Raw genomic sequence first — 144,179 nt, 5'->3', positions numbered from 1 at the left:
GGAAATTTTTATGCAAAAATTGTAAAATCAGACAAAGTGAAAAATTCCATTTTAAGTTTGCTTACCTGGAATACTGCAGTGAGCAGGTTTCGTATTCAACTGGGTGACTTTTTGGTATGCTTCTTTGCAGATTTTTTTGGTTTGGCTTTGGTTTTGGCAAACAAGTAGTCTTCAGTGTTTTTACAGCAGCGGCTATTACAGAAACTATGTCTCTTGCACTTCTTTTCTTGGAGGGTGGACAAAATAAACAAACTGAAAATAACACTACAATGAACAGTAAATGATGAATGACTTACAGTACAAAAAACAGTGTAAAAAGGAAGACAAGTTTAAATATTGTTGTGTATGAAAGGGATGAAAATAATACAAGGATGAGAATAAGTAAAATGATAGGCTGGAACATCTGGGAAAGTAAATACAAAGACAAAGAGAACAGTCAATTAATGGAATAGCAAGTCCAAAGTTTAAACAAAATAAATAGTGAATCAGACTATGCTTGTGGAGGGACCAACTGCCCATCTCCCATTTACTTCAGTAGGAGTTCTGCATGGTCAAGCCCTGAAATGTCCAATTGTTAAATGTTCAATTGCTGTTATTTGTTTAGAGAAAATACTAATTAGTTTGTTTTAAATTTGTGTAAGTCCATGCAGCGCTCTGCCTTTAAGCTAATGGGAGCTCTACAAGCTCAGAACTACTGCTAGATCAGAAAGTGAGCATGCTAAATACCGTCTCTGTTTGATTTCATGCAATACATGTATAGTAATTGATTAGCTTTAAACTCACTGCGTCTGTGACTTTCTGATACAAGGAAACAAAAGACTAATTAGTCAGCATAGGAATAAGAATAGCTTTCAGCTTCACCTGGCAACTACTTCGACTGTAAACTAGCAAGACAGCACAAAGTAAATTAACACAGCAAGAGACTTACAAAACATTGGATAACTTCATTAGCAATAACAAGATATGCCAACTATAGGATTGCATGATAAGATAAGGGTAGGTAATTTTCATTTTTCATGGCAAAAGATCTTGAGTCAGCAAGGAGTTTGCTCCCCAAAACCTCTCTGAAACAATTCTGCACAAAAACAAACCACAACAAAGACGCTTGTTACTGCTGCATGCAAGCAGTGATTAACAGGCCTTCAACAAGATGCAATCTATTACAGCAATTACAGTGTTCACATTGCTGCGTGGCTCTGTGACTCCATAAGGTAGATCTGCATGGTTTCTTTTAATCTGTGGTTTGCCATATTCTCTACAATTTTTGATATTTAGTACTTCCTCCCACTTAAAATTAATAAAATTTTCCTTTTATTCATTTCAAGGAACCCATCCACTAAGAAAACAATCATGTACGTTTATGAATCATGTTCATATGTACTAAAAATACTGTTTGCACTGCCTTTAGTGGCAATGAAGGCCCAACTCCGTCAACTGCAATCGCAAAGCAAAGAAAGGAGTCAAATGCTCTACCTAAAATTAGAGCATATTTTTAATTTCCAGGAGACTGGATTTATTCACTGTTCACAAACAACCCTATTGGTAGAATTTGTTTTCATATGGCCAAATGAGGATTTTAAGTAATATAAGAAACAGTGATTTTTGTCCACTGCCTAGAATAAAGAATTTCCTTTTTGTTCCGTAAATCCAATTTGAGGTTTAATTTGCTTGGCAGAGCCTTTTTACCTGTAGGCCGTAATAAGTAAAAGTCTACCTGACTCACTGACAAAGGTTCATCTGCACTTCGATCGTCCGAGGACTTCGGAACTTCGAGTCTGTCGATGAAAGCCTGGAGCTCTTTCCTGAAGGCCTTCATCTGCGCGTTGATCCGGTACAGAAGCTCGTGCTCACGTATTCTGCTGCCATCGTCTTCTTCGTCCATCAGTCCAAAGAGGTCCCCGTTAGCTACATAAATTCTTGCCTCTGTGATGATGGTGCTCGTGTCAGAAATTAAGCGATCTATTGTCTTGCCCAGCCGCTCCGCTTCAGAGCGAATGTCCTTCATCTGCTGCCTGTCAGTGAAGCTTTTCTGCCACCCAGACGGCGTCGGATAAAAAGACCTCGTGGGCGTCAGGCACCGAATGTTGCGCACCTCTTCGGAGTCACTTTCCCCCCCAATGGGACCTTCCCTTTTGCGGTGAGGGGGGCGGGAGTCATCATCGCTCTCCTTTTTTCCTGCGTCGCTTTCCGCATCACTGTCTCTAGGGCTGCCACGGATTCCAAGATGAGAGGCCAAGTCGTAGCGCTGCATGTTGGACATTAAGACTCTGTTCTCATACTGGAGCTGCATGACTTTGCCGCTCAGCTCGTTGATCTGCATTCGTGCAGCTTTTAGCTCCTCCTGCAATGCTTCTGTCTTGGCATTATCGTGGTGCCTAGAGCTCTCATGGGCCCCAGACTTGTACTTGTATTTGTTCAGCTCAGCTGTTATGCGTTTGTTTTGTTCTTCTAAATCAGCTACATTTCTCCTCAGCAATTCGGTTTCATCTTCTACTAGCTGCAAATGCTGTCGTAATTCTGACAGGGATTCATTCTGCTCACCCAGGAGTGGGTTAGTGGTCCCTGAGAAATCATCTCCTCTTAAATCATCAAGCTCTGCTTTCAATCCTCTATTTTCTACTTCTAGTTCCACTATTTTCCTCCCGAGAATGTTAGCTTCCTCCTCTACAAGCCTCAATCGAAGCTTGAGTTCAGCTTCTCTTGTGGTAGGTGGCCCACCTGCTTCACCTTTTGGCAAGGGGCTGTCCAAATCCCCATAAAATGATCTGTATTTTTGCAGCTCATGTTCAAATCTGTCTTTCTCTTTATCAATTTTAGCCATTTTCTTCCTCATCAAGGCTGCTTCTTCTTTGACAAACTGTAGCTGGCATTTCAGGTCTTCATTGTCATCCTTAGGGAAAAAAAAAGCAGTATTTGAAGAAACCTGAAGTCAAACCTCCAATGGATTTCCTTAGCTTACAGAAATAACAGTCACAGGTACAGACACTAAGATATTTTCTTGCAATTTTTTTTTCACAGATCAATAAATTAAAGAGGGGAAAACACTATTTTACTTGTGACTAAAATTTGCACAGTCCCCAGAAGTATCTTGGGGGATGGGAAAAGAGGAGCTTGTAAAAAACCTTATATTTTCTATGCTTGCAACATTATCAGACTTAACAGTGTTCAAAAATCCTGAAGTCAGCACAAATAGAGCCCATAAATCTTGTTTCACTGCTGCTGCCATTTACTTTGCCTAAAATACAGGGTAGTTGAAAGCCAGTAGGTTCTGTTGCAGCACCAAGTTTGTTTAGGTGGTCCTTGGGATTAATGGTGTCTGACTGTGGATCAGGGGTAAAAACTCTTCCATTTCACAGCATACAGGAATGCAAAGGGCAAAGCAAAAAGCAAGCCAAGTGCAGATATGTAAACCATTTCCATAGTTCCCTGAAGTCTCCACATAAGAATCGAGGCTACAGCTACTGCAACATACCTCTGTTGGTGTCTGCTGTGACTTTTTTTCTGATTTTGGTAGGTCTTTGCTTCCTCTCCTTTTCAGTGATTGCTGCAATTACAAAAAAAGGACATGCACTGAATTTTTCAAAAGGTATACTAAAGATGTATATAATTTCTATATCATTAATTAAAAAATATAGCAAATCAAATGCAATTATAAAATAATTAATTTCTTGTAATTTTTGAGATACCAAATACAGAGGAAAGATGACATCACCCAAAAATGAAACAGCAATGGCACACAAGTAAGGTTTTAGTTTAATCAGTCTGTTATCTTTTTTATTCAACACACTTTAAGACTAGTGCATTATAAAAACACATGACAAGAGTGGTAAGAAAACAGCCATCCCAAGTGGTAACTTAGAGGTGAGAAAACTGAGACAAGCAGTGAAACCCAGCCTGCCCATTCGATATTAACCCTGGTGGGGCCAGGGCACTTTAAAAAAGCCTCAGTCTTAGACTTTGTGGTGGGACAGCTCCAAAAACAGTGTCACTGAGATCTGTGGCTGACTCCAGTGTACATCTACAAGCACAGCTTTCTCTGTGTCCCCCCCTCAGGCTTCAAGCTTGCACTGTACTGCAGTCACACCTCCTTACCTGTACACTGGGGACAAACTCACACATAGCTCTGGTCACTAGGTTTGTTCTGTTCTCAGATCATATTCAAATAAATGCCATTTAAAACTACTTGCACTACAAAGTTCTAAAGAGAAACAAATCATACCAGCTCAAGAACAGAAACACACAAAACACACAAACACAGGTCTGCACCACCATATGAGATTCTTTGGTTCCTCTCATATGCTAAGTAGCCCATGAGAGTAGAAAATAAACTCCAGCTTTCAGAGCAGGATGCACTGGGATTGAAGCCAGCTAGTGTATCCAGCAAAAATGTTGTAGCTGCTGACAGCAGAAACCTTGTTATGGAAAAGCGGCAGTGGAAAACAATTGCTACCATCCCACTGGCAACATTCAATGCTCATCATCAAGAAAGCAGCAGGAGGAGACAAGTAAATGAGAGAATATGTCAATACATAACACCCCACTTGCAGCTGTTCCCAGTTTTTGTGTTCCCCAGGTAAACTGTAGTCCCCAAGGCAGGACAGTGATATAACCACCACCATCTTCCTCTGAGATTATTCTCTGATAGAAAAATCCTTCGAGAAACATACATTTCCCTGCACCAGCTGGGGCAGAATCCAGCTCTATCTAAAAGCCATCCAGTTCCATAGACTGGGAATTAAAATGCATTCATAATCCTCAAGAAACACAGTACAGTGAGTGGGTACACTGCACATAACAATCCTGTGCACCATTTGGCTGCTGGTACTAATCATCCTCTTTCTTCTGCAGATTAACTCCATTAAAAATTCCTACACTCAGAGACTGCTCACTCAAAAGAAAAAGTTAATGCCATAGAAACATTCACGTGTATATCAAATTTTTATGTCTCTTGCAGAAACAATGAATGCTCTCAGTAGACCAAACGATAAAACAAATCAAAGAACATAGCTGGAGAGCTGGATTGCTGTAAAACACAGGCTTCTACTGGAATCCAGAAAAGACATGAAAATAATTCAATTAACTTATTTTTCCCTTTAAGTATAAACCCAGCAACTTTGGGATCCAGTCTGCAAACAAAATGATTCTTTTTCAGAGTCACCCACAAGTTATCCTGTTGTAGAACTGGTACATGGATTTTTGGAAGGGTTGTTTTGCTGTTTTCTTTTAGAATTGGCAGGTTTATAAAGCCCTAAACTTTCAAAGGAGTAGGTTCCTCCTCTATATCACCATTAATTATACCACTATGTATTATCACTTTGAAAAAACCCTTTTCAAATCAGTTTACACTGCAAACTTTTCCTTGCCCCATATTTATGCCAATACCACCCATTAATGATAATAATAATAAAATAAATAAATAAATAAATAAATAAATATGCTATAGTTAAACTATATTTTTGCTTTATTACCTAAATGCCTTTTGTTCACCCCGTTGAGCTCAGCATCTCTTCAAAAACAATGAAGTTCTGGAATGCTGGGCTGAAACATCTTTTGTACCCTACAACTTCTCAGAAGATAAAAGAAAAACTACTTTTCTAGATTTGATGTCAAAGGAAAACCCCCTGTTTTTCTCCTCTATTGCTCTATTTTTTGGTGTTCCTTTTAGTAGTCCGGATAGTAATATTCTAATTACAACAGTAGTTGTGGCTGTGTAATGATTAGGCATTCTATTCTATTCTGCTCTCCTTAAATTACAACCAACCCTCCCAGAGCTTGTACTGTTCACCAACAAAATCTCAGCATTTAGCAAAAAAATTTTATAGCAGAAAGCACTGAAGAATATGCACAAATCAATTAGCAGGATGATGTGGGTAAGCAGATTAGGCCCAGCTGGGCCTAAATTGGTATGATCTCTTTTCACATGAAAAACACCGTGAGACAATTTCTGATCACTGGAGGTTAGCATCCCACACATCTCAGCTGACAGATAATATCCTCACAATCACAGTGTCCCACAACAGCATGTCAGGGCACTGAGGCAATGGCAGTATTCTACTAAACAAAGAATTCCGCATATCAAGAAGTCTATTCTGCCATAAATATTATTTTTTTGTTATAAATACTAAATTTTCAAGAGTTTCTTCCAGATGTGCATTTCACAGTTTACAGTGGCTACTCTTTCTATCAATTCTCTCAAGCCTTGTACTACTGCAGTCTTCCAGTTCAATTTTCAACATGAAAAAATGTATTGCTGCTAATGAAATAAGCAATGAAATTCATTGCAGCAAAATGGAAAAGGGAAAAAAATGTTCAAACTAACACATGGCAGAACCAAAAAATAGCAGCTCAGACTCCTGCTTGCAAATCTTCATACCAAACCCAAGCCTGGACATTACTAAAATTGTCTGCACATTGCTTGTCACTAAAAGCCACCTCTGCTGCTTTCTCAACTGTAGCAAAAAAGTCTGCCCCTCCTATGCTAGAATTGGTTTTCTAGCACAGAGTTTATTGTGAAGGACAGTTTGTTGGCTCAGATAGTTTTTTCCCTAATAATAATTAAAAAATCCTATTCAGAAGTGTCTACAGCCGACATAAGGCTGCAGATAATGTTTGTTTTAGATGCAAACCAGATCTCACACAAAGGGCAATTTTGCTGCGGTGCTCAGCAGCATCAATTCTCCAGTGACCTTCACTGGAATTTGTCCAATGTCTTGCTGGAGATGCTAAGCACTTCTCAAGATGGCATAATCCTTCTCTTGCCAGCCCTAAATTGCAAGCCAAATGTGCAGTCCTAACATCACCTGTCATGCTCAGTGCTTCTCAGGTGGAAAGAGACGTGAAATCTACTCTGAGAATAACACAATGCAGAGATAACGACATCAACTCCATGGAGGCAGAAAGCTATAATATGAACTCAAATTCTTCCTACCTTGTTCTAAGCTAAAATAAATATCTCAGCAATTAATAATCCTTAAGCAAAACCTACCAAGATTTTTCAAGATGCTTAGGTCTGATTATTTCAAGCCTGATCTAGAGGTATATTATCTAAAAATTGTGGTAGGCAACCTTGGGAGGAATTCCTGACACATCAAGGGATTTATGCATGCACAGGCCCTATAACAGCCTTTATGCCTCCTCAAGGAACAGGGTAAAGGGTGTGAAGCTCCTTGAATCTACCACAGCTACTACAAACCTTCTCATCTGCACAAAACTCTGCTGTACTTGGCTATGGTTAGCTGACCCCCAACTGCTGTGACACATCTGCAGAGCTTTCAAAAATGAGAGTAAACCTAACACCATTTTTACAGTCTTGAAAAGCTGATGAATATTGAACAATTTTTGGGCTGCACAAACTTGCCTCTGTGTGGCACAGAGTGACTATGGCCAGGGAAATGTAAATTTACCCTAAACCTCGCTCTGTATTTTCCCTATAATCAATATGGCTGTGTAAGTCATGGAGCTGGAGGCACAAGAGATATATTTTAGTCTTCTGCCTCTGGACCTAATGTAGTAAAAACTAAATTGACACTATCCATGTTGGCAAATTGAAAATTTACATTCTCCAACAAAAAAAAGACTCTTTGTTTTTAAAATTTCTTCCTTATTCTGCAACTCTTAGTGCAATTTTCCAGCAATTTCCTAGCTCAAGACGCTGGCTTTGTCTGTCATTGGCACAAGTACACAGAATGATAAAATAATTCACTCCTTCCACCACCATTCTAGAGAAGGAGAGGTCTTGAGTATTTCTGTATTCTACTTGCTTTGCAAAACTAAGTCACAAATGAAAAAGCAGAGGTTAACTGAGATACAAAAGGCACAGCCTACCTGTCCACAAAGCAAACACTAAGCATATCCCCATTAGCTGTACCAACACTCTCTTCATATTTAAACTGGTTTATTTCAAAACACTGCTGAGGAGCAATACAAAATGAAAATGATCTTTACTACTTCACTAGAGAGAGAAAAATAGTTCTCATGTAGTTGAATGACTTTATATTGAAAAAAAGAGGAGCTGACCTCCAATATTTGTACTATTTCATTTGCATTTATTTAGGAGTTATTTCAATTATCACTTTCAGATCCTTTACCATTATTTATAAATTAAATAAGAAAAATATAAAGAAGGGGAAAATATATGCAATATTTGTACTTTATCTAGAGAAGTCTTTTGCAGTTTGAACTAAAAACCACATTGTTAGAGCATATCATAGTAACTCTTGTGGTATAACTAGGTAAAAGCATTCTTTGCAGTGCATAACTGAAGCAGCATATTTATGCTCCCATTACATTTGCTTCCTTCTTTTCCTTATTAAAAAAAATGACAGAAAATGAAAGCTGCCTTTTCAAAGCTCACACTACATCTCGGTCAAATAGCTGTCTAAACTGATACTTTGCTTTCTGTGATTACACACTCCTTCATCCACCAGGATATCACAAAACAGTGAAAGCAATTTCTCTGGGGAGGAAGAGGTCTTCTGCCATTTGAACCTTTCAAAACATGGAAGAGCTAGACATGGTTATTTCCCCAATGCTATCCAACTAGGCTTTGTTATAGATGCAGAAATCACAATCATCTTACACTTGGCTCCCTAATCCTGAAATGCAAAAGATCTCAGAACATCATGAATAATTTGAAGTGCAAGTTCAGGAATAGGTTATTGTACTGCATACTGATGCTGATTAAACTTTTCCTAGGGCTTCCTAAGTTGGTGTTTATTTGCCAGTTCTGCTATTTGTATGCTCTGAGAAAAGATATTCAGTCTTTTTGTCGGGGTTTGCACAATTCCTAGTATAATGCACTGCTCCAACCTTTATCTGGGACTGACAGACGGCACACCAACACAGTTAAAACCACTACCACATAACAACAGCAATAATCACAGCACAGATATGTATATTATGAATTAAATACTTATGAGATTTCATCAAATGCAAAGTGGTTTTTTCTCACACCTAGTACCACATGTGGAGTTCTTCAGTCTTCTTAGGAGGATATCTCAGGAGAGATTTCAAACAGATTTTCATGAGAATCAGAAAGTGCCAGCAATCGGATTAGGTTCATTGCCTTGGTTACAAAATGCATATGTATTAACCAAAGTGCAGCTACAATATCCCAACAAAAATGGTCTGTGTCAAAATGAAAAACAGTGGGAAGGAGAATCGGAATGGCTCTGCACATAGCGTACACTGCTCATTAGAAATGTATAGAGAAGCCTGTTCTGCAAATCTGTGGGTTGATCACACTTGTCCATTGGTGTTCATGCTCATTTGATACTCAAGAGTTGCATTAAATGCACAGACAACACTTACAGTCCCTCACCTGGATTCACAGGGTGGGATGGCATCAAACACAGGCACATTCATGTGCATCTGTAGGTGCACAGCAGAGGAAGGAGCCTTGACACTCACCCTTTGAGACTGTGCACTTCTCACAACTTCCAGTTACGGGAACATCTCACAAAAATTCAGATTATAGAGTTAATTTGAAAAGATGCAAAAATTGAAGATGAATTCAGGTAGGAAAAAATCTGAAATTGGCATTTGGTCTGGAAGCCTGAGCAGTGACCAGAAGATTTTCTCTTAACAGGGGAAAGAAATCCAGCTCTTACTTCTCAGCAATCACTACTCTGTCCTCTGACTTTAAAATGGAGTCTTCTGTTACTCTTGGTCTCTTCTTTTGTCTGTGTTTACTTGGGGAAGCTCTTTTGCAAAGCTAACTCTTTATAAATTGGTTAAATTTTCTGCAATACAACATATGGGGAAGTTTCAAAGGTGTTTGGAAAGTTTGGTCATTGAAAACAGAGGATCAGACTCTGCAGTGCTCTGAAGTTATGCCAGTGTGATCCAGCCACAGATTAAACACATTTTGATGAGCAGCTCGTGTAAAGAAGGAGCTCTAGAAAAAATAAAACATGGAGCTGAAGAGCTGAAACGGAAGGAAGGTGTTTTATAAGTTTGGACAGCCCCACCTTTCTTTTCTCATTCTGGTACCAGTCTGACCTGACATAACCTAAGCCTGCACCCAATACTTTTCCTGATATTTTAACAATGCGAAGATGGAGATGGGGGAGGGAGGATACTGCAGCCCTGGCTAGAGCAGAGTGTTCAGCTGCTTCACTAACTTCAAGAAGCTTGTAAGACCCATCACTTGATCCCCATGTCCTATCCTCCTAAATAATGACTGTTCCCCCTAACTGAAACGTGCTCAGGTTCTTATGGGATAATGCTTATTCCCAGCAAGGGATGGGGCTGTGACTCTTAGGCTGACTTAAAACCATAATGTAGAGGTTGATCTAAAACTATTATTTAAATGTTCCCTTTGCTAGAAATGTGAAAACCTCATTCTGAAAAGAAGCTTGACAGTCTTCTGCTCATTATAAATATTTGATCACTGGAATGTATTTTTAATTAGCTATCATGACCAAATATTTGACTCTTCAGCATTTATCATAAATGTCACTGAACCAGCAAATCACCTGCAAATTAATACCACAGCAGCCCTAATGGGGTTATGCAAGAATCAATTCTAGGTCGTACTCTAATTAACATTTTTCTTGCTCTAAAATAACATTGGATAAAGACCGGTGGGTAAAGGTTGGAGAAACACTAAATATTGAAAAGGAAGGTCACTGATACAAACCTTTGTGCAATCAAACAATATCAGTTTTAATATGACAAAATATGAAGATACAGATGTAAGAACAAGGAGTAAAAGCTATGCTAAGACAGTAGGAGAACTGCCTAGAGAATAGAGATCTCTTGAAAAGCCAAATATCTGAAAAAATCTTGCAGGGTCATAGAAAATAATCAGCTGAAATTATATTGAGGTGCAATTTTATGACCAAAGGTTTTATTAATATGGGATATATATATCAAAACTGAGGATTGCTGTGCATTAACTAGAAACAATGTGCCTCTCCACAGAGTCAAACCAGCCTCAGACAAGTGGAGATTCACTTCCAAGTAGCGCATACCTTCCTCCTTTGAGGGAGGTCAAATTCCTAACCTAGGTTAAATGCTTAACTTTTACATGGCTAAATTATATCAATCCTAAGCATGAAAATTTTAAACAAAGAAAAAAATCAAACACCCAAACATTGATGCTGGACTCTTGAATTTAGCAAGGTAGAAAGAAATTATGTTTCCTGCCTGGTAACTAACTGTCAACAAATTCAGATGAGAAGGGAGGTGTGAATTTTTTACTTGTTCTTGGGACAGTTTAGGAACAGATGTGGTAGACTGCTATCAGCTGTCAATTTTTAACAGAGACCAGCACCTTTTTCTGAAAGGTAGGCACCAGTATGAATAAAATAGCTGGGGTATTTTACAACCTGCATTATTCAGAAGACCAGACTGGTTTATTATATAAGATAGTTCTTCTGTCCTCATAATTTTGGAACACATGAAACTTGATCAAAATTTAGGAACTGAGCAAAAATACTCCCAGAAGCACATCACAAGAAAAATAAACCTTTGAATGCATCTATATCTATAAGTAAGGCGATATTCTAGTTCAAAAGCCTTTCTGAAGGACTGTTACTGGTGCTTCTAATTAATCATTTAATCAAAGATTTAAACTAGCATCTGTGAATTTGAAATAATTTAGACCAGCCTGTAATTCAAAAGACTGCTGGTAATCAGGGCAGTTTATAGTCATCATCAGTCATGCTTTGAAGGGATGTAGAGTCCTCTCATTGCAGACAACACAACAGATTCATGGCAAATACCTTCTAAGTGCAAGTACTCATCTGTGACCTAAGCAAAGGGCTTTGCTGTTATCCTAACCTGGATTCATTGCTAAGCTAGCCAAAGTCAATTAAAACAATCATGCAAACAGGATCAGACAAATCAAAACAGACTTGATACCTTCAGGTTTTATTCTACACATCTTGATATGTGCAGCTGTCAATACTAGCAATGAGGGGGAAGGGGGGGGGGGAAACACATCATATATCAAAAAATATAAGCAAAAACAAACACTTCAAAAAAGCACACCTGCACATCTAAGAGGTTAATCCATTGTCCTTTACTTCAAAATAAGAAATTTAATACTTAGAACTCTTAGCTATGGAACATTATCAAAATCTGAATTTCTCAAATGCTAGGAGGTTGCTTTTCTTGATACTATGAGCACTGAAGTAAGTGAAAAAAAAAACCTAAAATATCAAAAGCCTGGTGCTCTTGTTCCTGGCTAGCACTGATTCCACATGATTCAGAAGAGCTGCTGAGCTGATCCAAGAACCCAGCACTTCTAGAGCTGGGTATTCTCCCTGTTACGTGACATGCACTATAGCATATAGCTATAAATGTGTGCAAATGAGAGGGTCTAAAAAATGAGAGTCTAAAAGAAGAGGGTCAGAACGTGCCATTCTGCTTCCTGAAGTGTCATATTCTTCCAGGGCAATTCAGAGGTAAAGCACAACCAGCACACTGCCGGTTTATGAAGAATCAGCTGGCTGCCCTGAACAATGACACACAGCAGCCGTTTGTTGGGCAGCATTCCCCACCACTGTACATGTACAATGCTTCCCTTGTGGCACTTTGTTCTTCCTACCTCGAGGTATGTGCCTGATGGAGGGTTCCATTCTTTGCCCACAGACACACACACACAGCTCCAGGACACACAACACAAGCAGAGGCACAAACTACTGTGCAGTATCAGTGCCACAGCGAAAATGCCCTGCCTCAGATCTCCTATTCATTGGCTGTGTTCTGCCTCAGAAAAAAACGTCTGCTTGGACAAACCCTGAGGTCTCCTGTTTAGCAGAAGTAACCTGCAAACCATCTCCTTTCTCCCTATCCAGAAGTGACCTTTTCTACCCCTTGTGTGCTCCACTGCAAAATGGGAAAATAGATTCTGCTTGTTATTCAAAGGAACAGATCAGAACAGTTGAGGCTGAAAGAGACCTCTGTTATGACCAGCCCCTACAACTGGCCTCAGCAAAGCACCCTGGCACCTCCACAAATGGGCAAATGTTTTGAGTCATTAATCATTTAATAGTCCAGTCTCTCACAACCTCTGAATATCTAGTCCAGTTCCCCCTGCCCAGAGCAGAGACAACTGAAGCAGGCTTCTCAGCCTGTGCAGTCTTGAATTTCTCCTGAGATGGAATCTCCTTCCTCTATAGGCAATGAGTTGAGCACCTTCACACAAAAGTTTGTTCTTGTTCTTCACTAGAACATCCAGAGAATGTAAAGATAGAAAATTGTTTCATGTGTGGTTTCTGAAAAGCTCAGTTTAATACCGTGAGAAAGATAGCCCTGAAACCAGCAATAACCACAATCACTAAACAATAATGGAGCTATGGCAACTTTTCTTTCAATCTAAAACCTGCTCATCTTTGACCTATATCAGCACATTACAAATACTCTCTTATGTCAGGTGTTTCTTTGAAGGGGCAAGTGCCCTTAAGCAGGACTAAGTACAGTGGTATAAGGATCAGAAAGCATGTATGATTATTATTCATCAAAGCCTTGGTGGGACTTCCAGTACTGATGACATTTGGTGTACATTGATTCCATACAAAAACATGTCTCTAGACATCTGGTTCAGCACTGAGAATGTCTCTGTTCTGTCCCTATAAAGCCTTCCCAGTAATAGAAAGAAATTTTGCAAAGTCATATGGATTTCCTCTAAATCCAGAGAATCATACCCTACATCTATTTCCTCATTCATGTTTTTGTACCAGTACAAAGATATTGAATGTCCTCTCTATCATGCAATCTCTTTCTTTAAGATCTAAAGAAATCATTAATAGTGTCCCAAAACAAAAAATAAATTTTCAGAGACCTGCCAAAAATGTCAAAAATTAAATGAGTGGAAATAAAATGTGAGCTAGAATTTTAAAAACACAATGTATTTTTAAAAAAAAAACAACAACCCAACCAAACAAAAAAACCCAACTTAGGTGGGTTTTTATAATCCAAACCAGGGTGGATCATATACTGTCTATGGATACTGTGAATTATAACATAGTAGAGTTATTTAAGAATCAACTAAACAAGGGAGTTCATTTTTACACTTTTAAGTGACCTGGCAACTTTTTTGTTTCAATTGAGCAGTCAAGTTGATACCCCTGTGTCTACATTGCATATAGGGAAACATAAATGTCCACTTGAATAAAGCAATACTGAAATTGGGAAGTACAAAAATAAAAAGTTTTGTTCTGTGATTGAGAACCATTAAAGAGCCCTCTGTATTTCCAAGACTTTCCTCTGTTTGTTAATGTGTTATCATATTTTGGCAGCCTTAGTAAAGTCAGTAGAGATTCCCTACTCTGCTAAGAGATAGAAAAGGTTTTCTTTCTCCTTTATACCTTGAGGAAATCATACCTTAAAGTCTGTATCAAGAGTAATGCATCTTTTACAGCCTGCCCTATGGTGAGTTCCTGCTCACAAACCATTTTCTCTGATAACCAGTTAATATCTACCACTTGATCCACAGTTGGACAGTCCCTGTTCACTACTTCCACACACAACTGGGCACGCCAGGTGGTTGCCCCTTACCAAGTAATTCCTAGCAGTAGGAAATCACATGGCAGCAACAGACTGGACTTGCTGTTCTGCATCTAGTTTGCCATCTCCTCTGGCTCCATAGCAAGTCAAAGAACCTTTATCTAGCTTTTACACTAGTAAATAAAATGCTCAGAGACTGTTCTCAGGACCTGATGCCAACTGGCTCCTCACCGCTCAGTCTCTTTTCAGCTGTGATGACAATACAGTTTAAACTTCCCTACAGCTTCCTTTCAAACAAACAGGATCACATCCAAATCACATCCAACAGTCAATCAAGCTCTGACCCAGCCTAGACACCAAATCATGCCCAAGCACTGAAGCAGTGGTTTCAACCTAGGTTGAAACCATCTAAGGGACATGTTAGCAACTGCTTGTCAGCTTGTGGGCTCTCCCTAAGCCTGATTTACTTTACATATATCATTTTTGACTGCTGGAAGCAATTCTGTAGCAAAGAACAACTTTGAAAAGAATGATCCAAGCCAAAAGAAAAAAGTATTTCAGATGCTTGAGACCAGAAAGTTGGAACTGATGTCCTTTCTGTAAACCATAGTTTCTATGTGTTTGGAAGCTCAGGTTTTATTCTATGCTTTCATTCTACTTAGGTTTTTATTTTTTTTAAGATAGTCATTACTTTTTTTTTTTTTTCTTTAAAATGTACCTTACTGCAAGGTGACTCTAATTTTACCAGAAGACCATGGGTAATATCAGTAACTCCTCTGTCAAGAGAGTTTGAGAATCTAAGGTGGCTATCTCTCACCGAGATGAAGGAAAATAAAATAAGATTCTGACACAAGGAAAGAACTCTCATGTCCCCATGAAATCAGAGTAGCAGCATTATGTTTACAGCTTTAAAAGAACTGATCAGTATTTTGTGATGGCTAAATTAGTTTCTGTTTTAACCCATTCCAGATATAATCTTTTTCACTACAGCTGCCACTCATTCATTATTACCTGCCAATCAGCCATCAACCCTGCCACTCCTTTTACATATCCTTGTAAATTTTCAGACTATTCAATAGAAATTCACAAAGCAGCACATCAACTTGAATGACTGAAAAATATCCCTTGAAGGCACCTTTACTCACAAAATCTCTTAACAATAACATATTTATGGAGCTTTATTCCTTTGAAATAATTCCCTATGCATTATCTATGTTTTGGAATACATTATTATTGACCATCAGACTGTTTATATTCAATTTTGACTAACTCTCTTGAAGCAAATGGCTCATGTGAATTGTTGATGGCTGATACAAAATTAAAATCTAATTTTACAAAGTTTGAGTGTCAGCTGCTTCTCAAATACACTTTTTTTCCCTGCTTATGGTGTGACATTTTCAGAGAATTACTACAACAGATTCTGTTTCTTTTTCTTTCACCATTATTATTTTCTCATATTTGAAGAACCATATCGAAGCAAACTCTGCTTATCCCAGTCCCTGTGAAATCGCAGCGTGCTCTGAGCAAGTATGTCAGAATCACACCCTCACAGGTTATGAATAGCATCCCTGCTAAGTACTGTTTTTAAAGGAACAAAATACTTGGGCAAGATACCAAAAGTAACAGAATACCACAAAAGCAAGTCTGACTGGAGGTTATGTATCTGCTGGGATGTGGTGCTTAGAAATCACTGAGCTGTGCTTGGAGACAGAGGACTTTCTTTCTTTTTTCTGTACAAACCTGGTCAAACACTTGTTTCTCATCTCTTTTTTAAAAGTCTTAAAACTATCCTGTTCTCTTCATCAAAACAGATTTAATTTTCATGAGACAACAACCTGAAATCCCAGCTCACAGAAACCCTCTGCTTAAAGGTACTGCTAGTAAAAGCATTACTGATAGACTCGGTACTGGATACTCCAAAAGACACAGGAAGGAACTGGTCTTGTGAGAGCCCTATTAAATCCTCCCCTGCTGCCATCTGGTGCCAGGAGCAAGTAAATTACTGTAACTCTCCAAAGAGTTCCACTTACTGCACTGATCCTGTGAGGATGAGCAGCTACAGCAGTCTCTCATCTCACTCTGCTCAACCTTGTTCCCTCCATTACAAGCTGTTTGAAATGAGGTTCTAACTCGGAGGAAAAATGAAAATATGAGGTGTAATTATGGTGTGCTTGGGAGACAGCATGATGGAGACTTAAACTTTCCTTTTCAAACCAGAACAGCCAAGTATTATTCCCCAGTGATTCATATGCATGCAGCATGGGCAATAAAGAAAAGCTAGAAATCCATGAACATCCATGTAGTTATGACCTCACTGGAATCACAGAGTCCAGTCAGGGTAGCTCCCATGCCTGGAGTGCGGCAAGGGATTGATGAAAACTCTAAAGGTGAGGAAGAAGGGTTGTGCTGTACACAGAAGAGCAGTCCAGTTGTGTTTGGTGTTGTCCTGTGACAGGTGATGGGCCAGCGTGAGCTGCAGGCAACAATCAGAGGAGAGAGGAGCACCCTCTGGAGTGTCTGCTACTGCTCATCTGATGCACCAGGGGAAATAGACAAAGCATTTTTCAGACAACTAGCAGTCACATGATTTCTGCAATGACTGAATGTTTGCTTGCCACAGGTGATTAATAAGTCAGCTGTGGCAATTACTTTGATAGATCTCTTGCAAACAAGGAATCACTGGTCAGAGGTTTGATGGCCAATGGCAGCACTGGCAGCACTGACTGTGAGATGGTGAAGTTTAAGGTCCTGAGAGAAGGGACCAAGCCAAGTACAAGGCAAGGAGTTCTGAAAGCCTCCAAATATGTAATGTTATTGTTGGATATGGTTGTCTTGACTGTTGGAAACACTGTAAACCACCACTCTTTATGAGACTTGTTTCCAGTTTCTTGCAACCTCCTTATATTTTAAGCATTGCAGATTTTCCATACCGTGCATCTGTCCTGGGATAAGTCCCCAACTAATATTTTGGGAAATTTCAGCAAACTATTCAGCTCTTTTCAAGATAAGAATATTCTTGTTTGCTTATAGTAAATTATTCTAGCAACTGTTCTCTTCCAACATTCCAATATTTCTGTGTTCCCAAAAACATTTTTCTGTTTATATACGATCTATACCTCATGCTTTCCTAATTCATCACAAGGATGACATAACCTTTTAGAAATTTTTCATTCCTATACATTACCAGGTAATTATTTATTAGAGTTTACCAGTTTGAATTGCAGAAAATTCAGTATTTATGAATTACCTCGCCCTCTCCCACTGCCAGCAATCAATCTGCACATTTTCTCCAGCTGACAGATTATGTTCCAGCTCCAGGGCCAGAAGGCAAAGCCTAACTAGTCCTTCAGTTGTTGTCCCATGAGGGTCTGGATAAAGCTGAAGCCAGGCATTAGAACCAGAAACCTTCCTTCAGGTGCCCACAGTGATACAGTTGCTGTTTCCTAGCACAGCAAGTGATCCTCCATTGCTCTCAGTCTAGATGCAAAAATGAAGAGCTAAGGCTTGGAAACCAGGAAAGGAACAGAACAAACCAAGGAAGCTGACAGATTTGCATGAGGGGGTGGAGGAACCATGGGAAAAGTAAAAATTTCACAGCAGATAGGAGCTGTAGCTAAGAAATGGGGATAATACATTTCAATCAGAGTAAGAGCAAAATGAACTATAAAACTCTTGAAATCCAGAGAGGAGACAGGACACTCATGAAGAGTTGGAAGGATGCAGGGAAGGAAGGAATGGAGGGAGAGAAGGACAAGACTGGGACTTAGAAGACAGCAAAACAACCACTGCTATTAGACATACAAGAAAAAGAGAGAAATAAGAGAAAAAGAAAAGGAGAAGAAAGAAAAGGAGAAAGAGAAAAAAAGAAAAAGAAAACAAGAAAAAGCAAAAAAGCTAACGGAAGGAGGAGGAGAAAGAAGAAAGGAAGGAGAAGGAGAAAGAAGAAAGAAAGGAGAAAGGAGAAAGGAGAAAGGAGAAAGGAGAAAGGAGAAAGGAGAAAGGAGAAAGGAGAANAGAAAGGAGAAAGGAGAAAGGAGAAAGGAGAAAGGAGAAAGGAGAAAGGAGAAAGGAGAAAGGAGAAGATCATACATACTGGATCAAGACTAAGTGAAAGAATCTGGAGAATGTGAGACTGAATTATAGAAGAAAGACTTGAAATAAGTGGTTGTGGTTAAATGGCAGGAGAAGGGGTTTAAAGAAAGAAAGGGTCACAAGAAAGAATATATACTGGATTTTCATCCTAGAAAAGCAAGGCAAGCTGATATTGGTGATCAGGGGGACTGGGACAGAATCTTACCAGACCTTCTGCTGTGTGGGTTTGTTGGTTTGAGGTGTTCTTTTGGTGGTTTGTGTTTTTTTTTGGTTTTTGGGGGTTTTTGTTTGTTTGTTTTTATTGTTGTTTTTGTTTGGTTGTATTTTGCAGGGTTGAGGGGGGAAGAATTTGGAGTTCTCTGGGTTTTTTTTACAGCAGCTTTTGTGGTGAAATTTCCATCCATCCTTCTGATGTATATGCAGCCTGAACACACAGAGATGTATAAAGAGCTAATCTGTGTTTAAATGGGGCAGGCAAAGGTTGCAAGAGTAAGCAGAAAAGTTGAATTACTTTCCTGTGATCACACAGCAGGTTAGTGTTAAAATAAGGAACAGAACTGAGTTCTCCAGTGCCCAGTTCCCCAGATTCTGTTGCTTTCTCCCATTTCCATGCAGTGTATGAACCAGATTGATAAGGCAGGCACCACGACAGCAAAACATAGATCCACGTAGGGATAGACTCCTCTGCCTGCAGTCTGAACTGAAGGGACAAAAGACATCTCTGGTTCATGTGCCATTGTTATCATGGGTTCTGTATCTGAACTGAAAGTCTATGCTCAGAAGAAGAAAATGGTGGCTTGACAGCATTACTCTAAAGTGGCTGTAAAACCGAGCTGTCTTGCATCTGCCTAGCTTATCGCTATTGCTTGGAGCAGTAGCAGAGCAATCTGTACCCATCCAGAGACACATGTCCCCAAAAAACACTGGGCTTCTTGCAAGTGCATGTCTGCATTGCAAGGAGGATTTGTAAAGCCCAGGGTCCAGTACATCTATCAGATTTTCCCCCTACTTCATTTCTCTCACAAGGAACCACCAAAGCACAGCTAACCGGGTGCTTGCTGCGTAGCTACAGCAAATTCATTTTCAGGTCATGAAAACAGAAAGGTCTGCAAACATTAGCCAGGCTTTACCTGTTAGCAACATATTAATGGAAGTTAATTAATTAATCAATGAACAACATGTTCATTACTATTAGCATGTTAATTTTTTTAGTATCTGAAAAATTATGTCTAGCTACTGTTGGTTTATCTTTTCTGCCAGGAAACAATTCCTCTACTTTGCTTTTGGCTTCCCAAAAAGCATCACAGTTGATAGCAACCAATACTAAAGACAAAATCAGCTGCAGTTGCTACAAATAAAACCAACAAAGATTAAAAACCTTGTGTGTCTGTGTGGACATATCCAGGAATAACTTTCAATCAAATAGCTGCAGTCTAGGGGACTGAAAACAAAAACAACTCATAGAAAATGTATGCATAGCTGGAACACCTTCCAGATCCTGGATGTTTGCAAGCTTCTGCTGCCATCAACAACAATTTCTAATTTGATGTAGAATTTATCTTTTCTTTTTTTTTCCCAAAAGCTCCAAATCAAGAAGGCAAACAGCAATTACCTCTTTATATTAATGGACAAATACATTCACATGTCTTCATTCACCCAAATGTACACTGGAGAACTCCAGATTTTACTCTAAACCAACACATCTGCTAGCTTTTATCTTTTATACATGTTTTCAGTCAAGTCTCCATGATTTTTGAAACAACAGAGGATCCACACAGAGAGAACTTTGGCTTTGGTCCTGCCCTAGAGACTACCTACCAAAAAAATTTGCTTTCCTTCTTACATTTTCTATTAAGTGTTACTTTAATTCTCTGCTATCTCACACTTTTCATTATCAAAGAATAAGAAATTTCAAATGGCAGTTGTACAAAAATAGATTTTAAGAACAGAAAGGTTTGGGTTTCTGCAGTACGTCTGGTGACAAAAGTACAGAAATCAATCATTACATCTCCAAGCATTTTTACTATGTTGTGAAACAAAAATGGTTCTTTGTCCTTAGAGAGATACTTTCCCATTTATTCTAAGCTCAATAAAGCAAAGATCACAATCCAGATGAAAAGTTTTCCCCATATTTCAATTTAAGCTGAGTACAACTCCCTTAAGCAGGAGGTTCCATTGGTTATAATGGCTGTATTGAAATGAGAAAGGGTTGCAAATCCATGAAATTAGAGGAAATAACTCACAAGCAAACAGAAAATTAACATTATGACTATCTGACAATGACATTTTAAATGCATGAAACCTTCAATTACCAGAGAAGAAAAATTATTTGTCATGGAAAAATTCTAATGCAGACTGCTTTCAGCTGTTTTCATGGGTTTTTTTGTATTAACATTTTCATATCCTCTTCACAAATTCTAAATTTCAATTCTATACGATTTAGTGTTCTTCACCAGCATGTTTCCGTGGGTCCCCAAGTCATGGTTTATTTGCAAAGGGCACAGTAATTTGGCTTTGCTTCAAACTTGTTTTTTGTCTGATTTGCACCTCTTCAACTATCCTCCAACTTCCCCCATGCTGGGCTGAAAGTCCTGGCCTGAAAAGCAGCATTCACCTGCTGAAAGCAGCTCAGTAGCCTATTTGAAATACATAAATCCTCCCTAATTATGATGACACATATAATGACTGTGCAAAGCAGTTCTCCCTACTTCAGTATAAGGCTGTATTTCTGACCCTTTGTCCACTCCACCCCTGCTATGGTGTCAAGTCTTACTTCACATTTTCATTCTGGCTCAGTGCCCCTGTTCAGTGCCACTGGGAATCATCCATCTGCTTCAGCTCCATGAAAACCATTACTGTGTAACAGAGACCCTGAACACAACACCATCTCTTCTGGAGTCTCCAGCACCCTTTCATTGATACCAACAGCTAGACCAGGAATGGCTAAACACTTAAGACAAAGAAAGAAGTGGAGAGCAGTGTGGAAGCAACAGAATCGTAGTTCTGCATTGTGGGCCAGAGGGAGGAACCACGATAAGAAGAAAGTGACTAGTGATGACAGGGATGAAGAAATCCATTAACTGGCTTAGTATCAAAGAACACAAGCTATTAAATTGCCACTGAACATCACTGCAATCTGAAGATGCTTCAAAAAAGAAAGGCAAAAGAATTTTATAGCAGCATAACCTATTAGAGAGAAGGAGGAACCAGAGATGAGAACCTGAAAGAAAGTAGAGTCTAATGGAGAAGAATAACAAAAAACTTGGAGTAAAGCCAATCTTAAAGACAAGTTATAAGGATAATTACAGAAAGATCATACTCTCATCAAGAGGCTAGTCCAGGAAACCAAGCCCTATTTAATGGCAGTAACCAGAGAGAAAACAGAAGGTGAAACAGAAGTTTCAGTGAGATGAGGGGAAACCTAACTACAGCTTAGATTTTCTTCACGCCCTTTTAAAATCAGCAGTTATCTGGGAAGGCAGCAGAAGGTGGAACAAACCACCTGTTTAACATCGACTAACATGCTAGAAATTCAGTTCCTGTAAAAAAAAATTTGAATATTTTTAATACTACATCACTTAAAGGACTCATTTGCAGTTCCCAAAAATGCTCTAACATCATACAACTGAAAATTTCCTGCCTTTCTTGACAACTGAAATACATCTCTTCTGCTTCATACAAGATCAAAGAAGATACTGGTGTTCCTACTAGGGTATATTCCTAAAAGTGAAAATTGAGGGCATGAATTTTAAATCTTGAGCAGGAAACAGGAGAGATGTTTTTAAAATCTCTTCTGAGAAATCACCCTTAGTCAACAGTTTCTCCTTTTATTGCAGCTTTGTTATCTCTGTCAGCCTGGCTATTACTGCTGTAATGCAATTTTCTGCTTAGTTAATGGCACAGTATCTTACATCTATATAATGGCAGCTGGAGTAATTTTGAAGATTAATTATATACAATGAAAAATTATGCTTAGATTGAAAAGCCAGGTAGAGTCTCTCACTTCCCAGTACTCCAAAGAGCATGACTGAACAAGATGGGGAGGTGGCTAGATCCCCAGTCTCAGTGTGCCTGTGCTTGTCTCTAGTAGTAGTTAGCAAGGGAAAAACTATTGGCTACTGGTCACAGGTAAAAAACCTGTGGGAAACATCATCTGTAAACTTAGATAACTCTTACACACTTGAGCACAGTTCCTGTATGAATATTTATGTAGGTAAAATGTAACAAAGTCTCTGAACTCTTGTTACCACCAGTTTCACATTTTCCTCCTAGTAGAGAGAAAAAAAGGTACCACTTCATTCCTGTTTTGCCTAGAAAACACCAAATATTTTCATTTCTTCTCAGCTTTGCAATCATCAAGTTGTACTTCAGCACTCCTTGCAACTTCCAACTTTTGACTGCCATATTGTTTGTCCCCAAAACAAGTTGTAGAAGAAAAACAGTTCTATAGTAAGAATCTAAGATCTTAAAATAATTGGTGTAGAAGTAAATAACAACACTAACCTCTTTCATTTTTTCCAGTTCATTCTGTAGTGCTTGTTTGGCAATTTCAACTTCTATAAGCTGCTGTCTTAATTTTTCATTTTCATCTTCTGTTATAGTACGTTTTTCTTCCACATTTTCTAACTCATGATGAAGTCTCACCGATACATCTTTTGCAACCTAAATGAAATGGTATATCAAAAGAAAGGTTAAAAAAAAAAATTACTGCTGCAGTGCTTAGTGCCTAAGCAACCATTTAGAAGTTAATTCTGGATGTTTTGATGGAAGAGAGAGGCATGTAAGGAAACAGGTAGACAAGGACATCCACAGACAGAATTTTAAATAATTCTAAATTCAAGCCAATTCCTTCCAAAAAGTGGTATGTTATCCTATGGGCTTCACTGGAAACATCAGACATTAAACCCCAACTCCTTCTTAGGTTCTGTGACATCAACAGTTAAACAGGATCTTCACTATTTGTGGAGACAGTGCATCATCTATCTACTCTCAACCACAGCCAGCTTATGCTTTTCATTGCACTAAAGCACATGCCCTTCAAATAAATACTTGACGTGCAACAGCATCTAAAAGCAGGACCCATCTTCTCCAGGCCTTACCTACCTTTGTCTACCTGTGACCACAGATGGACACATGTTTATTCTGACTCTGCCAGTTTCTCTCTCCTCAGTGGACAATTAATGAAAATATTTACTACTATTGGCTCATTTTAAGATTAAAATATGAACAAACAACATTTTTACTGATGTTGTGCTCACACAAATGATGTCCAATAATTTCAATGAAAATGAACACTAAGGTTTTTGGTTCTTTGGGGGTTTTTTATGCATTTTCACAGGAATAGAGTTAAAAGGCATATGACAAGATCTAATTCCTCTTCCTCAGGAAAAGTAATGAGAATCTTGCCCTGCAAGCCACTTGCACTGTATTTTGTGAAACCACCAGAAACTATAATCACACACCAAAAATATTTAAATATACACTAATCACTGTGTTGATGGTGATTTAGACACAGACACAGAGTTTGAAAAGCCTCATTTCCTGCCTTTTTTAGAACACTGGAAAGCATAATTAATCCTACTTAGCATTAGCTAGGGGAGTTCAGCAAGCTGTCCTTCATGGCTTTCACTCAAACCATCTTTTTGTTAGTATGTCAGAAGTTCTTTGACATACAAAAACTCTAGAGAAAAAAAATAATAACTGTAAGCAAGCATCTAGAAAGATCCAATCTATCAGAAATCAGCAGCAGCTAGTGACTCAGCCTCCCTTGACAAGAAACCCAGTGTGTGTGAATTACAGATACAACACTGCAGTGTGGCACCAGATCATTCAATAACCTCCCCCACTGCACACGCACTCAAGACACATAATGCCCAACAGAAAGAGTGAGTGGAGGGGAATTTCAATTATAACCATAGTCCAAAGAGACTGCAGAATGAGCTGAGAAACACACCACAGGGCTTTAGCTTGATGTCTTTTCCTACACTTAGTATTAAACTGTTCATCTGGTTGTCCAACCAAAGTAAATGGAAAATCATGGGGGATATTTAAAACAGCACCCTAAACAGAACCTCTCTTCAGTCTATAGCTATAGTCGAGATCAGTAAACAAAACCAGATTGTAATATCATTACTGGTAGCTAATTTTTTGAAACAAAATTTGGTGGAGTGACTATTAATGCAGGAAAAAAAAGAGCATTCTAGATCATATGGTAAATGAGACTCACTTATGCAAGACACATTTTAATATAGGCATATGTAAGATACATTTTAATACAGCTCTCTGCAAGACTGTATCTCTGAAGGATCAAGTTCCCCAATATATTGCAAAATAAGCAATGCAAAATGAACAGTGTCAATTTGGATGGTCTTTCTTCAGAAAAGGACTTGGAAACACTAAAGAAAACTACTCATGAGTTATAATTATGGTTAGCCAGCACAGAGAACACTATTAGGCAGAAATCTGGCATTAAACATTCATCCCTACTCCAAAGCAGAGCACATTTGTGAACGGTGAGGACACTCTGCAAGAACACTGCTCCTTTCCAAAGAGTCAGTCACACTGGGAAACACATGGGAGAAATGCTAATTAAATCAAGCTCTTTGTCCAGCTAAATCCAAGGTCTTAGCTTCTATCAACTATATTGGCAGACAAGCACCTCAGCAGAGGTGTTCTCAACAATTCCCTCCCCAGCCTGCATGTGTATGACTTGCTAATAAAAGTAACACAGCCAACAAAGAAGCCAATTCTATAAACTGGAATCACAATTCACTTGGGATATGAAGGCCCACCTTCAAATTCTGCCTGCAAATGTGTGTATCTCAGCTGATCACCTAAGCATCATTCTAAGCATCATTCATATCCTTTGTTTCAAACAGAAATCCCCTTGAAAAGGGGGTGATTTTGCCTCTGATCAGTGAGACTCTATTTTGCCAAGAACCACATGGGCAGCTTGGGACAGTATTTATAGAACATGGGACAGTAGTTATAGAACTGTCACAGCCACAACAGAAAACGTGGGTTTTGAATATGCATAAGAAAGGCATATCAAATAGGAATTTTAAGAATAATGATGACAAGCTTAAAAACTTTCAGAAAAGGTGATCCAAACCAGGCCTGGGAATAACATACTCTTCATACTTCATATTTATCAGAAATAAGTTCAAAAATAACCTTGTTTGTAATCATATATTAAATTCACATTTCAAACTGCAGCCCACAGAGTCCCTGTGCCATAAGTAACTAGAGTCCCAGGCAAAAGTGTGGCCAATAAAGCTCACATTTGCTATATAGAGGTCTGCACTTCCATGGGAGACCAGTCAACTGAAGAAAGTTTCAGCAGGAGTCCTTCAATACCTAGTGAATGGAAGCAGAAATTAAACTTCCATGTCAAGAAAGGTGGTTTTTTTTCTGTAATTGGACCAATCTAGAATGGAGATGATGGGTATTTTTCAAGGACAATCTTTAAACAAGGACTGAAACTTTTCCTCAGCAATGGGCTTTGGTTCATTCAGATCTTATGGATGAAATGCAGTTGATGACACACTGAAATTTGATGGGTTTTGTCTAAGGTTTCAGGTGGATATGAGAAACCCTGGATTCATTTGAGCATAACAGCAGTTTTTTTACTGACAACAACAGATTAAGGATTTAGTGTTGTGACTGCAAGTATTCAATCTGCTTGCCCCCTAAAATCTTTCACTAAAGAGTGACAAAATCCCCTCAAAGTCAATGGGGATGCTTGGTGAGGTTGGCTTAATTTTGCAGTGGAAGGGTATGTATTGCACTTATCATAAAGAGTCCAAAAACTTTAGCTCCTAATTTGCTTTTGAGTAACTCCTTGCACGTTACCTTTACAAAAAATGATAGGACTGAAGCTGAAAATAGCCTATCTACACACAGTAAGGGCTCCTATTACCAAGAGTTGCTTGGCCATCACTATTCCATGAGCTGCATGGAGTGCACAGTGGAATGGATGGAAAGGCCTGAGTCATGAGGACCAAGACCACAGTTGAGTCTCCATCTGAGACACTCCCTTCCCTTTGACACCTGCTCACGGCTGTACCTTGAGGTCCTGCTCCATGCTGCGTATGAGCTCGTTGTCGATCTCGCCGGTCTGGGCGTAGCGGAGCCTCTTGCGCTCAGCCTTGCGCAGCCGGTACTGAAGGATCCGGCAGTTCTTGTTGGCTCTCTCCAGTTCATGGCGCATTTCTTGAAGCTGACAAGCATCCTCCTCAAAGAAACTGTCCCTCATCTCATCCATCTCTGTCCTCAGCTCATCTATCTCGTTCTAGCACAGGGGCAAGAAGGGGACAGGGATGCAACAGGTGGGTCAGAAGCACAAATGTCAGCACGTATAGGGGAAGGCAGCCAAAATGGAGCTCCACCCCACAGGGACGGCATGTAAATACAATCCAGCTCATTATAAGCACCGCAGCGAAGCAGGGAAGTGGCACTGCCCGTACGCCCCACGACAGAGCCATCTTAAGGCTGCCTCCAGCGCTCCTGCCGCGAGAGAGGGAGCCTGGGAAGGTTCTCCCTTCGGGAGGCAGACCGGCTCCCGCCCGACCCTGGTTCTTCTCCCCCACCCCCGCCGCCGCCCCGGCTCCTCACCTTGAGGCTCTCGTTCTCCTCCCGCAGTTTCTCCATCTCTTCCTCCATCTCCTCCTGCAGGTGGGGGCTCAGGGCTCCCTCGGGGCCGCAGCTCCTGCCGTCGCCTTCCGTCTCGCCCTGCTGCATCCCCTCCGCCCCGGCCGCCGCCATGGCAGCGGGCGAGGAGGCGGAGGCGGCCGGGGGAGGCTCGGCCGGGGCGGCGGCCGCGGAGGCGGCGGAGGCAGCGGAGGAAGCGCTGCCGCTGCTGTGGTTGCTGCCCTTGGTTTGCATCTGGGCGGCCGCCGCCAGCCCTTTCCTGAGGTGGAACTGGATGAGCTCACTTTGCAGGCATCCCTCCTTCCAGTACCCGCCGCCGCCCGCCGCCGCACCGCGGCCCTTCCCCGCGCCCGAGGAAGATGGAGGCGCCGGGGCCGCCTCCCCCGCGCCCTTCAGCGGGGACCGCCCCGCTTTCCCCCGCCACTGCTTGGGCGGCGGCGCCGCCGCCCCCTCCCGCTCGCCCCCGCCGCCCCCTGCAGGGGGCGCCTCCTCGGCGGCGCCCGGCGGCGGCAGCGGCTCCTCGGCGGCGGCGGCTGCTCCTCTCCCGGCGGCGGCGGGCGGTGGTTCAGCACCGGCGCCGGGCTGGACAGCTCCCCGCGCCGGCCTCTCGGTGCCGCGGCCGCGGGCGGCTCGGGAGGCCTGGCCGGGCGGCGGCCGCGCCGAGGCGGCTTTGGCGGCGGCGGGCGCGGGTTTGGCGGCGCTGGGCGGCGGGCGCGGGGCGGTGTCGCGGGCCCGGGCCGGCGAGGATGCCCGCGGCTGCTTCCTGCCGCTGCTGCCCTCGGGATGCAGGCGCGGCTCGGCGGCGGCGGCGCCCCCTGCAGGCGGCTGGCTCATGGCGGCGGCTATCTCGGGGACGCGTCCATCACCGGCGGTGTCCTCCGCCTCCTCCGCCGCCGCCCCGAGAGCTGGGGGAGGAGATCAGGAGAAGCGGTCGGGGTGGGGACGGCGAGGACGGGGAGACGGGCTTCCCGAGCACGGCGGGGCCAGCCTGCCCGCTCCCCGCCGCCCCCAGCCCTGACCCGCGCCCACCTGCGGGCGGAGCGGTCCCCCGGAGCGGCCGGGGAGAATCCGGCCGAGGCCGCAGCCCAGAGCCAACTGGAGCGGCTCATGGAAGGGCCCGAAAGGCTCGGCTGAGACAGACCTGTTCCCACTCCGCCTGCACATAGGGGCGTTTCCCCAGCCCTGATGCCGAGCCTTCCCCCGCCGAGCCGCCACAGCAAGGATGAATTTCCTTCCACGCGCAAACTTCCCTCTCCCTTGTCCTCACCACCAAGCCTGGGCTGCTAATGCAGATGTCTGCCTGTTAAAAGGCCTCGTCCCAGTGTCTATCACAGCCGAGTGGGGGAAAGCTACTGTACAAAGGGCTGCACACGTGGAAGCGACTACAGACTTCCCTTCAGCTTTGACAGCGACTCTTCCGGGGCAAGGTGACTCGGGAATAGAGGGTCATAAAGGAAAGGTGTTCTGCAATCAGCTTCTAAACACACATTCGCCCCAGATTGTTATTCAGATTGTTATGCCAGAATTTAGACCAATTCATATTTGTTATCAGTTATGCAGATCGATAGGTTATTTAGGACTCAGACTTAATCGCTCCAGCAGATTTTCAAAACAGAGGAAGCAAGGAATGCACCCTCATCCAGAACAAAATGTTATGTGGCATTCTCTGAAGGATGCTCACTTGGCAATTTACTCCTATAATGACACAACCAGAGTTTTCATGATCACAACAGATTATGAAAAAGGGCTGTTAAAAGCCATATCATGCGGCTAATGTCCCCAGTATATTCTGAAAATAATGGCTATGATCCACAAACTGTTTTCACACACCCTTTATTCAACTCTCCTTAGGGAGAAAATACGGGCAACGGCAAAAATGACAGCATTCCTAACATGGCCTGCCCATTCCCACCTGGAACATGGCTTAATCATTCCCTGCTAGAATGGGAAATAAGGAAAGGAGCACTACTGGGCAAAATCAATGCAGAGACTACACCATGCTCTGACAATTGGTTTACTCCCTGGAACATACTAGACAATGAGGCTGTGTTTGCTCTGCTCTCACTGGCAGGAGTACCTCATTTCCTCTCAAATGCACTGTCATTAATAACCTGATTTAAACCAATATTCTGGAAATTAATGCTGAAAATGACACAATTTGGCAGACACTTCCCAAGCATTAATTAGTAAAAGAAGAACAAAAAAAGCATGGGAGTGTAGATCTATAAAACTTGCATGACAACACTTTATAAAAGATTTGCTTTGCATTTCTCTTAGCCACCACAAACAGAATTCCCACCCCACCGTTGTTTGAAGCTATACAGGTATGAAATAGAAGAAATGTAATTCAAATTAATCATCAGGAACCCTACGCTGTACCTGAATCTTTTAGGGAACTTTCACTGCAACTAAGACATCAGACTCAACCGCGACCTGCCAGAAAACAACCCTTACCCTGCATGCCCCAAAATCCAAGTTCGGCTACCTCCTACGGTTAAGTTGTCTGATTTTAGATAAATATATATATACACATGCATTTATATATATTTTTAGCTGGCACAAAGAAAGCCCCGTTTGAGACCAAGTCCGAAATCTCTGTCCTCACAAAACTCCGCAGCTCGACCTTCTCCCCAGAGGCTAACCCACGTGGCGCCGGGACGCGGCGTCTCCGCAGGTTTTCCTGTCGGGAACAGCTGTCCAGGCGGAAAAAGGGGTAAATAAATGGAAGCAACAAAAGGGAGCAGTCCGGTGGCTCCGCGGGCCAGCGCGGGGATATCCCGTGCCCGGAACTTCGGGCAGGGCATCCCCCCCACCCTGGTCCTTTCGTCCTACCGGGCGCCCGCCTCTGCCCCGCCGAGAATTCGCAAACGCGGCTTAAGATTTGGGAGCGCTTCTGCCTTTTGTCCTGGTTTAAAGGAGCGGAGAGGATTTTTGAAGGTCTCCCCTCATACCTGACGGGTTTGATGCATCTGAATCAGGAATATTTCCTTGCAAGGAAAAAAAAAATAGAAAATAAGAAGGGAAAAAAAAAAGGCTTGGATCTAAAGCATCTGCATTACTCACCACCACTTTGTCCGCTGCCCGGTTGGCGAAATGCATGCACGGAGAGCCGGGCACCGCACACGAGGTACCCGCCGCTGCCAGAGCCTCTCAGGAAAATGAAGCAATATTCATGAGCTGACCTCACAGGGCCTGGGAGACGGAAAGGGGGGTGGGGGGGGCGGGGAGGGAAGAAAGCAGCGAAGGGAAGAGAAAGGAAAAGATTAAACGGCGAGAACCCCGCCCAGGCCTGAAGGCTGAATTACGTCCCTTCTTCTATCTGCACATGGTGGAATAGGATTACAGCGCAAATGGGGGAAGGATCAGGCTGCAAGCAAGGGATGCGCCTGCTTTCGCTTCCCAATGCACGCAGGCAATCGATTATGATCAATTATTTAGGGTCCCCTTTAGGGGAGCCTGCTCGGGCCGGGCAGGGGCGCCGGGCACCTTCTGTACGGGCACGGCTGCGGTGACAGAGCTTTCTTTCCTTTGTTCGCCGCCCTCGCCTGCGCCCCTTCGGCAAGAGCCCGCTGCCGCCCGGAGGGGGAGAGACAAAGGCAGCCCCGGCTCTGGGCTGGTGGAGATCGTTCCCTGGGGTTATTCAAGTGCCTCAACACAGGGACTAATGGGCCACTGACCCTTTCTTTACTCGTGTCGCGGGCAAATCTGTTTTACCTCTCTATTCTATCGTGAGGTGAAATCACCTTTGCTCTGAAACACCACAGGAGGCTCTTAAGGCTTTGCGCCTGAAGCCTTTCCCAATTACAAAGAAAAACGGGGGAAAGGCTTTCTTTCCCCTTCCCTGCGAGGAGGGACCATGTGGTGGCTGTGTGTGGGAGTGTCCCGGACCCACCTGTGTCTGTGTGAACACCCAGCAAGAATAAGGGGAGCACACAGCTCAAGGGGAGCCGTGCTCCATTTGGGGTCCCTCTCCCTCCTCCTGCAGCAGCTGACAGGGCCGGGGGAGCTCCTGGGCTCTGCCTCAGACCCGGCAGTGACATCGCTGCCGGAGGGGCAGGGGACACTTCCCTCCAGCCGTGGGGAGGCTGGGTGTCCGGGCTGGAAACTCCTCCCGAAGGATAATTAAGTGATGATTTCGTGCCCACAGGTATACCAACATATGCGTACATGCATACATCTGTATACAAACTGTATGTACACATATACACTTGTGCATTCATATATACACTAATGTGTGTGCATGCATATGTGCTAGCACCCCTACAAAATATGCATACATACGCATGGGTTTGTACATTGCACGTACATATATACCTATCTCTGAGGTTCTTGTGCAGTCCTTGGGCCAGGGCAAGCTCAGGGGAGACGGGCTGCCCCCTTTCCAGCTACCCCTCTCCTGATAGGACTCTCCACCTCTCCTGATATTCCAAACAGGACTCAACACATCTAAACCAGCATATCTGGCATGCAGAAAGGTAATCTCCCCCATGCAGGTGCATGTCCTCCAGACTCAAGCCCTGGGTCTGCATGAACGGGATATATATAGATGTGATGAGGACAATCAGAAAATAAGAAATGGAACATTAATGCTGAATAAGAAAAACAGTGGGATGAAGGAAAGCTACTTTTAAAATTATTAATATTTAATGATTTTATAGGCCTTTGAAACACAAAAAACCACTGCAATCATAGTAAACAGAATAATTGGTTGAAAACATGAGAAACAAAAATAAAAAATATTTCTGGAGTTGAAGTTGAGAAATTTTCCTGTGAAAGCAATAGATAGATTCTACTGGAACATCTAGGTCCTGATCTCAGTGAATATACAGGATAGATGTGTTAAGGTCATCACAACAACACAACATTTAATTTACACAATATCATTCAGAAGGACAAGCACAACAGTCCCTACTTTTAAGCATTGGGCATTATTTACCATCCTTTCAGCTCCCTTGGTGGGTGAGTTGCCTGGATGAACTTTCTACAGATAACAATCATGCAATGTGATGGCATTTTATACCTCCTACAACAAGTTTGATCATGCTTTTTTTTTTGGAAAGACACAGACACATCCTTATTTTCTCATAGTAGTGTCCAGATGAAAACCAGGTTCATTAGATTATCTTCACCTACATTGTCAGGCCATATGTCTGATAGTAAAGATCTATCTTATGGGTGTAAAAATTCCAGTTTCTCAGTGTGGTTTGGTATGGTTGACTTCTCAAAATTTCCATTCTGTCTAAACATTAGTGCTGACAGAGTTATAAAAATTGACATAGGCACAAAAATATTCTACTCATATCATTTACTTTTCTGGGGGAAATGGATAAAATCAACACAAGTTAAAGTACTTTTTTCTAATGCAACATATATTTCCACTAGGAAATTTTCTGCCAGATCTCTGTGGGCATTTTCTATTACTAACAGATCATGATAAAAAAGACACAATAATTATATCTAGCCTTGAGTAAGTGCAGTATGAAGACACCCATATATAAAAAATAATACAGTAAAATTCCATTTATGAGCAGATTTTATTGTAGAGTCTCTAAAAACCTGTGGATTGAAATAGTACATAGAAGTAAGGGTCTTAACTTCACACAGAAAACAAGGGGCTGTCAGCTGACTACTGTAATTCAGAAACGAAACACTGACATGGTGCAGAACAGTTGTACAAATACATTGGCTCAAATGTCAAGGAAAACAATAGAAATAAAATACTAGAAATTATTTAGTGAGAAGTGTGGAACAAACCAGAAAATATAATTACTGATCCCATATAATTCCATGGTACAGAGAGATTTTGATTACCAAGAGCAGTTCTGGTTCTCCATCTCAAACCAGGCAGGGTGGAAAGGAGTAAGATTCAGAGTAGGGTGGTCAGGGCCTGAAGTGTCTCTGCTCAAGGAATTATGAGGTATGGTAGAAGTCTTCAGACTGGAGACAGGGTGACCAAGGAAAAATATTATTCAAGTCCTTACAATCTTAGGTAAGAAAGGTAAACAAATGTAAAGGGTTCACTGTTACTCACAGTCTCTTCCCACACAAATAGCGCAGAGATGCAAAAGAAAGAAACAAGGAGGTGATGGATTCCAAAATCCTAGGAAACATCTTAGTCCTTGTAGTAAAGTCCTTGACACAGAGTGTTGTGAATATAAGAGTCTACTTGAGTTTAAAAAGTGATTGAAGAAAGTAATGGAAGAAAAATTTGAGACAAAAAAGGGCAAACGTTCAAAACCCTCCTCTCCTCTGACTATTTTTCTGATCTGGGGGATGATCTGGGAGAGATATTAGTGTGTGTTTTTGCATTCTCTCCCAACATCTACTATTGCCCACAGTCAGACACCTATCAGTAATATAAAAATCTTGGCTCTGGCTCTGTATGACAATTCTTATCCTGTTAGTATCACACTAGCTTTGCCCTTCTCTCTTTTCCAACTCTCTTTTCCAACTTTTTCCATTTTTGTCATTTTTATTTCATTTTTCTGCCTTAGATTTAATTTTGTGCAGAACATTGGCAACCTGCTGCACCCTAGTAGAGCATACCTATGACTTTTTCACTACTTTTTTGTCTTCAATAGCTAGAATTGTTTTGACTCAAATTAGAGATGCGAATACCTTGTTTTCTAGTCCCCAGTATTCCTTGCTCATGTAGAGACACATTTTTGTGTTCAGCCAACAACTGCTTTAAGTTGTGTGCAGTTATGCAAGAGATGAAAGTACAGGAAGAGAAAGGAGAGGAAGAATTTCTCCTCCAAGCAGAGTCTTAGTTTAAGTCATGTACATTTCTTTTCCTAAGTTAAGAAGAGAATCCCTTTACATAACAACCTAAAAGTGTGACCAAAGCGCGACCTCCTAGCTTTCAGCAGAGAATACTTTAATAACAGATTTCAGAAGAGGCTTGGAGAGGATGCTTTTCCAGGAAAATGCCTGTGTGGCTCACAATTGCTGTACTTTCACCACTTGCTTACTCACCTCCTGTGCCCTCTTGGGAATACGCTGGGCTATGCTGGTGCAGAAAGAGAAGCTTCTGGAGCATGCTGTGCTAATTCATGGTACTGGCAATGCCCCAGCTGGCAGAGACTGCAGTTTATCTCCCTGCCCAGGAGGATGTGCCGGACACGACTAATTATACCCTGGGCCAGGGCCTGTTTTCTCTGTCCATAAAAAAACAGATAAGTTTGAGACTTCAATTCACCAATTTCTAATATGTTGACTAAGCACCTCAAGAGGTAATTTGAGAATAAACAATGAGTACATTACAACTGTTCTATTTTCTTACTTGTAAATGGAAAAGCTTTCCAGAGGTACTGCATAAAAGAATTTTACAGCACCAAATCACCATACTTCAAAAGGTAGAAACCTTGGTGTTAGATAAGAATAATACTTGGCTGAAAAAACAAAACTAAACCCCAGATATTTTAAGTTCACACAACTTAATAGAACAGAAATTACAGCACCAAATAATTTCCTAAAAGACACATAGTTTGGCATACCTGTTTAGCCAGATAATTATATAAAATCATGGTGGTCTGATTGCCATTTCTCCCTCCTTTTTCCTCCTCCTCCTCCTTAACAGCTGCTTCTCAGCCAGAGACAGCTATAGCACGGCACACTGAGGCTGTACCTTCTGTTCATCAGCAGACCCTACCTACCAAGGGGACAGGATGCCCCACCAAAGGTACAGCAATGCCATCTGCACCCTCCCTGGCAAGTCATTCCAATGGGAGAAGTAGGTCACGTTGCCTTTTACTGCTACATAAAGGAAGCAGCTTCAGCTTTCATACCTGTAAGGGTTTGCCTATATCCCTGTTCAGGTAGTCTGGATCTCACAAACTGCATCAGACCTCTCTGGGTTTAACCCTTGCATTCACACACCTCACTGGATTCTCAGACTTAAGATTGTGAGAAGGCACAAAAAATTTAAATTGTAATGAAAATTAGAGGCATCTTTTGGTCCACCAATGGAGAATAAAACTAGGTGAAATTAGGTCTATTGCTTTTAATAACTACATTCTTTTAAAATAAAGGCTTAGTTCTAATTTTGCTATCACACACTCCATTCAGCCTTTACAAAGGCTCCAGGAAGTTTCATAATCCTGGTTTCTATTCCTATAGCAATCAATTGTACATATTGTTCAGAGATAATGACAGAAGTGAACATGCCCTGAAACAGGCCAGTTCAGCTCAACCATTTCTTATGATAAAAAAAATTCTGTAATTGCTATACCTTATGTTACTAGGATGATTTAAAAAAATGTATCAATTTTGAATTTAAGATACTGAAAAAGGTTACTGTATTGCTGTGTTTGCTGCCATTGTACTTTCTCGTACTCTCTTCAGAGGATAAGATTACAGTAAACTTGCATAAATGCTATCACACATGCATATATCTGAATAGTCTATATATTGCATTAGCATCTAAACCTCATTGATTATTTAATGAGGCTAATGGTAGAGAAACAGTAGAGAAAATTTTATAGCCAGGACTGTGGGAATGAAAGCCAAAATATGGAATTCCTCTAGATTAATCAGTCTCGTACCCCATCTCATTGCATTTTACGTAGCATGCTCACTGGCTGCTGAAGGTAAAGAATATTCCTTTGGACACTAACACAGTACCAGTATGTTCAAACAGCTTTTCCAGGAAGAGATTTCCAATACAAAGTACTTTTGTTGCAGATGATCAATTGCAGGTGATCTCAGAGCTAGAATGGATGGTCTTAAAAGAAATTAGTCACGAACAGGCTGTATTCCAGGGTCTGGAATATGTCTCCCCTAACAGGGAGGCTGTGCCACAACCTGTCCATCACACTGGGAGGTGACCCACAACCAATATGAAGGTCTTACTGTGTGTCTTAAAGTCCTCATTGTGACTTTCTTGAGCAGACTGCAGAGCTTCTTACCTCATGGTGTTCCACCAAAGCTTAAAGCAAGTGAAAACAGTGGTTCTAGCATCCTAGGGGGTTTGCAGACTTCTTCCTCTGTGCCTAAAGAGAGTTTGGGACAAGTAGGGCCATCCTAGCCTCATACATCTGTGAACAGCAGAACAGAGTACTTTTCAGGGCTCTCCACAGTAGGTGATTCTTCTTCATTTATTTATAGACGCTAGAATGCCCAATTCCCTTTGGATGCTAGGAGTCTTCCTTATCTTGGAAAAGCAGGGAAGATGTGATGAAACAGGTGAATAAACAGTCTGCAGTTTGTTAGCTGAGAGGCTTGAGAGTGTTTCATGGTTTTATTTATTCCTCATTTAATGTTAATTAAATTTTTATTTCCTCCCTGTTAATTTGGTATGCTTGTTTGGATAACTTATGGATGTGTATAATTGTTTAGTCTGGGACTGCATCTTCCTTCTCTGACTTCCAGGTGGCATCACATTACTATATACACAAGATTTCAGATGAAAATTCCACCTAGGGTTTCCAAGATCTGATGTTAGATAATTAGTTGTTTATCCACCTGTGATACCTACTGAATCATTCTCTGCTTTTTTGTCCTTTTCTTAAGGATAATATCTCTTTTTATTTTGTCTGTGGTTTCTCTGTTATTTTTTCACTATAACCTGCATTTTAGGATCAGTGGATTTTTGTACATATCATTTGTTTGTTTAATGCAATTTTCAGAGATAACTCTTTGACTAGGAACTTTTGAAAGTGTTGTCAAATTTATCTCTGTTCCCTTTTTCTCCCAAACATCTGTGAGACCTCAACATAAGTAATTCTGAAAATGAGCTTTTTTCATTTCTATGTCTTAATTGATTTTGTATATGATGACTGGACATTTTATTTGTTAATTCACATTTACAAATCCTATAAAAAAATCACTGTATTTAGGCAAGCTGAAAATTAATAAATCAACAGTGAATGAGATCCTTTGTTCAACAATTTACTGGGCTTTTCATCAGGCCTGTTATGCTGTTATCTACATGCTGGATCACATCCAAGCTTCTTACATAATGCCCTAGTACTTTTAGAGAAATGAGAGGACTCTGGCACACATCAAAACAATAAAACCAGGATATCAGGTTTTCCAGCTGGCGCATGTGCACAGAAAAAGCTCTGTAGGTGTATTGAGAAGTACACACGACAGATTTGTTGCAAGCCTTTTGACTCAGGGACGGAATTTTGATTCTGATTTAAAGAAAACTGTTTTCTCAAAATCTGCTGCCATGTGTACGCTGGCACTGCTTTAGATGGTTGAAATGCCAGGCAGTGTGGATCAGCTGCCAGTGTACCTGCAGCAGCCTCTGTGCTCTCTCCGGGCTGCGGGAGAGCCGCTCGCTGTGCGAATGAGACCAGAGTCCCTGTTTCTATGGCGACTTCACCTGCCATCACCCCATCAAGCAGCCCCTCTGCAGTTCCATGGAGCTGCTGCAGGGGAGGGAGACGAGGGGGAGGCGAGGAAGGAGAATTTCCAAGGGGGAGCCTGGGAAATCAGTATTGGTGTGTTGTAGTGTCAGAGTGTCAGGGAATGGACAGAGGTAATCCGTGCAGGGCAAGTTCCAGGGAGATGCTGGGCTCCTCCATCCTAACCCCCTCCTGCATTCCTTGCGTCTCACAGAAAGCATGACAGAGACAAAGTGGTGATGGCCTGATCTTGTTCCGAGTCCCTGTGGGGAAATGTTTTTCAGCACAACACATCTACCCTGGTGTAATTCTATTACAAACAATCAAGCTTTGTGAAGCAAAGACAGGCCCAATGACTGGAGTCCTGTAACAGGGCTCTGGGTCACATTGCCATAGCAATATGTAAACCCTGGACAGCTGATGCTGTTGCCCACAGAGAATCAGGATGTTGCAGGACAGATCTGAGATAATCCTTTATTGATCTGAGGTGCAAGAGACCATAATTGAAGCATAATTGACCCTTAAGCTTAAGGTAATGCCTTTGTGTTGAAAAGGGTGCTGCAGAGTGAGTCTTTCTGCTCCCTCTGAGTCTGAATGTGAGGTTAACTTGGTATCTATGCCAGCAAATTCAGCAATAAATCCAAGTGTTTCTGTTTGGCTGAGTTAATCAGTTATTAATGAGATATATATACAGGAGACGATGCCCTCCGGGTTTCATTCATTATTGAGGAAGTCCAAGGAAGGCACATAAAGTTACCCTGCCATGTAGTCATACTTGCTCAAAAGAGCTGTGATCCACTCCAAACCTACCCTCTTCTCCCACAATCCAAGATGTCTTGTAATTGTAGAAGAGGTATGTGCAGGAATAAAAAAATCCTCATTATACAGAGATATTCCTTTAAATCTGGGACTAAATCTTGGCTCCATGAAGGTCAATAGCTAATCTCACATTGTTGTCAAAATGACCATCCCTAATGTTGGGATTCCTTGGACATTTTGCTCATTGTCTCCTCTAAACTGGCACAGGATTCTTCACACTGATTTGAGTACTGACAGATTTAATTTAGAAGCTTTACTAAACCAACTGCTATAAAGTAAACATATAATTTCAAATCATTGATTATTTCTGCCATGACTAGAAAAAAGTGTTCTGTGTACTTGAAATACTTCTTATAGCCTGAGAACTGCGAATCATAATAATGAATTGTAGTAATGGATTTTATTAAAACATCAATTGTTTTTGCATTTACAAAATTTTTGTATGACTTCAAAAAAATATAAGGAAAATAAAAATCATTTAATGCAGCAAAGTAGTTGTTCCCAGTTTTATAATGAATTTTTTCTTTCAAGAGGAAATCTGTAGTAGCTGGAAAGGAAGGCTCGCTCTTCTGGGCTGGAGCTGCCGATGCTCAGGCACAGAGCCAAGCAGTGCATCCCATCTCCTGTCTGATGCTGGGCATGTACCTTATAACTTCCAGCTACAGTCCTCCAAAGTCATGATAATATTTGCTGCCATGTCTTCCTCTCTCTCCTACCCTTCAGATCTAGTTCTGGAATGAGACATGAGTAACAGATTAACTCATAGATGCCTTTGTTCTCAAAGATGACTGGATTAATTTCTTTTAAGGAAAAAATCCTAAAACATTTTTACCCACTTTTCATTTGCACACACTTTCCATTAATCCATCATCATTTTAAAGACGCTTAGCTGAGTTGAAGCAAAATTTCATTTTGCTTACCATACTTTTAATAGTTTGATTACCAGAAACTCTAGTTCTGAAGGTTTCACTACCATTAAAGCCCACAAAAAGACACATGAGAAAACTTCCCTTGAGCCCTCTTTAAAGAATAAATGTCTTCTTCAGTGACTGCTGTGGTGGCACTCTCTCTCATTGCAGGATGTTTTGTGAGCAGTTGGGAGTCTGTGTTGATCTTGTAATTACCATCAAAGCTTTGGCAAAGGGTCAAACTATTCAAGCAGTTTTAAAGTGTCACTCAAGCCCATGTGGTCTCATCAACTACCCTTTCAAATAGCCTGATTCAAGCCATTTTGATAATAGTGGTCTGCACCACTGGTGTGAAAGGAGCATGACACAGTTATTTCCGTGGCTGCCTGGTGAGCGCATTAGTGCATGGGCACTGCCCCCTGACCAAGGAGTTCTGAAAACTGCATAGATCAAAACCTCCCTGGGGCAAGAGCAGCTGCTAGTCCTCTTCCCAGACAGCAGCTTTTGGGATTCTTCTCTTCAATATTTCTGCAAGTTATGAAAGGCTCACCATGTCTGGGCAGAGGCTTGTTTGTATCTGTAACTATATCCACCCTGAGACATGGATTCACCCCTTGGTTAGAGTTTGAACTGTGTCGTAAGGACATCATACATATGAGGGTCATCAAGATGAGGGGAGCTGTTTCTTACAGGAAAGACAGAAGCCAGAATGGCTTCAAAGCCTTTTCTCTGAGCCAAAGCCCTTTCTTGTACACTACCACATTATCTTGCTAACACAAGTTTCATCTGGACCAAAACCAAGCTAATTTAGTCCAAGTACAGCATGTGATTTTTATACCAGCTTAAGGATTTATCCTGACTGCAGCAAAGGAGTTGATACCTGGTCCAGTATAAAAACTGCTGGGCAAAGGGGGTTTTTTTGCCAATTTTTTTTGGTAAAGCATCTGGAAAACATTGTTGCTATTAAGTGTTTGTATAAAATCATTCTGTAACACATTGCCACAATGTCTGCCACAAGGAGCCCTAAAATCAGATGTACCCTTTATTTGCATCTGTCAGTTGAGGTGGAGACAGCTAACTGGAAGAGAAATGTTGATTTTTTTTTACTTTGGTGATACAATTTGTCATATGTGCATACTTGCCAGCATATTAAAAACATTTTCTAGTACGGTCTTCTGATTTTATATAATTTTTATTTCAGTTACATGTGAAAATGATAGGGAGATTAAAAAGTTATATAGCATCATCTAGTGTTCACATACAAATCTACAAGAGCTTGCAGTTTCATCATCCTCACTTATTCAGATTAACTGGCACCAGTTTTGACTCCAAAGGAAAATGTGAGGTAAATTCCTTATTTCCAGCTGTTGGCCTGTGGACTCTAAGGAAGAAAAAAAAATAAAAATATAAGAGAGCTGTGTTATGCCCATGCTGTTAGCATTCACAGCAGGAGTGGGACAAGAATATGAAGTATTTTCTTGAAAGTATTTTTGCAGATAAGGCTAAGCCAAAGAATTTTGGTGTGTGGTTTTAGTGTAAGGATGGTAAAAGTCCAGGATCAGAGCCTGCTGTAGTCACTCTGATTTGACAAAATAAATTAGAATGCTTTATTTTTTTTTAAGTATGTCTTCAAAAAAAGAGAATCAGAACAGGAATCCAAATCTTTGTCTCCAAGGCTAAGCATTTTAAATTAAATTGCTTAGAAGGAAATGCAATAGAAATCCAGGAGGACATCACAGGGTTCAGAAACCTGCCTTCTATAAAGCACATCTTATGTTCACTTTTTGGGAGGGGGGTTGTCTCCTCCTTCTCAAAAGCTTAAGATTTCAAAATTTTAAGATTGGTTCTTTGCAACTGTGTACTGTGTTTTTATGTGTAGAATAGCCAGCAGAGAGGCTTATACTAATGTAAAAAAAAAAAAAAAAAAATAGAGAAGAAAAAAGAAGAAGGAAAAAAAGTACCCTGGTCTTTCTTTAAAGTACCCTGGTCTTTCTTTTAAATCTAGGCTACAGTGTATGACTGTATCTGTATCTTGTATCAGTGACACTCCTAAGCATCTCCAACAGGTCTCATCATTCTGGAAAAGGCAAACTCTGTCTCTATGGCGCACAGCAGCTCCCTTCACCACCCAAACAGCAGAAAAAATGCAGATCACGTTTCTCCAGGGCTGTTCTGCTGGATGGCTACCCATGGTACGCCATCCCCTGTAAGTCAGTATCATATTGTGGCTCCCTGCAAAGACCACAGAGCACGACCCCAGTGCTGGTGCAAGCAGGGAGGAGACAAAGACAGGTTATACAGGAAAACAGCGTAGGAGCAGGACAGCCAGATGGATGGGAGGCTGAGGGAGGCATACCTTTTAACCAAAAAAATTATTCTTGTCTTCTTGATGAGAATTAAATGGGGTCATTAAGTATGACTCAAGATGAGTAAGGTCATGTGACACACTCATTTGAGGAAATGGCACTTCAGAACAGGCCAGGAATATTTGGAAAGCTGGACATTTTTTCTAGTGAAATCTGGGAGTCCTCAGAGGTTCTTGTTTGATAGGAACACCTCGGGGTTAAATTAATTCCTTTCAAACCTATTTAAAACTAAACATATGTTTCACTTATGTTCTTTTGATAATCCAAGCCTAATTTTTTGATGGTCTGGGGCAACGGACTAGAAATTCCTGTCCTACAATACCTGCCCAGTTGTGTGCCTCAGGGTTTTTTATGGTCCCAAACTTGGTGGCCTTTGTGGAGCTTAGTCATATTTATGTTTGGTGTATAATATCAGCAGGTGGCTGTCAGATACAGGAAATTAATTTCACAGTGATCTTTATGCATTGGACACTTGCATTATGGAACTGATATTTTTATATATGAAATTGTGTTATGTGGGAAATCTCAGATGCAAAGTTTTCAGGGGCACCCAGGTACTGGAATATGGTGTGTGCCCTAAAAAGAAATAAAAGTTTAAGGGAAAAAAAAGCATGAAAAACTGGGCAATGGAAATATTTATCATGTTTTCCATAAAAAAAATATTTCTGTCGTTTCTCAGCTTGGTGACGTGACATTTCTCCATATACTGCCATTAAGTCTCATTTCAATGTTAGCTTTGTTGTGCAAGCATTTGTGAATATCCAATAATTTCTGTCTTTTAACACCTATCCATGCATATGTGTGCTACTTACACACCTCTTCTGGATTTATAACACCATAATTATGCTTCAAAAATGACTGATTTGGTTTAGGAATTATATGTTGAATATATGTTTTAGTTTAATCAAACAGGTTTGGAATTTGTTTTTCGTGAGTTATTCAGACTTTTCTAAACGAGACTAAAATCTGTTTTTCTTGAAAATCACCCTTATTTCCTTTCTCATTGCAAATGAACAGCAGAACCAAAATAGTGTGTTGTATACCAACACAGAATATCAATTAGAAACAACAAGAGTGTTATTCTTTCCCATGACAGAAGCAAAATTGGGCAATAAATGTGAGGCTAATTTATATCTTGTGTTTTATTTTACAACATTTCTTTCCAGTTGTCTTGTACTAAAATTTATTTTTCTTGCTTACACAACGAAGAGTAATCTATTTATTTTAGAAATATTTTTGTTAGGTCTGCTTTTCTTTCTTTCAAGAGAGCTTCTCCCCTCCCCCTCCCTTTTCTTTTTCAGTCTAAGGAAAATGGCTGCAGCTAGAAGATGGTTGACAGTCTTCTTAAAATTTTCTCTGCAGTCTCTGAGTTTCAAGAGCCAATTATAATTCCTGAATTAATTGTTTACTCCTTCCAAATGGCAAAAAAAAGCTGTTTTGGCCCAAGTTTCTAATTGATGCAGTCATTTTGCATACTTCACATCAGTAAATCTGGGCACTAGCATCTAGCCACAGACTTACTGCTTTGGATATTTGTGTCTTTTAATGAATCTTTTCCATTATGCTGATTTTTTTCTAATTAGTTTTTCTCATTTTAATCTAACTAAAATGTCATACTAAAATTATAAGTGAAGATTCAGTTTACTTGTCTTTTAAATTAATGCATAATTAATGACAGATTGAAAAATAAACCCACAACATGAAAAATAAAACTCACAACATGATTCTAGTATTTTTTGTTACAGTTGCTCTTTCCCTGGTGATATACAAACAAACAGCCAAAGGATTTCCTTAGCTTCGTAAGTAGTCTTAGGACTGTACTTGACAACAATTTCTAAGAAAAAGTAGACACATTATATTAAAAATTTACTATCATCTTCCTCCATTAAAAAGGTGTTTCCAACTCAGATCCTCTCAGGAATATATCTCTCTGTTTTAGAATATATCTCCATTTTTCTTATATCAACTTTTAAGTATATGTTTCAGTGAGTGGAGCTTTTGTATGGTCTGACTCAATGGAATGAATTCCATCACACTGCAAAAATAAGGCTGAAGTATTTTATGGTAGGTGTTGAAGAGGATCACCTCTGAACCATGGCTGAAGGCTGTAGGTGCTAAATTCCACAGATATCTGACTCCATGATCAGCTTCACCTTCAAGCTGCAGTTAAAAAAAGCAGTGAAGATTATGGTATAATCTGAACTAACCTCTAAGCTAAATATACCTCCATAATACCACTATAAAAATGAAAATTATAGGTTAATTCAAATTTTCCTGATTTGGGTCTGAAAAGTGGTTTTTTTTTTAATTGGGTGGTTGCTTTCCTATGTGTGTATATATATAAATATATAAACGTGCATCTTAACATTGGTCCTGCAAGCAAGCCTGTTCATGAAATTTGAGTATGGTCTTGAGTCCCCTGGAGCACTGTGATCTGGAAAGTACACTTAGGACACCACCAGGTACCCATTACACATCTTGTGTGCAGCTTGCTCCTCAATCCATAATTGGTGCTAATTAATCTTCTTTTACTATTATGAACTGGAGCTCTGGAAATGTTGGATTTACACTTGCCTTTGTAGTCATTTGTCCAGCCAGACTTCCACCCAGCCAGCCTCACGGGAAGATTTGCTTTATCTGGGGAAGAAAAACTGCATATGGTAAAATCCCACCAGAGATATGAATCTGGTATTTCTCTGTGTGCTGGTTAATCACAGTTTATAATCCAAATTGTCAGGACCTTCAGCACAGGTTAGTCTTTTTGATGAGGCAAGATCAGCAGGGAACACAGGATGGCTTTTGCAGAGGGGAGAAAAGGATTAATAGACAACACGAGAATGATGTTTTGCAAAGAAGGAGAAATGTTCGCTTCAAGGATGTCGGAAGGAGCCAGGATATGATGATGCAGCACCTCCTGCTAGATCCACTACACACACAGTATAATTTCCCCTCAGATGCCTGGTGCTCCTACCACAACGTGTCTTGCTGCATTAGTGGTTGGGTCCACTCATGTGACCACAGGGCTTGGCTGATGATCTTTACTCACAACAACATCAATTAGTAGCAATATATAAACCCTTCTATAGCCCTGTTAGGGGGCTTTGCTGGAGGATTCTGAAGCCAGAGAGATCCTTCCTGCCACATACTAAAGGCCTGTGACAAAAAGAAACTCTGTTCAAGACATTAGCTAAGGACAATAACAACAGAGATTAATAGGTAACCTTAGTATATCCACTGCTTTAAGCTTATTCAGTGAAGCACATGAAGAATACATTTAGCTACAGTGTAGTCGTTTTTCCCTGAAACAGATCACAGTCAAGGGGTACCCACAATTACTGGTGGAAGCGTCAGGGCATGAAAAAAGGCACCATGTCATAGGGAAGCTTATACCAATATCCCATCTAAATGAAAACTCACTATTCTTCCTCTTAGGACTGTTACCCAAAAATGAAGTGGATGAACCCTTCCTGTCAGTGATGTTTTATGTGGCTGAAGGATAATGACATCCCCAGTTTACCTAAAGGTTTCTCACCTGTGTCAGCTCTGAATTAATTCCACTGGGAGTACTGATGCCCCTTCCTCACTGGCTTTCCAGCTCCTTCCTCAGTGTATCCAGCCAGGACGAAGGAATGGAACTATGGTTTGATAGTTTGGGGTCTTAGGGCTGCCATTTCTTCTTGTGGTCACCCCAACTAATGTAATTGATGCTTATTAGCTTTTCTGCAGTTATCATGAAGCAAAATCTGTAGCCCACTCGAAAACTGCAGCATTCTCTAGAAACTTGATAATTACATATCAGACCTGAAATTACCACCTATCATGTCCAACATTCTTTTCCAGCACGTGATTCTGCTGCAATGTCTCTGGGAACACATCCTTACTGAGTAACTGGCAGGGTACTTGCTAACAGTGGTGAATAGTGGTGTTGACATTACTAATGATCTTCCTTAATCTCCCCTTTGCTTAAAATGCTGGCACGCTATGACTCAACACCCAACACCAACACCACTCAAGTCCAGTTGACATCACATGTACCCTCTCCTCTCCCCACTCAGGACAGCCAAACCAACTGGACTGGATTCCAAACTAGAAACACCAGCTCAGATATTTCTCAAAGGAAAACAGTTGTCCTTAAAGTCATACAGAAACTTCAGCAACTTGTTTGCACACACACAAGTAACTCTAAAAATGAAGATCTATAAACTGAATAATAATATTTTTCAGGAATAATTTTTTTATTAATAAAAAATTAATGTTGACTTATTAAAGATTAACTGGGTTTATTGAAGTCCTTTTATTATCATAATAAGGCAAGAGTCTGAAACTTCTTTTTCAGAGGACTTCAGCAGTCTAAGTAGATGTATTCTTGTTCATTATTTCCCATTTAGTATTTAACACAATTTTTTTTCTATCAAATAGCTCAAAAATTGATATAAGGCAAGCATTTTATCATTAATTATCTCAATTCTGTATTATAAATCTTTTGAGAAACTATGCTTTTGCATTTACACTAGTGATTAATATTTTCATGCCTGCCCAGGTCAGTGTTAGTAGGGTTTGCCTTTCTAGATGGCAGAGCAGGAGAACATTTTCATGCACAATAAAGTTCCACACAAACATGAAACCAGTAGTTCAATACCAAATAATTTGCCTTGAGGATGTAAATATATGGTATCACTACAAAAAAAAAGTGAAGGCATTTCTTCACCTCACTTTACTTTATGTACCTTAAACAAAATCACTTATGTAATGTCTGATATCTTTCATTAGAAGAATTCAAACTCTCCCCTCTGACTAAAGAAAAACAGAAGGAGTTTAGCTTCCCAATTTGGACACTTCTTTCAGTGATGAAAAAAAAACCAAAAAACCAAAAAACCCACCAACCTCTTACTCCTTCATGTTCCTAAATAAAATTTCTGCCTTAGTGCAATTATGAGCTTTGTGCCTTTTATTTCATAGAATCACAGGTTTCCTCCTCATATCTTGTGCCTTAGCTGATGCCTTTCATCATCCTTCATTTTTAGGTAAGCCTTACTGCCCATTGTCTCAATTAGAGCCTTATATATATATGAAATCAGCACGTTTCTTGGCATTTGTTCTCAGGATTATTTAACAGAATGCCTTAATTCAAGAAAAAAAAAGAAAAAAAGAAGTACCTTTCAAACCATTTCTGAAATTATTATTTCAGAATATAGATCAGAAATTACTTCAGAAAAGTAGTAAAAAGAATATTGTTTTTATTTAATCTAAAAATATTTTTTCTATGTCTTAAGGTAAACTTGTAATTTCTACTCTCTCTACAGTCTGTCAGGAACAATACATCTCTCAGTGGTGTGCTTTAAATAAGTTACATTCTGGTACATTCTGGATATGACTGATTCTCTGATTTGGTTATCAAGGGAATCTATATAGCTAGGTTAATATTAAAATGCCTACATTTGGGTTAGATAAATCCCATCCATAGAAGTTAATGAAAGAACAACTTGATTTTTCAAAACTTCAAGGCAGCATGATCAGATGTGTGTTAACCTCTGTTGAACACTGTATTTCAAAATCCTTTGTGTTTCTTTCTCAGTAGCAGACAAAAGAATTAAAAGCGATCATTGAAAAATTCTACTATTTACTAGAAATTCTCCTTAATAAATAGAGTAAATGGAAAATTTTTGAATTGAAGTGATACATTTATTTTGAATTTATTATCTGAAGTTTGCAGCCAGTTTTGACTTGCTCCCACCCACAGGTTTAAGATACTTCAGGCACACAAAGCCCAACTGAAACTCACAGAATTACTTCAAAAAAAAACAGCATTTGCAATTTTTCTCATGCAAATAAAAGACTACAGAGATAACAAACCACGTGTTTGTTTGCTCAGTGTTCTTTTGCAAACATGGCTTATCTGAGAAAAAGCAGCTGAAGATTATAAAGTCCTAGAATTCCTAAAAGTAGGTGAGATGGAGGCAGCTGGGCAGTTTCACTTTGGCTGGAGTATAACTTGGGCACCAATTTTATCACTGGAGGCATAGACTTTGTGCTCCCTTTGGAGTCTGCAGGATCATGGAGGTTTAATAGGAGACCATAGAACTTTATAATGATGACCATTTCCACACAAAACAAAGCAGTACTAAAAGTACAGCTCTTCAGGTGCCACATGGCCTGAAGAATGGCTGATGTGGCTTCTTCCAGAGCTGTAATGACCTGGAGGCTGCAGGCAGTTGTTCGTTCCAAGGCCAAAGGACAAAGCTGACAATGGCAGCACCAGCAGCATGTCACTGTTGCTTTTCTGTCAGTGCCTGGAGCCCTCCTCAGAATACCTCAGCCATAGCCTGGGCTATGTTGAGTGTTGTTGAGGTGAGATCCCTGCTGCTGCTGTCCCTTCCTTACCCAAAGGGATTGGGCTGGGAAAGGGAAGCTGACAGCTAGTAAGAAACACAGACACAGAAAGTTTGATAGCACAACTGTATAATCAGTATTGCAGCCTCTCAACCATTTGGAGACATGTGCATATGTCATGGACAGCACAGATCTGGACATCTTCTGATTAGATTGATTCCTCTTAAACGTCTGCTGGTGCTCCCTAGACCCCACAGATAGGACAGAGCATTGTTCACAGTTGCTAGTCTGGTGACTCCCTGTCAGGGTCATGGCTGGGAAGAGGGAGGGGAGACAAAGACTTGTGCGTCTGAGTCAGCCTTTTTGCCCAGCCCACACCTTTCCCGATAAAAGCCCTGCAGCCACAATCACCTGGGTCACAAACCTTCACAATGTGGCCCTGCTTTGGCATACACGTTCTTCTTGCAGTGGCTGTCACCCTGAGTCCTGTGACTGCTGAGGCACAGAGTGAAAATGATGTCACTGGAGAAGATGTCTATCCCCCGCTCTGGGACCTGGCCCCTGGAAACCTGCTGGACTTCCCAGTGAAGGACAACAAAATTGTCATCAGTGCTTGGAACTATCAAGACCGACTGGGAGTGTATAAGAGCTTGTTAAATGCTTCAGCCAAATATTTTGCTGCCTTTGGACCCCAAAACAGTGGCAATATTCTCTGGGGATTACCATTGCAGCATGGGTGGCAATTTCGTACAGGTATGAATTATTTGCTTAAGATGCTGGATTAGCAAAATGTTTTCCAGACCTGCTCAGAGGCTTCCTTTCCAAGGTTTCTTCCTCACCAGCCTCATATAGCCTCAAATGGTGTAAACTTTGACAGAGATGCCAATTTGTAAACAAAATGCTGAGTGAACACCCTTACCTTGCTGAGCAATAGCTATTAATATTCCTTATAGGAATAGGTCAGAATCCAGATTTGTGGTATAGATGGGCAATATTTCAGCTAATTAAAAATCTCTGGAAAGGCATTCCCAGCTGCTTCAGTTTATGTAGATAGATTTCAGGGCATGCATTCTACAGTGCTGTTCTTAAATTATCAACTAATAGGCTTTTATTTCTGTTAATGTTACAAGCTTCTAGAGGTGGTTTGAGTTAAATTTCCAAGACAGATATATGAATGTCCACATCTCCCTCTGAGAACTTATTTCTGTTTACTCTTCATGACCAGTTTAGAAATAGCCTCCTTATTTTCTAAATATGTTTTTTACATAAATGAAGTATTTTCTGTTTGTTGAGGGTTTTTTTTTTGTTTGCTTGTTTGTGGGATTTGTTTGGTTAATCAGGTTTGTTTTGTTTTAAATGCTTGTTGCAATGGACAATCTTTTACAACATTTGTCTTCTTTTTCTTTTTAGTCTTTATCCTTCCCATTCATTCCTTTTGCACACCAGTGATCTATTGCTGCCTGTTTTTTGACAGTCTCTGTTGAAGTAAAATTTTTAAAAATTGAATCTTTCTGGTAATATTAAAAATATAATCTTAATTTTTAAAAAAAGGGTTGAACTGCAGTCCTCATCATTGCAAGTTCATGTTCTCTGTGCTTGGCTACTGAAAGATATACGTTTGAGTATCTAGCATGCCCCAAAGCACAAGATCTGCCCAGTCAGCTAGGGAGAATAATTAGGATAATTTGTATGCACATTGTTCATGATCGTCTCTTCTTCCTGAGTAAAAATATCAGAAAATTTGGTTTGGTAATGAGGTTCAGTTCTAGTCTGACAGAAATGACACTGCCATTATTCAGCTGACTTGTCAGAGAGCAAATGCTCTGCAGGGCAGAGTTTGGGAGCTCCTGGAATAGCTCAAGCCACTGCACAAGGCCATGGTAATTGCATGTCATGCACTTAAAGCAGATTTCCTGACACTCTGCATGACAACACTTAATGTACATGTATGGTGCTCTTTTAGGACTTAGGCCATTTCTTCATGCCACGTGCTTAAAGTAAAATATTCTGTCATGAATAATTGTGAAATGTCTTGCATGTTTTGTAGATTACAGATGCTTGCAAACTTTGCTAATTAGTTACATCAATGCTTGCATGCTTAGCTTCACATTAAGGCCACGATTGTCTGCATGATTAAACTGGAAGTGATTCTGTATCATACAACCCAATTAGGTGAGACAATTACTAACACATTTAGTTTGTGCTGTTTTGCTCGTTGAGCAGCTCTCCTAAACTAGCAGTCCTACATCTATTAGAAATGACGCTTCAGCTACGCACGTGCTCGTGTGTGTATGTATATTTATGTCTCAGTAAAAATACTGTGATGTCCCGATTTCAAACAGTTCAGTAAATTCACAGAATACATTTACAGTGAGGGATAACTCCAACTGTAAAATACAATCAAATTACTATGCACTGAGAAACTCAACTACTCTAGGAACAGTAGTTTATGAAGCAAAGCAACAGTAATTGCTTTGCTTCTCCAACCAAAAGTCTGCGTGCTTTATTCCTTTATATTTTTTTTTTTTCTCAGTGGGATTTCCTGTGCGAAAAGTTTGAGAAGTATTTGTTGTATTATTTAATTTTATTCACTCAGGTAGGTTAGCAGATCATTCTGGTGTGACTTCCTGTGGCTATGAAAATGGAGAGCTCCTGTGCCAATCTGTAAGAAGCTGGTGGTCCTGTAAGTATATGCTGTCACACTGTTCTTCTCCAAAATAAATTAGTGTCCTAGAAGGGCATCTCAAAATATTTCTTCCCTTTAGACTTACATTATCATTTCAGTGCTGTGTAATTCTCCATCACAACCTTGCAGCAAGACACTTAAGTGTGAGTGGGTAAATGAAAATTAATGTATTTTGAATGCTTACTTGAGAAAGGAGAAAAAACCCAAACAAAGAAGCTTGCAGCCTTAAAAATATTTACACTGCAAAAATTTATGTGAAAATGTATGGGAAACACTGTGACAGGTATATATATTTGTAGATATTTATAGATATTTGCAGTTTACCATTAGTCCAGAACAGTTTTCTTCAGTTTAGATGCTTGCACTCCAAACTAAAACTTTGTGAGAAAATGTCAAGCAGGAATCTTTGTGGTTTTTATACCATCCATGGTTCTTTTCCCCATAGCACATTTTCCCTCCATCACTTCTGCCCCTTGGTCCCTCAGCTTCTCTGATGTCCTGGTGTAAGTTCCCCCTTTCCCAAGACCTGTCAGCAGGTTTGAGCAAACAGCTCTGTCCCTTCCCTGCCACAGGAAAGTTTTTCCTTCAGTGGCCATTTGGATTAAGCTTCTGGCTGTGAATCAGTAGAGAAAAGTATATATCTTCAAGTGAACAAAGACACAAGCATAGATAAAATCTAAAATGTAAATCCAGGGTAAAACTGTCTGTGATATGAGTATCACAGTCATCCAGCTTTGGTTTTCCCATTTTGTGGATAGCACTAGCTGCTGTGTGGGATGGTGTCTCACACAGTGTCAAGTAACAAGAGTCAATGCATGGCCCTTTGCAAACAGGGGACCTTCCTGGAATAGAAACCACCACCTTTGTTTCTCAGTGTTTGAATTCCTGCTCTTCATTTTCTTCTAAATATTGCATATTTGCTTGATATCCATTTTGTTGCCTCCAGAAAATGTATGAACTCAACTTTGATTTACCCTTCTGTAGCAAGAACATTCCAAGAGCCTTTGAGATTGCATGGAAATGTCTCTTAGTGTTCTGAGGATATGAATGCTTTCAGCTGGCGTTCAGAGCAGCCCTCTGGCATAAGTAGTCACATGAAACCAGGAATGAGTTTAAACCAGAAACTCACATTTAATATGCCTCAGGTGAATGTGATACTACTTGCTTAAGATCATTTATCTTATTTTGCCTAGCATAATATTCAGTATAGTCCTGTCCTGCATTGCTTTCTGCCGGCTAAGTCACTGAAGCAGGTGGAAATATATAATAGAGGCAAGAACACTTAAGAGAATACAAGAACTTTGTGATGTGAGATCAAGGTTTCAGTACTTCTCATGCAAAGAGTGGACAAGAAGCAAGAGCCAGATCAGCAATGAGTCTCAGTGAAACACCTGTCTCATCGCTTCAAAGTTATGATACGAACACTGTTGTCTCATCACTCATCAGAGTTTTCCTTTGATCTTCTGACTGGCCATGCATTTCCTCCTGAATTCCCAGCCAGGTCCACATTCAGGAGGCATGTCACATGAGACAAGGGGTTTCTCTTTATATATAAACTCTTTTATTTCTTTTATTCAGCACTCCCAGGGAAGTCAAAACCCTTGTACCTGACCAGTCTGTCAGTGTCCCATTATGGGGACCCCACAGAACAGTCCACTCTATCAGAGCATGGTTTCATCAACCTATTTGGGGTTGATGTTCCCACTTGGAGCTGGTAGATATTTCCATTTTTGTCAAGTATGTTATCTTCTGCTGGCAACTCTTCCCTTAGTGCCCTTGAAGGACTCACAGTAAACAGTCTACTGAATAACACACTTTATTAACAAACACATTGATAGTCAAACACTGTGACAGGTTAAGGTTCAAAGATGACTATTGATAATAACTCATTGCAAAAATGAATTTGAAGCAATATATTGACCAATTCTAATCACCAATTAAAGCTAGCTAGAGAGAATAATTTAGCTTGCACAGAATGAGGTTCTTATCCAATAGACATCCCTATGGGGAAGAAGACAGATTCAGCCTGTTGACTGGTCCCAGAAGTTCTGATGGAGTATTCTCTGACTTCCCTCCCCACTTTAACTATATTTATATTACTTCCTTTGAGGGGAGAGAAAAGGTAAAGTTACAGTTGGTGACATTTCATGTTGATGTGGTGCTTGAATCATTAGTATACGTAGAGTGTGAAAAGCAAGATGTATTTTTGAGCCAATGAAGCAAAGGCCAGCTTCTGGTTACTGTCTGGTTCATTCCTTTGGCTTAGTTCCTGTTAGCTGCATGTTTTCAGTGGAGCATACTCACAACACCACTGTGTTGCTCCATCCTTTGTTTCATATCTCATCAATTTTGATAGACCATGGCCACAGCACCTCCATGCTGCTCCATCCTTTTCGTCATCTCATGCTTACAGCAATACACTGAGTTCCCTCAGTATTCCAGCTCCTAAGGTGTGCAGACCCAGTCCCTAGTGAACTATAGCCAACACACATACTCCTTCTGTGTCAACTCTGTTTTATGATCTCCCATAAGGTGGAGCAATGGCTTCCCATTAGGAGGACACTGATACATGGTAGGTGTTCAGGTTTCGATGATTTTGGTCCTCACTGCTGGAATTTAGCTCAAAATATCAGCGCAGTCCATAGCCCTGACACCAAGTATGAGCAAATGACTTCTCAGCATAACAGCTCAGAGGAACCCACCCAAGAGGGAGAACAACTGATCCCCAGGCTTTTCTTCACTCAAAGCTATTAAACTTCATTTCTACTAAGTGGACACATTTAAGAGGAGAACTTTAAATCCTCCTTCCAAGAGAGGAATATCAAATAGCCCTATGGGCTCTCTTTACTGGACATAAGATTTGGCTCCAGTGAGAAATGAGCCTGAGTTTCCTACATCCTGGATCTGACTGCTACAACTTATGGATCAGACCAAAGAAAGCCATCATCATAAAATAAATCTAAACAGATAATTGATGGTAATGAGGGAATATCCAAGCAATTTTCAATGAGTAAAATATTTTTAGAATCAAAATTATTATTTTTAGTAAAATATCACATTTTCCTTTCTCATAGGTCTAGGATTCATAGAAGAGGGGGTTTTAATGGTGGAAATACTTGTGGAGTATCCCTTAGTCTTTCTATACTTAGTTTGCAATTAATATTTGAGAGACCTTTCTTGTCCTTTCCAAGACAGCCTACAAAATTCTAACTTCTTTCCATTACTTTTTTTTTCCTTTTCTGCAAAGTAAAGCACAGTGTAAGCTCATACAATGCTCTTAAAGGACAATGCATAAATGAACACTACAAATCATATCTAAATCAATACAAATGTCATCATTATTACATTTCAGTACATATATTCCACTGCTGAATACAGTTGTATTCATGACAATTAGTAACAGTTGCATTTGGTGTGGGAGAGTTCATATTCGTACGTGGGCATTTTTCATTTGCTTGTGATTAACATCTCCTGCCTTTTAATTATTGTTACAGGTATGAATTACTATCTGGCTATTATACCCTTTCTGGGGGCAGTGGAGGCTGGCCTCTTTGGGCAGCTGCCGTATGAAATAGAAATATTGCCACCAGAGGAGCAAAAAGTTGATTTCTGTTACAGCGTTAAAGACTGCTGGTCTCGCATGCCCAAGCTCATGGATGAATGGAAGACCTTTTTTGAAGTAAATATTTTTGTAAAAAATATTTTTAGAAATGATACCAAAATATTAGCTTTAAAAACTATTATTACTGTCATTTTTAAGATTCAGAGAGCTTAGTTTGTTTTTAATAGCAGCTTCATATAAAAACAACAAGCAGGAAAAATGGAAAGAATAACATATAGTGAGTCAGAGGTAAGTAGGATGGGATCTTTACAAGTTATATAATATTTTCTTCCCTTGACACAGATCTGTATTTTGGCTTCTGTTCCAAGACACTGTTTTGTATTCAATTATATTTGTATTCTTCCAATACTGTTTATGTTAGCAATGCAAAGAAAGATGGAACATTGTCCTCAAGAAGTGGTCCTTAGTTGGTTTTATAAGGTTCATTTATTTCTTTAAACATCTAAAAACTTGAAAATGCTGAAACATCATTCATAAGTGCGCCTATTTATGCAAGTAGATATTCTCTTTCCTCCTCACTCATCTGTTCTCTAATCCCAAAGATAACACTACTTCTTACTTCATAGATTTAATAGCTATTTTTTATAACTAGACCACTGCAGTTGACATTTTTTATTGGTAGTCAAATAATTGATAATTATCAGAAATGTTAAACTGTAAGTCACTCTTTTGAGTGAAAGTAGACAGTTTAAGAGTAAGACTGGATTTGTCTTCATAAGATCATTTTTCCCATGCATCATGTTTCAGAAGTTGTTATAAAATATCTCCTTCACAAATAACCATAATGATAGCAAGATAATTTTCTTATTTTTCTGAAAATCTTTGTAAAGTTGTGGTCAAAAGAGTACGGACAAGTTTTCAAGGGGTCCCTATTTCAGTGCTGAATCTTGTATGAATACACTCTGATACAAAAATCCACTGCATTTTTGTAACCAAATACTGAAATGATGTGGATAAAACCCTTGCAGTGTTGAAGTTGAAGAACAGCAACTACCATCAACTCTTCAAATATAATTTCCTTTAACTGCCAAACATCATTTTGTGATGCATGTGCTTATATAAAAAAAAATAATAATTTGGTTTAAACCTCCCCTCTCATTCTCTATCCTTTTTGTCTCCTGTTGCTGCAGTATCTGTTATCTACAGAACACACAGCTGTGAATTCTGACAGCTTCTCCTCCTTCAAACTGGATGATGCCCTTGGGCTCATGTGGAAGGCACACACCACCTCCATTGCTTACGCACTCCCCAGATTCCAGGACCGGTAAGGGGAATAAAGAAGTGTCCATGGAGGATCTTTCCACCTCTTTGGAAGGATGGTATCCTAACAAAGTCTACACAAGCTTTCATAGCTTAGGTGTCTACTCTTTAGGCTCTGCTCATCCTTCCACTCTCTCAGAGTGTGGGATGACCAGTGAGAGATTGGCTGCCCAAACTGTGATGACCAGTCAGGCTCTGGGCTTAGAATGAGATGCTGGTTCACCTCTGGGAGCCAGGACCTGATTCAGGTTTAATCTGGGCAGAGGCAGAGTTGCCAGGAGAAATTAGGTATAAAGTACTTAAGGAGGCACTGAGGCCACTCAGGATTTTATACTGAACAAAAACTTTTGGAATAAACAACTAATGTGTTCTACAGGGGAATTCAATTATCTGCCACATTTTTTATTTTCTTCTCTTTCAGCTTAAAATATCTCTCTGATCCAGAAGCAAATTTTGGTGAAGACTGGGCTGATGCTGTAGATTTCATTGCTGCCACACACTTCAGTACAGACTTACTGACCACAAACAACTTCCAGTCCTTCCTGCCCCAGAGGATGCTTGTTGAAGGGGATGTCCTCCCATCCATTAGTGACTTCTCTCCAGAGCAAAATAAGGTCCTGGTGTCACTCAGAGTTCTTCACAAAGCAAATAAACTAACAGGTATGAGCCTGACCTACAGATGCCTGTTGTCCATAAATATTTAATACTCTGTTCTCTCTATATATCTTTTTTCATATGAATACAGTGAATGTTTGATATAAAGTGGTATAAACAGATCTTAGAGACTAACAGTAAAACAATTAAAAACACAACCATAAGCAAACAACACACCAGACAGAAAATGCTGGTGGGATAACACTGACAATGAGGGATTTCAGTGAGAAAAAAAGCATTTTGGGAGCAGATGATCTTACTCCTTCTTTTCCCAGTTTTCAAAGGAACTTTAAAAATACAGATATTTTTGTGTTTCACCAGTCGAATCCGAAACCATTAAAGCTGTAAATGAAATTATTAGACCAGTTAAAAAAAAAAAAAAAAGGGAAAATTACCACGAGCACCAGTTTGCAAGTGTTTTGGTTTTAGTTTTTGGTTTTATTTCAGTCTTTGATTTAACAGAGATCTGTCTCAGGAAAACGATATCCTTAGACAATGCTGGCTTCATCGCATTCACCAAAATAAGTCGTGCATCACCATCCAGTGGTGTGTCTCAGAATTACACTCTTCTGAGAATTCAGTTCTTTCATAGATACTGTTGGGCCGGCTATTTTTGTTTGAACTTTATGAAGCAAAGTTATTTTGAATCTTTAAATGAAGATAGAAGGTAAAAATACATTGAAAAATTAACATGCCTATCTATGGCATTTGTGATCCTCTTCTATCTGTACATTTCACTGAAAATTCTCTTATCAGTTGTATTGAAAGCTGAAAAAGATGTGAAATAAAGATATTCAGTGATACAAAAGAGCATCTTCCCATCACAGAGTGCTTCCCTTTCGTTTTTCACATAGCATTATCTTTTGGAATCTGAGTAAGGGTCTGAACAGATCTATCTCCTGCCTGGCAGTCTATTGACACAGTTCAGGAGGAGCACACCAAGGAAAAGCATGACCAGAAGGACAGGAAGGAGGGAGGAGCACATCAGGTGAGGACAGCACTACAGGGAGAGAGGAAAGAATGTATGGATGCAATCCACTGTAAATAGAAGGAAAGAGGGAGAGAGATGAAGTTTCATATAGGTGCAGCCATAATGAATTCCATAGCTGAAATCCCTTGCTTTGCAGGGGAGAGATTTCCCTGACTTTGCTGTAAGGGATGAGCTTTGAATTCAGCTGATAATTAAATGCCAGCTAATTCAGCCTGGTAACTGATTTGCAGATCAGAAAAAGCAGTTTTAAAATAAATTTGACTGTGTCTAAATCCAAAGCCTCACCAGGGACCTGAAAGACCTTATCTTAGTGCTACAAAATAGAGATTACTAAATATATTGGTTTTGTAGATGCTTTTAAATACATCCTGTGAGACACAGGGTTCTCTACTGGTACTGCAAACTTCAACAGCGGACAGAAAGCTGTACTACCTCCTAGGACAGGACACTGTGTAACCCAGAGTGAGACTTGATTTCTTGATTCAGAGTTTGATTGATCTTTATTTTCGTTTAGTTGCCCCTGCTAGTCTAGCAGGAGCTGTATTGAGAGAGCGTTGTGCTGCTACTAAAGCTTTTCTACTCATGGACTGTCAGATCAACTTTTTATGTTCTGCCCCTCACTGATACCCAAAGGCAGAACAGGAGGAGAAAAAATTCTTAGTTTTCCACTAGACTTTTTTACCCTCACATTTCCCTTCTATCCACTCTAAAAATGATCACTGAGTGGAGTGAGGAGTAAGTAGACATTGTCCTGCAAACTGGCACTAGAGCTAGGCTGGCTTGGCCAAGCCACACTCCCTAGAGAGCCACTGCTTATCCCCTGGACAAAAGTATTAGGATCATTTGCTTCTTTAGCTTGAGGTCTTAGCTGGCAGAAAGTGAAGGCTTTGTTTTAGAGTGAAAACGAAGACAGGCCTGATTATAAACTCCCAGGCTACTGCTCCATAAACCACGGAGCTACGTGCCGGAGCAGACAAAGACCTTCCCTTAAGTCTTCCATCATTTCGATCTGCAACACCGGTGACAAGGGAACAACCCCCCTTGTCTGTCGATACAGAGGGCTCCGAGCCGAATGAATGGTGTGCGTCTCCATACACATTTGTAGGCAATTATCACCTCATGGTCGGTCTCCAGCTTTGTCTCCATTTCGCTGTCCCCAGGAGAGTGTCGAGCGCTTGTTGCCAGACTCAGGCTTCGTCCCTGCCGTGCCGAGAGCTGTGTGCGCTCCATGCTAATTTGACAATGTCATGCTGTGTTTTTTTCCAAGGAGGATTGCTGCTGAAGATCTGGAAAAAGGCTATGTCCACCGAAGCAGGAAGAAAACTGGGCCGAAAACTGATTGAAAGCTTGGTTTCGAGCCAGGAGCTCGAACTACTTGACCTAGTAGGAATTCAGAATTATTTTCAAGTATTATTTGAAGATTCGCAATTCCTTGAGAATAAACGATTCCAACGTGGATTGATTTAATTTTTTAGCAAACATGTGTCTGGTAATCTGGCTTTGGCAATTTCTTCCAGCAGGATTTCCTGAGTAGCCTTTCTTGCGCGTCTTTCTCTCATATGGATTAGATATTTTTAGCCTTAATTTTCCTAATTATCTCATTTTCTTAACTCAAGTCCTTATAAATAAAAAGCCTTACAGAAAAATCTGACTTTACTACTTTTTGTGACTTTATAAACTATGTATCATAATTGGAGACAAAATTAAAACCAGGCAAAATATATTCTCTTTCAGACTGGGTTTTTTCCTCTGTAGGCAGGGATTCCACTAGACATGTAATTACTTGGGTCCTTGATGGTCTAAAAGATGATCATGAGAAACCTTGTTTTGAAGTTCTGATCCAAAAGCAATGCCTTGACTGTTTCCCAACAAAGCTGTTATTTTGCAGAGCATCTGCAAACTGGAAGCTTTCTGTTTTTTCAGATTAAATACTTGAGTACAGATAGAGTCCCTTGCTGTGCTGCTTTGCAACAAGTAAATGCCTCACGTGGTAGAGCAGAGCCAGTCCAGAGCAGTCCTGAAGAAAATTAGCTTACTCCGTACCAGCTTTTACATGACAACAGAGAATTATTGTATTTGATCCACTTCACTTCAAGAAAACTTTGATCTGGATCTTAATTTATGTGATTATGTATCCTGTATAACCACAGGTTGCTTTTCCATCCCACCATGTCTAATCCACTTGTTGCAGTGTGTCATATGTTGGATTTGATTCCTGAGGAAGAGATGTATTTGCAATGTTTGTACTCCTAGTGCCTGGAACACTCAGACCCAATCTTTGGGATTATAACCTACATTTGAAATCAGTTATATCTTGAAAACAGGGATTGTGAGGAGGTGGGTGTGGGGTTCTGCAGGCAGACAGGGCTTGAAGTTTCTTGGGAAAAAAGGAAATGAATGAAATGTCTTTGCCCACAGCAGTGGGCTTGGAACTAGATCACCTTTAGGGCTCCTTCCAATACAAACCCTTCCAGTTCTATGAAGTTCTATGAAAAGAAAATTATTTCTTTCCATTCCATTTTCCCGGTTTGATTTTTTCCTTTCTTCCCAAACTTACATGATATTTGCACTGTAAATTAAGAAATAATTATCATCACATTGAGCAGCTAAACACCATTCTGTCCTTTAATGTCCCAGGACAAAGGTGTTAATTATTCATTGTCATTTAATGGATAAACTCTTAATGTGGCATCATTAGCTAACAATTTTCAAAGGAAATACATTAATGAGGTATAAGAAAATGTGGGAGTTTTTACCTTAATTACCTGGTTCATAGATCACAGTAATTAGTTTCCAGCAGACTTTAGATATAATCCAAAAGTAATCACCACAGCTGCCAGCTGCTAAAATATTAAGTTAGTTGTGCTCCAGAAAAGTTTTAAAAATTTTTTTGACCTTTTATGTGGTTGACTTAGATTTAACTTAAGGTGTGCTTTGAGAATAGAAAAAAAAACATTAATACAAACTTGTAAAATGAAAACTGCTGCATTTGAGGGAATATTTATAAAGCACATTTTTAAAAAACAAATAACTCCTTACCTGAATTCATGAAACATTAGGAAATAGTTCAGAATTTTGAGAAAGAGTCATCTTTCTTAATACAGCATCAAGCATTTATGTATTTCGTACACTTTGTCCTGTTCCAGCAAGACAACCAGTCAGATAAAGACTTTAGAAATTGGCCAGACATTGCTCTTTGGAAGCTGAGGAATGCATAAAAGTTTAGACAAAATATGGGATGGGGGGACTCTTACAAGTAGACTAGAGCCAGTTATCTTGGAATAGAATAGATGCATACTTGCAGGAAAACTTCTGAGTATCAGAAATTAAACAGAGAGAAAAGCATCAAGAGAAACCTGTAGAGATGTGGTAGGATGTCTGTGGAGTGGAATGGGAGAGCACTGAAGGAGCTTACTTGCTAATAAGAGCTAGCAAAAGCTGACGACTACCTAAGCAGGGGTTTGCTGACAAGAAGGGCTCACAAAGCATATGCTCATATGCAAAATGCTCAGCATTAATCTGGGGTTTGCAGCTCTGTCCTCATGCCTTTTACATATGTGGTCTCTCTACTGAAGAATGCCTGGCATTAATTAGGGCTTGTTCTTATTTGACAGAGGTGGTGTTTAGAAAAAACAAAGCCGCAGCTGGCTTCAGAAAGCCAGGGTGAGGGGGTGGGAGATAAACTTCTGTACAGGCTTGCAATAGCAAGCCTAAGGGGATTGGGACAAATAACATTTAGGAGTGAAGAAGGGAAGTTTAGAATTGAAATGTGGTACATGATAAAGGAAGAACTTGGGAGAACAAAAACACACCAGGAAAGAGCCTGTCCATCTTCAAAACTCAGACAATAGTGCTGAATACTATACAGTCCCCACACCACAGCTCATTTTAGGCAGGTCAGCTCCTTGTTTCTGAGCACTGTGCAGTTTTCAGTGCCTTTGCTACAGGAGTGATCACATTTCTGAGGAATGGTCAGAAGTGAGGTTCTTGTCCTTGTCCACAGATTTGCAACTGGGCATACAGCTGCTGTGCCTTACCAAACACTGTCCAAAATTTACATCACAGAAAAATGTAAGGGCTGACCTCTTCACCTATTCTTCCACAAGGGGAATGGCAACCTTGTTCTTCTCTAGGAAAGGTACCTGTGCCTTCACAGAACGGCAGATGACAGGTGTCAATAGGCACTTCTTTAGCTTTCTTAGACATCAAGATGTGGAGCTTACAGGGAAAACACTCAAGGAAGTAATTGGTAAAGATGCCAAAATACTCTTTATCCTTTCAAGTAGGAATTGGTCTTCTAAGTTTTGTCTTCCCTATGATCCCTAATCTGTGGAGAATTGGGAGTGCCTATCCAGCCTATGCTCTCTAATGAATAATAAAGTGCTTTTTTTTTCTGGTGGGAAAACCACACCTAGCAGGTGTGGAGGGAAGAGCAAAAACATTCTTGCCCAAGGCAGCCTCTAATGTGGCAGATAGCAGATTCTTCTGCTGGGAAGTAGAAGATGTAGATTTGGACTCTGACAGAGAGAAAACAAAGCTAACCTAATATAAGTACTCTGACTCTTGTGCACAATGTTAAAACCCCTCTGCATTTCCCAAATCCAAATTGTTCAGTTACTCTCTCAACTGAGGCATTTTGCCTGCTCCTCTCAGCAGGGTGTTGGAGGATGTGGACTTTCAGTTCCTGCCACAAAAGCAGGATGGAGACCTGTTATCTCCTTCACCCTAACTTTAGTGACCCCAGGAGGAGCACGTTGCCTGCCTGGTTTTGATACAATTTAAAAATATGAATATTCTTGTAGATCTGAGTCTAAGCTCATTTTGGATTTAATTATCTTTTTTACAATGAGACACAACGGCCATGAGGTGTTTTAAGAACAATGTGCATGGTGCAAACTGCCCCAGGGAAGGGGCTGTCAAGGATCCCTAGGAGGGTGTAGGGGAGCCTGGGGCTGCAGACCTGCCCAACAGCACCAGCTGGAAAGGGCTGCTCAGTAAGGAAGCATTGACAGTGGCTCAAAATGGGGCTCAGAGGATGAGGAATGGAGGCAGAATCATGTAAAGATTTGTTAGAAGACATTTATACCTACTTAAAACATGGCTAGAAAAATAATTCAAAAATGGCTTTTAACTGATGTATGCCTAATCAAACTCTCCAGGACAGAAAGAGCAATAAAATAATAATAAAAAAAAATCCTTAATGTCTCTTAGTGTCCTTCTGCAAACTGTTAGTAGTTGTGGGAAAATTTGCATGAACTGTTTGTGTGTGTGTTTGCAGGAAAGGGCTGCAGCAGGTATAGTGGACAGATAGTGGCAGTATAAACCAGCCTTCTGGACTAGTAAAGTCATTTCAGAAAGAAAGGCTCTTTCTACCTCTCTTTTGTATGACATTAGATCCCAAAATGCTAATAGATTTGATCACTGATCCTAAGAGAGCAGGCAACTGAAATAAGAGGCAAAAAGGGAGTATTTTTGCTGACAAAGTAGCTGCAGTGCCCCATGTGGGGCAATCCTGAACCCAGTTCAGATCCTTCCTCTGCGCCATGAGAACCAGAGGAATTACATAAGAGTGGTGTATTTGCAAGAAAGGCAGATCATAACATCTGAAGCTGCCCCAGGAAGAGTTATTGCTTTCTGAGGCTGGCCTGAGCCTCTGGCTGCCAGCACTGCTGCATCCAGAGCCTCAGGGACAATGTTGCAGAGGACATAAGGGGATACAGGCACATGGATGTTGAGGCATTTCTTAGATCCTGGTGGAATCAGCCCCTTAAAACATCATGCAACTGTTTCCACATATGCCCAAATGTTAACAAATATGAGGAATTTAAAGTTACATGAGGAATTTAAAATAGTCAGACTGAGCTATCCATTCTGGTACTCCTGCTCTGGATGGAGATGACAGCAGTAGTCTGGGGCAAAAGCAGCAAAAGCAGCAAAGGCAAGGCAAAGGCAGGGCAATCTCTCTTCCCACTCAGCCTGCCAGCAGCTGGCAGTCTGCACTTACATCCAGCCCACATGGTTCATCAGTCCCAGAGAGAGTTGTGAAAGGTTATCTTGGAAAGTATAAAAGCCCAAGAAAAGATACAGAGCAAGTTTATCAAAGAAATCGACTATTGCAAAGCACAAGAACACTTCCAGCACACAGATACATTAAGAAAACAAGGGAGAAAAATTAAAAAACAAGCAAACAACAAAACCTGCCACCAATACATGAAGTAGAAGCAAGAGAACATTCTCTCAGAGACTATCAGTTTTAACATGGGGTCAGGGAGTTGAAAGTTTGCATGGTAAAGACACATCAGTCTAAAAATGAAAGGAAAACACCTGGACAGTCTTAGGAGGGGTAGGAAAGATATGATATGTGTTAAGTGAAGAGATAGCAAGAATAAACTGTGGTTTCTTATTGGGAGTGTTGTGATAGGTGACATCACATGTGTCATGTGTCATTTAAACAAAAGAGTTTTGGCATTTAAGGAAGAATGCAGGGAGAAGATTCTTCTTATCTTCCCAGGCACAAACGCTGGATATATAAAAATATGTTCATGTTGATCATCCAAACAGAAAATTCTGTCTCACTAAGGGCTTATGCACACATGGAGTGCTGTGGAAGCAGCTGCTTCTGATCAGGCCCTCAGTGAGAACACACTGAAAATACTTCTTAGCATTAAAAGAGATAAGCCTTTAAGCTAACAAGTCTGTGCAAAAGCTTATGCCAATCTTTTGCAAAGCAAATATCTTATTATTTAAATACACTTGTATTCTCTTCAGGCATAGCAATTGTGGTCTGTGTTCAGCTAAAAATGTCTTTCCCTTCCTGAATGCAGTCGTCTTGAGCATTAATGTCTGGGAGTGATAACCATGTCCCTCAAGGATTGCCATGACATTACAGCTTTGTCAAACATGTATTAGCAAACAGTAAGAAATCACTGTGGTCATCTGTATGCCGTAAGGGAATCACAATACTTATTAAGTCTTTAATATCAAACACAAACCTTTTATTAGGATCTTACTTCACATCTCCTTCCTCCCCTCTGCTTTCTCCAGTAAGACAAAATGTCTTTTCTTCACAGCTCAAGACAGCACTACGTTCTCTCTCCCATCCAGAACTGAATGCAAATGGCATTGTCCTGCTGTGTCATAAAAACTGAACAGCCAGGATAGTTCCCACTTCTGTCACAAGACACAATGTTGTCCCATATGCCAGAGGGAAAGATGTGGGAGACATCTCTGCTATTAATATAATTACAGATTTCATAAAACCGCCACCCTTACTTAGAAGAAGGAAACTCATTCAACTCAGTGAGGCTGAATATACAAGACAGAATTGCATCATGTGACAAGGGTGACCAAACCAGGCTACTTATGAGAGGATCTATGCAAAGAAGAGAAATTTCTTCTTTGGAAGAATTTTAATAGGAAGAATTTACAGAAAGGGCTGATAAGCCTTTGGGTTTTTTCACTAGATCCCAAATTCCAGTGTAGAATATCCAAAAGAAGCTCATGTTTGTTGGGAAGGTACTTTATCATTGTACTCTGTTCACACTCAACATTTACAGCAACTAGAGGACACTTTGTTTTTTCTAGGCTATCTCAGCCTCTCCTTCTATGTCAGACTCTCTTTGTCCTCAACCATCCTCATGGGCTTTTGTAGGACCCACTGCAGTATGTCTGCATCTTTCTTGGGACCCAGAACTGACACAGAAGTCCAGATGTGGCCTCACCAGTGCTGAGCAGAGAGAAGAGACACTTCCCTCTACCTGCTGGCACATCCTGCCCTTGCAGCCCAGAAGTTTGTTGGCTTTCCTCTCATCCTTTCTTCTATAGAAACCTAGTACTTTTCTGAAGGAACACATCATGCCTTTCAGAAATCCAGCAGAAGACAACATCATATTCAGTGGTAAAGTAAAAAAAAAGAGAAAAAAAATCAGCAAAGTTAAAAAAAAATAAAATTCAAATACCAGGTTACCGAAACAAATGGAGTTGTTTTGAGCTGCCAAAAGAGACATACAGATTTTTTTTTTAATGCTTAATATGTATTTAAAATACCTGCAAGTTATGTGGCAGCCACTTTTGTACACACCCACAAGCTGTGTTAACCAGTGATATGCAAAACGTTGTATTCTACATATGCATGGAATCAAAGTACTCTGAGTGATATTTTTAATACTTAAATTGTAACTGATTTGAATGAGGATGAACATTTATCTTGAATAAATTAATGTGAGACAATATTAAGAAATCCTAAATTAATTTGCATTAGTGAAAATTAATCATTCAGTAGAATTGTAATAGACAAGTCTGAAGAGATTTCACTGTCTGCTTGAAAAGACTTTTGCTTTCAAGTATACTAAGGCTTTTTTGGAGTTTTTGTTTTTTAACTCCTCAATAGAACTAAATATAGGGTATGTCCAGGCTTTCTAAACATATTCCCTTTCTCCACCCTGCTGATTTCTGGATATGCCACTCTGATTAAGCTTCTGTTGACTCTGGAAACCCCTGGCACATCAATTGTGTGTTTACACATTGATTCTTGATAGTTTTCCCTGAAAGTCAAACCATTGCCACAGGGTTATGCACCTATCCTATATGGATATCGATGGCATGGACTCTAATTCTTCAGATCCAGTTTCTGTCTACCATTCGTGGCTGCATTTTCAGAAAATTGCTGGATATAATAACTTTAGCGTAATTCTAGACATTAGCAGTAAAAAAGGTTATGGAGATGGCAATGCTACATAATTTAGGCACTCCTGGGTCTTGTGAGAAGAGTGTCTTTGCTTTGCAGGGCAAATACATGTTGTGCAATGGTACTACTTGTGCTTTGTCCATCATGTGAAAAAGGGGCGGAATCTGGTCATTTATAGTTTGGAGCTGTAACCTGAAGCATGTAACACTGGCTAAAGAAATGAATGTCCACCTAAGACAATCCTTTAATACCCTTTCCTTCTTAAAAAAAAAACCAAAACAAAAACAAAACCCAAAGGAAGCAACTATGTGGCTGTTTCAGTAAGGGATGTGCCTTGCATATGCCCTACAGAGGTTCAGGAAATAACCGGAATTTCAGGTGCAATAAGAATGAAGAATTGGACTTGGCATCATTCTCTGAGTTCACTAATAAATATGTACAGAAGAGCTTTGTCTATTCAAAGGGTCATGAGACATTAGCTGGTTTGACTTCTTATTTAAGACAAGTAAGCAGTTTAGTTTCGCAGAGGATTATTATAGCTAAATTACAGCCTTGTTGTATGCTCTTCATGAGTCAAGAAGGACACTTTCATGAGCAGCTTTTTCTTACAGTTGTGGTCAGTCTTGATGTGAGGACACAGCTTTCTGCTTGTTTCCAGTTCATTACAGAATTATTTTTCTTTAGATGTCTCTGAAAACAAACAAAACAAAATGACAGGGTGAAATAGGAAATTTTATGTTTGGATTTAAAAATTGCATAGGGAGTACAGGTGAATGAGCTCTTGAGACAAATTAATGGCTGCGAGTTAGGGCTTGTCTGTACCATAAAATGGTTTGTCAGTACAATTACACAGCAATCCAAGGACTACAACAAAAATAAACCTAATATATAAAGCTATACACAGCTATGCCAGCAACTTTGCTTAAGTATTTGAAACTTATCAGTAAATTTTTCTTTTACTGGTGTAGCTTATGCAGTTTAGGGAACTATTTAACCTACACCAGGCAAAAGAGCTCATTTATTCAGTATAAACTGTGACTCCATCAAAAAGTTTTCCTAGTGTATCTCCAATGTGATTACCATGGTGCCTCCTGTGTCATATTCTGGTCTGTCAGACATAGTAGAAGAGATACTTTCCTCTTGGGGAGAGACTTTCCAAAGGATGTGCCCTGTGACTGATGCAACAGTAATGAAAACAGGCCTGGAGGAAAGTTAATTAATAATTTAATTAATATTTAATGGCAACATGCCAGTGTGCCAGACTTCACCAGTGGGTTGTGTTCCCAGCTCTGCCAACTATAAAAACATGTTAGAATCTGCCCTGTGGGGGAATGGTAGGGCTTGTTCGAGTAGGAAGAATATCTAGAAGATCTAGATAATCACTTGTCTTCCCTGCCCTAAGGGTCTCTGAACCTACAACTGCTTTGAGATAGGTTCTTTGAAGTTCTGCCTGAGTCAAAGCTCAGATTCGAAGCTCTTAGATTAGCTCACTATTTATTTGACCCCTCTTGACTCTTCTCTCTGTAATCACCATTGATTGCAACCTGGAAAAAACTTCACTTCTCATATTAGAGAAAAGTGAAAACAGCAGGCAGCTGAAGAATAATGTAACCATGAAAATTAGCAAGGTAGATGATGCCCCCAAATCTGCACTGACAGTTACTTAGGAAGGGGACTTTCAAAACTGCTGAGAACACACAACTACAGTCATGGATTTGGGTTCCTCACTCCAGTATACCCAAGGCTACAAAGTCTGCCTCAGCCTTTCACCCAGAGGCTTTTCTATGAAAGAAACAGCTTGCTCAGAGGGTCAGTGGCATGACAGCGCCAGAGAAATGTCCTAGAAAAACAGTACAAAAAGGATTAATGGAAATGTACTGGGGTCAGAGTGATTTTCATTTGTAGCACTGTCTCTAGATTTCAAATATGAGGTAACCTGCATCTCAACACAACCAAGGAAAAAAAATAAAGAAAAGAATTGCACCTTAATCTGTTTCATACAATTAGTTTTAAAAAACTGGTACAAACTGAAAATAAAGAAAACTATTTTGTCCAAACAGAACCACCTCAGCTGTTGAGTTCATGAGAACAGGAAAACACAGCTGTGTAGCTTTTTCATTCCTTGCAGCATTTCTCTCTCTTTTCTACTTTTCCTTTATTTGTGTCCTATTTAATAAGCACAGAAGCTTAGTCAGCTGACACCATTCCTTTTCTGGCACTTGTGTGCAGTTCAAGTCCAGAAAGCAACCTCCTGAAACAGCCTGACAGCAGTACTCATTTTCAGCTCTCCAGGTGGCTGGACCATGTTGTTTCTGTCCTTTTCCAGCCATGAGTTACATGCAGCTATCAGCACTGGAGACAGACTCTGCCTTTTCTGGTTTTGCTGCTGAATTTTTTGTGGTTGCTGTTGTTCCTGTTCCTGCATGCCTTCATCTCATTTTTGGTGCCAGGGACATAGGAGGAGACATTACAGCAGCACCAGAGTTATTCCAGTTCAGTGGTTGCAATGGACCTTCTATCTTCCCATTTTCTCACAGTGAGAAAAGCCACTGTTGATATTTGTAATACTGTCCAGAAGACTGTCAAGCTGAGGGCTTTCCTCATTAAAAAAGAAGAAACAACTCATGGCAGTAAAAGGAGAGAAACTTGCCATGCTGAAAAGAAAGCCACACATTTTAAATGCTTCCAGGGTGGTGTGGGGTCTTTTTCTTACTTTCTTTTGAATCTTTAATGAAAGGTTAAAATATGTTAATAATGGTTGTTGCTATAGCAAGCTCAGGCATCTGTAGTGAAGTCCCTTCCTTAATTGCTTATTGTTCTGGAGTGATGAGGTCATGTTAACATCACTGACCCTCTGGGCACTTTTATTCTATCAAAATTAACATAGCAATGACCTGAGGCAGCTCTGTTCTTTCTTTCTCCCTCCTGCTTAGGGCAAGGACTAGCTTTTTGCAAGTATCACCCTGGCATGCTTCAGCCCTGATCATGGAAAGATTTTGAGAGGGACACTAGTGAAACACTGCAAATAATAAATACTGGCTTGTTGTTTTTTTTTTTTTAAGGTAGACTTCACTGCTTAGGCTTACTTCTGTATTTCATTAAAACTATTTTTCCTCCTAACGATTCTATTTAAAAGTAATTTATGTCAGTAGACTTAATTTTGATAAATTGTAAATACCAAATAATTAAAAGCAGATATTAATAAATGGCATAAATGTTCTGAGGAAAGGAGGCACCATGGGTGGGAAATGGTTAACTGATTAATTATTCAAGAACTATTATGATGAGATATTAGGTATTTGACAGATATTAGGTGAAAGAGACAACATATTTTGATGCATTATTAACCTGTATATAACCCTAAATTGGCTAATTTGGTTATTTTATCTGGCTACATATTTTGTAACACTATTGTCTGTATTAACAGTTAATTGCATATATCCACGTAAAATCCATATTTCCCAAAATGCTCACAAGTGCTAGTGTGGAACCTTGATAGAAACTTTATGTGCTAGAAAAAAGCTGTAGTGCAGATTTCTGGTGGCTGGAGGGGCCACATGCTCCCTGGCTAGCTAATGATTTCAGAGAGTAGATATATCTGTCAGCCATTAAGGACAAAAACTTGTGGGATTGCTTTATAAACCAAGGATTGTCCAAAGAGAATTATCTCCCTCAAAGCAGCAAAGGTTCTTTTCTTTCATGTTTTGTTAGTAACCTCCAAGAGGACAACTAATAAAGTGAAACTTTCCTTCCATTAACAGGGAATTTAAAGAGCAGGTGGATAAAGACTTAGAGGAACTGACACCACAACAGTAAGTGGTATAAACAGATGCTGATCCTCTAGGCTGGAGCTGCTTCTTGAAATTATGCTTTCCCCTTAATGCCTATGGTCAGAAAGGATATTTTAGTCAGAAGAGAGCTTAATTCTCTCTTTCTCAACTTCTTTACATGATAGAACCTCAATAGCATGTGGACTGAGGAAGTAATATGTTATGTGAAACTTCCTACTTAGTTTCACTTTTGTATTTTCTGTGATTTTGGAGTCTCTGTGTCTGTGAGCAGGGGGAGATATGGCCACACACTGCCTTGGATGTCATGTTTCTGAGAGATTTGCATTGCAGAAAAAACCCCCGCCTTATTGCATATTCACTATGTTGCTTAACTTGAACATGGTATGAATGTTGCACATCACTTAAAAATAAAGTACATTTTGAAATGAAATACTTAATAACAAAACATTTTTTTAAATCTCTGAAGCACAATGTTTCAAGTTTTTCCTGTGTTTTCAAGGATCTCCAACCACAAAAGAAGCAATTCAGCCAAATCAAGTGAAATTCATAGAAGGTTCAGCTATGAGTGAAAAGAACTGGGACCACAGTTTCAGTCATATCTAGAAAAATTCTCATCTGCATTTAGCTGGAAATGGTGCCTAGAGATTGTTACAAACAAAGGCCTTCTTCACTGGCTCTTAAAGTCACTGCAGACTGCCAGAGCAGATAATGCCCAGAAGCTTTTAAAGCCTCAAAACAGTCATGCACAAGGCATCCACTCCCAGAAAGAGGAAACGGGCTGCATTCAGAGTACTATAATTTCAGAGCAAATTGGCACAAACCAGAAAAAGGCCTGTGGACTTCTATCCCCAGAACAATGGCATGTACTCCTTTAACAAAGGTGACATGGCTAAGAGGTCACAGGTGGCACCTCAGAGGAGCCTTTCCTGTCTTACTCACATGACGTTTGCAACAACAGCAGAAGTTCCCAGGGGAAAACCTCTCTTGTTTGGGGAAGTGAAGGCTATCAGCCAGTCTGAAAAATCACTCTGCCTGCACTTGTTTGCATCCACAAGTGATCCCAGCCCACACTCACCTTCTTCCTCTGGAGAGTGAATGCTCATTTCTAATGCTGGTGTCATGAAATACTTTTCTTATGTTTTCAACTATATTTTCATCAATATAGCTGTAGTCATGCTCTTCTTCCTCTTCCTCTTCTGCCTCATAGTTTCTTGCTAGGCCTGAAAAATTAGCAAAAAATATCTCTAAGGAAATGGAAGACTCTGTCCTTGGCCTGGAGAAGAAAAATAGTACAACTCAAAAAGACAATCATAAAAAGAAACAATGTTCTCTTCATTTTTGTATTTTTCAGAGATATTAAATGACTTGCTCAAATTCCAGAACAGTATCTGTGACAGAACAAGAAAGAAAATGAACTGAGCACTTTACAAGAGAGTCTTCACTCAAGAATTCCTATTTCAGTTTTTGTATAGGCGTGTACCTCTAAGTTGACCACTGCCTGCTATCTATGCATGAATAACTTTAATGTCTTTTGAAAGGTTTAGCTGGTGTAATCACTAACCACATCAAAGCAGGTACATAAAATTTTCTGACCATATCAAGGAAAGAGCAGTCCAGCTGCCATGAGTTGCACGTGCCATCCTTACCACCGATGTGCTCCCATGCTGTCGTGTTTCATTGGCTGAAAAGAGGACCCCTGCAACTAGGGAACCACAGTGTTACCTTGGGATTTTCTAGAGACAGAATCCTCCAGTTGCTTGTAATTTAGATGGTGATAACAGAGACACAGAGTTGAGAATGACATGAGGTTAAAATGAAATGTTTTGGAGTGCATTTCCTTACGTCCACCTAGACTGGGCTGAAGCAGAGCTGAGGACATTTCAGAAAGCAGCAGTGTTTTCCCTCAAGACAAGAGACCCTTATTGGAGGGCTCTTAGCAGCTCCAGTACTGTGGCAGGCTCTACTCTGCATCTGGGTACTGTAACTTCACTTTAGAGCTCACAGTGGTGCAGGCTGCTGCTGGGAGGCCCCAGGGTCTCTTCCCCTGCTTGGGTGGTCCACCTCTTCCCTGAGGCTAGAGCAAACTCTGCAAGACATGTGGGACCACTGATCTCATGGAAATAAACTCCATAAGGATCAGACCATGAAATGCCCCATTTTACCCCTCAGAGCCACCCCATCACTTAGCTCAGCCTGTGGTGGGCATGAGCCAGGTGGCAATAGGACCAGCTAGAGCTGAAATGATGGTGGTGATATCCTTGGCAGATCCCCTGCCAAGGGCAAATCACCTTTAGAATTTATCAGGAAGTTTCATAGGTTATGGAGCTGAGAGGATACTGTGTTTTTAAAGCCAAAACTTTCACCTGAAATTGCAACCAGTGTGAAGCACTGTTGTTGGTACAGCTGTTCCTGGTTGATTAATTTTCTACTACCATGGTGTACTATCTGACCTCTCAGCAAGCCATGTTTGTCAAACAGGTTCTTCTTTATGAGACCAAGCTTCTCAAATAAGAATTCTCCCAGTTTTGCACTTTCAAACCACCGTGTGCCCCTTCAACAAGAGGATAACACTGCGATTTCTCAGCAGTCTCCAAATCTTACTTGTGTTCCTCCTGAGGCACTCCATGACTAAGGTGTCTCTCCCTGAAAACTGGGTAATAGTAATTTCTTTCTGAAGGTGTGATCCTTTCTTTTGTAGGTTTTCTAAGGCTGGAAATAAATATGAGGTTAATCAAATATCTGTCTGGCTACACCAGCACAGAGTTTATCACAGACCTATATAGCCATCAGTCCCCCACTACTGAATTAGCAAAGTATTTCCAGATCTAGGCATCAAAAGGGAAAAAAACTGCAAAACAAAACCCCAAACATATGATTAGAAATGCATGGAAGATCTCACTCACACATGTGGCCACTATCTTGTTAATAAACATTTCCTGGTTTGTAGTTCATTTGCAATTTGGCTGTGCTTGATATCAGTAAAAGCAAACTAATGAATAAAACAAGCGCTGAAAGAATAAGCTAATCCCTGTGATTCAGCGAGGGAAATATTGTTTGTGCACTTAGACTTGCTAATATGGATATAAGGTACAGATTGCTCATGGATGGCATAGCCAGGCTTTCTTCTTTTCCAAACACATGCAAACAAATGGATACACTTCTAAGCAAGACAACTCAAGGAGAAAGAACATTGATGTCATCAGGCCAGACTAAATCGCAGCTGTCCCCACTCCCAAACCTGCTCAGAGTTCCTTTTGAAATGTATATATTTACACTTCAATAAAGCATTAAGCAATGAATGAGACAAGCTGAACAATCCCAGGGGGATCCTGAACATTGAAATCAATGCAATTTTCTTCCCTGTTTGAAAAAAAAAATCTATTAGCCTCAACATTGAATTACCGAATCACATAGGCCATCTCAGTCTGCCAAGAAAACAAGGCTTATGTCATCGTGCTGTCCATCCATCCATCAATCTCTTCAGTACTTTTACAAGTTTATTTCTGCCAATTTCAGTCAGATTTGAAAAGGGGACAGAAGTCTCACCGTGGTTACAGAAGCTAGGGTTGAATTAGTTCCTCTATTGAGAGAGAAGCATGCAGAACACAGCTGTTATCCACTCCATTTGGCAGCAGACAGCAGGATAAATCAGCGTGTGCATATTGGTTGGCCACTCAACACACACATAGCTCCAGACCTGCTCTCTTCCTTTTGATAGGAACACTACAAGGAGAGTTTTGGTTATTATCAGGAAAGACAGAGAGTAGCAGTAGGGGACAACAGTCCTGAATACTTATTAAATAAAATTTCATTAATTCTGCTCTTCCTGGAACAATTTGTATAATTATATTTGCCTTTATAGTGGAAGGCTAGTGCTCTGCAGACTAAAAATTTCCATTTATTTCACTTGTATCCTCAAGTGAGTACGATGTATTGTCTTTTTCTTGGAATATACTTGCTGGTTTCCACAAATTTCAAGGCCAGAAATTGTTGTCATAACAATTAATAACAACTGTGGTCCCCATTTTGCCCTTCTTCAAAAGGCAGGCAACAGAAATGACCCAACTCATCAAGACCCCTGCTTGAATGAAGCAAGTGCTGGAGGCCCCAGCTCATGCATATGCACAACTCTGCACACCTAAATGCCTCTAGCTGTGTGACCGTAACACAGTTTTATAGCTATGGTAAATATTTCAGATCAGTTTTAACACTGCATAAATTAACACTGAACCACAAAACATTTGTTGTTTATTTATGCCTAACCTGAAAAAAGTAGTTGTGAAATATTCTGCATAATAGTATTATGAACTCGAGTGGTAGAACCATGTCCTTATTTCTGCACATCACTTAAGTGAAAATGCACAGAACCCAAGGTATATGCATGAACCAAGCATTTTTTATGAACAGCAGCATTTTGTTTGCTGTGAGCCTGGTTCTGATGCTCCTCAGTGCTAATGAGAACTAATTCCTTAGGGAGTGCTGCTGAAAGCTGATCAGTGATAGAAGAATCAGAGCCCATAAAACTAATGGACTGTTCCTTGAGCTGGTATCCATCAACCATTACTTCATGTGATGATGTAGCATATCTTTAAAAACTGTTAAGTGCCACAATCAAAATATTTCACATAAACTGTAGGGTTGCATTTAATGTATGGGTAATATTTATCTCCCTCTGGAATCTCTTAAACTAATGCTTGGAAAAGATTAGTGTTAATTTCTTTAAAAAACCCTTAAATTTCCTGAAAGAGACAAGTGTTGACCTCTTTCTCTGTCCTTTTACTTTTAATTTTTTTTTCTTTTTCAGTTTTGTTTCTAGTCTGTCTCACTGATTTTATTGAACTTTTTGAGACCTAGTTTCCACTGTTTCACTAGTGCCTCATATAAAATAAATCCCCAGTGTGACCACAGCTCCTGCAGATCAGAAATGGTTGCCACAAGTTTTAAACAATCTCATATTTCTTGCCTCATCATAAGTTCCTGCAAGAGATGCAGAGAGGGGCTCAGAGCACCATTAGAGATGTTCAAATGCTGCTCTGCACAGGACTGGGGGAGCAGAGCCAGGCAGCACAGCCAGAGAGTGGGAAAGGGCACTGACATGAAGTACTCTTTGCTTTAACTACATATAATGCTGCCATACCTCCTCCTTGCAACCACCTAAGCTCCTGCCAGAAACCTCTGAATATTACTGCAATTAAAGTCAGTCATATCTAGTAAACCAGAAGGATTCAGAGCCTGTGCTTTTTTTCCCCCTGCTGTAAAACAAATTAGAGTTTGGTTGAGGGAAAAGCTTAGGGAAAATATTTCAGTATCTATAGTTTTAGTACACTAAAGTGTACTCACATTCTATAAAGTGGCATGATCTCCATATTTTAAGTAATTTTCTTGCCTTTTCTTGGACTTAGGTCAGAGGATGTGTCAGCCAGGGATAAATTTTGTATTTACAGATGAAAACACAAAAAGGTTTTTGTTTTTGCTTTTGTTCTTTTTGGATTTTTGTTTTTTTGTTGTTGTTGTTGTTTTTTTTTTAATTACAAGACTATGGGACCCAAATAATCTAATACAATTTTTTCCCTAGTCAAAGACTGAGCTGAGTGGGGAAGCTGGAGGGTGTTGTCACACACACATACAGGAAAAGATTCCCAATTCACATTGCTTATTCCCATGCACCTAGCTCAGAACAGTAATACAAAATCCCTGTGATGTCCTCAAAAAAAGAGCTGCTTTGTTTTTTTTTCCAAATAATTCAGAATTCTATATTTTGCTTTGAGTTTTTGGGGTTATTATGTTTAATTAATTTTAATATTTGTTTTAGAGTACAGTTCCATAGTCATATGTATTGTCTTAACTAATGGGACAGCAAGCTACAGGGGCAGAAATTACTTAAACCATCTTTGAAAATTTAGTAGACATATGTGCATCCTAAAGCACAAACAGAAGGCCCAATCCTCTTTTTCTTTCTCCAGCCCACTAGCCTCTTAAATCAAGTGCCTAAAGACAGAATATATAAATACCTTCCCTAAAATATCCTGACATCAATGAATGAAATCAGCATGAACACTGTTTTGTTGCAGACTGTAACTATTCCAGAAACTTATGCCATGAACAAGAAGATTATGTAATGTTATAGAAACTCCACTTAGAATAAATTTCAAGGATAAAGAAAAACTGATACAGCAGATTTCAGATGAGGGTTATTATCCTGCAGATATTGGTATCATTTTTAATTAGTTCAAACTCAGTCAAATATAAGAAAATAAGATAATATCTTTAGTGGTCTATTCAGGTTTAATTGCAACAGAGGAAGAAGGTTCCATTTCTTAGAAACAAGGATAATAAATCTTATCCTTATTAACATGAACTCTGTAAAGAAAGACAATAGAAGCTTTAAAACAGAGAAGAAAACATGGCGTTTTTCTTTTCGGAACTATCTGGCCTTTAGTAAGAAATAGCAATTGTCTCTGTAACGAGGGGGGTTTTGAGAGTACAGATTCAACATCCTTATTAGGAATTTGAAACAGGTTGGTGCTTTGGAGGGTGGCTTAACATTCATCAGTAGAAGTTTAAAGATTAGTCAGTGAATGGTGCATTTCCTCCCACTCAAAACCCACAGGAGTGTGTCTGTGTTATTAGTCTTGACATATTTTCTAATCCATTATCTTTTGAATTAGCAGAGCAGAGTACACCCTCTGGAACAGACAAGCTTGCTGCACGCAGCAGTGGACTCATGGGGATTCCTTGGCTGGCCAGGAAGAACTGTTCCATAATCTAATCCACTCTTCTGTATAATGCTGTAGTTATCTTTAAATCAAGCCAAGTAATTTTGGACTGTACATACAACTTTCAGAAAAAACTTCAGCTTTGATTTGGGTATGTCAGTGTACAATCCATCACTGTTCTTAGGACTGGGTTACGTCTGCCTAGCTCAAACTCACACTATACTCCAATTTGGACAGAGTTGGTAAAGGGATATATATACTCCAAGGCAATTAATCAAGAAGCAATTTCCTAGTCTTGCAAAAGAAGTATCACTCTGATACTACATTGTGATTTTCTGTGTGCATACTAAGAGAAGTGCTAGGAGTTTGTTTGGAATCCTCAGTAACAAAAGCTATCCTTTATCTGGTGTTCCGTGAGAAACCTAAGCCAACAGAGTAAATAAGATGAACTTCAAATTAACTAATTACAATTTTCATGAGAAATGAGGCAGGAGACCTGTGACTGATGAGCTTTTGAATCAGATGCATGGCTAAGAACTCAGATAGATGGGAAGAGTTAGTGCTGTAAATCTTTGCTGTACCAGAGTCATGCAAGCCTTCAGCAGTCCTAACACCAATTTTTTTTCCTCTAATACTCTTGGTCATACACCCAAAGCTACCTGCAAAGCACGAGTCTCCAGACAAAAACTCATGGAAATACATAGGGAAAAATAAGCCTGACTGATAGCTAAACTAAATCATTCGTCTGTCATGACTACCGATATGCGGGTCTCAACCAGAAGAAAAGTAAATGCTGCTTTCTCAGAAGGGATGTCACAGAAAATATTGGGATCTTGATGGAATGAGGACCAAAGGAAATAGATTAAGAACAATCAAGAAAATATATTTTCAAACCTGAAAATGGCCCTAGAAAAAGCATTCTTCTCAATTAGATTGTTTCAGAATTAAGAACAAATGAAGGCTTGCCTAAGAAAAACAAAGTTGTGATAGAAACTGAAAAATCACAATAAAAGTCAAGTGCTTTTCAGGACTCTGAAAAAGGTTTATCAATGACATAAATAAGGCTTGATGGCATGGACAAAAGACTAATGCTACTATCTCTGAATGAATAAAGAGAGAGAAGGCAGCCAGACTTCATGCAGGGCAGATGAGCCTGTCAACAATATTGCTTCGTTTCATCAAGGTGTTGAAACATGTTCAGTAGAAGGTCCAAACCTGGAACTATTGCAAAATGTCCAAGTCTGTTTTCTGGTGTCCAGAACCACAGGCTGCATGAGCTAACAAGCAGCATGAAGGAGAAGGAAGAAATTTTGCTGGTACTGTGGGTAACAGAGGCAGCCCTCTGCCTAGGGACAGGTGAAGAGCCCCTTGAGAGTTTCTGGGTCAGGATTTCATGGAGAGACCAATATGAGTGATGATGTGGGTTCCACAACAGGAATGAGCTTTCCTTAGTAAGTTTGCAATGGGAGGAGCAGCTGAGATGGTTGTGCTGCCATCCAAAGGGATCTGAACAGGCTGGAGAACTGGGCAGAGAGGACTTTCATGAAGTTCAGCGAAGGAAAATGCAAGGCTCTGTACCTGGGGAAGGATAAGCCCATGTGCCCACACAGGCTGGGGAAGAATGACTGGAAAGCAGCATTGCCAAGGAAACACTGGGGTCCTGGAGGGCAGGCTGACCTGACATTGCTACAGCAATGTGTCCTTGCAGCAAGTGGTCCATCACCTCCTGGGCTGCATTAGTCAAACTGCCGCCTGCACAGATCCTTGTCCCCCTGATCCACACCGGTGAGAGCACACCTGGAGTGTGGGGTCCAGATCTGGGCTCCCAGTACAAGAGGGATGTGGATGTTCTGGAGCAGATCCAGCAGAGGGTCATGAAGGTGATCAAGTGCCTGAAGCATCTGAAATAGAAGGGGAGGCTGAGAGGGCTGAGACTGTTCAGCCTGGTGAACAGAAGGCTCAGGGAGGATTTTATCACTGGGTATTAGTACCTGATGGGAAGATAGGAAGAAGATGGAGACAGACACTTCTCACTGGTGCCCAGTTACAAAAGAAACAAAAAAAAGCAGTAACAAATACCCTCACAGGTGGAAAATGGAAAGACCAAGTTACCTCCCAGTCCTGTTATTGAGCTGAAGCCTTAGTAACAGTGGCTCCACACAGCTTTTCTCAGCCAAGGGATCTCAGTTTAGAAACTGCTGTACAGTTCCCATAACAGGCACAGGAAAGTGACTCTATGACTTCACTTTTTGCACAAACTGAGAAGCTGCGTTCAGAAAAATATTTGAAGACTCTTTACCATAAAGGCAGTTTGAGACTTTAGTCTGTGTGATGTTTCCTGTCTGTGAGCAGTCTAGGCCGATAAAGTTAAGCACCTACTCAATCACTGACTTCTGTGCTTGTGAATAAGCCAGTCCTCAGCATAAGTTTTACATCTGTCTTCTTCCTTGAGGAAGCCCTGTCACATTTTCTTCAGGTGTGTTCCCCCTGCTTCCCATGTCTGCCTCACCCCACAGAGATTAATCCATGCAAGTGATCCAATTAGTCCCTGTAGCATGGACAATGGTTTTCAAAGTCAAGCCACAGTGATTTAGAGGAAATCCCCTTGACAAAAAAAGGAGTACTGCGTTAACCTACATTGGTATTCCTCTTTTTTGTGGGGTTTAAACTGAGGATACAGTATTTTTTAACTGTAAGCTTCACCATTTACCTCTATAAAATCAAATCAAACCATTAAACAGTGACAAAACAGAGCCTGAAAAGAGATTTTTCAAAGCCACAAAATATCAAATCTGGAATTTAATTTTGAAACTGCCAGATACCAAAATATTATGCTGGTTTTTCTGGGGCAGAATTAATTGTACTCACAGAGCTGTTTTGGATTTGTGCTGAACACAGGGTTGATAATACAGAGATTTTTTTTTTATATGCAAGATGTTTTTTTATGAGCAGGGCTTGCACAGAGCCAAGGGCTTTCCTGCTTCTTATGCTGCCATGGCTGGCAAGGAAAGTTGGGGGTGCACTGGAGTTTGGGAGGAGACACAGTTGGGACAGGTGACCCAGACTGATCAAAGGGATGGAAGGAGGAAGGGGAGGACATTTGGAGTGATCAAGTTTGTCTTCCCAAATCGCTGTTACACTTGCTGGAGCCCTGCTGAACTGAAGATGGTGGAACATCAGCCTGTCCATGGGAAGCAGCGAGATAATTCCTTGTTTTCCTTTGTTTGTGTGAGTGGCTTTTGCTTTCCCTGTCTTTAATTCAACCCACAAGTTTTCTGGCTTTTGCCCTTCCAATTCTCCCCCCATCCTGCTGGTGGGGGAATGAGCAAGCAGATGTATAGGGCTTGGCTTCTGACACCCCACATCCAATAATCAGTCCCCAAATAATCAATTTCCACAGCAATAAGGATTAGTGAATATTCAACATGACACTGTACTTCTTCTCTTGAAAAGTGGTTTATGTAGCTTTTAGAAGTTTCAATACACATAGTTTCAAACAGACAATCCTTTTTAAGAGTCTTACATACTGAATGACAAGGAAAAAAAGAGGAACTTTAGGAAGTTTTTCTATTGATATCAATTATCAGTTAATAAATGCTGTGAGGATGAATATTCGTGCTTTAGTCTTCCAACTGTTCCAGTGTTGTAATTAATGTGATTTTTTCATATTTCAAATATAACCTGTGACTGAGAAATTAATGAAATAATTTTTTTTTTATTAATGGTAAAGTTAAAATATACATTATAAATTTGGTTTTGTCCTCTTATCATTGAGCTTTTCAGTGTGATTCATTTCTGAAAAACTTGAAAGATAAGCAGAAAAACTAGCCATCTATCAAAATTACGTGAAATACAAACAAATAGGGACTTTAAAATCAATTATTGGTCAAGTAATTTGCCCAGTAAAATTTTGTTCCTCAACATACAAAAATATGAGTTGAAGGCATCTCCATATCTTTAATGTAAATGGCTTTCTCATCTCAAAAAATTTTGGGATCTTAAAGCATTAGGTATTTTTTTAATAACAGATTAAGTGTAAGAATCACTCTAAAGCAAAAGAACAGCACGTTTTCCAGTCGTCTGTTCCTAAAAACCACTGAATATTCATGCTGCAGTGTCAAACAGAGTTTAATACCGTGCTGCTGCTGAGAGCTTGGATGAATTTGCCTTACGGCATTTATGGAGGGAGAACAGAAAGGAGAATTTTTCATCCCTTTTTGACTAAGCCACAGATTCCAAGAGAAATCACACAAGATATGTCAAATTTTCAGTAGGGCTGGGGTTAAGCTTTGTTATATTAGTAGCTTAAACCATAAAGCTCAACTGACCTTTAGTCACAGTGGTTTCCACTAGTGTAGCTTTCCCAGTCATGTCCTTATTCTCACGATGCACCAAATCATTTTGACAATTAACTTGCAATTCCAAAACATCAGCAGCTTGATTTGAGCACAATTTCTTGGTGGTGTCTATGTAGAAATTCTGAAATCAGATAGAATAGCACATTAGCTTTCCATGTAAATTATTATTCCAAACTGAGGTGACATGCAAGAGCAACATTCTTCGGGTTATTTCTGTGAGTTTTAACTATAGATCTTTCTGTTTGTTGAAGTCCTCAATGACATTTACCACAGAGCTTGTCTTTCAGGCATGTACATCATAAAATGACATGACCAGGAGGTACTCTAGGTGAAGACATTACCTCTAAAACACATCTCCAGTCTTTCTTTTCCTTTTTATGTTTGGCTATATGGTGTCACACAAGCAAAAGGAGATTTATGTATCCCTTTTGGTTGATTCAGATTACTTTCTGATTAACTATTTTTATTGTATCGATTGTTCATTTAATGTGTTCTGTTACATATTACATCACAAATTCATATAAAGTCTGACATTTCAATTACATTTACCCAGTAGCATTCACAGCATAGTATAGTTAGATGATGAGAACAGACAATTATGGCGTTATTAATTATAATTTTATTACATTGGAAAAAGCAAGTTAGATGGCCGCAATATTTGCATCCCTTGAAATTCAAGCTTCATACACACCTTTCCATAATTATGTTGTTTTATTTTTAATTCTGAGGTATTCATGTCATAAATACTTTCAGTCAAATACATATTTTTACCTGTGTAAGTAACAGTCAGCTAAAAGTGTCAAAAATATATCTTTGGTGAAACTTTACAGTAGCTGCAGTGTCGGTACAGACCAATTGCAATCATTATACCAGAGTACATATTTTAGGAAATAATCACAATAGATTTTCCATTCAAAATTAAATGCAGATTTTTTCCTTAGCAATGACAAAGCCCATCCTATTCAGAGAGATAAGGTCATGTTGGTAAATCTGACAGTAGCTACACAGTAATAGGATCTGATCTTTTCAGAATCAACCTACAATTTGTAAGAGCATGACACAAGCCCGTTTTTTACAATTTGCCCTTTTTAAAAAAAGATATCAGCTAGGAACAAAAAAAAGTCACTGGTAATCAAAACAGAAAATTTGGAAGAGTATATTAAGAAAAACAGATGAAGATGGAACCTATAAAACACAGGGATGATTTTTCCCAGTGCATGGGTCATAAGTGGAAGACTCCAATTTTTCAATTAGAGGAATCTCTGGTACTTTTCTCTTTTTTCTTAAGTTCCCCTCTCACCTACAAGATAGATCTACAGGAGTCAGTTGAGTTATAGTGTTCAATGCCTGTTTGTGCTCTATAGATCCTACAACACTGGGTAGTGCTCACCTGCATTGCCAAAGAGCCTCTGAGGCCCAGCAAAGATGTAAGCATGTAATTCACAAAAAACTCCGGGACTTGTGAAAAAGAAATTCAGCTAAGAAATATTTTGCAAAGAGGACAGAAATGTCAGAAGAAATTCTTCACAGCAGAGAGTTAAAATAATCTGATGAAAAAGGCACTGTTCAAATAAGGAGTGTGCTCAGTGTGTTGTGGAACAGGTACACTGAGGCTACAGGGACTTTAACTTTCTTTCACCAGGAGGGCATGGCCCTTCTTTCACCTCCTTTTCTTGATCTGCACCTAAACATGCCTGTATACCCCACCTGTTTGTTGCCAGACTCCCCAATTATATGTACACTCACTTTATACACAGTTATTGAGAAATGTCTACCTTCTGTTAGGGGAAAATAAATGCCTAAATAACCATGTTTCACTAAACTAGTCCCATCCTTGGTATCAGTCATACCTCTTTATCACAATTTGAAGGTTTTGGGAAGGGTAGGGTAACTATTATTCATAGGCAGATTATTCCTGTGTTCTAGTTGTTTGGCATACTTAGCACACAGAAAGCTTTCACTTAATGGTCAGCTTTCAGGGAAGAATGATTAATTTAAACTATATATATAAATAATTAATTTAAACTATAGACTTTTTTTTTTTAAAAAAAATCTCTTATTTTCTAGTCAGCTCCTTATTTACCCTATTAATACTAGCAATCAATTTGATGTATGAGTATGTTGAGTTTATTTGTTTTGCATTGCCTTAACTAATTAAAAACAGGCCTTGGTATCAACATAGGAAGTTACCCTCATTAAGAAAAATGTATCTGGTATTTGAGCTAATCTTATAATTCATCAGCAAAACCACACACTGTGAAAAAATAGTTACCTGGGGCACCTTGTAAACAAATTAAAATATGCAAAACTCAAACATTTAAAATAAATAGGATTACAGAAAATGAACTGTCACATCACTTTATGCTGAAATCTGATAGCATTTTAACATCCTTAACAGCACTATAGATAACAATTATACTAAAGACCAGCAAAGATAAGTTGTTTTTAAAAACTATGTAACTGAGAAGCCTTACAGTTGTCTTTCAAATACTTGGCATATTTAACAGCACAGAATTTCTATCTAGGCAGAGTCATTGTTCCACTAATTTAAAGAAGTCAGGATATTAGCCATGATTTTCAATAGTTACTGCCAGAAAAAGCATTAATTCAATTAAAAACTCTTAATCTGAGCTGCAGTCATTTGTTATAAGAGACTACTCATGAGGAAACCCCAAATCTCAGCATTTGGAAAATAAAGCCAACATCAACAGGTGCATGAACTAAAAATTTTACAGCAGTGGCTAAGAATTGCCATTACATCTTCAGGTTTGCTGTGGTCCAGGAACAACTCAGGAGTCAGAACGTAAAGCAGTAAAGGTAAATGAGTCTAAATATGCACAGTCCTTCTCAGGAAATAGGAGTGTTGTGTCAAACAGGATAAACACAAAGCAGTGTGAGAACTAAGGTGAGAACTAAAGGACTGGAGATGCATCACTTTAGTAAGAACAGAAGTGTCAGAATTCAGCAGAAGATGTAAACGAGTGCAGTGTTTATTGAAGGTGCATGAACTGAAAACATTGCAGAAGCAAACTGTTTCAGAGTAAGGAGATTGAATTAGTTTCCTTTGATCACCTGAAGAGTTTTATTGCACCTGTGTGTGTGTGTGTGTGTGTGTGTGTGTGTATGTGAGATCTCTTCTGCTAGCAAGGCTTCCCTCTGCTTGTCTGCTCCAGAAGCAGTAAAATCTGACAATAGGCCTTATGAGTGGCACTGGAAAACAGTAATGTTTTCCCTATGTACAGCCACAGTTACACAAAACCTATTCTCACAATGCTGATTTCCCCTGCAATATAAGTGTCTGCTCTCATCCTCTTCTCCCAGCTCCAAGCTGAATTCTCCTCAGACTTAAAAAATCTGGGCTATCAACAATTGTATCCATGTGAATATTTTTTTCACTACTGTGTCTAATTGCTTTTTAAACTAATTTACATTTCTGTTATCAGTACCATGTGGCAATGAGTTCCAGAGTTTATTTCTGCACTGAAATTTACTTTGGGTTGTGAGGTTTCTTTTTACTGCCTTAACTCATAATTTCATGCTGGTGCAGTAATTCCTCTCCATTAATTTTCTCCCATCATTCATATTTTTGCTCTTTTCCTTGAGTCACCTCTTCTTTAGGTAGAAGAGTTTCTGGTCTTTAATTTTTCCCCTTCCAGGAGTTGAATTATAAGTCATGATGCACTGACTCTGGAAACTCCTGCTCATTTGCAAGATACAACCCAAAAATAATGAAGGCAATCCCTATCCCACACATGCTTCAGACAGAACTATTTGGTTACAACTACTTAATCAACCCATAGAATAGCACAGAAGTTCTTACAAAAGAAACCCCAAACGCCCAACTAACTAACCAATCAACCAAAAAACCCACCAAAAAAACCCCACTAAAACCAGCAATAACAAAACCACAAAACAAATAAGCAAACAACAACCCCCATCCTCCTCCAACTCTGAAGGTGTCCAGCAAAATTATTGTAACCACTGAGATACAACAGAAGGAGAAGCTCTTAGAGTAACTAAGAAAAAAGTCTTTTAAATCTGGTAACAAAAAAAAAGAAAATAATTCATGTTCATAATACACATTATTGTTTGGTTGTTTTTTTTAAGGAAAGAACACCTCAACAGCATCTAGAACATTCAGAGTAAAGAAGGAAACAACATTTGTTTGAAGTACAGAAAAATGTGGGAGTAAATATGAAACCAACAGCTGTCATAATCTCTGAAAATGTGGTGAGAGATGTAGTGGTATAAACTAATCTGACAAAACTATGCTTTTCCAGACTGAAAGTCAAGCTGTTACGTGATTACAAATGACTCTAGTGAAGAGGAGTACTCATTTGCTGGAGCAATCAGTGCTGGACATGGCACAATGCCTTTGGAGTACCTTATTGCAAGTCACACATGCTAGAAGATACAGAATATAAATCTTTTACTGCAATCTTTAAAAACAACTTGGAGTGGCATTATTTACAGCCATCAGAAACCCAAGCCAAAGCTCCAAATATATATTTGTTGCTTTGGTATATACTGCATGGGTATATTTATATCTAAAATGCTTAATTGCTGCATGCACCTTTCCACCAGAAGAAAAAGATGTATACATAGAATGAAAGTGTGATGAATGATTTCACTGTCCAAACACAGACAAAAAAGACAATTTATCCCCACAAGCTCTGTACAACAGTTCTGCAGGAGTCACACTGCACTGTATTCACTGGGAAGCCCAAACCAGGCTGGATGAAGTTTTAGTTTTAAATATTTTGCAGACTATTTCAAGGAAATTGTGAGAGAAGGTGGAAGAGTGAGATATATCAGTATTCATAGCTGCTGATTTATAAAGAAGACTTTATGAGCTTCAAAACCTACAGATTTACAACCTACCTATATGATTTTGCTCCTACAGTCATTATATCCCCAAGACTTTCTTCAGGGAGAGTTTGGAACTACAGTGAGTCAGAAAATAATCACAGATTTTGCTTCCCATCTAGTACCAGCCAGAGTAAATGCTATCACATTCAGAGCCTTAGACCATCCTGAGTCACACAACCGAATTATTCTCAGGTTGGGAGAGCACACGTTGCAGTACATTCTGGAGTAACTACATTGCTCAGACTTACACCAGTGCTCATCATCAGGTGATCCCCTCTCTATTCCACTCTGGTGGAACCCCACCCAGAGTACTGTGTCTGGAGCCCCCAACATAAGAAGAATATTGATCTGCTGGAGCAGGTCCAGAGGAGGGCCACAAACACAGTCTGGAGCACCTTTCCTAAGAAAATAGGCTGAGAAAAATGGTGTTGTTCAGCCTGGAAAAGAGAAGGTTCTGGGGAGACCTACTGGCAGCTTTGCAGTGCCTAAAAGGAGCTTACAGTAAAGAAGAGAAGGGGCTCTTTATCAGGTAGCATAGTGATAGGACAAGGGGGGGTGGTTTTAAACTGAAAGTCAGGAGGTTTAGATTAGAGTTTAGGAAGAAATTATTTTTTGTGAGGGTGGTGAGGCACTGGAACAGGTTTCCCAGGGAAATTTTGGGTGTTCCATCCTTGGAACTGTTCAAGGCCAGGTTGGAATGTGGCTTTGAGCAACCTGGTCTAACAGAAGGTGTCCCAGCCCATGGCAGGGGTTTGGAATTAGATGATCTTTAAGGACCCTTCCAACCCAAACTGTTCTATGAGTCTATGAAAATATATTTCACCTACTCTATGACTAGAAATCTGAATGGGTGCTTTTACCTAAAAGATGGGAAACACAAATTTGAATAATGGGAACACACACATGGGAAATGCTGACATGTCTCAAAATCTATATTATTATGACAGACAATTAGGGTTGATTTATTCCACTTGGAAAGAAACAATTACCTTTGGATTATTATTCACTTGCATCCCAAGGTAGCCTTCTTGTATGATCTATTGGCAAGCCAACTTACATTGCACATCAAGGTAATTTTTGCAAGGGCACAGTGTACCCATAGCAAAGGGTATGACAAGGGTCTATGATTTTGTAGCAAAGAATTTTAACAGTCTTTCCCATTGCACTGATTCCAGTACATGATATCAAGTCTTCATTTTCCACAGTCCACTGGAGTGTGGAAAAGGAGAAGAGCTAGTTAGAAGATACTTCAGAAAGGCCATGGGCAATAAAGACAATCCTCATTTAGCCTTATTAATATACAGGATGAGAGCACTTTGGAGAATTATTATTTGCCTGCAGGACTCATAAGGTACTATAAACTGAAGATTAACTATTTTGACAAAGAAGGGGTCAAGGTTATATCGTTTCAAAGACAGAAAAAAAATTATTAATTTGTGAGTTATTCTCTGCCTAAAAGAAGCAAAACATGACCAAATTAAGTTTTGTGATCCAGATTCAGGTGCTTAATAAATTTCTTCCTCACAAGGTAATTTCTGTACATACCAAAAATACCACAATTAATTTGACCCTCACTGTCAGTAGACTTGGTTTTATCATAGAATCATAGAATGGTTTGGGCTGGAAATGACCTAAAAGACCATCTAGTTCCGTCCTCACTGTCATGTGCAGGGACACCTTCCACTAGACCAGGTTGCTCCTGCTTCTTTTCTCAAAGGTTAAAAAAGGGGAAAGTATAAACAAAATCATGTTCGATTGTAGGCTAATCCTACTGTAAACACATCCTAAGTGTTCAAACACTGTATTTAAAATCTTTTGATTTCCTAATAGTAGGGACAGAAATCCCTGCTCAGAGTTTGAATTAGAATACTCGGATTGAAAACAAAAACAAACCAGGGCAGAAAGCTATGTTCCAGCCACATCCATTTCGACAAAAATAAAAGAAAATTAGGTACCAAGCCGATTGGTCTTGGGGAAGCCAGTGTCACCGGTCCCTGCCCGACTCGTAATTTGTCTGTGAGCTGGGACAAACGACGACATCCAAACAAAAAGGAATAAGCCGGGAATAGGGCGCCACTAGGGGGCTCCGCATCCCGGCGCATCCCGGCACATCCCGGCGCATCCCGGCACATCCCGGCACATCCCGGCATATCCCGGCACATCCCATCCCGGTACATCCCATCCCGGTACATCCCATCCCAGCACATCCCATCCCGGTACATCCCATCCCGGTACATCCCATCCCGGTACATCCCATCCCGGCACATCCCATCCCGGCACATCCCATCCCGGTACATCCCATCCCGGTACATCCCATCCCGGTACATCCCATCCCGGCACATCCCATCCCGGCACATCCCATCCCGGCACATCCCATCCCGGCGCATCCCGGCGCTCCACCGAGCGCTCCAGCTGAACGCGCCTCCGGCACCGCGGCTCAGGCGATGAAACAAGAAAGCTTCCCCGCATCTCGACTCTCCTCCGACAAAGACTTCTCCTTCTGGTCCACCCCTCTCCCCCCGTTTGAAACCACGCACAACATATTTGGTGGTCGTGCCTGGGTCTACGGAGAAAGAAAACAACGCTTGATCAGATTTGATGATTTTTTGGGATGCGATGTAGTGAAACGCTAAGATCTTGTAATTTAACAGGCTGCAGTTCAAAAATTGAGGTGAGGATGGCAGGGAATAACAAACAGTGGGAAAAAAGAGATGACCATCCAGCTGATAGGATGACCTTTAAAAAGGGCTGTTGTACATGAACAGTACATGTTTTCTTAGGAAATTTTGCGAGGGCTTTAAGTAGGTAAGGAAATACTGACACTCTTCACTGACAGTGCCCACTGTTCAGGGAAATTTTCAGCAGCTAATGGAAACAAAAGAAGTTGCATTTTGTAATCAATTAAAAAAACACACACGGGTGTATTTCCGTTGCATCCTACAGAAATTCTTTGATTGCTCCAGAAATTCAGATTCCCAAGATTTTAGCTCTTAATCCAATGACTTTCATGTATTCATTCACTGCTCACAGTATTTGTTTTATCATTTGTTGAGTGAGATCTTTTTCTCCCCCCAAAATTTTCCCAGAATAGTACCAATAGTGTCTCAAAAGACTTTAGAATTAAGTTTTGCTACCAAAGATCTTTTATATCTCTGGGTAACTGGAGCTGTCAGCCCCTTTTTCCCAGATATTTTTTCCCCTGCTCTGTGTGCATAGAGGCAAAAGAGAACAGAAAATGATATTGAGCACCATTGAGTGGCCAGGGATGAAACAATGATGCATTAGCCAGCGCAAAATCACCAGGCTTACACCTTTAACTTAGTGCTACAAATCAAAAAGGCTATTTAAAAATCTTTTAGCAATAGTTCAAATGCAAAATACAGAGCTCCATAATGCCCTCCCAGCTCCATCTCTTCCCTCTTCTCTCCCTGAAAAATACATATAGGGGGGCGTGCTTGATCCCCAGTGCCTCAGAGCAGAAAATATTTTTTTCATCTTTACTCTAATGTAGATGATAGTATTACATTTATTTTTGCAATGCTGTCTTTATTTTAAGGTTTGGCTTTTTATATCTGAGTACTACATCTTAAGCAGCACTTTGTCTCTTCAACACACTATGCAGAGTAAGAAAAGTATTGTTTTCTGCATTTTACATGCTGGCAAATCAAAATGCACCCTTTTCCATATTGTTTCAAAAAAGTGGGTAGGAACAGGTGAGATGCCACCAGCTGTCACCTTTCTACACACCTTGAATTCTTCACCAGCCTGCCTTCCCTGCCATCAGGCACAGAAATTGCAGCCACACTTGCGAGCTCTGAGCTAAAGAAATTAGGCTTGGGCCATTTCAGTTTGGGCAATGAAACTCCATTAGCATCAGCCTGTGGAAATCCTGGTTTCCATGGCACTCACAACAGCCCTGAAAGGAAGCAAGAAGAGGATTACATAGTTTCACAGTGAGTCTGATACTTTACCCCAAGGCTGGCTTTGCCTTTCTCTTGGGCTACCGACTCACTAAATAGTGAAGTTCTTGGGAGAAAAAAAGTATACACCTGAAGACCTAAATTAATGAGCTCTACTTCTGTATTACAAACGCACCTCACCTTGGCAAATGGAACTGCTTGTTTGTTCAAAGACTATGAAATGTATTTTGTGCTATCACCACTTAAGCAGAAGATGTGAATTCTTTCCATTTGTCTTTAATGGAACATTAACTGGAAATATAATTACAAGGGAGAGCTAATTACCTGCAGGTTTGCCAAACTGCAGATGGAATATACTCAACAGACTGAAATCTGAAGGCTGAGAATGATGTGAATGTAAGTGCAGTTTAGTGTGTGGAAAATTTGAATTGAAACTAAATGAAAAGAAGAATTAAATTTCCTGTAACTCCTACCACAGGTCTCCAAAGGAGGCAGCCCTCACTGCACAGCATTGTTGTTCCACCTGTCTCTCCCTCAGTCCTCAGATCTTCTCTGCCCCTGAATATTTAAATAACATCCACACTGGTTCAGGTCAAAATGCATCTCACAGAATATTTTTTCTTTACCGTTGCCTTAAGCAGACACCAAGGAAGGGTAAGAACAGAGCAAGTCAGGATGTGTTACATCCAAATACGCTCTCAGCCTCTTGCTATTTTCAGCTCAGGGAATTTCCTGAGTTTGACGTGGTTTGTCTATTAAGAACACTCAAAGGGTGTCTCTTCCAAGCATTTGTCCAGTCTCCCCTTGCACTCCTGATCCGCTTCCGGCCTTGATCTGACACCCCCTACTCTGAATACATCCTGCCCCATTTCCTCTAATTGTGGTCCTGCAGAGACTGGGGGGGAGGGCAGGGGAGTGAGGGAGTGAGATTTTTAAAATAAAATGTTTTCAAGTTTTTGCTGCTGTGCTGGTCTTCCTAGCATGAGTCTGCAAGTCCAGCTGTTGAACTCACCCTCTTACTTCCTTTTACTGCTTGACAGAAAACGCTGTGTGTAGCAGACATCAGCCTCGGGAAAGCAGCAGGACACTGAGTTGGTAGGAATTAAATACTTCAGACTGGATTCTGTCCTCAGACCCTGGGTGTAAATCTACACTTATTCCCTGTAATTTGAAAGCATTATTCTGGATTTACCCAGTCATGGTTGAATTCAGCATCAGGCTTCTTGTTTTTCAAAATCATCTGGTTTCCAGGCCACAGCAGGGAATGTAACAGCAGGAGTGAAAGGAAAATGGGTTATTTTATTTGCAAAATGTATTGCTATTCTAACAGGTATTTCTGCAACCTTTCAATTCCTTCAAGAATTTTGCCTTCTCACACACATACACACATATAAATTTACACAGAGATATGAGTATATAAATATTTCAGCTTGCCCACTAGAAAACAGCCTGTCAGAAAGAAACTATTCTGCCCCATTTTTCACTTCCCTCTTTATTCTTTATTCTCTGACATGATTACAAAGTTCTGACAATTAATTCCCTTGCAGCTGTGCTGAACTGCACACCGGTGGTTGGCAAACCCAGCCAAGTCACAGGGGCCTTTGGTTTGTTGGCAGTGTTGAACCATGTCCTGTAAAGGATCTGGATTTTTCCTCATCAGAAAGGATGTTCACATCCTGATACTTTTGGCAAATTGGGAAGTGCCCACCTGCAGTGATTGAAGGACACAGACCATGCTACGCAAACAAAGCCTGTTTATTACACTAATCACCAGTATTTATAGTTCTCTAACGTCCATGCAAAATTTTCCACTCAGACCCCTTTGCCCCTGTTCCCTTAGCAACACAATCTTTTTGGTTTTCAAGTCCCTTTACATTCTTTAGTGCCAGCAATGTTCTCATTACGTCTTATCTCATCAGAGTGGTCAGAGTGACCAGACATGATGTCTTCACTTTTGTTCTTGCCTTGAGTTTATCTCTCCAATGGCCTCCACTCTACCAGGGCCAGGAGGTCTGTGGTGCTACCCAGCTCAGCTTCTGTAGCTGTGTAACCTTCCATGCCCACCCACCAGAAAAAAATGTCACTTCCTATTACAAAATTTACCAAACCTTTTAAAAGAAGACTTTTTGGTCTGTTTCTGCTGGTGGCATTTTCGATTTTGAATTTCCTCAATTCATTACAGGGAGTAAAAATTAAGGGAAAGAAAGGCTTTTAAGACCATTTGCTTCTGGGCATCAAAATGAAACTGTGTGATACCATTCTGGCTCCTGCTCCCACCCTGTCCTGAACCACTCTCCCTCCTAGCTACTGACTCTACTGAAGGTCCAAGTTCTCTCCCAGAGAGAGGCTGTAGCCCAATCTGCTCCAATACCAAGCTGTAAGAATGAGAATTAAATATCCCTCTGTGCTCATAACTGTTTTCCATTCCTTCTGTTGCATCCACTCCCCTTCCAGGCTCTCTCCTGAGAGCTGGCTTTGTAGGACAGGCCTGGCACTCCAGAAGTGTTCAGAGCTATGCCTCAGTGACATTTAAAAGGCCTTTTAAGCCCATTCAGACAGAGTCAGCTGAGAAGAGAGGATCTCTACAAATCTCAACCCATTATTTCCTGGCTTACAAAAAAAAAAACAAGTGGAAAGTCATCCTAAGAAGAAGCATGGAAAACACTGGTGGTGGTGCTTTGCTCATATGCCAAGAAATGTCAAATAGCAGAAGGTTCATATTCAGTAATTTTTCTTCACACCAAAGATACCCTGATAAAACCTTGGTTGTTAGTTCCACCATTCTGTAGATGACACTAAAGACTGCAGAACCTTGAAAGTGGAGATTGCTCATGCCCAGTTCATCTTCATTCATGTTCAGCATATGTCCAGCTTCATGAACTAGTGTCTGAACTGGGCAGGTAGTTTAATGTACTGAACCACTCCTTTAAAACCCCTTGTTTAAAACTTTGCTGAAAGACTCTATGTCCAGAAGACATGCTAAACAATAAGTATCCACACTTCCTAAACAAAATAATGAACAATTCCTGTTCTACATTTACACATTTACAGAACTCAAGAGGACATCCAGGCTGGTGAGGTTTTAAGCACCAACTTTAAGTAAGTTGCAGCTGACTAAAACATTAAACACTGCTGTCATGGAGAGTTCTGCTGATAAATTCTGACCTGTTAGGGCATCCACAAAACTTTTTGGAGGGCTTTTCCACAATGACCACATATATACACCAGACAGAAGAGTCTGAGCAAATAAATACTTGCTTAGTGGACAGCTCTTAAAACTACTGACACAGGGCAAAGAGCTGTCTAAGTCTCATGATTTTCATCAATAAGATTGCTTTTGTTTCATCAGTCCACTGAACTACCTTGGAGATTTAGGAAAAAAAATATTTCTGCAGCCTAAAATTTCCTCTCAGTCTCCTCTTTGAGCCAAGCTTAACTGTTCACTTGGTTTTCAGTTCAGCAGCCAGCCTTTAAAAACATAATGCTGACTTCTCCTGAAGTTTTCAACATTCAGATGGTCAGCTGGGTCATTTTTTCTGATGTGAATATTTTCTTCTCAGGACTTGGAAACTGAGATGACTCTAAATGAGTTCACAGAGGTTTTAAAGGAGATTATTGTTGCATCAATCTTATGACAGTTTTGAGAGGTAATATTTGCAGTTCTATTAAGTGCACAGGAAAGACAAATTTCTCACTCTTCCTAACAGTAAATAGTCCAAACATGCAGGCCAGGCCTTCCCTCAATGGCATGTGTTACATGTCAGATTATCAATAGATGAATATCCCCAATATTGCAGAAAAGTTTGCAAGCAGTGTTGCAGGCTGCTCTCCCAGATCTATCAGCTTGGCTCTCATCTTTTGGCTCTGGGAGAAAAAAGGCAAACATGTCCAATCAAACTGGCAGCTTTGGCAACAGTGGGACTTTTTTCCCCCAGCTGAAATGTCTGCTGACCTCCAGCCTTCTGTAATTTCCTTTATCTGGTTTGCAAAATGAGGGTAGGCAGGAGAGGAAGAGGCTGGGCTCTTGGTTGTGGTGGCAGGAGTTGGTCATTTCTGCCTCAGGAAATTGTCTGGCACTGCCAAAGAGAAACAAAGGGCTTGGGGAAGAAAGACTCACCAAACCAGATGTGAGAAGACATTTCTCTTTCCAGAGCTGTTCTTTTCTGTGATTTTAGCAAAATCACAATTTGTGGAGAAATAGAGTGCTGTATAGGGAAACAGTATTGAGCAGAATCAAAATATTCCAGCTCCAGGAAAACAAGGCTGCCTCCCAGCTGTCCCTTCAGCCAGCCACCACGAGCATATCAGGACTTCTGTAGATCATGCAAGCAAAGATGTCTGTGGCAGAAGTGAGGTTGTCCCAGCTGAAACAAAATGATAACCTGTAATGAGCCTGGCCAAGTTGCAGAAAGATGAGGTGGCTGGTGCTTGTTTCAAGCTGCTTGGAAAATGGCTTCTTGAGAGTTTAGTGAAAGTAACACAAATTCTCAAAATCATTTGGCTGGTTTTGGCTGTTGGTGTATTCTTGACCCAGTGAGAAACAGATTAATGCAATAAAAATACCTAGCCAGCTGAAGAAATCAGTCCATTAAAATAAGTGTGCATCCTTGGGTGAGTGCAATTATGCACAGGTTTCATTGTTCACAGGAGCAGAACCTCAGAGAACCACACATTCACACATACTGAAGTTTACTATGGTGAACAATTCCCTTTGGTAAGTGGAAAATCTCACCGTGGTCATGTACAAGCCTAACAGCTGGCAAAGTCAGGACCTTGGATTAGTGTATTCTACAGCAGTGTGTGTTTTCTGGCCCAAAGGGAGCTAAATAATCTATCAGATATATAAATCTTGTACAACTTAAACCAAAAGGTATTCAGGAAACAAACTGTATGTTTCCACAGATAAAGACGTACTTAACATATTGTGGGTGCTACCAAAATTCAAACAAAAACCAGAGAAAATAAATTGACATAATTTATTTGTTTTTTTGTGAATATATAAGAAGGCTGGCAAGAATAAAAGAATATGCAGTTTGTTGTCATTAATTCAGGTTTAATAGTCTTTTATTTACTTAGGTGTAGAAAACTTCAGAACTAACAAATCCATCTATGTTTTCTGGGTGCCTGTGACATTTGAAAACTTATAAAAGTAATGCAGATCTCAGATTAGTCTCACCCTCCAACAATTACTTTTTTAGATAACTAATAAGCTCAACAGATTGTCACACTGCATGTGACAATGGCTCTAGGGAGAAAATTCTCAAATCTACCTGGAGCTGGACTGAAATCTCTCATTAATTTCACATGGATCATCAAAGAGCATCTGTGAGGTAGCAACAGTTTGTGGATGGCACAGTCCTGCTTGCCAGCAGAAGCCTTCCCTTCAGCACTACTCATTTCCAAAGATATAAACTTCAAAATTATTCAATCCTGCTGTGAATTGAAAAGCTGTGTCATAGACAACCTGAGGGCACCTCCGATGCATCCTTTCGAGACAGAATTTATTGGGTCAGCAATGTGTGACTCCTCCTAGCCCATTTGGCCACCTCTATAGCCAGCATGTTAGCAACAGGGAAACACATCTCATGTGACAGTAACTGTCCCCCTTTTGAGGCTCCATTTTGCACTGCCAAACTGAAAAGAAGCTCTAAGGCAAGTGAGAGCTAGACCCAGGGAGGAGTAGGAAGCTACACTTACAGTGCAGAGCTTTTTGAAGTCAGTGAGTTTTACTGTGTTCTGGTTTTAGCAAACCTTTGCAGGAGGTGGTCTGTGTGGTTTTGTGACCCATAAGTTTCACTTTAAGTTTAGGGGGCTGGGTGAAAGAAGACATTTGAGAAGAAACTAGTGAAAGATTCACACGTCTTTGAAAGCTTCATAAAGTTTGCACTGAACTGCATGGTTTCTAGTCCAAAGTAGGATTTCATTGGAATTTTCCAGTAAAACTTCTAAGAGCTTGAATTTTGATCCATCAGAAATAAAGCAGAAATAAAAGATTTTGCATTTAGAACCACCTTATTTAATTATTTTTGGTAGTCTAACTTTTGCAGACTGTTTGTAGCATATTTTTTGATATCTTAGAACTTAATATAAGACTGCAGTTACAAAGTTTCATACTTCCCCCCCCAGAAAAGAGTCTTTGCAACATTCATATAGTGAAAGGAGAAAAGCAGAGACTATTAAATATTCTTTTGATAAAAGCAGTATTACTGATAGAAATTTCTAGGTTTGAATAGTCCTCATCACATTTCTCTTACAAACTTAAGCATATTCTTTATAGCAATTTCATAATGCAGCTATCTAAAACTTCTATATTAAGCCCTGGATTCAAGCAGGTATTCTTTTTTTTTGTGACTTTACGGGTACAATTGGTACATTGCTCCTGGCAGACTGGCAAGATAGCACACAGGAATTATCTCATTTAACTGTAGATCAATGCCATGACTGCAACGATAAAATTGTAGGAAAATTGTACAGTAACTACAAGGTTATTATCAATCACTTTTAGCTCTGCAGTGGCACAGGAGAGAGGACAGATACTGTAATAGGCTCTCTGCTGAGTACTTTTCATTAATATACTCTGTTTTCTTACAGTCTTGCACATCTCTTACTCCCAATGGTTACTTTTGTCTTGCTTGTGATAAAAGCAGGGAAGTCAGCCCAGGCTCAAGTAAATATATCAGGGCATATCTTGCTTTCCCTCTAATTGACCAAAAGGCTTATTTAGTTATTTATTATTTGCTAGAAATGTATCACAGGGACATTTAATAAAATCAAGATGTATCTTTTGTTTGGTAATTGTTAGGTCACGGCCCTAAGTGGAAGCCAAAGCTAAACAGAAGGTCCGTAGCAGATTTCTAATGTAGGCAGGTGTTCCATTACTGAACATGGTAGATTTACAGAGGCATAAGGCATAAAATGAAGATGCCTCATCAAATCCCAGTCTCAAACAATTGCTTGGATTTTAACAGTTAATGAATGCATAGAAGCAAGAATGGAGCCACACGCTTTTTCACTGCTGTGAAAATGGCTTTATCAATGAAAATCAATTTATCAATGGTTGCAAAGTAATTTAAAGGTTCAAAGCAGTAGTACAGAAGAATAGGCTTTACTCTTTGTTAAAACAGCTTCTTTTGCCCATTTCAAATTTTTCCTTTCAAAATTACCTCTTTAAAATCATTTTTTTTCATACCTGACCAAAATTCTTCACTTCAGAGAGTCCTCTGACTTCAGCTCTCTCATGGTCATGATAGAATTCAATGTTTTGGGCCAGGGAAAAGTAACGTATTTTGGCACAGAAGAGTGTCAGGGATTTTGTTCCAGAGGAGAGCTAAGTACAGTAGCCAATTGTTATAGCACTTTTTTCTTTCCTGCATAAGTTTAATTTTTCCACTATAAAGGGAGAAAGAGGAGGGACTTCCTGGGGAGCAAGGTGGCAAATTTCTTCTGATTGTCAGTACAAAAGTGGGTGTCATTCAAGAAAGAGCTGCCCAGCGATGATCTCCAGCTACTTCAGAATTATTTTGCAGAACTCATACCTAACATTATTTCACATGTCTATTTTAACACAGAACTTCTTCCTTAGACTTGATGGAGATGTATGGGGACACATTAAAAACTCATGACAACTACATCCTTAAAAAATACTGTGGTTGCTGTGAATTAATTTTGTAGGCTGATTGACAAACTTTGTATTTTGGACCTCAGTCTATTATTTTGTTAAAACCTACAGAGAAAAAGCTTTGCCCGGAGATTTAGTTCAGGACAAAACAGGTCTGCTAGCCAAGAAACCTCACCACTAACCTGCTGAGTGACTGCAGGCAAGTGGTCTGCTGTCTATTCCCGCTGACATGCATTCTCCACCTATTTAGAACATGAGGATATCTGCTGGGATTGCCGCTCACCGCGTGCTTCTGCAAGGCTCAGAGACCTCAAGACCCTCATTCCACGCGGCCCTGTAGGTGATGTGATGACTATAAATATCTGTGCAATGGGTTTTTACCACACACCATTTCCTAGTGGAATTTTATCTCATCCAAATATCTTACTCTTATTTTCCAGTGATCATCCAAGGCAAGTCCCCAGGTGTAAGAAGCTCTCCAGCTGCCTAGAAACTGAAGCTGCAAGTATTAAATGCCGCCCCAGGATCCTTATACCTAGCAGCAGCCTTTTGTTCCCATCTCTTTTCATATTACCCTTATGTAGTTCTCTTGTACAGCTGATAGCAACATGAAAAATGTGGGAAAAAATCATGCTTGCCTTAGTCTTGACAAAACAGGCACATGCACACATCACAAATATTGATATATTTATAAAATATATATTTTGAACACAGAATGATTGAACCATTGTAAATGAAGCAGAGGTCTGGAGTCAGAAAACTTCTCCGAAATTATGATCAAGGGTGTGAGTTCAATTGATTTGCATATATTCGGCTGATAAAGAAAACCATCTCTAGCAACCAACTTGTTTATCATATAAATAATAAATAGTAATAAAAAATAACATCCTTAAAATAATAAAAAGTAACATCCTTACACAAATGTGCTCATCAGAACCCTAATATCCTAAACCCACTAAAAAAATGTAAACCTGATTCCTCAAAAGAAAGAGCTGCCTTTTGTGAAGGTTCACCCTTTATTTGGATTATGACGACAGTAATTACCAAGTCACTCACAGTGTTACCTGAGGCACCAAGGGACCCTGCCTTGCACAGAATGGGAAGCAGAATGCAGTACAGTGTATTCCACAGGGCCATAGGGTAAGCATCGATGAATATTGAGATTAAATGACAGGCACAGAAACAAATGCTAGTAAGCAACAGGATCAGTTCATAGCTTGCCTCACTGCCCATGTCTTTTCAGGGCCACGTAAGATTTCCCTTTCAGTTACATCAACTCTAACACCAGTCTTAACCTTGATACAGGCTATTTTTGCAGTTTCTTTTTTGTTCTTCCCCAGATGGCAAGCTCTTCCAGCAAGGTTCTTCTCTTTCTCACTGTTTGCAAACAAGGCAGCCCTCTCGTGTTTAGCAACATTTATGTATGTTCATGGCTGTCCTTCTGACTTCAAAATAATTTTGTCACAAGGAAAGGCTAATGTGTGGCATCAGAGCTGGAGGAGAGCTACGTGGAAGCATTCCTCAGGTAACACTAAGGCAAATACTCCAGCAATTAATGCAAAGAAAACTGCTGAATACAGAACACAACCTTTATGAAAGTACTAACAGGAGGCTTGAAAAGTAGAAGAATATGAGCTATCTTAATCTCATGGTTCCTCTGAAATTAAGTGCCCTATTCATGGTTACATGTCCAGTGTGCAGGTGAGACTGTTATCAAATCCATCACTATTCAGCAAAAAAACCCCAGGGTGAAATTCTGCACTGCACAAAAAAAAAAAAATTACAGCTGAGGAGGAAGGAGCTTTGATGGCTTAAAACAACCTCCTTATCATCCAACTTTTAGCTGTCCCAGGAGCTATAGCTGGCATCGACCTGTTTTATGCCCTACCACCTCATTTTTTACCAAGGCCCTTCAGAACAGAAGGAACATTGCAATGAGGTACAGGAGATATTGTCCAAGGATGTATTTATTTCAGTCAGATGTAGTAAAGGCATGCTCAGTAGAGATGGGAGATAGAAGAGAGAACAGAATTAGGGAACTGAAGAGCAGCTGTTCAAATTAACTCATTGCATCTGTCTAAAGTCATACAAAAAGATATAATTTCACCCAAGAGCAAACCTTCCAAATGGCAATTTATTTTCTAGAAATAATTTAATGACACACAACTACTTGAGTGCTGGTACTTTACATACAAATAAAAATGGCAAGTCTTTGCACTTCAGCGTTGTCATCTAAATTAGACTTTTGAGACCAAGTCCTCTGTGGGTATAAATTAGCATAGCTCCACTAATGCTAGAGGAATTATTTATGCACCAGAAGAGGAAATAGTATAGGGAAAAGACATTTTATGACTATAAAACACTAGCTCAGTCCTGATTGTTTTTATTTAAATTATTAATCCTCTGGGCATCTCCAGTGAATAGATTTTACAACATTTGTAGATCTGGAGAATGCATATATAGATTCATGAATTGATAGGACAAGCCTAAACTAAGAAGATGAAGCACAGGGCTGAACCATGGAACAAGGGAAATCTATAACCAAGGTTTCTAGGTGGCTTATGCAAAACTCCTGCAAGTTTGGCTTTAAAGGCCACAATTGGCAATGGGGAAAAGGGTCATAAAAAATAGATATTCTCATGTTTTGAGAAAAAAACCCTTTACTATTAATTATTGTCAGAACCAGTGTATTATCTGAACTTTCAGTTCCCTTGGTGGAGAATTTAAAATCTTTCTAAAGAGAAGGGATAAGCAGCTGAGCACGTTCCTCACACCACTGGTATGTGCCATTAGTATCCACATATGGGATGTAATCCTCTGCAAGAATGTATATGAGTCACAAAACAGTAGCAAAAATTCAAATTATTTTTTAATTAAAGGATTGAAATCCTTGTACAAAAAAAATAAATAAATTAAATGGTGCAAGTCACAGGTAGAAGGAATCATGCCTCTGAACTCTCAGAGGAGAGAACCCAAGACATAACACACTGGGATCACTGGATTCAATCACATGGCTGCATTCAACACTGCCTTGGAGCCAAATAATTTGTACTTTATTGCAACTGGCTCTGATCCCTTCAAACAGAGGGACTACCACTGGGCTATCCATCTTTCTGTGGTACATTGATAGTGCTTCAAAGGTGATACAATATTGTTTTGTAGGTTTAGGGTTTTTTTCTTCTCTTTTTCTTCTCAGCAGACATTAGGTAATGGTACTTTTACCTGCTGGTGTGCATCATGACACTTCTGTTGTGAAATATTCCTTGGGAATGTTGAAAAGCCAACAGTTGTTCTCCTATTTTCACACCTCTAATTACATCTATTTCAAAACAGTGCTGATGTATTCTCTCTTCTCAAAGACTATGTCCAAATGGACCCCCAAAAAGCAAATAAAACAAAGAAGAAGGTGCTGTTAAAAATACCCATTAAACTATTTAAAAAAAACCAAAATATTTATTATAGAAGGAGACTGGACTGTGAACAGAGGCATTATCAAGGGCTTTGTCCTCTGAACTTCTACTGAATATGCTTTACTAGGAACATTTTACTCATCAGTTATGTTCTGCAAGTAGAGTGACAGTGATGCTTATCCAGAATGCTGAATTTATTAAATGGGGATTCTATATCATCCCTTTTATTATAAAGTTATAAGCTAAGTGGTTAAAAAAATTACAGATGAATAAGATGAATATGGCATTTATTATTAGACTAGGCAGTAATAAACAAAATACTAATGTGAAAAGCTGTGCTTTTTATGGGTTTGGTTTCTTTCTTTGAAAGAGTAAGGATAGCATCTTTCCTTAACTGAACAAGCTTTTAAATGTAATGAACATAGATGCACAAAAATGCTCTTAATGGTTGTATATCAGTAGGTAGTTTTCTTAGTTTTCAAAAAAATTTTTTCTTGTCCAAGATTATCTGTCTTTAAACTATGACTATATCAAGTAAATTAATAGAAAAAAGACATTTATTATGTTTTGGGAAAGGGCTCTCAATATTGGTATGGTGTATTTTGAAACAAAATTCTCTATAAATTCAATCTATTCACATATATCTGCCAGATGAAAGAGAAATATTAGTGAACTAAAAATCAAAAAGTAAAATGAAAGAGAAATAAATTTACTTGATTGCACCTATTAATGAAAATGTGAACCCTGTGAGATTAGTAGGTGGGGACACATTTATTAAATACCTATGAAATAAGAATTTCAGTACAAAGTTATTCTGTGGATGATTTCATTTATCTGCCATTGAAAGTTATCTAGGACAGAAGTTTATTACAGTGAGATGATTGTGTAATAAGGGTGAATAAAATGGATTCATAAAATTTAAAAAGAAGAGGAAGGTTAAAAAATTTTGTGCTTCTTTCATGCTACATTATCAATATTCAGTGAGGAGGGAGAGAGAAAAGGAGAGGGAAAGGGAGAGGGAAAGGGAGAGGGAGAGGAACAAGGAGATGGGGAAGGAGAGGACCTATTTGATTAAGCAACCAAGGTTGCTTAATGTTTAGCACATTTTTACAGTTTTATGTATCAGTAAGGAAAGGAAAGCTATGAAACGTGTATCTGTTCTTTTACCTGAAATTGAAGTTGAACAGACACATTAGTGTGGGCAGTGTTTCAGAATATAGGAATCAAAAATTATGGCAGGACTACAAATCATATGCTTTTCTGCCAAAGTATGTGGATTTTCCACATGCAAATGTAACTAAAGTTTTCTTTTTCACAACAAAGATATCAAAAACTTACTGGAATTTGTTATTTATTTTAAAATTCAAACTGATACTTTACATCTTCATTAGCAGTAAAGATGAAGACTTCAGAAATCCCCATTATTCATCATCTTGTTGTAAGATGATGACTCTTACAATGACGATCCCCATCATTACATCTTGTTGTAAGAAAGGCATGGGGCATGATCTGGGATTACATTGTCAAAATAAACAGTTGTCATCTTTGTGACTGTGTGTGTGCATGTTTGCAAAGGGCAAAGGACAGTCTTCCACAATTTCAAGACATCAAACATAGAATTAACCTCTAACCAAGCACAACCTGTTTTAAATAAGGGTTTGAACAAAAAAAACTGACTGTTGCCTTTGATGGGTCAGTGTTTCTATGTCTCTGAAATATGTATGGATTTTCTTGCCTGTGCCTCTGGTTCTTGTTACCAAAAATGTTATAGAAATAAAGCAGTGGATGGAAACAAGGCTCTGTTAAGATCCCAGAACCCAGCACCCTTCAATTACTGGCATAGCAAGAGCTGTGGAAACAGGAGAACTAGCTCTCATTTTAATTTTTACGTTGTTTCTTTGTCCAGAAAGAATTTGCAGGGCAATATTTAGTTTTACCAAGAAAAACAAATTGGAGAAAAACAAAATTTTCTGAGCCATATTAAGTAATTCCATTAAAAACTTACTTATACATTTTTTCCTGAACATATTTCTACTTCAGCAGGAATGAAATGTGCACAACAGAAAAGCATGAAGCCACAGATGTTTATCTTGAGGACTGATTTTTAAATTAAATTGTGCTTATACCAGTTTCTATGAAGGAATGAAGCTTGTCCTTGACATGCATATGGCCAAACTTCCAGACCCCATGAGACTCCTGAATAAGGCTGAGAGACTGGCACATGTTACATGCCCGGGGGACCCGAAAAAGGCAAACACTAGAGCAGCTTGTAGGCTAGGGATGAAAACAGTTGTCTGAGAATGTTGGTTTTCCTCTAGGCTATAAGTTTCTGGATGACAGCTAAGCCTCAGCCTTCCTTGCCAAAGTATATCCTTCTGAACCAGGGCTGCACCTCATCCCTCAGACCTTGTACCTGCACAACTTTGCAGAGTCCAAGTCAACATATCCATGGCCCCAGGGTTTCACTGGAAATGCTGATGGGTGTTGTCTGTATTAGCAGCCATAATGAGGTGACCTTTTTCCTACACAATGCACTAATCACAGCCTTATTGTGAAAAACATTTCTATCATTCACTTTGGGTTAATTGCTATGCCACCAGTTCAGAGCAAGGCAGAAAAATGTACATAACTACATGTATCTATCTGCATGTTTCACATGTCCTTGCTCTGATTACAGTCGGGAAACCTCCACAATCCAGTTAAAAACTACATCCAGCTCACCACGAAGTGTCTACTTGGCTCTCTAGGCACCATTGGGAGTAAAGACCGGAGGGGATACTTACACACAGAGGTGTAGCTGACACCTCTAACATATGGCTACCTAAGCAAAGGTACCTCTCTCAGTGGCTCTGCTGTACCAGGCCATCCATCACTGCAGCATGCTGACCCAGCTTTGAAGAGACACTCATGCCATTTTGTTCTTCCAAAACAAATATTCCACATTCACACTTATTGGAAGTAGTTTCAATTCCATTAAAGCAAAAAGAGCTGTATTTCCTTGGACCACACCCACACATATCCCACGAGGTCCATCTATCCCAGTGCAGGAACTTTAAGACAGGACACAGGCATCAAAATATATACACAGCAGAGGAGCTGGGCAAACAGAGCAGTAAAAAGTGTGCTTATAGAGTGGGTTTCAGAAAGGAAACTGCTTAGCGCTGCCTAATGAATGAAGTCAGCTAAAAAAGCCAAATGCTCTGCCAGGAGTCTTCATACCAGAGAGGAGGTTTTGTGGTCACATCTGAATGACAAGCCGTGTTGAGAGAAACCCAAGCACGACATGTTGGTTAGGGGTGCATACAATATATAATATGCACACAAAACATTTGTAAAGTATTTTTTAAATCAACAGATTAGTGTCTCAGACTGTCATGTTATTACAATTGTGCTGTACCTGCAAACAGGGTGAGAAGCTGCATTTACATTTGAAAATTGCAAATACAAATTGCATTTGTACATCTGAAAATGTATTTACACTTGATAAAGTTATGAAAAATATGATGGCAGCACTTGGCAATGTGTCTTTTGAAATAAGATGGAAGAGCCCATTAATTTGAAGTTGTTAGCATAATGGTTTATGCCATTAGGTATCAAATCTCTTTTTGTAATTACAGAAGAGATCACAACCAACAAATAACAAAATTGTGTTTAGGTGCTCAGGAAAAACAAATTAGTTTAATCTACAGTCCACAGACATTTGAGAGCCATATGTTACTGTTGCCTTTGTTATTTTTGAAAGCTGCTATGATTTATTACTCTAAACATATAGCGACAAATTGAAAACATGGATTAAAATGTCTCCTACTTGACCTTTTCAGAGCTATCCCATGAATATAAATATTTATTTTATGGATTCAGCAGCTGCTGATCAAGTTATATATTTTGAAAAGTATTCTTTGAATTATAATGCCACCATTCAAATGACATAGTTCCACAATAAATTTTGTAGGCGTTTTATGCTAATAGGCACCTTAAAAACCATTGTATAACCTCCATGAACTCACACTGCACGAGTGGTTGTAGAGGCATATGATGGTTGGTAACTTGGTGATCTTTGCACAGTAACAATACAAGAAATCCCTCTGACATCAACTCTTCACCTGAAACAAATCTTAACTCCTATTTACTCACTCAGAGATAAGAAATCAGTCGGCTATTGTGAATAAAATAGGAATGTATAACAAGAAAACAAAACCAAGCAGTTTCCACTTTCCCTTGGATTTTTATTCCTGTTCACATTGGTAACACTTTCATTCTTAGCCTTGCCCTTATTTCTCTCAGGCACTGCAGTCTCAGTGAGGACCTGAGTTGTCTTCACTTGGCACAAAGCAAAATAAAAGGTAGTGCTAAGCTGCAGTGATTGAAGACAAATAATAGAAGAAGCACATTGTCCCAATGGAGCTACTAAATTCTGGTGTGGATTACAGCCTATTCCCATCTGTGCCTCATCTGTTTGAGCCATGGAGGGAGAAAAGATTGCTTAATTGCTTTTCAGTGTGCATGTCTGTTATAGAATCAAGCACACAACCAGTGAGCCCTTACAATCATGCAAAGAATTCCTGAGATTATCAGATTTTTTACTCCTTGTCCTGCAAGGCAGCAAAAACAGTCTGGTGTTTCTATGCTGGATAGTATTATACTACTCATTACAAATCTACTCAAAATCCCCATTTATTGTAACTACACAGTTTGCCAATGAAAAAGAAAAGAACACCTTCTGGGAGTTCTTGTTTCAGCTACCCTAGAAAAGGGATTTCTAGAAAACCTTTCTTTTTCAAATTTGAGTCTGTTTTACTTACCCTGTGTTTTCTGTGTCCTCAACAAGTTGACCTGCACAGAATGCACCACCTCCCTCTGTTACACCCACAAAATTGGGGCCTCCAATATGCAATTTACAGATTTAGCCCACAGAGTGTCTTCTAAATGACATTTATCTGAAATGCTTTTTCAAGTACTTTCAGTCTCAGCTTGAATATTCCTCTGCTTTGATAACCACCTCAGATGCTTTTGCTTCTGTCTCTGGCCTTGTTTATAAAGATATTGCTCAGTAAGTTAGGGAATGAATTTACAGCTCCTTGTCACTAACTCTCTCTGTAAACACCCCTAGAGCACACTAAATTGCCTTGGTTTGAAGCAACTTAATCTCCTCTCAATGCCTCGTGAAATATCTAATACTTCCTGCAAACTGAGTGACCACAAAAGAGGGCATGCAGGAAACCAAATTAGCTGTAAAATTACAGCTGAACACACTACTTTCTGTAGAAAAGCCATCTATTTCAGTTAATTCTTTGCAACTAGGTCGAGGTGATGATACACCAGCATCCCTGAGAAGAAGTTCCATTTGCTCTTCCTGCTTTCACTTTCACTGTCATGACTGTAGAGCTGGTGTCTAGTCAGTGAGAGAATCTTATTATAGTAACATCCAAATATGACACACAGCAAGGATTAAAGTGTTATCCAACTTGTAAATGCATAAGCAGGCTCCCTGGAAACAGAATTCAGACTGATATTTTCATTTTCAAACCTGTATTTTTCTCCATCTGAGTAGTCAATGGAGCATCTTCTTTTCTAAGTAAGATCCAATTATAATGGGATCTTGGATTGACAGGAAACATTATTATAACTGAATGAGCTGTCAAATCCATGATTAATAAGGTTTTTCATTTAGGTTCAACAATAGCAGCATTAGACTACTGCCATATTATTATTCAATAACTCATAGCATTCATAAGAAGGTTTATTTTCCGTTTCAGGGGGTAGACCGAGATGTTTCACATTCAGCTATTCGTATGGGCAGAAGTGGTTTCAATATTTCATGAGATGATTTTATCTCTATTTTTCCTGAAGATGCAAACTAATGAAAAACCTTTTGCAAAATCTAAGCCTGCTGTTTGAGGATTTAGTTTCTGTTTTCCTTCTAGCTCCCATGTTTTTGCATCCGTATTTCTATTGCTCGAACCATGAGAAGAGAGAGGGAGTATGAATAGTGTAGGAGGTTGATAGCTTGGGTGTTCACACCACCAAATGTTGATGATATGGAGTAAAAATAGGAGTTAAACCAAGACCTCTCTGGTCGGTGTGTTCAGTGAGGTGCAAAGAACAGATAAATAGTAGATATTTCATGTTAGCCACCATGTATGTATGAACTCAGCTGGCTCAAACAGAGAGTATTTTTACATTACACTGCTTTTCACTTTTATAAGAGAGACAATGAGGGCAGGATAGTTATGAATTAAGTTATTCACAAGGGGAAAAGATAATTTTCAGAAAGAGAAGTGCTCACCCTCAGTATTTTGTACCAAAAATGCAATTCCCTCCATCCTACATAAATTCTGCTTTCCCATCCCATTTCACAGTTTGATAGAATGTAACTGGATATTCTGTTTTTCTGTTTCACTGGTTCTCAATTTCATCTTCCTAGCTTAGCTCCTTAATCCACTCTTCCACCCAAATGGAGGTGCTGCTCAATCACTGCAAGTAGTATAAATGATATGTCAGATTGACTTCAAAAAATAACCTTTTAGTCCAGCATTTATTTAATATCATCAGTTATGTCTGACTACTTTTCATCCAAGTATGATGTATCAATATAAGATACAGATATATAGATATATATAGCTAGAGAGCTAGCGAGCTATCTAGATAGGTAGATAATAGGTAGATAGATGTAACCTGTACTGTATCTACCTCTTTCTTCATTTTCTCCTCTTGCTGACACCTTTCATACTTGCACAAACTAACCTTTAACATGCAACCCTTACTTTAATGTTATCTGTCAAAGTCCCACAATCTGGGGAAAATTATGGAGGCATTATAAAGAACATCTGACTTTCCTTCCACAACTCTTTTTTGTCTTGAAACTTCTACCTTCTGTAAGCCAACTGGTGAAGACAAGGCTAAACCAGATATACCACAGCAGATGCAAAGGACAAGCACAAAGACCCGTGTCTAATATTAGAATAAACTATGAAGTGGTTAACAAAAGACTGATCCCTCAAAGGTGTTAGTGAGCCTCAGGGTTAACACCTTGCTATGGTATAAATTCTTAAATAAGTTATTCTTTCTTGTTTCTTCCTCTTTCAAATAGACACACTTCAGAATCCATCTGTCCTAGACAACTGTCACTTGTTTTTTTCACCCCTTTTGTAGATTAACTTCCAGCTAAAAACTTTAAACAAGGCTAAAATGTACTAATCTCCAGTAATTTCATTGTTGATGTTTTTATGAAAATACTGCTTTTGCTATTGCAATACCCAATGCACAAAATGTTGCATTCACAGAAAAATCATTCTCGTCTGTACAAATATCCAAGATGTGAAAATGAAGCATCGTGTCCCATTTCGCAGACAGAGGAGACAGCTACATGAACAAGTTGCCACCTAGTAAATGAGCATGGATTTACAGCTCATTTAATACTCCATGGCAACTGTCTGTGTGGTTACTGCTCCAGAGTAAATGCGAGGCAGCTCTGACCCTTACTGAAAGCAAGGCAATGTATCTTGCGTTTACCTGAGCTTTAAGCATCCATATAAAGTAACTAATGAGCTGTAAATCCACAATCCCTCTTCACACCTGGAAGTTTCTTCATGTATCTGGAGGCAATGATATTTATGTGATTTGCCTGTGGTCACTGAAGCAGTATTTACAGAAGTGGAGATGTAAACCAGACATACTGAGCTCCTGTGAACCCTTCTCCTCACATGGTCAGAATTTTCTTGTAGAGCTACTGTTTAATTGCTTGGCACATTTCCCTTCAAATGACAGTAATTCACAAGCAAACTCAACCACTTTTTCCTCATTAATACTGCAGCACATGCATTTACCACTTATGCAAAACAGATGGATCCCTAAAAGTAGCTTCCAGATACAGTTTCTTCATTTCACACATAAAACATTATTTACTTTTCAAAGACTCTTAAATTTAAAGTTTAAAACTGATGCTTTGGGAATAGCTTTATCCTGGTTTATTTATCAGATTTCAACTCTAGGTAATTAAGAGTCCAAACTAGAACAGAGTCTAAGTAGAGTTCATCATCAGTGCTGTCCATCAGGGTGGTCCATGGTATGCCCTAAACTAGTAAAGAGCTTGCTTTATTTTCCTTTTTTTCCACCAGTGACTCCTAGTAAGTGACCCTCTACTTAGACTCCATAACACTAGTTCAGGTGGGCCATTGATACAAGACACTGCCTACAGACACTGCAAGCCTGGGCTCCCTACTCTGGTTTTTCAGTGGCACTACAGGAGTCACAACAGACTTGAACACTCTGTACATTTTTAATCCTCTCATTATTCTGTATCAAAAAAAAAAAAAAAAAAGAAAAGAAAATCTGAACCACTACATTACAACATACTGCCATGACATCTGTTTACTAGTAAAATTGTTTCATGTTCTGAGGCAAAACAAGACAGAAATGTTAAATACCTTGAAAAAGGTTGGTGCAAATAATAAACCTCTATGCATAAAGAAAAAAAAAAATTTGTGGTAGAGACAACAAATACATTATTTCTAGGCTCTTAAAATCTCCCTCATCATATGTTTTTTATGCCACGTCCATGGACAAACACATTCAAAAAGTAAAGAGGGGAAATCCAGGGCTTGGACAATCATTACTAACTTTAATAGATTTGATGAGTCTTTCCACAGCACTCTCTGTCTCTTGATAATTTTCAATTCCTCACTGCGAGGACTCTCTGGAAAATGTAAACCATGGCTACAAATCTTTTAGGATGTGACCCTGCTGTCACACTGACAGCAACTTCCTCATTTCTTTTCATGTATTTCAAAGCATAATCCCAACCTTCTGGGATGCTTTCATTATCAGAATGCTCAGCTGGCAACACTGCCAAACCTTGAATTTCATGAAAGAGGGCATAATGTGAATGGGCAATGCCAGTGCTGTCCCTAACACTGGCCAAATACAACACTTAAGTGACTTTAGTGAAGCTCCTTCTTTTTCTTTTTTCTTTTTCCATTGTTTTTTAGCAGTGGCTATATCAGCACCAGTTGATTACACAGTGCCTGGAAGACATCACTGGACTTCATTTCAGCTTGTGCCAACTACCTCTTTCTACACAGTTCCCAGGCATAATCTGGTGATTGTAGCACCCCAGGGCCCATTCCCACAAATATAGAGACCAAAGTCTCCAAAAATCAGCCACCAGCTACCCCATGTCAGCTGGCTTTCAGAGCCCAGAAAAGTTCCTGAAGCTGTTTGAGCAGGGATGGAGTCAGAGAGCCTGGGAGCTGCCCAGAGCTCCAGCAGCTGGCTCTGTGGCATCCTGGGGAGATGCCTGGCAGGTCACTGCCACTGCTGCAGACAGACTTCGCAGGAGTATGAGACTGTGCTTCCTGCTGGAAATTTGCTGTGCTTTAGATTATCTCTGGCCAGTTTATACTGGAAAACTCTTTCAGTGATTTCCAAACAGAAGTCCAAAATACAGTCCATAACAGGTAATGCTTCAACAGCTAGATATCCACAAACACAAATTTTTCCAATTTTCTTGCTGTGAGGAGAAGGGCAAATGGTAAAATGCAGCCTGCAAAATGGCTTTGTGGGAAGTCAGGCTTCTTGGAACCCCAGCTGAAAAAAAAGACATTTCTATCACCCCACTCCCCAAATTCTATTTTTGGAGAGTTAGTTATTCTGCTGCAGTTGTTCCTGGAATTTTAGATTTATTGTTTTACTTTTCTTGTCCTGCTTCATAATTATACATAATTATATGATTTTATTATGCTATGTGTTTTATTATGTTATGTGATTTCTGTGAGACAGGAAAAAAATGTGCCAGCCAGTTCTTTCCTTACTGACATCAATGGCTTTTGGCTCACACACTGTTCAGGATTTTCCTTCTTATCAAGGGTTCCATATTTTCATGTGGTTCAATTTTTTATTTCTTCTGGGCATCCTCTTTATTTTTATATTTCTTTCCTCTTTGTTCTCCAAGTAATTCATTTTTAGCTCTAAATTAAGCAATTTGCTTTTAACCAGTTGGCATTTTCATCAGTCAGCATATCCAAATGTTCATCTGTACCTTCCTTAATTCCATGTACTATATCAGCATTTCCTGTATCACTAATGCCTTTCTGCAAAGAGACACCTCAGATTGCCCTGCTGTTTCTTTAGGCAATTATGTACTGCCTGTCCTTCTGGCAGGCACACTGATATCTTCCCCACTGTATTTCAGTTTGAGAGTAACATCAAACCACAGTATGTGCCTCACTGCAGACTTGATGATTCTCTGTGAAAATTTTAATCTGTTAGTATTTTTTAAAAGAAAAAGAGGATACTGAGAATATCAGGAAAACTCCAGTCCTTTACTGGCTTGGGCTTTAGGGTTTCCAGTTTCTCTATCAGAGTCCATAGGGTACCCAGCAGTCCTGGTCTACAGCCAGCATTGCCTGGTTTCTTCTGCAGAAAACCCCAGGGTGTGGAGTGAGATGGCACATGCGTAGGCTTCAGCCCAGCACAGGGTAAGGATGTGGATAGGCTTTCCAGAATATGGTGACAGGCCCCCACATCCAAACACAGCTATAAGGATCTCTGCAACAGAGCATCAATACAAAATCCTTCAGCTTGGACTGTCCAGCCAACAAAAAAATTAAACTGCTTGATACTTTTCAGCACCTACATCCTGCTCCAGCTTCCCCTTAAGATCCTAGCAGGAGATCCATCCTGGGGAAGGCAACAAAAGCCTGTGTGTAACTTCAGATGTCCCTGCAACTCCCACTCCTTTATGCCTGTGCCCTCGGCTTCAGCTCACTGCATGAGAGAAGAGCAAGAAGTGGAGATGTGCTGGGAAGAAGCAAGGAGCAGGAAAAGGCAAGCCTGCTGAAAGCAGTACAGGGGATTGGGGAATCAATATCATATAGGTGAGGGGTGAGGTGAAGGGCACATGGAGAGTGGAGCATGGGGGAACCCAAACACATGGGTCTGGGGGAATCAGGCACGTGTGTCACAGGTTGGGTTTTTGCAGGAAAAGGAACCCATGTTATAGTGCAGACATGGTTCTCAGAGAAGTGAGAAGCTGCAGCACAAGGGCTTGGAGGGAATTTGGGCCTGATTTACCAGGTAAGACTGTGGTGGGGATGGGATTTTGAGACACTTTGGAAGCAATGACAGTATGGGTTGGTCCTCAATTTGTAGAGCTGTAGTTCCAGCCTTCACACATTATTTATTAGGGACTTACAAAACTAGTGAAAAATGACAGGGAGAAACAATAGAATGTGGGGAAAGAGAGGGAAGAGAGAGTGGAATGTGAGATTCCAGAGAATGGAAAACATACTCTTCTGTGGGGAAAGGAAAAACAAGAGGAAGAAGAAACACAGGTGCAACATCAGCAACCACAGTGCCATACCTATCAGAGAGAAACCCTCCTCCTTATATTTGCATATGCATATTTCTGCATCTGCTAATGAACCTCTTTTTTTCTTCCTCATTTCTAGAGCCAGAAGACTGTTAATTCCAGAAGTCTGTTCTTATCTATTCTTTCCTGGCTGTCCAGTGTGCATTTTCTAACATGCTTTTGTTTAGGTAAGTTATTTTCTTGCTACACAGCAGAAATATTTGTGCTAAATCTACTCTATAAAGGAGCCAAAAATGTGAAAAATGCTCTGGAAGCAGAAAACAAAGTTATGAGGAAGGAAAGGAGACACTATAGGAAAACTCATTTGCAGAGAAATGCAGCTTATGTCTTATCAACTTAATTCCAGATAAGTCTTCATTTTGCTGTGAAGACAGATGCGATAAATATGTTAATGGCAGATTTTGATAGCTCAGTTTGTAGAACTGCAAAGCCAGATGGAAGTGATAATTTTTCTTTCATTTTAATTTTGAAATAAAAAGCAAGAAAGCAAGAAAGTTCTGGGTATCTTAACACTGTAATGACTTTTGAAAGGATAATGGACCTTAGCACAAAATGACGATTAACTATCATGCCTTGATGCTCCTATTTTATTAAATTCCAGTTTCCTTGGCTGGAATTCTCTCAGTTTTCTTGCCAGAGATGAGCAGATTACTGCTTGTGACTGACTTTTCCAGTTCCACATTCATAAAGTTATTTAGAAGCAATCCAGCTGGTGGATTTTTTACTGATTCTGCTGCTGCTCAGGTTAGATACATGACTAAAGAGACCACTGATAATAGCATTGGACGGAACTAACCTCTCTTACTCCTTATCAGGAGTGAAATACTGCCTTTTTTGTCCCTTAAGCAGCGCCCTGATGGTCTTAGGAGTACAAGGTTAAATTGTGGCTTTCCATGTATTGATTAAGATTGCATTTATCTGTATCTGGTGTGGACTTTTTGTTTCAATTTAATACAAAACCATTGAGGGACACAGATTAACACCTTGAATGTGTAGGATATCTACTGCTTGAACTGAAAGGCAAAAAGAAGGGTAGAAAACTTTTGCTGCTTGAATCCTCTTAAAGGGGAGGAAACAGTAGGTTTCCGAGCAGGTGAAAAAGGAAATGTTAGAAAACTATTTTCAAGGAAGCTACTAAGTAAACACTTGGTTTATCATATTTGCAGTGGTGTTTCTAATGTGTGGAAAAAACAGACACAACTGAGTTGTTCCCTTTATATGAATTTTCATTTCAAGAAAGTGAGGTCCTGACTGAGTACTCCCACAGGAACTCTCCAGGAACGATGCTCCATTCTCAAATCGGTACCATTAACTTCTGGGGTTTTCTTAAATAAGCTCACAAATCAGAAACTGAATGACCATTTACCATTTTCTGCATGTCATTTAAAACCCCCACCAAAATTCACTCAAATTATTCTAGAAAAGAGAATGTAGATTTCTGATGAATTTTATAATACATATTACCATAGGATAGACAAAGGATACAAGTTGCTATGTCATCCTTGTCCTCAGCTGGGGGTGCTTGTGGGTAGAGGTATTGGCTGTTGGATAAATATCTGCTTTCATCTAGTAATATTAGATAGATATCTTCTGTATGAAGTATAAGATTATTTTCATCATTCAATACAAGCTATTTTTTTTCCATTTGTTTAGTTTACATGCATTTTCTTGGGGTTTGTCTTTTTAAATTCAATTAGCAAGTTGCAAACATATGTGGTCTGGATGTTTCTTACGCAAACAAAATGTCCGTATGAGAGGGAAAGGGAAAGTCTATGCTGTGTGGGGAGAGGAGAGATCCCAGGTTCTGGAAGTAAAACCTGTATCAGCAGGAGCTGAGCCAACTTAATTAGCCCTGTGAAGAGACAGGGCAGAGTGCTTGGTTAATACAGCTGTATCATGTTTGAGGATTCCTCTGCTGTCTCTGGACTTTGCTGAACTGTGCAGACATCCATGTCTCTGCAGCACTGCACCTTGCACACAAGCAGAGGCAGTTCTCACACTTGTCTGAGGTTCCAGTCCATGCTGGATGCTGATCTCATACAATCCAGTGACTGACATGACCAAAAAGTGTGCAGTGAAGCATGCAGTCCTGCTCCTGGGCTCAGAGTTTCCTTACCAAGGTCAGAGAACAGCAGGAACAGACAGCTGGAGCCTCTCTGCTCTCACATCCTTGCTGTGAGCTGAGGCAATCAAAGCACAAGCTGTAGCTAAAGGTGACCCACACTTGCAGATAATCCTCAGGTATTGTCAAGAACCAGAGAGATCTTAGTCTTCTGTGGACTCATGCAGCAGCAGTGTTTTATCCTGGAGCTCCAAACCAAGCAGAGCTTCCCAACTGGTGTGCAAGGAAACCATTCACCACTCTCCTGCAAGCAGCCAGAGCTCCCCAAGGACCAGGCAGGGAACTGCCTGCAGGAGAAGCGTGGCAACTCATGCAGCACTAAAGCTTATCCCAGGCTGCCACCTTGTCAGGCTTAAGTTCAGCTTATTAGGACGCTCATCTGTTATTTATGCAAATAAGCCTATGCATAGTCACAAAATATGCAAAGATGGCTATTTATCTGTTTGGCACAGTTTCTGACTTTCTGAACCCTCAGACATTCCTGATACTTTTAAAAAGAAAACAGAATCTCCCCTAGCACTGCAAAGAGGACAAGGCAGAGCCTAGCTGCTACCATCCACGTCTTCTCAGAGGACTCATGGTGCTCAGGATAGAAAAGATAATGCATTCTGTGTGACTTTAAACACAATATGTTACAGCTCAGGATGTTTAATCTAGTGAATAAGGGATCTTTACTTTTTTCACCTTCCCAGGGGAGGAGATTTGCCATATGCATAACTTCAAGCATTTTGACTGCAGTTTATTATTTATTTAGCACAGGTACCTGCCCCCGCAAAAAATTAAATAGGGTCTTCTGAAACAGCATTTAAATTATCTCCTTTGTCTGGACAGCTGTGCTCTAAGGTTGCTCTCACTTAAGAATGTTCAAAATCATGTTGGCTCACCCCTCTTCTGCCCTTACCGCTCTCTTCTCCCTTTAGGAAAATATTATCTTCTGCATGAGCCTGATCTGTAGTCAGTATCTACCTGCTTTTCTGTGTACACAGCCATCAGTAACTGCAGGAGGTTTGAATCCTCCTGACAAGGGTACAGATTGACCAGAAACACAGCTTTAGGGAATTTTCCCCCAGTTCCTTACCACTGGCAGTACCAGGGTGATTGCTTGTCTGTTAGCTCCATGGACAAGCTTCTCATGTATCCTTCCCTGCATGTTTTATTTCCTTGCATGTGTTATTTAAGATGCTCAGTATTGCTTGTAAAAATGAGAAGGAAAGACATTTCTGTAGTAAAGACAGGAGAATATGATGCACCTTTTTTTTGTAGTAACCTTATATTAGGGAGCCACCTATCCATTCAATTCTTCTATGGACTGTTCTAATCATCTCCCAGGATTTATGTGGAGATTTGGACCTGCATTGGAATTGGGGAATGAGAGGAGAACACCTCCAGCAGGCAAAGAGAGGTACTCACAAACACTGCCCTTTCAGAGTGGTTACAATTCAACTTTAGTTTCATACCAACACACAAAAAAAGAACTTCCTCTGAATCTCCAAAATATAATTACATGAGTTATATTGTACTTAAAGCATAGCAATCACAACACAGGGTGCTCAGTCCACCCTGACATCAGGAAGATGATTTCTTCAGGAGAGAGAATAGTAAGATCAAAAGCAAGAAAACTTGTGGGTTCAGATAAAGACAGCTTAATAAATGAAGGAAAGGGAAAAAATACCCCAAAACAGTGGTGCAAAGGCAGTCACTCACCACCTCTGACAAGAAGACTGTTGTCTGACCAGTCTCTGAATTATGGTTGCCCTCCCAGGCAAATCAGCCCCTCAGTTTTTATTGCTGGACACAGTATTACGTGTCATGGAATATCCCTTTGGTCAGCTGGGGTCAGCTCTCCAACCTGTCTCCTCTACCAGCCTCTTGCCCAACCCCAGCTAACTTCCTTGGGGAAGCCTGGGAAATCAAGAAGTCCATGAGGCTGTGGGTGCATGGATGAAAAATAGCCAAAAGATTGGTGTGTTATTAACTCTAATTAAATCAAAAATCAAAAAATACTTTACAGACTGGTGTGAAGAAAATCAACTCCACCTCAGCCAGACCCAACAAAACAAAAAAAAAAATGAACAAAAGCATTGTCCTAGTTAGTTAAACATGAAGAAAATTGTCCTAGAAAGGGCACTTCCTTTTTAACATCAAGTTCTATTCTAAAAGAAATGCTTCTTTTTTTTTTTTTAAAAAAAAAAAAAATCCAACCTATTTCCCATTTGGGTAAGTGCAAAATAATGAATTCAAAAATCTCAATACAACCTGCCTCTCTGTGAACTTAATTCTGCAATTTCCAGCTGAGCAAAATTATCTTTACATCATGAAAACATATGCTTCCCCTTAATAAAGATTTAAATACAAGCACTTCAAATCTCTCCCTTCACTTTTACAATGGCACAGTAAAGGATTATCCGTGCAAAATTATACAGCCAAGATTTCTGCTGTGAGTCGGCATGGTTCCGTTGTTTTTCATGGATCAATTAACACACACTGGAGATTTTAGCCATTCCTGTCTGTAATGGCTAATTTGCTTATTACAGGGAGCTGAGAGCCATCTGTGTGTGTGCCATAAGGACACAACAGTGAAATGAAGACTTTAAAACTACAGAACATGACCTGTGCTTGTAAGACGTTCAAAGACAAGGCGGGATACCTTACCTTTGGAGCCTGTAGTACATCAGACACACCTTGCTTAGGCACTGCAAAAATAGGTGGTGGTGCTGCTGCTGCTGTTGGCTTTTTGGGAGGCCTGGGTGGTGGATGAAGGGTCAGGTTTTCATATCTTCGCAACATATAGTATTCCTGTTTGCTGACTTCTTCCACTGTTGTCCTAGTCACAGGCGGTACAACTGTCTGGACATCTTTGCTGAGCAAATGGACCAGCATGTTTAAGCGATACACGGGGATCTCCCAGCTCTCTGCTGGACTGCTGGCACTACTGATCAGCAAGTAAGAGTCTGTGATTTCTTCTTCAAACTGAAGACCAGGCGCAGCAGCCAAGACATCCTTCTCGATGGAAAGGTCCCTCACGGACACCTTGACATTGAAAGGAAAATGGAATTCTTTGCAAATCTCAGAGAGGTGGTACTGTTTCTTGTCATGAATCACTTCCACAAAGCCACCTTCCATGTACATGGGGAGGAGCACTTTTTTATGTGAATCACTAAGTATTTGCTCACAAGCTAAAACATCTATGAGTTTCTTTCTTCCCTCATACAGAACTTCACTAGTCTGGCATTGCTGAACTAGAAATTGATCTCCAACTGAAACAGATAAAAGCTCTTTAAAAGGGGAAGAAAAGGCTTTAGTTGCCACAACATGAAGATGTTCCTTTTCACTTCTTGCTATCTCTAAGTCATAGGCAGTTGGAAACTCCCGAGGTCTTCTCTTGAACTTTCCTTTGTAGCTCATAGGGATTAAATAATGTCTTTTGGAGGAATCACTTCTCATCTCAGAGGCTAGGACTCTTGCTGCCTGGTACTTTTTGTAGATGACAATCTCTTTCCCTGTAGACAATAAGTTATAAGGTTTTTGGCTTCCCGAAGGCCCTTCCATTATCTCAGCAACCATAGGAAACTCTTTGTTTGTTCTCTCAAATATATCTTCCAAAGAAAGTGGCTGAAGAAAAGATCTAATATCATAACAGTCTGTTACATCCTTGACCTCAACATCCAGATCTGAGAGAATATGAACTATGTCCTTTCGAACTGAAAAGAAAAAAGAAATGTATTGGGTTTTGTTTTCAAACTGGCATCGAAACAAAATACAAGTCCTGTTGACCAGATCCTAAAACAACCTCCCCTAAGGTGTGTGTGTCCATGTGTAAATGTGAACCACTAACAGGGCCAGCCAAAGTCTAATTGTTGCAACTTGAGAGATATGGTTATCAGTAATGCATGAGACCACACAAATTAAGAGAGAGAATAAGGTGAGCAAGTGAGCACAAAGTTTAAAAAAAGAAAAGTCTAATTCACTATTTTCTCCACAGCACCTCCAAGTTTAATCACTTGTTTATCTTCTCAAACTCTTGGGTGCAAGCTGTATTTTTATTCTTTTATTTCATAGCAGCTTAGGGTTTCTCTAAAGAAATAAGTAGGGAAATATTTTTAATAAATATATAGCTTTTGGATCCATTAACAACATGTTGCTGCTATGGCCAGACTGGGAGAAAGAAGGTATTTTGATATTTATAAGAATAATTAAAACATCTGTAATTATTAGGAAATAATACCACTTAACAAAATGACAAAGCCTTTGTATAACCAAGAGTAAGTTATTTTTATGAATTAAGTAATTTTAATATTATGCCCTTCTCTGGAACTGTTGCATCTTTTTCTGCATCACCTGGTTTCATTCACTATCAGAATGGAGCCATTTAATTTAACAATCTGACAGGGAACAACAGCTCTTTTACCACAACTAAACTTGCAAAATTTTGAATGCAAAACTTCCAAGAACAAAGCTGACTACGTAATTAAGGCTTGTTTAAGAATTTGGCTCTAAGTCAGTGATACCACAGATCGCTGACCAATGCAGTAAAATTTAATAAGCAAATAATATTCAATGACTCTCTTCAATATGACTTATTCTGTATAGACCTACACAAAGGGATAGTATATCCTGGATTCACACTTCCTCATAGCAGGACATACCAATATTTTACACTGAAAATTTATTTTATATGACAGAGTTCTATGACAGTGATTCAGGGTCTGTTTGCTCCAGCTCTGCTTTTGTCACATTGATACCTTGAGGTGATAAACAACCTAAGCACCACAAAGGAAAGACAACAAAGGAAAATGACTGGTGAAAATGAAACTTTCTATGAGCATTTGCGAGAGTTCCACACAAATAACTTGTTCATTATTAATAATGAGAAGTATAGAGGATTCCTGCTCACAGCCTGTGAAAATGTAATCAGTTATCCCAGTTATCAAGAATCTTTCTTTTTATAGTGGGTAGTATTTCTCATACTTTATCTTGTGTCTATTTATAGTTCTCCTAAAAATGATGAAAATCCATTTTTCATGGTCCACAAGGAAGTAGTTATTCATGTACCATGAAGCCTACTTTTCAAGTTTGCATTAAATAGTTATTTAGGACATATGCAATACTTCTTAAATGTTGAGAACACCATGAAACTTAAAATAAAAACAACAAATACAATCCTTACTGGAATAACTGATTGGAAGACAAGTGAATACTAAATATTTCTGAATCTTCTGAAGGTTTTCAGGGATATTAAATTCCTATTGATTCTGCACATATATCTAAGTGGGTACAGCAATACACCTGAGTTAATTGAGCTTCAGGAGATAAGGTAGATCCCTGAATCTAGCTAGAGTTACAGCAAATGGAGTACTTTATCTTGCAAAGTTATGTTTTCCAAACTCACACATTAAATTACATAGCAAACGCAGCAGAATGTCTTATGATAAACATAAAACAATTATGTTATATTGTGTTAACAGTCTCTGCCCACTTTTATTGCTTTCTCTTTTGTCCATTTGCTTATATAATTCAACAGAGAAATGCTCAATTGCAAAAAGGTTTCCTGCTTGATATCTTCATGAACGGCATATTTTGAACGGATTCAATTTCTCTGGAGGTCATTGGTTTGCTTCTAGTAAATGTAACAAGCAGCAAAACCTTCCCAAAAGCTAAGTTACTATCCTGCAATCAGAACCCAGCTGTATCAATGTTTTGGTGGAACAAGTAGAACAACTAGTACCATAGATATTTCAGAGTTTTTAAAAACAAAATCTCAGAGAACAAACTTTCAAAGACACTGGTTATTCTAATCTTTCTGCTTCCTCAAACTTACAAGTTTCAGAAATTTCCCATGAGTTTTTTGTGTTTATATTCAGTTGATACTTGTTTCTGCAACAGAATAAAACAATGATTTTCTTTTCTGTGACATCCTCATTCTGAAAAGTAAATGGTAATTAAGTGTATTGCAACATGTATGTCCCTATTCTTTTTCTACCTCCTAGACAGAGCCATAAATGATCAAAAGGTTTCTCCATGGCCAAAGTCCAAGACACAAACTGGGAACAGAACAGAATTCCTAAGCTCAACCTTTTTACTATGCAATATATTTTCAGTGAGGATTTAATTGTAGTGATCAGCAAAATGGCAACAGAAAGAAATGCAAGGTAATAATCTGAACTAACAGATGATGAAGAAATACTAAAGGAAATATTATTTTTATCTTTCTTCCTCTTGAAACCAACATTAGTAGCAAGTATGAATAAGGAATTTTTAGCAAACTGAATCTTTCATGGCTATTTTAAGAAAATGTGGTATATTTAAGGGAACTTTTGTACTTTGTTACACTGAGTTTAACAGAGCGATGATTTTAATTCCTACTTACATTTCGTTACTGCCTGCACTTCGTAGACAGGCATGAGAATCAAACAGCCATTAAAATTCTCAGGAAGTGGACTAGAGGAGTCCCACGTATGTGCAGTATTGGAAAGTTTAACAATCCGGTTTCTACACTTAGGGATTTTCCATTCTGCAATCTCTTTTAGGGTGTATATCTGGTCATCTTCACACTCGTAGAATTCACCTTCTTGTGAAAGGGGCAAAGTAAAGGAATGAGACTGGTTATTTCTGACCACAACACAGTTCACAGCCATTGTTCCATGGACTTCTTCTACTGAGTTGAAGGTGATCTTCTCATCATGTTTGATAGTGAAGTTTGCCAATTGTATATCCTCAGTGCTGTAGAAACAAGGATGGCCAAACCTTGTTGGCCCAATGGAGACTTTTTTTACAATCTCTTCAATGCTGATATATGGAGTCTTATCTGCCACAACTTTATAAAGACCTAGAACAGAAAACTTGCATTATTAAAAGGGAAATACACAAAGAAATTCATGCCAAATTTTAGATTGTGAATGTTATAAAAAGGGGGAGCAAAGCACATCAAATAATTCATAGATGATAACTCAATTTCTAGAAATATGACTCTATTGAGGTAATATCAGCTGCATGGTACAATGTATAGGCAGCTGGAATTAACCCTTTGTGTCTAATTTCTGACATCCGGCATACTTAGTCCACAGTAAAATTTTTCTTTGCCACAGAAAAGAGAAAAATTATCCCAATTCTTTTCTGTCTTCTCAGAAAACCAGCCTTTGAGAGCTAAATGCAGATGTGGTATGAGGAAACACATTAGTGTGATCAGTTCATGCAGGATAAGTTTCTTGCCTGAACATCACTACTATGTAACCTTCCACACACAGACTGGGAATTCCTTGGTCAAGTGTGTTTAAAGGTATTCCCAAATGGAAGAGTAGCACCTACAGATAAAAGAGAGCAAATAGATTTTAGCATATCTGATAGCCCAATCCACCAGCTGGATTAATTCAGAGTCTGGGTGTTGTAGCACTCCAGACATCACGAGGCAATTAAAATGCTGAAGTTCTGCAAGGCAGAAGCTGTATCTGAGCTTCCCTATCTCCTAGGGACATTATTACTTCATGTTAATCATGCCCTTTGGATCTGTCTCATTAGGAGTTTCCATTGCAAGAAAAATGTGTACATTTCTATATTTGCATGAGGGTTTTCATAAAGGAAGATGAACTGGAGGGTTGAGAGGACTGAAAAGCAGGTCTTAGCCGAACTGTGTGGTTCAGCTGTCTTCTTCACTAGGTGTGGCAGCATTGTGAATGCTGCCTAATGGAATTGCAGTGCAGCTTCCTGAGACAGACATTGACAAAAACTTGCTTTCGAGTGAATATAGGAGGAGAATAGAGGTTATTTCCAGGCCAAGTTTGCTAGCCACAAATAAACGAATAGCTACAACTACAGTGACAAAGAAGCTAAGCTCCCTGGGAGATACTGTGCTTTTTCTCCCTTTGTCTGCCAAAGCCAACCAGCAAAAATCCTATGGCCCTGCTCCTCCTGGACTCCTCTGGACCAGAGGGCACCTTGTGGTAAAGGTATGCTTCCATTTTGGCTGTTAAGGAGGATGCATGGGATGGGGAATCAAGGAGCCTGGTTGGTACCACTAAAGACACATTTATGGCAGCTTCAAATCCCATCAGTAGTTTAAGCCATGTCTGCAAGGTTTTTAAATGTCCTACCCAGTTGTCCCCAGCCAAGGGCAGGATGTTCCAGCACACACCTAGATTTCAGTAAGGTGGAATGCTGCCAGAACACACAGTTGCTGTTGGATCTTGGAAAGACACTAATTTTCTTCCTTAGACCTCCCTTGATTGTGGGCTTGTTTAATAAATTGTATCAGGGGATATTGCTTCTCTTAAAAATAAGCAAGCTGCTATTTTCTTCCACATCTTTTCCCTTATTAACTTTCATTACTGACCATAATCAACACAACTGAGGGCCCTGCACGTTATCAGGGTGTCCCTAAGGTTGTATTTCTTAAAAATAATGTATCAAACAATTACTTTTATCACAAAATCAGTTTTTAATATTTTTGAGGGGAGGGTGGATTGGACAGGACAGACGGTTCTGGCTACAGGATTGCTGTGATTCTGGTTTTACAGTTACAAAACCCCATACTTTCACTTTGCAACTTTAGCACCACTCTTGTTAAAGGAGACATACTTAAGGTTCTGTCTCTTGAGTAGCTTTTTACTGAATTCATCTCCAGATTGGGCATGTTGGGTTCTGAGTGTCCCATGTGGCCACTAGTAACTCTGGGAACTAACACCTCTGAGGGTGTCAGTAGCCTAAGCAGTACTAGCCTATTTGATCTGCTGCAGAAACAGTCACCAGTTGTGCCATTGCCACTTCTTTCTACAGTTCTGTGCCTTCACAGTTGTCTGTATGACAGCCAGCTTTTCCTGTGTGAAACCAGTACCCTTGTGTCAATGCATCCTCTACGTATATGTCCTCACTGCAGGAAAACCTACAGGAAAACCTACAGGCTTTTTCCTGGGCTGCAAGGAAGGCACATGCATGAATGTACAAGGTACAACTTCAACACACATTTCTTGCCCACTGATACTTGTGATGTTTCTCACTGCTATTTTTAACACAATTATTAGTGAGGAAGTTATCTGCCACAGTCCTAATCACCAGTGGAGCATGTCAGTGCAGATCAACACAAACAGGTTCATCAGCATTTAGAAAGTCTAGCTGCGACAAGGCACCAGTGACAAACTGAAACTATGGAAAAGACAGTGTTCTAGTATCATGCTTTGCAAGCACAAGAAGGATGTCATCTCCTGGCAGTGCTGGGAGAAAGCAAATAGGAATATTCTTCATTAAAAAGGATATTCAAAAAACTTATGGTGTGTCCCAAAGGTCTTAACTATGCTTACCCTTGTGATACAGGAGCAAGTGTATGCAGCCCACAGACCTTGAATTGTATAGAAAAGCCTCCATAAACTGCTAAAAACCACTTCCAGTTGAAAATATTTGCCAGCATACAGGTATGAGAAACATTCTTCTCTTCTATGAGTTTAACAATAGTCTCAGGCTACTAGTTTTCCTGTGCCAACAAAATTATTTGGAAGGAAATTATTTCAGCAGCAAACCGATGAACATCCCAGGTTGGAAAGCAGGTGTCATATGGGAGCATAATTATCAGATTTCATACAAAACTAAGCACCTGATTATCCCCTTGGCCCAGGCAGACTGGCTTTGTCAAGGATGGGAGCAAAAAAATGTTTGCCTTCTGTTCTGCTGTTTTTTTTTTTTAATTTTGGTGACAGAATGCTTGCTTGGGCAAAAGAAGTGCCATGTGGCCTTGCGTGTTTACCTTCTGTATTGACAAGACTCCTGACATGAAGGCACCTAGCAGCCACCTCTGAGTGGCTATGAGCATGCAATGTTCTGTATGTTTCTCTCTATATGGAACACAGGTAAATATATAAAAGGCTATTTTGGTATGTTGGGTGGAAGTCACTGCCATATTCTTCCATGGTATCCTGTCATAAATGCTCTCCTTGGTACATATATATGTAAAACCAAAATAAAACATAAATATAAATATAAGTATAAGTATAAATACAAATATAAATATAAATATAAATATAAATATAAATATAAATATAAATATAAATATAAATATAAATATAAATATAAATATAAATATAAATATATCTACATTGATATGTAAAAACCAAAATAAAACCACAAAAAACACCAAACAATATTATCTGGAACAATTCAGAGCCTTATTAAAATCACTGTGAAGAAAATTGCAAAAACAAATGTTTTCAAAATCTAAGATAAAAAGGAAACCTCCAGGAGGAGAAGACATATGGCAAGTTTGAGATACTAAAATTTGGACATTTTGAGGTCAAACAAAAATATTTTTGTACTTTTTCATAAATCATAAAACAACTGAATCAAATTCACTTAGACTTTCCCAAGAGATCTTGGTGGACTGTAAGGGGGAAAGACAGATGGAAATAACAAATTTGGGAAAAAAGTCCATCTGGTTTATCAAGATCTGGCATTATTCTCCTATAGATATATTTTCTAATGCAATCTGGTCTACAACCAAACTGTACTGATGTCCAGTGGTTTGGGGGAAAATAAGACAGTCATACAAGAAGAACTATGTACATATATAATAATACTACAGGAACACAAATATAAGCATTCCACTCCATGAAGCCTCTGCACCTAGTGACTTTTCACTAGATGAAGTATCTGTCTAGACATAATGCAATAATTAGTAAGCCTCAAATATCATCAGCCCATCTTTTCTAGAAGTTTTACTAATTGGTGTACAAATTGAGACAGAGAGAGTTTGAGAATCTGAGAAAATTATTTCACTGGTATGAGAGAAAAAACATAGCCAGAGGATCACAAGACTGAATGTGCTATGGGAAAGTATGTTTTGATAGAAGGATATTTTTATCACCTTTTTACAGAGCAGTATATGCAGCTCTCTTTTATTGGCTGCAGTGTAAAATGTACCACCCTGGAGCTTTATAGACTTCCTATTTTCAGTCTTAATTAGAGTCCTGAAGGAAAAGAGTACTTTACTCTCTTTCCCCCACAGAAAGCTGAGAAAACTGAGTTAGGCTTGCCTAGTAGAGTAGCAAGCAGCCTTCAGGAAAAAATGAGAGCAGAACAGATGATCTGTCCCAGACTAGCAGTTTCTGTTCCCCAAGTAAAGCAAGAGGTTGGGAAGAGCACACTTTCTACCTTCTCTGGAGATGACCTAATTGCTATTCCTCTTTTCCCCCACCTCCAACACCCACTCTCTCCCTCTTCTCTTTCAGCATCCTCCTCTCATGCTGTCCCAAAGGCCAGTTCTCCCTCACCTAGTAGTGAGATGAGCCTTTTAATGCCTAAACCCTGTTCTCTCACGGGTGTGTTGTGTGGTCAGTGACTTGAAGATGTACTCAGAGGGGCAGTCATGCTCAGCTATGTGTCTGTCAGACCACGTAGGAGTGAGCAGCAGCGGCAACCAGGGCCCTCATGAGAACAGGGGCAGCCCAGGAATGTTTTTTGCAGAGGAAGGAACACAACAGAATGAAATGTAATCATTTGCGCTGGCAAACAATTCAGTTGTTGTGCAAATTACCTGTCTGCTAATTTGCTAGTAGTGAAAATTGTATTTCAAAATGTGGTTAGATGTAGCCATTGAAGTGCCTAGAGTAACAGCAGACTTCTATTTTTTTTACCCAGTGTATGAGCACAGAAAGAATAGCTTGGCCCTCTGAGGCATGAAAAAGAACAAATTAGAATGAGGATAAAACGAAATAACACAGATAGTGAACTTGCGGTTGAAGCGGTTTCTCTAATGCAAAGGGCAGATTAGGCCTTTATCAAGAATCTGATTTGCCAGAGCAGAAAAAAAGGAGTTCTGAAGACTGCAAATATGCTCAGAAAGACAAAAAGTAAGGCTTGTTTAAAGCCAATGAGCCCAGTTCTTCACTGTCAGAGCTGCTATCCCCAGAGTAACGTAAATAGGAGCATTGCTCATTTGTGCCAGCATGCACGCAGTGAAAGGATACATGAGCCCATGGCATGCAAAAGAACTCATGGCAAAGGAAATGGAAAAGAGCATCAAAGCAAAAGATTTCTTTGCATCAACACAGGCAAGAGGGCACTGTACATACAATGTAAATACAGGGTCAGCCTCCTGGAGACCTGCGAGTATTGAATTAAGTCAAAGGCAGTGTGAATAAGACCATCTGCAATTCAGTTCTGCACTTTGTTCAGGAGATGGGGGCAAGCCATGTTTCATGTACAATGTTTCAGTTAGAGCTTAGCACGTGTATGTAATAAAGTGAAAAGGAAAAAGGTCAAGAAAGAGCAAGAGAATGGGAAATCTTGACTCTGCAGAGCAGAATCATTCGTCAGCTAAGAACTAAATTAGAGAAATGACAAATTTATGTCTTACCAAATAGCTCTTGAATGCATAAGAGTACATATACAGAGAAAAACAGGAAAGAGGTGCTCCCTGTTGGGCTAATAAGAAGTGTCATTATGCCCCTCTTCAGTGCTGCTGTTCAGTAATACCCATCATGTGGAGGATAATAATGATAAATTTCAGCAAAATGAACTCTGAATTTATTTTTCAAGTGAAATAACCCAGTTTTCTAGAACACTGGTTGGGAGAGTTCATAACTATGCATGAAAATTGTAGTGATTAGATCAAATTTGAAAATGTACTCAGTAGGGCAACAGCATCCAAATGCCAAGTTGTAAAACTGATCACTTGAATGCAAATAAATCCCGATTCACCCGGTTCAAGCACTTGAAATCACAAGTCTTTCTGTTCTAACAGACATTAATAAATTTATGACTACTTTTATCACTCTGTTGTGTTGGATATTTTAGGATTCAAATGTTCAACCTCATATGCCAATCAAGATTTAGAATATATTTCTATTGGTGTATGTATTTCAGAGATAGAAAAAATTTTAATAATGTCAGAGAAATTTGGATTACAAGAAAAATACTAAGTGTCTTGAGAGTTCACAGGAGAATCATATTTCAATATCTCTAGATAGCCACAGATAATTAAAAGGTCTTTGATCTCTACATCTGGGCCTTACTAGTGTTTTCAAATGGCATTCCAAAAAAAAGTATTTTAATAAGTGGTCATAGAAACCATTCAGATTCACAGGATAAGAAAAATGTGAAAGAAAATTGAGGATCTACTGGAGGGGGGGAGAAAGTTATATATACACAACTATTTCAGGGTGAAATCTGTATTTTAGAGGTGGCAGATAAAGGCATAGCAGAAGATATTTTTCTGTAGAATTCATATGAAACATTTCATTCTCATGGACTTTTACATTTTATTTGTTTCAAGAAGTGTGTCTTGTCTCCCTCTGCAGAAAAAACACATCCCAGCTTGGATACTGGCATAACCTAAACCTTATACATGCACGTGCACACACTCTGGCATACTCAGCAAGACTTTAGAAGAGCATCAATGAGGTTATTAAGTCAAGCACTCAAACACTAGAAAACACTCATATTATGTTCCCCATGCAGCATCAATTTAATTTCCCGTGTGCTTTCAGTACAATACAGTGATAATTAAATATTTAAGGTTTGGGGTTTTTGTTTTTTTTTTTTCCTTTTGTACAGAACTGTAACCTCATTCAGTCCATTAGACAGGCTGATGGCCAAAGCGAGTCCTGGGCACAATCTCAGACTCTTGAAGTCTGTTGTGTACTGTGTCTGCTCTGTACCAGTGTTTCTTTTACGCCAGTGTCCCACAGCTTCTCCCCCAGGCTCCTTCCCACTCCCCCTGCCCTCCTCATGCAGTTTTTCAGCTTGCTCATCTCCTCTCCCCAAGGGACTCCCATTACCTCTGCTGCCTGCAAGACTCCCAGCATAGGAATTGCCCTACTTGCAAGTCTTCCTCTGCTGCTGAAATCACCTTCATCTGCCTCCAGTCTCTGATCTTTGCATAGGAAGTCTTCATCCTTCTGTCCTGCTCTGAGGTCAAAACTTTTTCTACCATTTTCCTAAAATAGTTTTCCTCCTACACTTCCCACATATGGGATATGCACTTCTCCCTCTGTGCTTTACTCAATTCCCTGTTCAACTCTGATGGGCCCTAACAGTAAAAGAACTGAGAGCAAAATTCAAAAATTAATAAATATGACACATGATGAAATAGTACTGGGTTCAGTACTTGGTCAGCTCTCCTTAACAGGGCAACACAAAGAGAGGAAGATATGATTCAAATAACAAGTCAGTAGCACATGCCAAAATTTGAAGTTTATACTCCAAAATCCAAAATTTGGATTTCTCTGTAGAACAATTAAAGAGTTTTTTAAGCAGAAAAACATATCTATTCCCCTGTAATCTTCTTTCCAAGCATGGACCAACTCTGGCCACCATAGTTAAAATAAATCATTAAAATAAAAGCACTATTGAAAACAAATCATTGAAAATATTTTGTACCCAAAATAATAAAATATAGATTTATTAATAGTAAATAAATTATAGTTTGAGAACATGACAAAGAAGGTTTCAACTCAGACAGGGTTTGGCAAAGTCATAAGTAAATGAAAAGAAGATTTTTTGTTGTAATTCTTACACCAAGGGACTCCAAATGTAGAAAACATTACCACAAAACTTTATAATTTCAATAATTTCTATCCAGGTTTGAGAAAGGATTGTAAGAGTTGAAATTTAAAAATTAGTCGACTGTGTCTTGTATCATCTGATAAAATCTGTTTTTTTGACAGCTGAGCTGTAACCTCAAATATCAATCAAGACAACAAATCAATAAAATGAACAAAGGTGATTACTCAGGGCTATAACTCCTCAAAAACATGAATGCATGAAATACTATACCAGGAAAATTTAGTGGTAATTCCACTTTGGCTGAAAACTGGCTGACTTCATTATTCTCACAGATGCTTGCTATGAGCTTATTAATTTTGAAGCCAATAACTTTAATGACTTCTTCTGTTGACAGGGAGCATTCGTTTCCAAACATCTCATAGACGGAGCCTGAAAAGAAATACAAAAGTAAAGAAAAGCATTATTTAGCTTTTTCTCTCTTTGTCAAGAATCTTTACCTCTTTCAGTGAAGCCAAAAGTTGTACGTAAACATGAAATAATAATTAACTTAATTTTCTTTTGCTTCCTCGGGGTTATGAGAAAAACCATCTTGTGACTTCAGTGACCAATCAGCTCTATGTGTACATGGTTCTTAAATGCATGCGAGGAGAACAAGGTCTGAAGAATCTACATTTCCAAACTATTACACCAAAACATTTGACCAATATAGGTAGAGGTAGAGCACAGGATTACCTGGATTGTCAGGAGCTGTCTCCTGAAACCAGCAGGCAGTGGAGCTCAGGCACTAAAGGCGCCTCTGCACTGCACAGGGCATAGCATATCCCATAGGAAACAACAGACTACAGCAAGAAACAGAAACCCACAGACCATTGAAGGTAACCAGGGAGAGGACAGGAGATATCTAAGTGCAATTAGCATTTGAGCTTCCTGTGGTAACAGAAGACCTGAAGAAAATATAAGAAATTGGAAAACTAGCAAATTAACAATGGCAATCCCTCTTCCACGTTGAAATGAACGTATTGATTCTGATCTGGCAGCAAAAAATTTCTTTTTGTCTGTCATGCTCAGAACTTTGAGAAAAGGAACAAAGCAATCCAGCCAAGTGTTTTAGCACTTCCTCAGACAAACCTGGAACTGTATCTTGTCCTGCCAAAACCAGTCCTCCCTTCTCCATTCTGGTTGTGGTCAACCTTTACTATTTCAGTAGCAGGTGCACAGGAAGAAGAATAAAGCCAAAAAACTCAAAAGCCAAATTATTCAGAAGAAGGAAAATTCCTCCTGGTCTCTGCAGAAGATTGGCAGAAGTTTTGGAGCATGGGATCAAATAACTATAGATAAAGACAATGCAGTAAACATTTGGTGTTCCATCTGTAAATAGAATTGCATTCAACATAGAACAACAGAAATGATTATTTTAATACTAGCTTCCATTCTTCTGTGCATTTCCTCCTAAGAACTAACCAAGATCTGTCTTGAAGTGATATGGATACGCCCTTTCTGAAATCTCATGTCAAAGTATCATTTCCCTTGTGGTGAGAAACATTGTTCTCATTTCCACTCCCAATGCATTGGTGAATGCATTTATTTGCTCTCCTACTAATATGGTTCAGCTACCAAAATACTTTCTTTCTCATTTCCATTTTTCCCTTCCCCAATTGGTTCTCAGGGTTAATTTTGTCCTTTTCTTTATCTCCTCTAAGACAGATTTTCCTTCACATAATTGCTCTAAGCCCTTACTTACATCTTGTTCAGTATAAAGTCTTTTTTTGTTTTGTTTTTTTTTCCTAACCTAGGTAAGCAGAATAGTATCAGGCAATGACAAATATTTAAAACCTGACTTCTGGCTACATAGTTGCAATCAATAATTGAGAAGGCCTGTACTGAAATATCATCATTGCTGGCAGAACTCCCCTTGAGGAGCAACACTCTTTACAGTTCTCCTTGTAGCTGGTGGGGATGTTGGGAGGGAGGGAAATAAAAAACCCAACAGCTTAGCCTTTTTTTTCCACCCAGGTGTCACACCAAAAAAAAACAGCTATTAGCTGACTGATCTTCCTATTGTTTATTCAAGAACAACTCCAGACTCGGACTGATAAGCATCTCTTACTGAGTCTGTGATTTATTTATTAACTCTGCTGCAGCACTTGCAAATGACATGTACTTGATTATCTGCTAGACCTCAAGAGAAGTCACTGGGAGCCCAGGCTGAGCATAACTTATTCTTGTTTTAACCTAAACCTACCCAAAGCTTCAATAGAGACCACAAAACAACAAAAGAATGATGGAGAGCAATGCTGAGCAGCTGGTTAAGTGTGCTCTGTTGTGAGTATGTGTCCAGACAAAGCTACTGGTTGCTTGTGCAATGCTCTCAACAACTGAGATGGACCCCAGAAAATCCTCAGCTTCCCTGAAGAAGATGTAGGGTTTTAACCCTCTGGAGAAGGAATCTTGGTTGAAAAAATAAAGTAAAAAACCATCAGGAAGATGCTTTTCACAGGCTGGATGGGACAACATTCCCAGGTTTCCTGAGGACCCTATACAGGCTTAAGGGCTCTGCTGCACTTAGATTCCAAACTCACCCAGCAGGCTTTCTGCTGCACACCAGGATGAGGACTAACTCAGAGATATTCTGGATTATAGTGCCACTCAAATATCAACCAGTCCCAGCTGAAGAAACATGCTGTTTACACACGCTTTCCACAATTCTGGTACTGAGCAGAAGACCAAGAGAGCTGTTGCCCTTTAACAAAAAAGAACAATCTGGTTTTCTTATTGTAAATATAGTGCATAGTTGTTTGCTCTCTGCAGTACCTTAGCAATTCTACTCAGCTGTCTCAATGGAAATTGCTACAGCTCCCATCAGGAGGCTGGCTGCTGGTAATACAGATCATGAAGTGCCATGTCTGTTAACTTTTTAAAAATTTCTAGGTGTAGTGACTCCACCATTTCCCTGGGCAGCCTGTTCCAATGCTTAACCATTCCTCCAGTGAACATTTTACTCCCAGTATTCAAGATGAGCCTCCTCTGGCACTTGTTATGTCACTGGTTGCCTGGGGGAAGAGAACGACCCTCACCTCACCACAGGTTTGGTTGTTTTGGAGAGAGATAAGGTCTCCCCTTAACCTCATTTTCTCCAGGCTTAAATTCTCCAGCCCCCTCAGCTGTTCCTGAAAGGATTTATGTTCAATCCCCTTCACCAGCTCCATTTTACTTCTCTGGGCATGCTTCAGCACCTCAATGTCTTTCTTGTCATTCTTTCACCACTACTCTCCGGGCTTGGCCATCCAGCCAGTTTTATATCCAGTGAGGAGTGCACTTATCCAAGCTGTGGGCTGCTGATCTCTTTTCCCAAGAGATGCTGTGGAAGACTGTGCCAAAGGCTTTCCTGAAGTCTGAGTAGGCAACATCCACAGCCTCTCCCTCATCCACTGAATGGAGCAGTTAAGGGGCTAAAGTTTTCAAAAAACTGTTATTGAAGAATATTTAATGATTTAATCTGCAACAGAGTGATACCACAAAAGCCCCCAAGAAAATTAAAATCAAGGGATCTTATTGTCTTACCATCAAAGAAATTAACATGGGTACATAATCCACTGGCAAACAAAGTGCTTTGTATTATCACCAGAGAAAACCATAGGATAGTACTTTTCATTTCCAGAAGAGAGGTTGGATAGATAGATCATATAACCATGGAATAATGGAGATATGCCACCACATTTTCCATCCAATTAAAGACATCACAGACCAACTTTCAGCAGCTTATCAATAGTGAAATATATATTATCAGATTTATTTGAAATAGGCCAAAAGGTTGAAAGATTATGATGGTGAGAGGTTGGGTGAATAATTTCTGAGACCATGATTGCAGAAGCCACATTTTTATCAATACTAGGATTTTTTAAAAAAAATGAAATTAAAATCTGCCAGCCACATTTTTGGGGGTGCAATTGCACATACAGTATTGATTTTAATTATATATTTGTCTGCAACTAGATTGCTTTGGTCCTGATTTTAGCCCTTGCTTGGCAGTTTGCCTGGAATAATACAATGAAGATTACATTCAGACAAGAAAAATATTACCTAAGCACTTGCAGCAAATATTTGTGCTGGTAAAAGGGAGCCAGGGAAACTGCATAGCTTTCAGAAAGGATAATAAAAGTTCTTTTTCCTTTAGAAGCCATGATAATTAATCTTAAAACATTTTGAAAATTCTCACTTTGTGACAATATGACACGGAGAGTCATATTTTACTTCAGCTGTGTAATGTGGACCCCCTTACACAATAGATTGAAAAATAAAATCAAAATACACTTTTTAAACATTTATTTATTGTTGTAAAACAATAACTTTGTTTTTCCCACTCAAGTCACAAAGAAAATGTAACTCTTTTTAAATGTAAATCAAGTAACCTTGAGAACAGAATTTTTTTGATTTTAGAAAGATGTATACAATATAATGCAAAAACCCCTCAAACCAATGTTTTAGGAGAACCCAGAATAAAGCACCTTATTTACAATGATCAAACCATGCCCCTGAAGGCTGTAATTAAAGAACCTGTTGCCTTTGAAAGAACATTTTCTGGAATGCTACTTTGTTCAATAAAAAACACATTTATATCCTTCATAAGCTCATCTCTAGTTTGACAATCTGTGCTATCAACCACCATGATCAGATCAAAGCAAGCACCACAATTGGTTCAATATCTTTTCCCTCCATCTTTCCTAAAATTTTAATCAGCCACACCACTATCCTCCCCAACATAAGCCCTTTATTTGATTTATTTCTCATTACAGGTACAAGAAGAACACTTTTGTATTAAAAACAGCAATATAAAATATAAATACAGTGAATGCCTGAGATGGAGGATATCATTCTTCATGTCAGGGCATCTGACAGTACCACTGAGATAAATATTTTATAATGCAAGGTGAAACAATAAAATATCTCAGTAATATGTCCCTTTTTCTTCCCGGCAGCTTGGAGCTCCATTGAGTGACTGCTCTGGGAGCAAATGCCTCACTGATGCTGATGGAAAGCGCGGCTCACAATCAGGCCCGTGGGTTAACAGCAGTAATGCATCACTGGGACGGAACTGCCTTTTGCCGCATGCCTCAGGGCAGTTTAGCACGGAGGGCCAGGGAGAGCAATGCAAACGAGACAAAAGACTTGACTAAGGTGGCACAGAGGATTATTCAGCAGGGGTGAAGCTCAAACTCGGGCTGGCTGACTCCCAGTCTCACAGACGGTTTGCTACAGGGCGCTGCTAAGGGATACCTCCAAGTATCCCCCATTCTTTTTCCTTTTTCTTTTCTATTTTTCTTTTTTTTTATTTATTTTTTTTTTTTAACAAAGACCAAGATTTTTTCCTAGCAAAACCAAATTACTTTGGAGGCCAAACACGAGGCACTGACTCCCTAGTCCCATGAGTTTGAATCCTTGAAGGAAAATATTCTCTCTTTCATGTCTCAGTAACACTCACTGAATTCATTGCAGCTGGCAGGCTGAGCTGTCTTTGAAAGAAGATCCAAAGAACCGGGGACCTGGCTGCTTAGCAGGGAGATGAAAGATCCCCCTACATCTCCTGAAAGAGTAGAACTTTGTCCCAATGCCCTTTTCCCAGTGCTCCTTTCTCCACTATTAAGTTGTCATCGGTTGCCCATATGGGTGCTGTCCTCACTGTCAGAAGTGAATGTTTCAGGGGCTGGCAAAATGGTTCTGCTTTCACGTAAAGGCTCCATCCCCTGGTGCAGACATTCAGACAGAATTACAATAGCCCATTCTCCCCTACAACATAGCTCAGCTGAAATCACAGTTTTATTAAGTCTGCTGAAGGCTCTCAAAGTAATATGAAGGGCATAATGGATCTATAATTAGTGCCAATAAAAAGAGATATCATTCTTTATGGGCATTATTTGAGGGCTATCCAATTGTTCAGAGTTTATGCTCTTTGGCAAGAAAAGAGATCTATTTTAAAGTTTTAAGGAGGAGAGTTTTGCATAATCATTTTAATCATTTTATGCTCTGATTAAGCAGAAGAAAAAGCAAACAATTTCTGATGGGGAGACATTAGGTGGCTTTTTTTCCCCAATCAAATACCTCCTGAGCACCAAAGATGCACAGCAGCCTGCTGGATTTCCTCCACTTAAACTCAAATAATCTAATGTCTTGTAGTGAAAAGGCTGGAAATCATGAACAATGACAGGCAAAGAAGGAAGCATTCCCCAGCTTCTCTCTCTAGCCCCAGGCTGTTTGAGTGGCTGCAAACAGGATAAAACACCTGTGTGACTTTTATCCACCCCTCCCTTCCTTACCCCAGAAGGTGCCCCAGTGAGAGCAAGTGAGCCCAGCTCCCCAATGCCCACACAGTGCTCCAGATGCCCGAGGATAGCAGTGGTCATGAAGGTGGTGTGAATTTGTCAAGTGACAGAGCAACTTACCGGGCTTTCAAAAAACTCCTCTCTCTTTAACATGTCCTAAGCAACAAAAATCTTTAGGATTGATCAGTTTGGGACATAAATATTCCAGAAGACTCTATGCAAAGATGCAGCTTATCTACATCATACCTACTTAGGCTGTGAAGGGTCTGATTTTTGCCAGCATGAAACAATCAAAAAACAAAAGCTGTTAAGATTTATCTTCTGCCATATGAAGTCAAACTTTTAACGTCAAGTGCTTTAAGCCATTTCAGTCGTAACGGACTTTAAAAAAAATACTTCTGCAGTTTCTGATTTATTCTTTTCTTGATAAGTTTTATGGACTTTTTAAATAAATGCATTCTTCTGATTCTCATCAATCCAGAGGTTCACACACTGTATGTGGCAGCAGAGTTTTATGCACACAGCACCCACTATAATGGAAAGAGCAAGTGAAACCCCAGCTCCCAATGAAGCACTTTTGACTTTTTATTTGGGTTTACCCAAATGAGTCAGAATTACTACAGCAGTGAAGACAATGCCCAAATGTGATTTTGAACTGTATTATACACTGTTATAGCTGTTCATGATTTATTTTCTTTACTACATTAATTACTTTGCATTTAATATGTTTATTCACATATATTTTTAGCAGAAAAACCACATTTTGTTGGACAAAGCTTAGGAAAGTGCTCCAATTGAGTTACAGGATCAGATCAGGGTGTTGAGCACTTCACAGGTACAGTCCAGAACTGGAAACATGTTTAAGCATCTTCCCCTACTGAGATCAGAGCATGAGGCCCCTTGTGCCATTACTGTATGTCCAAGGGAGCTAACCAGAAACAGTGAGTCTGGACAAATGCCATGTTCCTTTATGAACAGATCACCAGGTACTTGAAGAAAAAGTCTTGTCACAAAAGCCCTGTAGCTCAGAAACAGTGTGTGGTCATGGGTTTGTGTATCGTGGGATGTTTATCCCAGGATCTTCCCTCCTATGCAATTCAACATAGTTGTCCCTTCATCTTTCCAGAGACTGAGTTATTGAAAATTATCTTGGTATTTTTATAAGCTTTTTATAGGTTGATGGGAAGGGAGACAGGGTCCCTCCTGGTGCAGACCTCATCACATCCCTGGAGCCCAAGTGCAATGACAGCTGGGGAGCTCTCCGCTACAGGACACCAGAAAACTTAGAGAGCTTTACTCGCCAAGACAAGCTCTGCATTGAGACACACCAGGCAACCTGGGCATTCTGCCTACCTCCTGTGCCATCCACAGGGAGGCCCAAAACTGAATGTCGCAGAAAGAAAATCCCCTCAAAGGAGATCCTCAAATCAGTTTCACCCTGAGTGCCAGCTACCCAGTGTCAGAATTTTCTCAATGTGTTTGGATGAGTCATTCCATTGAGGGCAGCAGTAGAATAAAATGAGCAATATTTGACCCATAAAAGGCAGGGTTTCTCACATCCACTGAAGAATGCTTTCTTTCTTGTTTAGAATAAAACAGGCATTTGAAGCAGCTTGAACAAGGGCAGCAGTTTCAGTGGTTTGTATTAATAGAGAAAATTTACCAATATGCTCCAACTATTGACCACAAAAGAGAATCCAAACTATCTGTTACTCTGGCTGTACTTAAGGCTCTTGCTCCTACTTGCTCAGTCAAGAGGAACAGAACCAACTGTATTCAGAGGAAACCACCCTCCCACTTTTTGATTGTTTTGGCTTCTCTATCTTTAAAAAAAAGACACAAATTAGTAAGTGAAAGCACTGTACCACAAGTTTCACCAATTTCATGAACAGTCCTCCCTTGACATGCACTCCACTGAGAATCCAACCAGTAAATGCAGAGAACATTTTTAATGATATTTCACCTCTAAGAAATACAGCCCTAATTATCTTTATCAAAGCTGTCTACTCTTGGCCTCTGTTTAAATTACTTGTTGCTTTTTGTAAGAAAAAGTAGCTTTATTAATCCTGAAGAGGCAGTTTGTTTTATTCATACATATTACAGACTGCATAGCTTAGCCTTCATCAACTCATCAGCTTATCACACAAGGGAGCAGAATTTGTTCTCTCTAGGTTGGCTTAGAAAGAGCAAAAAAACTCTACCCTCTGTGATCATTTTTGAGCTGTTATTGTTGAGAGATATTTCTTGTCTAAATTAGGACTTGGGGCAGCTGAGATTGGATAGATAAGGATTACTTTTGTGTCCAGTTCACGTAGCTACCGTAACAGGGTTAATGAAACCTTTTGAACTCTGTTGATGGCCAGCAGATCCCATCACTTCCCTGAAATGCTTGCAGAAATGCATGCTGGAAAGATGACGTTTCCCTGTCACAGAAGCAGAGAGAGTGAAACTGAAACTGCAGAGACAGCGAGCGAATGTGGACACACATGGAACCATGAGTCATGTTGTTTATAGACCACCAAATGAGTTTGAAATGGAACTATTCACCCAAAGGGTTTTGTTTGGCATTGCTTCTCATGCAGTTGTCAGAGATCACCAAACACGTCCCAGAGGAGGAATCCCAACCTGTCAATACTAAGAATCTTTAGATCCCTTAGGTCTGGAAGGACATTAACCAAGGATGTTCATGCGACCCCACAGTTGCCTCTTCCCAATATCTTCTCCCTGCACAGATCCGGCACTTTCCTGAACCCCAGAGACTGGAGTACCACAGCTACAGCACGCTATTTCACTGCATCCCCAGCCTGCAGAGGTGGAGGCTGCTGGCTTAGAGTTCCCTTCTCCTCAGAGAAGGAGCACAGAGTTTCCTAATGTTTTTGTAAAAGACGGTATGTCCTGGAATTTACACAACACACTTGCTGTTTTCAAATCACTGAACCACAGAGCAGAGCTACCACACTCTGGCAAGTCCCAACCCCTGAAGAAATAGGGGAATACCATTACTGATGTATGTGTTTAGGTGGGGCAAGAATGGGAAGACTGTGGGTAGGCTAATGACAACAAACACCAACAGAAGAGGTGCCTTGAGCGGTTCTTCATTTTTCATAATTAGAGTTGGCACTTTTTACCGTCCTGCCACTGGTTAAATTAAGCCTGCAAAATATTAAATTCAATTACCCATAAAATAATTATTTCAGTATTAAAACAGACATAATTTTTGCAACATAAAGATGAAAGCCCACACTTGCATGCTATCTGTAAAAATCAGTGGTCAGACAGTACTTACCTCACTAAGTGTCAATATTTACTAAAATGTTTGAAGAAAGATATTTGATCAATCAAATCAGTTCCCAATGGAGTTTCAGCGTTTTAATTTTTTAGTAACATATTTTAATGGACTATGAAATTGTCATGTACTTTGGTCTGCACTGTAGTTCCTTTCTAATCAGTGCTGATTACCAAGTTATTTGTATCTGGCAGACTTGATTTCATTTTGTAATCATCCTTTTGATTCCCTTCAGAGATTCAACAGTACATTCTGATTTCTGTAGCTAAGACATTATATCTGCTGAGTCCAAAGCAACTGTCCTGAGAGGTATCTCTGGCATTTTCAGAACTACCATCTCCTTTCACCTGTGTTTCTGTTTTCAAACCAGGGATGACAACAATTTATCTGCTTCTGTCTGGAGTTTTGAATATAATGATGAAAAGCATTTTGAAAGAACTCAGGGCTCTTACTAACACCCCTGTTTCTGATGCTGGTGTAGGTGATAGCTGCAGACTGGGTCTCTGACCGTGCAGCCCCACACAGCTAGAGCCAAAGTGGAATAGGAATATGAGAGTGTGACCTTGGCTATTCTACCTAGAGACAAACTGGTAACCAACCCCAAAGTCCAGGTGTAGCATGAAAATCAGTGATATCATTCAAGGAAAATGCTTTCCTCTTTTCATGCCAGGAACAGAGAGGTAAACAGAAACTTGAGAAAGGTGTCCAAATCATAGTATTCACTACCAACAGCAAAAGTTAAATTGCCCATAGCTTTTCTAGCTGAAAGTATTCCGTGTGGAAGCAGGGTCTATAAAGACACATCCATTTGCAGTTTGGGGAACTACAGTTAAACACATCATATTCCATTAATATCAGCAGGAACATATTTATTTTTATAGCCCAGTAGAGAGACTAATGGTAGAGTGAGTGCACACAGCATATGTTTTCTACTTGCTCTCCACTGGGAACAGTAGCAGGCAGGCTTGGGTCTGAAAAGAGAGACCTAGATTGTATTTGGTGCAACACAGGTTGCAGAATGGATTGAGGCATTCTGCATAGAGGCAAAATGTTGCCTTTCAGAGATGTTACCTTGCCAATGGCAAGTAAATTCCTACTCTGTCCCTGGAGCTTGACTTTGCAGCTTCTAATAAAAGTACCTCACCACATGGAAGATGTCCATCCTCACACAGCACTGCACTTTCGTTGTACTTCCAGAGGTACTGAAAATCTGTCAGGAACTGTAAGGCTAGCTTGCAAGTCCTATATTTGTAAAATCATTAGACCTAAGTGCAGTGTGTGGAAAATGCTGCTTCCAGTAGAGTAAACGGAGAGTGTCATCCCCACAGCACACAGTGCACCAGAGAAGAACAGCGAATCAATTACACTGTGTTGTCTTATTATCACGTATCTTGCTGTAGTCTTCTTTGGTTGGCCGCTACATCTTTGATGTGACAACTCTAATGGATGTAGTAGACCATTATTTACTCCGTCAGCCATTCTATGTATGTGGCTAAGCGACGTTAAAAACCCTTGCCTTTATTTTTTTTGGGGGGGTGGCTTGTGAAGAGGGGACTATACATTAACATTTACATATACAAAAATTCTTCCTATTTTAAATTCTTACACAGGAAAATTTGGTACCCCTGGTGATTGATCAGTTTCAAATGATCACATGTAATGCTGTAACAATCGATCTTCTCCTTTGCTGTCTGCAGGTTGTGCTGAGAATGGTTACAGATTCCTATGAAATCCCATTCCACAAAACCACTTAGCTGACTGGGCTGACTGTGCAGCCATTTGGGGACTATTACAATCAGTGCACAAGTGCTCAGATTTGGTCCCAGCAGCCACAGCAATAAACCTGTATTCCCTGCCGACAGACCTGCCATTACCCACACTGTGATTGCTGGTGTACTGCATGGGGTAAGAGAGATCAAAAGGTTGTTGCAGGGGCAGAGGGATCTGCCTGAGGAAGGACTAAAGAGTGGTTGTCCTAATGGAAGCTTGAAGTGCTCAAAGTGGCCTGTTCTCCTGTTTAGCAATATAACAGGGGTTACTTCAGACTCTCTTTGAAGCACTAGTCTTGCAACAGAAAATGTAACATAAATCATAATGCAATCACAGAACAATGTGTTCACCCCAGCTGCCAAGTACAGAAGGGAGGAAAATATTCAGGAAAGATCTGACACAGACAGAGAGCTCAGGGAAGGAGGGAGAGAAAGGGAGCGAGGGCCTGGCCTGAGAAGACCTTTTGAAGCCCTAGATCCTGCAAACCTATCAGGCACTGAATGTCTTGAGCATCTCAATCTTCCTCTGAAGCAAGGAAGAAGAGGAACCCACAGAAGCCTACTACAGAACATTGGTACCTCCAGGTACTTGCAAATATTTTGAGGATATGCTGCCTGTGAGGGCAAGGAGCCAAGCAGAATATATCAATCTTGCTTGTTGTATAAACAAGAGGCTCATGTACGGCTGTCGGTGCTGCAGCTGCTGTGCTGGTGGAGCACGTATGAGAACGGCTGAGAAGCCACCAGGAGCAGAGGACAGGAAGAGGTGGTGCTGCTGAAGACCAAAAAAGCATCGGAGCAGCATGAGGGCTGTCACTTTTTAATGCTAATATTCTCAGGTCTCTGGAGCACACACTACCCCCTAGCAAGGCTAGTCAACAACTAATAGCCTTTTTCCTTCACATGTGAGGAATAGTTGCAGAATGGTCTGTGGGCTAACTCAACAGTGTTTTTCTCCTCATGTGGAAGGGTTTAGACAGCAAATAGAATTAAAACCTGAAATATTCTGACTACAAAAATGTACTGGTATAAGTTTTACAATCCGTGAGCAACAGGATGCAGACTGTACAAACTCAGAAACCTGTGGACAGCTAGGTTACCAACGTTTTATCATAGCATTTTATGTGCATATATGTATATATACATACATATATATCCACACACATTTCACAGTATTTTGTGTACACATATATACATATATGTATGCATACCTACATGTACAAATGCATACAACTTGTTTCCATATCACTTCTGCTTCCTAGCTGCATGAAAGGAGATGAGTACAGTGGCTACTCCAGCTTAAGGAGGTGATCTTCTCTTTTTTAGTTTTAATTTTACTCTTCATCACTTAGGCCGTAATTTTCTTATCAAGAGCTTATTTGTCACAGCTGCCAGACCAGTTTAAAAGATAAAACTTGAACAAGCCACAAAACAAAGTTTAGAAAAAGAGTATTTTTAAAAGTTTTTCTGGTAATTTTTCTAAGTTTACTTCCCAGAACAATTTTTTTATACATCAGTATTATTCATAGGCAGTTTCCAGAGCAGCCAGAATGGGCAATCAGGAGCACATGGGCAGTGCACTACTATCACAGATTCAATATGACCTTTCCCATTTCCTCTGCCCAAAAAGGCTGTTGTCATTCCACAAAAAGAAAAATCTGGCCACAAATACTGATTGCCAATCAGATTTTCCATGGCCACCTCCTCTCTCCTTCTACAATGGAGCAGCATGGAAATATTTAAATTGATGTAAAGATAGATGTTGTGGATCCTGAAGTGGGTGCTTGGTTGAAGCTGAAGCAGACTTCAGCTCATTCCATGAAACCCTTTCTGTTTTATTAGTTGAACCCAAATTTTTCCCTTTCAGTGGCATGGAGGTAACTTTCTTTTTCTAGACTGATACACAGACTTGACATGATATCTTCACCGTCACTGAACAAAGTCCATGCCCAAACCAAGAGTAGATTTTTTCCCTTTAATGCAAGCCTCTTTATCACATTTTGAGTGTATTTTGTGCACAAGCACAGCACTAAAAACATCATAAAAACAAATTTTCAGCAGGAAAACCCTGGAAAATAAAATATTAGCCCTGCATTGCTCCTGTCCAACTCATACCAACCTCTTTGAGTTGTTGCACATTTGAAGTGCCTCCAAATACAAGACAGAATTTCAGGAAAACCTTATTGTCCTTCATGGTCATTTCCCAGGCTCCCTGATTCTTTATTTCTGAGACAGAAGGCACCCCCAGAAGTTCAAGATGAGTTAAATCAATTAACCTCTGTGAGGTGATTTGCAGTTGCTGGATTGATGGCTCTGTGTAAATGTAAAGCAAATTCATGTCTTATTCCAGTACTCTTTCCAGGATATGATGAGGACTAACTAAAGTTTGTTTTCCACTTCCAGAAAGAAGACCAAATACACACTGCACCAAAGACATTTCCAAAGCCTTTGATAAAACACTCACTCTTCAGCTGGGAAACTGCTAGGAGACAGCTCCATGAGCATCCTTCCTATGCCTCCCCCACATTCCACATTCCAGTCTGAAGGGTGACCTGATGTCAAACAAAGCCCTGCCAGAAAACACTCGATGCTCACCTTGACAATAGATGCCTGACTGGATTTGGAGGACCCTGGGAAGGGCTCTGAGGTCCAGAGAATGAATGAACTTCTCCAGGGTAGAGGCCATGGTCGGCAGCACTGTAGTACTGTAGTACGCTGTAGTACGTGGCAGGTAAAGACCAGTGAAAAGCTCTCAAGGCAGCAGCACCCCCAGCCTGGTGCATGCTGTGCTCGGGAGCTCCGCAGCAGAGGGGAGGAGTGGCATGGGGAGGTACTTCTGCTTCCTTCCCTCCGTGGCTGCTTCCTCCCATGGGTGCAGCTGGAGTGGGGTGAGGCAGCTGGAGGCCCCCTCAGTGCTTCTGGCACCCACATCCACCAAGGGTCTGTGCCAGGCTGGGAGGTTGCTGTGGGTACTGGGCTCCAAAGGGGAAAGGGGGATCTGCTACAAAACTCCATTTCATCAGCAATAGTTATTGACCCTTTGGAAAGAAGATAATGAATATCAGCCCAGCCTAGAGTGGGAAAAAACCCACCATATCTGAGTGAGGTGTTGGGGTTTTTTTGTCTCGGTTTTTTTCCCTCTTGGAACACAACAAGATAGTTCGGTGTTCACTTCAAAACCATAGGTAGCCTTTGAAGAAAATAAATGAAGCACTTTGCTGTCTTAAATATTTTATCTGGATTTAAGATATACAAATAGAATACAAATTGCTTCTTCCTCTAAACAAACATTTAAACACAATTCTGTTTTGCAAAATAGTCAGCATCTTCTTATGCCACCAATGATTTGTGGGAATTTGATTTTGAGGTGCTTCAGCTGGGAGGGAATTCTGAGACAGTACTAGGTGAAAATCAGACTGTGCTGGTGACAAACCTCCAGCACTGATCCCAGCTCTACCATTCTGAGCTTGATCAAGCACTGTTGTTTCAGCAGGGCACTTCTGAAGAACATGGCCATAGCAAATAAGCAGCAGACTCAGATCATAAGGAAAATTGAAGTGACTGTGATTTCATGTTTGTTGACACTGCTCTCCTGTCTCCCTGAGGGGTCAGGGAAAGTAGAAACATGACATTGTGACAAAACAGCAAGCAACCAGTTATTTTCAAAAAGCTTGCTAGCTTCATTTCCTCTATATGTAATATTTTTCAAGAGACAATATTATTACTCACATAATAAAAATTTTACAATTAAAACTCAGATTCTTTAAGTGGGGGCACTGGCTGTTGAGGTGCTAGGCTACCTATAGAGTCTGAAAAATTTGTTAACTTGGTCTTAACAAATATTTATCCTGAGAATATTAAATATCTTATAAGTGGGGAGTCTCCAGATGCAGAACTCACTATAGCCAGTTGTTAATGCTGCAGGTGCTACAGGGAAGAGGAATAACTGGACTTGGGATTTAGGAGTCAGAGTTACTAGTAAAACCCATACTAGAAAATATGCACAGCCAACAACTCATCAACTGTTTTAATGCAATAAATTACTTATTCTCCCATCCTAAGAAAACATACTTGAAATTACACAAATCTAATTGATTTGAGAGAGAGCTGAGGAAAACACTTATATTCACTGGTAATCAAAAGACCCATATGGTAAAAAGCTGGTTCTTACAAGTACAAAACAGTGAAAAGTGTGAGTGGTTTCAGTTATTTCAGTGGGACATCTTTGTATTTTTTAAGATTTTGTGTGCAGCTCTAGCAATTCAAAGCCAACTTTCTTGGTACA

The 144,179-nt window shown here is 39.8% G+C and overlaps 3 protein-coding genes across 3 annotated transcripts in view; 1 reads left to right on the top strand and 2 right to left on the bottom strand.

The window, feature by feature from the left end:
* The window catches only part of SOGA3 (SOGA family member 3), a gene marked incomplete at its 5' end in the record, with an annotated part of 37,210 nt that extends 6,810 nt beyond the window's left edge, over nucleotides 1-30,400 (bottom strand). The window contains 7 exons of the mRNA XM_015622592.2: nucleotides 66-403; nucleotides 1,715-2,890; nucleotides 3,473-3,544; nucleotides 23,050-23,208; nucleotides 26,612-26,836; nucleotides 27,160-28,100; nucleotides 30,259-30,400. Coding sequence (XP_015478078.2) covers nucleotides 293-403; nucleotides 1,715-2,890; nucleotides 3,473-3,544; nucleotides 23,050-23,208; nucleotides 26,612-26,836; nucleotides 27,160-28,100; nucleotides 30,259-30,400 — 2,826 coding nt within the window. The remainder of the gene's footprint in view (nucleotides 1-65; nucleotides 404-1,714; nucleotides 2,891-3,472; nucleotides 3,545-23,049; nucleotides 23,209-26,611; nucleotides 26,837-27,159; nucleotides 28,101-30,258) is intronic.
* A 17,962-nt stretch (nucleotides 30,401-48,362) lies between these two features.
* On the top strand, nucleotides 48,363-58,831 carry C3H6orf58 (chromosome 3 C6orf58 homolog). The gene is made up of 6 exons (XM_015623224.1): nucleotides 48,363-48,720; nucleotides 50,564-50,650; nucleotides 54,148-54,332; nucleotides 55,406-55,539; nucleotides 55,957-56,195; nucleotides 58,448-58,831. The coding sequence occupies exons 1-6, from the start codon at nucleotides 48,399-48,401 to the stop codon at nucleotides 58,645-58,647; spliced, it is 1,167 nt and encodes a 388-aa protein (XP_015478710.1). The 5' UTR covers nucleotides 48,363-48,398; the 3' UTR covers nucleotides 58,648-58,831.
* A 167-nt stretch (nucleotides 58,832-58,998) lies between these two features.
* THEMIS (thymocyte selection associated) lies at nucleotides 58,999-142,675 on the bottom strand. The gene is made up of 7 exons (XM_015623223.2): nucleotides 142,490-142,675; nucleotides 128,793-128,951; nucleotides 120,406-120,864; nucleotides 116,691-117,739; nucleotides 80,702-80,852; nucleotides 70,733-70,877; nucleotides 58,999-66,556 (listed from the first exon to the last, which is right to left on the bottom strand). The coding sequence occupies exons 1-7, from the start codon at nucleotides 142,578-142,580 to the stop codon at nucleotides 66,547-66,549; spliced, it is 2,064 nt and encodes a 687-aa protein (XP_015478709.1). The 5' UTR covers nucleotides 142,581-142,675; the 3' UTR covers nucleotides 58,999-66,546.
* Nucleotides 142,676-144,179: the final 1,504 nt, after the last annotated feature.

The sequence above is a fragment of the Parus major genome, chromosome 3 (assembly GCF_001522545.3).
Source record: "Parus major isolate Abel chromosome 3, Parus_major1.1, whole genome shotgun sequence".
Classification (NCBI taxonomy): domain Eukaryota; kingdom Metazoa; phylum Chordata; class Aves; order Passeriformes; family Paridae; genus Parus; species Parus major.
This window is presented reverse-complemented; position numbering and strand designations above follow the sequence as displayed.

Coding starts and splice junctions, on each gene's coding strand:
- C3H6orf58 (XM_015623224.1), top strand. CDS start 48,399: ATGTGGCCCTGCTTTGGCATACACGTTCTTCTTGCAGTGGCTGTCACC. Junction 54,333..55,405: donor AATGGAAGACCTTTTTTGAA/GTAAATATTTTT, acceptor CTGTTGCTGCAG/TATCTGTTATCTACAGAACA. Junction 56,196..58,447: donor CAAAGCAAATAAACTAACAG/GTATGAGCCTGA, acceptor TTTTTTTCCAAG/GAGGATTGCTGCTGAAGATC.
- THEMIS (XM_015623223.2), bottom strand. CDS start 142,580: ATGGCCTCTACCCTGGAGAAGTTCATTCATTCTCTGGACCTCAGAGCC. Junction 117,740..120,405: donor AGTGCAGGCAGTAACGAAAT/GTAAGTAGGAAT, acceptor TTTTCTTTTCAG/TTCGAAAGGACATAGTTCAT. Junction 80,853..116,690: donor ATGTACTACAGGCTCCAAAG/GTAAGGTATCCC, acceptor ATCTGATTTCAG/AATTTCTACATAGACACCAC.